Consider the following 144179-nt stretch of genomic DNA (forward strand, 5'->3'; position numbering starts at 1 on the left):
AATCAACTATTAAAATTTCAGAAACATTCTCCTTGTCTTCTTGGTAGTAATTACTAAAATCATTGTAACAATGGAGAAGTAGACTATTTTTTACTTCTGTCAGGAGTGCTTATATTATTTTAATATCAGATATATTCTAATGATGCTTCTTTGTACCCTAGAAAGTTATTCAAGAAGGTAAGCAGGGTATTATAGTGGGAAGTCTGCTGGACTTGAACTTAGGAGAGCTCAGAGTCGAGTTCTGTTTTCCATAAATGAGCTTTCTGACTTCAGTGAATCACAACTCCTGTGACCCTTTGTGTCCTTATTCATTAAGTGAATCTGGTCATTTCAAAGGCCCCTTCTAGCACCATGACCTGTACTATGGCAGACTGCATGTTCTGCCATAGTACAGGTCATGGTGATGTAGACCATGTGGCTGTTTTTCTACATTATACAGGTAAAAACGTGCCTTGTTCTTAGATATCAAAGACAAATGTGAAGGGGAGCATTTTCTCTGCTGCCCATTTGCAAGAACTTGATGGTTGCTTCTACAGCCTTTCAGAGGCCTGGCAGGAACTCTATAAATGGTTGTTGAGTGTGGCTGTGGCTGCTGCTACTGAACACAATGACGGTGAAGATGATGATCTTGATGTTGATGATCATGATGGTGATGAACTGGTGCAGTAGGGTACAGCCCAAGGAAGCCTAAGGAGAATGTTTCCAGCGCAGCTTCTTGCATGTCATACTTCTCCCCTGTACTTTAAGTGCATTGTCCCTGCTAACAGGGATTCAGTGCTAGATTAAAGCAATGAAAGTCATCGTGTGATTTTGTCCAGACTCCAGAAAGACAGGCACAAACTGGAGAGGTTTTATTGTTTTTCTATAGTTCTGAAATCTGATTCCTTGGGTTGAAAGAGGGGAAGGCTATGGATTTAATAGTGCCATGCCAAATTCTCTTTGTAAAATATTTTTTATTTGTTCTTTTGATAGAACTGATTCTCTATAAATCATAATCCTTTGTGAAAAGTTTCTTTTCTAAAAATTAGTTTTCATCCTTAAGAGACTTGTATTTGTTTCTTTCCAGACATTCAGTGTCCTGCAAGTACCAGAAGGCTGCATGTTCAACATGGAAGAACAGCTTCTCCATTTCATGTTATGATAGAGGCACAGTCCTACCAGAGCCCCTGAATGACACCCTTACTGTTCTGTGGAAGTCCTTGTGTAATGTTTTGGAAACCTGGAAAACCTAGATTTGCAATTATACATTGATATCATATATAATTGGATTCCAATGAATTGTGTTAAAGGGAAATGCACCAGGCCAAAATTAATTTATTTAAAATAACAAAACAACATAAAACAGCATTTTGAAAGCATTCCTTTGAGAACCCTCACAAAAATATGGATCAGGAGTCCTGGACATCCTTTAGTGAGTGTAAAGCCAGGAAACAAGGCCAGGGTTCCCAACACAGCAGCCACCTGGCCCATGCAGGTTCGCATTGGATTCGGACAGTCGGTAAAGAAACAAAAGAGCCAAAAGCAGATGGGCTGTCATCTTTAATTCTAGCTTGCACCCGGCAGGCAAGTAAAAAATACACACTGGGCTCCAAAACCCACTCACATTCAGTGCTCACAAAGCTACTGACTTATCCGAGTTTCCTAGAATCAAAGGTTTCTAGCTCACCAGCCTTATTCTCCTCAGTTCCCCAACTCCTTCCTTATCCCAGATACAAACTCTACACAAACTGGCATCTCACTCAGCACTCCGCCATCTTAGCTCCTTCTCCTGGCCTACTCCATGTGGCCTCCTTCTGCTCTCTGCTCTGTTCTCTCCTCTAATGATAATCTCAGGAACCAAGAGCGCAAACTCTCATTCTGCCTCCATTTTATATTGTAGCTTCACAACCTCTAATCCAATATACAAAATAGGGAAGTCTCTAGTAAAGTCACTTCTCTGAGGCATGATTGGATTGTACCACCCCACATCAAAAAGGGTGGGAAAGGCTTAATCCCAAAACCAAGCCCCAGGCTACAAGGATTCTGCCTGCCCAGAGACACACATTAATATCACCTGGGCAACGGCCTCCACCTGGGCAGCGCCACTTTAACAAAGTGAGCATAATACATATTATCTGCCCAACAGTGAGGTATACGGGAAGTTCATTCTAATGTGATTTGGAGATTATAAAAAGTATGACTTCACAAGACATCTGAGACAGGTAGGTAATACTTGGAATCAGTTATTGTCTCACAATTGCATGTTAGGAACTGTTGCATTAGTTTGGATTCTTTGGAGATTTGTGTTTTAACTATTCCTGTATATTTTGGGTTCCCCTCCAACCCTCCCTCCCAATTGAATCTCTTTACATTAGAGATTATATCTTCTCTTTTCTTTGTGGCCCTCAGACAGTGAGTAGTTAATGACTGCCTTTGAAACACATAATTGAAAGAAGAAATCTCACCAGATTAGATTGAGATGCCAAGGTTTCGAGTACCTTTTCATATTCTAAACAGATCAATGTAAGAATTTGAAAAACATTTCTTAATTCACTTAAACCTCACTGCATTTGTTCTTTTCTTCCATTGATCAACTCCGGAAGATATTTGTTATCAGTCTTGTCATCTGCTTGCTGCTAAATTACTTTGCCTGGTTACCTATAGCAATGACTGTGAGCAGTCCCTGTGGCTTTGAAGTAAACTCTATTTATAGTAAAAATACCAACTTTTTGCATAATTGTCTCATAATTCATTGTCAGGCTAACTTTCAATGTTCTCATAGCTATTAAAACAGAAAAAGTAGCAAAACTTTTGACAGTACACTGTATTTTATGAGCAAATCTCTACTCTCATAAACCTTTTAAAGATAAGATAAAACCAACCAACTAAATAATTTTAATAAACAAGCTGAGTCTGAAAACTAAGTCTCCTGAATTTCCAGTCCTGGGGCAGACTAGCTCTTATGTAAAATATTCATAATAAATATTCATAGTATTTGTGAAAAGTTTCTTTTCTAAAAATTAGTTTTCATCCTTAAGAGACCTGTATTTGTTTCTTTCCAAACATTCAGTGTCCTGCAAGTACCAGAAGGCTGCATGTTCGACATGGAAGCACACCTTCTCCATTTCATGTTATGATAGAGGCATAGTCCTGCCAGAGGCCTGAATGACACCCTTACTGTTCTGTGGAAGTCCCTGTGTAATGTTTTGGAAACCTGGAAAACCTAGATTTGCAATTATACATTGATATCATATATAATTGGATTCCAATGAATTGTGTTAAAGGGAAATGCACCAGGCCAAAATTAAAAGACATAAATTAGAAAATGCCCATTATGGTGACAACAATATTGTCTGAGATACAAATTCTCTAATCTGTTGCTTTGTAAACCATAGCCTTGTATTCTGATTAGGAAAAAGTCCTCACCTGTGTTCTTATTGGTTCATACTTGTTTACTCATACTGAGAGGATGTTCACTTCTTGCATAGCCATTAGGTAACATGTTCAGTGAAACTGCATTTGCCAATTCTCCTTTATTCACAGGGTTTCCTCCCCATACCTAATTGTCCAAAGTGATTACAAATAAAAATCATTATACAACCTTCTTTCCATACCTTAAAAGTGTTTAAAGAAAAAAGGAATCAGTCCTGGCTGGTTGGTTCAGTGGTACAGTGTCAGCCCATTGTGTGGAAGTCCCAGGTTTGATTCCCGGTCAGGACACAGAGGAGAAGTGACCATCTGCTTCTCCACTCCTCCCTTTTATCTCTTTCTGTCTCTTTCTCTCTCTTCCCCTCCCACAGCCATGGCTTGAATGGTTTGAGCAAAGTTGGCCCTGGGCACTGAGAATGGCTCTATAGTCTTGCCTCGGGCACTAAAATAGCTCAGTTGCTGAGCAATGGAGCAGCGGCCCAAATAGGCAGAGGATCATCTCTGCCTCCCCCCCTCTCACTTAATAAAAAAGAAAAGAGAAGATATACAAATGGCCAATAAACACATAGAAAGATTCTCAACATCATTAGTCATTTGATTAGGGAAATGAACATCAAAACTCAATGAGACACCACAAAAATCTACTATTAAAAAGGCAGGTAATAAATGTTGGTGAGAATGTGGAGAAATTACAATCTCATACTACTGGTAGGAATGTAAAATGATGCAGGTACTTTCATAAGTAACCTGGAAGTTTCATGAGATGTTAAGCATAGAGTTACCATAAAACCCAGCAATTCTACTCCTAAGTATACACTTAAGAAAATTGAAAACATGTCCATACAAGAACCTGTATGTGAATGTTCACAGTAGCATTATTTATAATAGCCCCAAATAGGAAACAACCCAAATGTTCATCAATTGTGAGTGGATAAACAAAATGTTATATATTCTTAGAATGTAATATTTAGCTTTCAAAAGGAATGAGGTATAGATAACTGCTACACCATAAATAAATCTTGAATACATCATTACTCTAAGTGAAAGAAGTCACAAAAGGCCATAAACTAAATGATTCAGTTTTATTTATATGGAATACCTAGACTAGACAAATCCATGGAAATAGAAGTATATATTAATAGTTTCCCAGAACTGATGGTAGGAGAGAATACAGTGATTACTAATGGCCATGGGGTGCTGAGATGTTTTCAAATAACATAGTACTAAAAACTGCACAGCATAGTAAATATATTAAGAACTACTGAATTATATACTTTAAAGGGGTATATATACTATATTTCAATAAGCTATTATTTATAAGAAGACCCTTGAAACAAATAGTTCTTTCTATATTGTGGATCATAGAGTACGGTAGACCCACAGGTTTACACAAATAGGAGCTTTTTACAAAATGACCTTTTAAAACAATAAATTGGTTAATTCAAGGCAGAGGAAAGGTGTTTAATCAGTTAAGCGTGATGCATGGCATTAAAACCATCAACTCATGAGCCAAGTGTTCATCTTGTAATTGGTTGTGATTGTACTGTGGAGACATCATTATTTTAAAGCCTACAGAAAGCCTTTGTTCTTAACATCTGCAGGGACATTAGTGAATGCCTCTGGTGCTGCTCTTTCCAAGGAGCCCCCAAGAGAAGCCAAACCACATAAAGATCAACTTCAATTAGTCTACACTGAATATAGTTCACCCCTGTCTCAGCTTTAATTCTTTTAGCATCATTTCATTCTGCAGAGAATTATACATGCAACCACTGGATTACAGAATGAGACACCTGCTAAATCAGAGCAATAGTTTCAATCATTTTTAGAAAAACTTTTGTAATTATAATTATCCTTTTTATAAAAATGGCTATTTTTATTTTACACCTGGGTTTAGGCACTTGATAAAATACATGAAATGTTGAGGACAATATAACAAAACTGAATTTTCATTCAACCCTATCATTTGAAGATTTTATAATTTTGTATATAGTGCATCAAGAAGCTGTTCTATACTTCATCATATAGAATATAGAGAAGTATCTGAATATGTGGCCTCTTTAATCAAGGAACTGACTATATAGTTGCAGAAGCATGTCCTACAGCATGTAAAACCATAGGACAAGTGTAAGTAGATGTTGGAATGACCAATTTAAGTCAAGTTTCTTTTAAAACGTTTGCCACTAATAGGTAATGGAATAAATCAAGTCATTCATTATCTATTAAGACATCATCCTTTGAATAAGTCTCCACAGTGTTGAGTTAGTGTGTGTGAGTTTTGGCTCATCAAAACAAGGCTGTGAGTGTTCAAAGAAGACATAGGCACACTTAGCTCATCTATATGAGTCAGGAATGCAGATGTATAGTAAAATTGGTTGGGTAATTAAAACAAATGCACCATCTTTTCTGCTTAAGAACCTGCTGTTTGATCTAATGATGACCTAGAGAACATGTCCCAAAAGAACCAGACATTTTCTAAGGCCCAACTTCACCACTCAATGGGGGAAGAGCAATTCAAAAAGAAATGCCCAGTAATGAGGAAGCCCATGTTTTTTTCCAACTGCAACATGTCAAATGCTCCCCCCCTTCTTGCTGATGATTTCTGCTCCAATATTTCCTTCTGAGGTAATTCCTTGAAAGTACATACACATGGCCAGTCTCCATGGTTAACACATACACACACTTGGGACTGGAAAGCCTATGGAACAAATCTGAGGTCATTAGAAGCTAAAAATACAGAACCCATGCAGTTGTCCTGGAGTGTTTTCTAGCAGAAGTATTGAAAAGGCCATGATAAAATAAACAAACAGACAGTCTCCTCATTAGAATCATGTGCTTTATGAATACCAAAAACACCGGGATGATTGCTTTATTTCCCATACTTGCAGAGAAAATGGGGTGTCATTCATTGAGTCTTTGTTTCTTCCATAAGCAATCATTAAGTTCCGTCTGCATGTCAGAATCTAGAATGTAGAAGCTAGGAAATGGGGATGCAAAGAAGAAGATGACAATGGCCTCAGGAGGTTCAAAACTGAGCAATAAAAACAGATATGGAAATAATAATTAGTTGTGGTGCATTGTCATAAGGTCACTAATAAAGGTGTGTAAGTTGTTATGAGGACAGTGTCTCACACTATTGTGGGTCAGGGCAGTCTTCCTAGATAGAATAATGCTCCAATGCAGTTTTAAGGAATAATGTGGCGATTTCTAGGCAGAACAAGGAAGAAAGGACCCTCAGGCCAGGAAGAGGAAATTTCACACACATGGACATAAGCACATACATGGACATAAGCAGGAACCAAAGATTGCATTGGGAGAAAATGCAGGTTAGATTGAGAAGGCAAATAAGAGTCACATGGGAAAGTGCCTTGACTTTGCCCAAAGAATTAAAACGTGGCTTTGAAATCAACAAAGTATCATTTATTCAAAGATTTTAAAGTGAAGAATGGCATAATTAAGGGATTTTTCCCTTTTGTTCAATGTCATTTTGTTTTTAAAGTCTACCTTAATGACATGCATACTAAGTGTGGATTATATTGGAAGTGGGTGAAAATGAAACATTATGAAGAAGATTCTGGAAACTAAAGGAAAAGGTAGTGAGAACAATAATAAGGCTACAGAAAATGGAATGGAAATAATTATATGTGTTCAAGAGTTAGGAGTAGAATTAACCAGGCCATGGAAGTAAAGGAGAGAGGAGAAGAAATTAAGAATAACCCCCAGTTTTCCTGATGAAGAGGGTGGATAAAGGGACATGTTTAGTGGAAAAAATAAATCCTGTTGTTGATATGTTGCCTGTGAGGTGTAAAATAATCAATCAGAAACACAACGCTGGACTTCAGAAAGGTGTTTCATTAGAAATATGAATGTAAGACTTGCTAGCATATTTAAGCTATAGGAGTAAATGAAGAATTGCAGGGGATGTTAAGAATTGATGAGTCCTAGGGAATGTCAACATGTAAGGTGAAGGTAATGAGACAGGAGCCAGTGGAGGAGCCTGAAAACATGTGGTCAGAGTTGAACAGAAGCAGGAGAGAGCACTGAATAGATGCAAGAGAGTGGTGCTCTCAAATCCAAGAGTGCCAAGAAATGCTACCTATTATTTTAGGTCATGGGAAACTCAGCCAACTAAAGAGGTAACTAAGGTAGAGGAGAAGGTAATGGCATGATTTTGTTCAGTGTGTAAGTATGTTATCTGAAGAGACTTGTGCGTTTAAGATGGAAAGAAGAGGCCAAAGGAAATGGGAGTGGTTGAAGACATTCATAGTTAAGAAAAAAGATACACAAATCACACAGTCTTAAAAAGCAATACAAAAATAAGTCAATATAACAGGTGTCATAGGAATTGTATAGATGGAGGAGAAGATTATGATGATCAGACTAGGTTTCAGAGGATATGAAGCACAAGCAGACCTTACTTAGAATGGACTCTGTCCCTTCTTCAATTTTATCTTCCAATTAAGTAGCTTTGGAGGTAATCATGCTTTGTCTTCCTTGGAAGATCCTCCCCTCTCATTTATAACCATATTAGAGATTCCTGTGAGGAAGGCTTATTGTCAGGATGAAAGGATTGAAAGCAAATAGAAGTGTCACACTTAGTATTTAAAGCCTGGCCTGTTCATTGTCAGGCTTCCAATCCATCAGTCAAGTTTACAGCAAGACCACCATCTACCCTCTATTGGCCATGAGTGTTTCTATGATGGATTGTACACGCTGGGGAATGTAGACATGTTCTCTTCAAGGCTAGTTCAAGAATTGTTCTTATAACATGGTTCATCAAGGATTAAACTAGGTAGAATAAACATAAGAAATTTTTCTCGCCTGGGTGTTTTTTTCTCCACTGGCTGTCAGCTTGGTGAAGAACATTATAAATCACCCAGACAGCTACAATGGCTGGGCCAGAGGTGTTCTGCCAAAGTGGCCAGTTAGAAATTTGTTTGTAATTCACAAAATATCATCTCATTCATACTCCTTGTGGTAATTATACCCAGATTTGTTAATGACACAGATATCCGAGCAAGGGGGAAATAAGGTAAAGGGAGCTTATGTTGGCAAGGATACATAATCCTTTTCTGAACGCTGATGGGTCTTGGTAAGTTAATAGACTAGGACAGGGGTTGGGAACCTATGGCTCGCAAGCCAGATGTGGCTTTTTTGATGGCTGCATCTGGCTCGCAGACAATCTTTAATTAAAAAATAATAATGTTAAAAATATAAAACATTATCATGTATTACAATCCATTCATTTCCTACTGCTCATGTTCATAGTTGTGGGTGGCTGGAGCCAATCACAGGTGTCCTCCGAAACAACACCAAATTTTTATTGGATAATGTGTAATGTACACGGGTCATTGTATGGCTCTCATGGAATTACATTTTAAAATGTGTGGCGTTCATAGCTCTCAGCCAAAAAGGTTCCCGACCCCTGGACTAGGAGGTGCCCATAAGATAAAAAAAATGGTCCCCTTTAATTAGTATTGATACAACTATCATTGATAGTAATTGATATTACATTACAGTTCTTTTTTTTTTTTTTTTTTTTTTGGATTTCAGATTGTTTTCATTTATTACTCTGTATAAATGATTTGACAAAATTTCACAAGTTTCGCCCTCCATGGATTCAAAATTTTAAATTTTTACTTGAATGCCCTTGGTAACATTAAAATATCTTACTATTATTGGATACAATTTAATTTCATTATGATTTGATACATCAGATAAAATCATTATAAATGCTGCAGTTTCCAAGTCCTCTGTAAGTATTTTATCACAGTAATTTATATATATATATTTTTATCTTATTTTTATTAATTTTAATGCAGTGACATTGATAAATCAGGGTACATATGTTCAGAGAAAACATCTCCAGATTATTTTGACATTTGATTATGTTGCATACCACTCACCCAAAGTCAAATTATCTTCCGTCACCTTCTATCTGGTTTTCTTTGGGCCCCTCCCCTCCCCCATCCCCTCTCTCTACTTCCTTGCCCCCTCCCCACCACCCCATCCCAACCCCCCGTTACCATCACATTCTTGTCCATGTCTCCGAGTCTCATTTTTATGTCCCATCTATGTATGGATTCATATAGTTCTTAGTTTTTTCTGATTTATTTATTTCAGTCAGTATAATGTTATCAAGGTCCATTCATGTTGTTGTAAATGATCCGATGTCATCTTTCTTATGGCTGAGTAGTATTCCACAGTATATATGTACCAAAGCTTTTTAATCCACTCGTCCACTGACTGACACTTGGGCTGTTTTCAGATCTTCGCTATTATGAACAAAGCTGCCATAAACATGGGGGTGTATTTCTCCATTTGGAACAGTTCTATGGTATTCTTAGGGTATATTCCTAAAAGTGGGATAGCTGGGTCAAAAGGCAGTTCGATTTTTACTTTTTTGAGGAATCTCCATGAGTTTTCCTCAGAGGCTGCACCAGTCTGCGTTCCCACCAGCAGTGCAGGAGGGTTCCTTTTTCTCCACATCCTCGCCAGCACTTACTCTGTGTTGTTTTGTTGATGAGTGCCATTCTGACTGGTGTGAGGTGATATCTCATTGTGGCTTTAATTTGCATTTCTCTAATGATTAGTGATGTTGAGCATTTTTTCATATGCCTATTGGCCATCTGTATGTCCTTTTTGGAGAAGTGTCTATTCATTTCTTTTGCCCATTTGATTGGATTGTTTGTCTTTCTGGTGTTGAGATTTACAAGTTCTTTATAAATTTTGGTTATTAACCCCTTATCAGATGTGTTGTCAAATATGTTCTCCCATTGTATAGTTTGTCTTTTTATTCTGTTCTTGTCTTTGGCTGTGCAAAAGCTTTTTAGTTTGATATAGTCCCATTTGCTTATCCTGTCTTTTATTTCACTTGCCCGTGGAGATAAATCAGCAAATATATCGCTGCAAGAGATGTTGGAGAGCTTACTGCCTATGTTTTCTTCTAAGATGCTTATGGTTTCACGGCTTACATTTAAGTCTTTTATCCATTTTGGGTTGATTTTTGTGAATGGTATAAGTTGGTGGTCTAGTTTCATTCTTTTGAAGGTAGCTGTCCAATTTTCCCAACACCATTTATTAAAGAGGCTGTCTTTACTCCATTGTATGCCCTTACCTCCTTTGTCAAATATCAGTTGTCCATAGAGCTGTGGATTTATTTTTGGGTTCTCTGTTCTGTTCCATTGATCTATATGCCTGTTCTTATGCCAGTACCAGGCTGTTTTTGAGTACAATGGCCCTGTAGTATAACTTGATATCAGAAAGTGTGATACCTCTCACTTTATTCTTCTTTTTTAAGATTGCTGAGGCTATTCATGTTCTTTTTTGGTTCCATATAAATTTTTAAAATATGTGATCTATATCTTTAAAAGTATGTCATTGGTATTTTAATTGGTATTGAATTGAATTTATAAATTACTTTGGGTAACATAGACATTTTTTTTTTTTTTTTTGTATTTTTCTGAAGCTGGAAACGGGAAGAGACAGTCAGACAGACTCCCGCATGCGCCCGACCGGGATCCACCCAGCAATCCCACCAGGGGCGACGCTCTGTTGTGACCAGAGCCACTCTAGCGCCTGGGGCAGAGGCCAAGGAGCCATCCCCAGCGCCCGGGCCATCTTTGCTCCAATGGAGCCTTGGCTGCGGGAGGGGAAGAGAGAGACAGAGATGAAGGAGAGGGGGAGGGGTGGAGAAGCAGATGCGCGCTTCTCCTGTGTGCCCTGGCCCGGAATCAAACCCGGGTCCCCTGCACGCCAGGCTGACGCTCTACCGCTGAGCCAAACGGCCAGGGCCGGTAACATAGACATTTTAATGATGTTTATTCCTCCTAACCATGAGCACAATATATACTTCCACTTGTTTGTATCTTCCTTGATTTCTTTTATCAATGTTTTATAATTTTCCGAGTACAAGTCTTTAGTCTCCTTGGTTTAATTTACTCCTAGGTTCTTTATTTTTTTGGTTGTAATAGTGAAGGGGATTGTTTCCTTAATTTCTCTTTCCGACTGTTCATTGTTGGCGTACAAAAATGCCTCTGATTTCTGAGTATTGATTTTATATCCTGCCACTTTGCTGAATTCATTTATCAGGTCCAGTAGCTTTTTGACTGAGACTTTAGCGTTTTCTATATACAATATCATATCATCTGCAAATAATGAAAGTTTTACTTCTTCTTTTCCAACTTGAATCCCTTTTATTTCTTCTTCTTGTCTGATTGCTGTGGCTAGAACTTCCAGGACTATGTTGAATAAGAATGGTGAAAGGGGGCACCCCTGTCTTTTTTCTGATATTAAAGGGATTGCTTTTAATTTTTGCCCATTGAGTATGATGTTGGCTGTGGGTTTGTCATAGATGGCTTTTATCATGTTGAGGTATGTTCCCTGTATTCCCACTTTGCTGAGAGTTTTGATCATGAATGGGTGCTGGATTTTATCAAATGCTTTTTCTGCATCTATTAAAATTATCATGTGGTTTTTCTCCTTCCTTTTGTTTATGTGATGAATCACATTGATTGACTTGCGAATATTGTACCAGCCTTGCCTCCCCAGAATAAATCTCACTTGATCATGGTGTATGATTTTTTCCATATATTGTTGGATCCAGTTTGCTAATATTTTGTTGAGGATTTTAGCATCTATATTCATCAGGAATATAGGCCTATAATTTTCTTTCTTTGTGTTGTCTTTCCCTGGTTTTGGAATCAGAATTATGCTCACCTCATAAAAGAAGGAGCTTGGAAGTCTTCTTTCCTGTTGAATTTTTTGAAATAGCTTAAGAAGAATAGGAGTTAGTTCTTCTTTGAATATTTGGTAGAATTCACTTTTGAAGCCTTCAGACCCAGGACTTTTCTTTGATGGGAGTTTTTGTTAACTGTTTCAATCTCATTTGTTGTAATCACTCTGTTTAGGTTTTCTGATTCTTCCAGATTGATTTTTGGAAGCATGTATGTTTCAAGGAATTTGTCCATTTCATCTAGGTTGTCTAGCTTTTTGGCATACAGTTCTTCATAGTATTTTCTTATAATATTTTGTATTTTTGTTGTATCAGTTGTTATTTCTCCACTCTCATTTCTAATATTATTTATTTGAGTCCTCTCTCTCTTTTTCTTGGTGAGTCTGGTTAAAGGTTCATCGATCTTGTTTACCTTTTCAGAGAACCAGCTCCTAGTTTCATTGATCCTCTGTATTGTTTCTTTAGCCTCTATGTCATTTATTTCTACTCTGTTCTTTATTATTTCCTTCCTTCTTCTACATTTGGGCTTTACTTGCTGTTCTTTTTCTAGTTCTTTTAGATGCAGGGTTAAGTTGTTTATTTGATCTTTTTCTAGCTTCTTAAAGAGTGCCTGTAGTACTATGAACTTCCCTCTCAGTACTGCTTTTGCTGTGTCCCATAAATTTTGAGTTGTTGTATGCTCATTATCATTTATTTCTAGGAATTTTTTTATTTCTGCTTTGATCTCATTCTTAATCCATTTGTTATTTAACAACTGCTATTTAGTTTCCATGTGTTTGAGAATTTTTGAGCTTTTCTGTTGTGGTTGATTTCTAGTTTCATGCTATTGTGATCAGAGAAAGTGCTTGATATGATTTCAATCTTCTTAAATTTGTTGAGACCACTTTTGTGCCCTAACATGTGGTCTATCCTAGAGAATGTACCATGAGCACTTGAAAAGAATGTATATTCTGCTGCTTTAGGGTGAAAGGTTCTGAAGATATCTATTAAATTGAGGTGATCTAGTGTGTCCTTTAAGTCTGCTGTTTCTTTGTTAATTTTCTTTCTTGAGGATTTATCTAGTGATGTTAGTGGGGTATTGAAATCCCCTACTATTATAATATTGCTGTTGATCTTGCCCTTTATATCCATCAAAGTCTGCTTTATATATTTAGGTGCTCCTATATAAGGTGCATAGATATTTATAATAGTTATATCTTTCTGTTGGATTGCTCCCTTTATCATTATGTAGTGGCCTTCTTTATCTCTTACTATAGCCTTTGTTTTAAGGTGCATTTTGTCTGACATAAGAATTGCTACCCCAGCTGTTTTTTTCATTTCCATTTGCATGAAATGTTTTTTTCCATCCTTTTCCCTTCAGTCTATGTGCATCTTTTGTTTTAAGGTGTGTCTCTTGTAGAAAGCATATGTACGGGTCCTGTTTTCTTATCCATGCAGCTACCCTATGTCTTTTGATTGGATCATTTAATTCATTTACATTTAAGGTTATTATTGATATGTAGTTGTTTATTGCCATTTTATTCTTTAATGCTGTATTCCTCTTTTGCTATATTCTTTTCCCACTTTGATCTGTTTACAACAGGCCCCTTAACATTTCTTGCAGCATTGGTTTGGTTGTAATGAATTCCTTAAGTTTTTTTTGGTCTGGGAAGCTTTTTATTTCTCCTTCAATTTTAAATGATAGCCTTGCTAGATAAAGTAGTCTTGGTTGTAGGTTCTTGTTCTGCATTACTTTGAATATTTCTTGCCATTCCCTTCTGGCCTCAAGTGTTTCTGTTGAGAAGTCTGATGTCATCCTTATGGGGGCTTCTTTGTAGGTGATACCCTTTTTTTCTCTAGCAGCTTTTAATATTTTCTCTTTATCACTTAGCTTTGGTATTTTAATTAAGATGTGTCTTGGTGTAGGTTTCTTTGGGTTTCTCTTTAATGGAGTTCTCTGTGCTTCTTGAACTTTTGAGAGTTTCTCCTGCATTAATTTAGGGAAGTTTTCCACTATGATGTGATTGAACCAAGTCTCTATCCCTTGTTCTTTCTCTTCTTCTTCAGGAACCCCTATGATGCGGATGTTATTTCTCTCCATGTTGTCACAGAGCTCTCTGATGCCTTCATTCCACTTGTCCTCTAATTCACTGATTCGATCCTCAGCTCCATTCATCCTGTTTTTAATTCTTTCCATTGTGGTCTTCATTTCTGATATTGTATTTGTCATCTCCGACTGATTCTTTTTTAATATTTCAATGTCCTTTTTTATACTTGTTATTTCTTAATTTAGGTGTTCGTAATGACCATCCATTTTTGTTCTAAGATCCCTAAGCATCCTTACAATCATTATTTTGAACTCCGCATCCAGAAGTTTGGTTATTTCCATATCACTCAGTTCTTTCCTGGATGTTTCTCTTGTGGTTTCATTTGGATTGCACTTCTCTGTCTTCTCATTATTTCTGTGTGTTTAGGTGGTTTTTTTGTTTGTTTGTTTGTTTTTTGGTTTTTGGTTTTTTGTATTTTTCTGAAGCTGGAAACGGGGAGAGACAGTCAGACAGACTCCCGCATGAGCCAGACCGGGATCCACCCAGCATGCCCACCAGGGGCGACGCTCTGCCCACCAGGGGGCAATGCTCTGCCCCTCCGGGGTGTCGCTCTGTCACAACCAGAGCCACTCTAGCACCTGGGGCAGAGGCCAAGGAGCCATCCCCAGCGCCCGGGCCATCTTTGCTCCAATGGAGCCTTGGCTGCGGGAGGGGAAGAGAGAGACAGAGAGGAAGGAGGGGGGGTGGAGAAGCAAATGGGCACTTCTCCTATGTGCCCTGGCCGGGAATCGAACCTGGGTCCCCTGCACACCAGGCTGATGCTCTACTGCTGAGCCAACTGGCCAGGGCATGTTTAGGTGTTTTGTTTGTAGAGCTGGTTGAGTCTAGGCTTGGTGTTGTCTGCCTCCAGTTTTCAATTGTGTTATTTCTAGGTCTTCTTGGGTCAGCATCAGCTATTATTTGTAATCCACTTTTTGATTTGGGCTGTTTTGAATTCTTGATTTGTTTTCTTAACAGGTGATAGTCTTGTTTACTGATCTCAGTAGGGGTCTTATTTGAAACTGTATCCAGGAATGCGGTGGCTGTAACCTGAGACTCTGAAGGCCTCTTTTGCTAGTTACTCTTTCTGGGGGCAGGGTGTTTTCTCAGCTTCAGTAGGGGGAGGTGTATCTCAGATCTCCATGGAGACCTGAGTTACTGCTCCTCCTCCCCACTTCTTGTTTTTAGCTGTGTCCTACATTACAGTTCTGATATTACATTACAGAACATTTTTATGTCATAATTCTTATAACTCTCATATCAAATCTGCTTTAGGTGTTTTCCCCCTATGATACAAAAACAGACACTGAGAATACCCAAAGCTCTATAGCCATGCAGTGGACCTGAACTTGGACCCCAGTCTTCTGACTAGAGCCCATCTCTACTTTTTGAACCACATCTTAGCTATTGCTTCTTTGATAAGTGTGCAATAAGGATGCCCTTTTCTTATGGTTGCCGCCATGATGTGTATGTTGTAGCCCATAATGCATTCAAATACTAATAGCTCAAGATGTCTGAGAACTTAAGATGCACCTGGCTCTGCTGTCAACAAGTGTAGTAAGAACTCTTATGATCTCAGTATCGGTGATGATAAATCTGAAGCATTGGAGCTTAAGGAATTCCCCAAGGTCATACATCTAGTATGTGGAGGGTGTAATGGATGCTAGGCCCAGGACAAAATGCATTTATATGGATTATTTATTTTAATTTTTACCATAAGACATATTACTACCTTGTTAGGCATTAATATCCTCTCATTTTTTTATAGATGTAAAAAGTAGAATTTAGAAATATAAGTGTCAGAATCAAGATAGCTTAAAATAAGATTCTATACACATGAGACTAATAATGATACCTAAACAGGTAGCTGATGTAGTATAATTCAGACATTGGAGGCATTTCCACATAACGAATGCCTTAGATCATTGAATTTTACAGAGTTACTTTCTCAAAGATTTCTTAGAAATTTAATTTATTTTGGAAGCAATATCTCTGTGAAGAACATGTAATTCTTGGATTGTTAACATAGATGTAAGGATTATTCTTGATTTATGAGTTAGTTTTATAAACTTCAGTTGTATTGTTAAAACACGAGGACCTTAATGGTGTCTGGGCCTAGCTTTTTGCTGCTATATCCGGGGGGTCTTCTCTTTACTTCCCAACTCTCATCCTCAGAATGCCAGCTATTGTTCATAGTCTGCTATGGACATTTAAGAATTGTTATTACAGTATAAATATATGCCTAATAAGTTTGGGAATCTACACATAAATAGAATATTTCTTAAAAACCTATAATTAACTAGTAAAATTATAAAAAAGATACCTGCAGAAGAACAAAATATTAAATGTGTCTAATGAAAGAAGAGAAAGCACAGAAACCTAGTATCAGAAAGTGTTCATCCAGTTAACATGTATTTGTTGAATGCCTACAAAGAAACAGGCATTCTTAAGTTAGCAGACATACAAATAAAGTCAATCTCTGAAAATGGTTTGAATTTCCTCATGAAAGACATACTATTCATATTGTAATGAAAATAAAATTCAATGATATTCTCTCCACCAAATGTACATACAATAGACAATACTTTGGAAACTCTGAAAATTAAAGGAAAGCTGAGATACTTCAAGCAAAGGCTAAGATAAAGAAAGTCAAGAATAAACATCAATACTACTAGACAAAGCAGAAAAGTCAATGAATAGGAATAATAGAATAATGTTTATATTAAAGGTAATTGCAACTTACGAAGCATGTATAAGAGTTATAAACCAGCCCTGGCCGGTTGGCTCAGCGGTAGAGCGTCAGCCTGGCATGCGGGGGACCCGGGTTCGATTCCCGGCCAGGGCACATAGGAGAAGCGCCCATTTGCTTCTCCACCCCCCCCCTCCTTCCTCTCTGTCTCTCTCTTCCCCTCCCACAGCCAAGGCTCCATTGGAGCAAAGATGGCCCGGGCGCTGGGGATGGCTCCTTGGCCTCTGCCCCAGGCACTAGAGTGGCTCTGGTCGCAGCAGAGTGACTCCCCGGAGGGGCAGAGCATCGCCCCCTGGTGGGCAGAGCATTGCCCCTGGTGGGCGTGCCGGGTGGATCCCGGTTGGGCGCATGCGGGAGTCTGTCTGACTGTCTCTCCCTGTTTCCAGCTTCAGAAAGATACCAAAAAAAAAAAAAAGAGTTATAAACCATTAAATACAAGGAATCCTGTATCAGGCAGCATCAGTGAAACACAATTGCCTTCCACCTCCTTGCCCCTTAGCACCATTTGGACATAGCAGTAAGAGGATAATTTTCTTCCAGGCAGGATCAATGAGTGTGGGAGCTCACATTAGAGAATTGGGGCAGTGCCCCATGTGACTGGGAAAGCCAAAGAAAAACTACCACATCTATGATCCCTTAAATTTAGCTTCTTGATTATCCTGATCCCTCTTTAAATAAATAGTAATACAAAGAGGCTTAGCCCTTTCCCAAATAGGCTGCATAAAAGAACAGCATTCAGGACATCTAAACTACACAGATGAACATATTTAAGCTAATAAAAATAAATAATTTCCCAGAACTTAAGAAAGTCATGAGTTCTTACAGTGAACCAAATGTTTAGCAGAATGAATTATAAGCAAACAAGCTTCTAAACCTAGTCACAAGGTAGTGAATTCAGAACAATAAAGAAAAATTCTAAAAGCTTCCCAAGAGAAAAAAACAAAAAACAGACCACACATTTCAAAAAATCTGATTTTCATTTGCAGTAGCAGATGCCAAAAGGAAATGGAAGAAAGGTCTTCCAGAATGGCAGAGTAAGGATGTCTGAATAATCCACTCTTCTACAAAGGCAATGAGAACACTGGAAAATAACAGTCAAAATCAACTTTTTCAGAAATCAGGGTATTAACCAAATACATGCAACACTGAGCAGCATTACATTTTTTTAATGGTTGAAAATCAATAATAATAGTGTATCAGTCTTGTTATTGTTGATGTAACAAATTATCATCAAGTTAGTGGTTTAAAACAACAAAAATGTATTACCTCATAATTGTATAGGTTAGAAGTCCATTACAGTTATCACTGGGCTACAGTCAAGGAGTCAGCTAGGCTACATTCCTTTCTGGAGGCTTTAAGGGAGAATCTGGATTTTTTGTTTTGTTATTGTTGTTGCTTTTTTAATTTTTAATTTTTTTGCCTTTTCCAGTCAACATTCCTTAGTTCATGGCCCTTATTCCATCTTCAAAACCAGTCACATCTCACTTCTCTGACCCTTCCTCCATAGTCACAGCCCCTCTGATGAGACATGGGAAAGTTATCTGCTTTTAAGAACCCCTGTATTAGATTGGGTTCAACTAGAAAAACCAGGATACTTTTCCCCAACTCAATTTTTTTTTATTTTAGTATTTTTCCAAAGTGAGAAGTGTGGGGGAGGCAGAAAGACTCCTCATGTGCCTGACCGGGATACACTTGCATGCCCACCAGGGGGCGATGTTCGGCCCACCTGGGACATTGCTCCATTGCAATAGGAGCCATACTAGTGCCTGAGGTAGAGGCCATGGAGCCATCCTCAGCACCCAGGCCAACTTTGCTCCAATGGAGCCTTAGCTGGGGGAGGGGAAGAGAGAAAAAGAGGAAGAAGAGGAGTAAGGGTGGAGAAACAGATGGGTGCTTCTCTTGTGTGCCTTGGCCAGGAATTGAACCCAGGACTTCCACACACCAGGCCAAAGCTCTACTGCTGAGCCAACCGGCCAGTGCCTCCAACTCACATTTTTTTTTATCAGCTTAATCACAGCTGCCAAATTCCTTGTCATATAAGATAACATATTCACAGACTCTAGGAATAAGAGCATTGACATTTTTGGAAGGACCTTACTCTGATTAGCATAAACTGAGTTTTGTGTTGTTTTAACTCACCCTATTCCCATCCTCTTCTCCCAAGAGCCACAGTAGCCTTGAAAATGACTAGCCTCCCCTACTATAGCTGTAGTAAGATAGTGACCTCCCCTGTTGCTTTTTTTCATTCCTGGTGGCTGAAATACAGACATGATGGTGGTAGCTGGAATGGCCACCTGGGATGATGCGACAGAAGCTGTGTGTTTTCCAGGGGAGAGCAGCAAGACAGAATGATACATTTTGATGGTGGTAGAGATAAGCCACTGAAACTCGTGCTTGTGCTACTTATAGGCAGACTCACTAAGAATCATTATTATTTTAGATCTTTCTAAATAGCATTTAAACCTACACCCTCACTAGTACACATAATTACCAGAAAGTTAAAGCAAACACTACGATATTATTTGTCAACAATCCTTATTAAAATATCTTTCACTAAAGGAAGGCTACCTGCTGTTATTACTAAAAATTAATATTATACAACTGAACTAGCCAATGTGAGAAGAAAATAAAGAGAATTAGAAAAGAATGAAAGAATCTAAACTGTCATTATATTTTAATAGATGATGGTCCATCAAAAAATCTAGAAACTATCAACTGTAAAACTATTAGAAGTTCTCCCCAAATCCAATGAAAAGTCCATATGTAAGTGTCTACACACAACAAGAAACAATTTTAAAATGCAATGGAAAAACAAGATATAACTTGTCATTGCACCAGAACTTTAAAATACCTAGAAATAAGTCTAACAAGAAGTATGCAAGAGCTATAAGAAAAGAAATAAAATTTTATTAAGGTAACTTAAAGATGACCTGAGTAAATAAACAAACATACAATGTGTCTTGCCTGTAAGATATAATTTTATGAAAAGGTCAATTTCCCCAAATTAACATAAAAAAAAAAAACAGTCACAATCAGAACCCCCTAAAAAAGTTGTAAAGAAGCTCTGAAATCTGAAATTTGGGAGAGAAGTACAAAATATTGGCTGTGAAGTATTTGAAAAATAACTGTTAAAAAAGACAATCCCTATGTGCTATCAAAATATTATATACAGTAATTAATGACATTTATTTTAATTTTAAATCATATTTATTTTAATCTGTTTATTATAGATAATTAATTATTTTATTATTAATGTAGTAATTAATACAATGTCACAGTAACGGACAAATACATCTTGGACAAAACAAAGTCCAAGAATATGTGTGTTACACACACACACACACACACACACACGCACACACACACACGCACACACACATAATTTTTAGTATATGGTAGTGGAGACATTTCTTGTTTAGAATAAACTATTAATTTATTGGAACTGGGACAAAGAAAAATAAACTTAAGAGTTTTATCTTGCACCACATATAAAAATGAGATTCTACATAATTTAAGTTTAATCATTTTTAATTTATGAAATTATGAAACAAAAATTAGAACATAAAATTATGAAAAAATTTACTGCATGAAAACAAGTAGCTTTTTTACAAGGAAAGATGTTAAAACAATATTAAAAAATAAGGAACCAATTAAGAGAAAATATCTGCAAAATACACAACAGAAGAAGGCTTAACATATCCAACGTATAAGGAGAGAAAATAAGCCCAACTAAAAATGAAGAGATGCATTTGAAGAGACAATTCAAAGAAAAGAAGCACAAATGGTCACATACATTAGAAAATATGTTCCACTTCAATAATAATTAGAGAAGTACAAATTAAAACAACATTGAACTTGTATTTTTCACCAGATTGGCAAATATTTTATATTTTTATAACATCTAGTGTGAGAAAATAGAATTTCTTATACACTGCTAATAGAAGTGTAAATTGGGCAGCTTTATTCAAGGACAGTTTGGCAGGAACTATCAAAATTAAATTTATGAACACCCTTTCACCCACATTTTAAGAGTGTCTCTCAGAGAAATACTTGCAAATAAGCAAAATGATGTCTTCACAGATTTATTTTGGCATCATTTTTATCATAGTAAAAATTTTAAACTGACCTAGATAAACTTCAAGAGAAGACTTTACTAGTATGAAGTTTTCCTCTTTCATTCCATTTCTCAAAATGAGAATATAGTCATTTACGTTTGCATTTAAAAACAGTAAGTAACATGAATGAAAATAGGTTGATTATGTGCTGTGGCCTGCCATGTTCTTTGATAATAAAATTAGTCTACATGAAATTCTTACTGCATTCTTAACTGAATGCAGTCATAATTAAAATGTCATCAGGAATTTTAGGAGCTTAAAATAAGTCTAAAGTTTACCTGGAATCTAAACAGCAATGATAGCTAAGAAATTTTGTTTTTGAGAATTTTTATAAGAGTTTATTTGAGCCAAATTGACGACATATGTTGGGAAGCAAGATCTCAAATGTTCTGACAGTTAAGAAATTTTTGACAAAGATGAGAACTTATTCCACTAAAGGCTGAAGCATACTGTCAAATTATATAAGTATAGTACATAACATTTAAAATAAAAATTTACAAGTACATTAATGAAACAAGGTAGAAACTGAATTTAAAACCTAGATAGAACACCAGCTTCCTAGGGACAATGAAAGCATCCAGTGGAGAAAGGATGTATTAATGAGGAATTCAGTCAGATAATTACAGAGAGGCTTATGTGAGATCTCGTTATATTGCCCACCATTCCTTAAAATACATTTCAAGTAGACTAAAGTTATATGAAAAATTTCAAACCATAAAAAATCTGAGGGAAAACAAGGATGAATATTTAGAAAATTTCTAGAGGGTGAGACGTTTCTAAGCATATACTAAGTAGACCAAATCTCCAAGATAAAGACCAATCATCTGACTATTATAAAATCACATTTATTTTTCTATCTCAAAACGTAATCTAAATAGACAATAAATAAATAAAGCAGAAAAATAGCAAATATGTTGAGCAAAATGTCTTTTATGGAAATAAAAAGAGCTCATACAAATTGATAAGAAAACAGATCCTAAAATAAAATAATAGACAACAGTTTTAAAAAATTAAAGGAATGCAGAGTAAAAGAAACATTTCAATTCTAATTTTTGGCTATCCTCTTAGATAAAAGTCAGTGACTTATTTATTAATTAAAAAAATACCTCATTTTCAGATAGCACGATGAAAATGTTAGAAATCAACTTGGCATTGCATAAGAAGCCAGTATGAATTCCCACATTGGAGTTTACTTCTGGGAATCTTTCCTAAGGAAGAAACTCTTAATACACATAACTAAGTTGTATGTACAATGAATTCATGGCAGCGTTATTTATAATAGCAAAAATTTGAGATCATTTGGAAAATTTGGAACAGTGCAGTAATAATGGAGTAAATAAGTAAATTATAGTATTTCTTCTTAATGCTATCAGATTTTTATGAAGTTTTTACAAAATAATGAAACACTTAAAATATCAAGTGAAAAGCAAGAAAGACACTACTATAGATGACATAGTCTCAGCCATGTATAAAATGCAAGATTTAAAATATATGCAAGCATTGAAAATACACCGAAGATTAAGTGGTTTTACATGAATGATGCGTTTTGGGTAGCTTACCCCTCTTAAATTTGTTTTCTTGTATTTTCCAAGCTTTCTAAAATAAATGTTTACAAAAACAAAAGTTTATTTTACGAAACTGTTCGGAAAATTTTGATGGCTCATTCTGCAACGTAAGCTGCCCATGCATAGGGCTCTGGGGATGCTAATTAGAAAACGGTGTGTTAATTAAGGTTGTGTGCAAGGGTTTTCTTTAATCCAACAGTGGTTTTCTCTCCATTTGCAGAATGTGGTTTCTGGATGAAAAACTGAGAACAGACTGACCCTCTGGCCACAGCTATTCACGTCAGAGACGTACAGTTGCAGGTGCATGCTGTTTGGTTTGGTTTGCCAAGTCAAAATAGCTGTGCTTCCCACTGTGGTGAGAGTTTCCAACTTCAGAAGGAGCAGGAGAAACTCTAAACTGTTTGCCCTTTGCAGATGTATTGAAATATTACTGAAATTTACTGATTTTCCTTGATGTTTTTTTTCCGTGCTTTTATCACTACCCTGAAAATAAACAAGGAGGAGAAGGCTAGCATACCAAATGTGCTCTCAGTTACTAGGCAAAAGGATGTTTTCCTGAGTCGGACTGGTGCTCCAGTGCTGCTGGCTGGACATGAGAGCAAACAGAGAGCAATATAAAAGCCACATTTTCCCCCTCCAGAACTTTATTATACACTTGAATGAGAGAGTAGGCCTTGTACCAACCTCATTCAGGAAGTTGGGGCCATGTTTCACAGGGAGTAGTAGGAAGCCAGAGAAAACTTGGGACCTCATCCCATCCCAACTCCTGCAGGGGTGGGGGTTTCAGACAACCTCTTTGTTGTCTAGTTCAGTTTCCTCTCTCCCAGTACCCACCAAGGTGTGTGAGGTTTCATTAGCTATTGCTAATCAGGGCCCCGAAGCTGACAAGGACCCCTCTCTATGGTAGTGGAAAGATAACAACCCTCATGGTCTCTACTAAAGTTCCCAGGAGCATCACAGAAAGTACCTCCTCATCGGCACAGCCTTCTGAAGTGGGTACCTCACATACACCAGTCAGGCACACCCAGCCATTCTCCTGCACTGTGGCTATTTTCACCCATAGAGAACCCACAGTCTAGGACACAGAGGCTATCTCCAAAGCATCCCAAAATAATTTGGGGGAAAAGAATGCTAAATGAGTGCATCTTGTGGATTTGTGTTTTAGCCCTTAAGAAAAATTTCTCATCTCCCACCTCCCCTTGGAGTGGGAGCACTTCTGGCCATATCTGTAAAAGAAAGGGGCTGGGGAGGACCACACTGACAATCAGTCTGAAGGACTCACCAAAGCATTGAAGAGCTATCACCTGTTCATGGTATTTCTCGAGCACCCCAGACCCTGTGTACTACCATAAATAGGAAGCAGAGACTGAAATGACTGTGATAACAAAAAAAGCAAGGAATGCGAGATTAATAAGCATAATACTCTAAAGAAGAAGACGGTTGAGGAAAGCATTGAAGTCTCTTAAAATGCAACGTGAGCCCATGAGTTGGTCATTTAAAAAGCACGTACCATTTCTTTAAAGCCTGCCTTGGTCAGAAGCTGGAAGTACGGACAGCTGTTCTGCCATTCAGTCTCCACAATCACCAACCAATCAGGAATGCCTATGTGCGCACGCGCATTTCTTGTTCTTGCATGGGAGCATCTCCTGAAAGATTTTTGCCCGGTAGAGGGGTTGTGATTCTCCACATAACATTGCTGTCCCCAGTTCTGGGCCTTGGAGACACTGAAGGACCATCAGCCCCCAAATAATGACTAAGTTAGCCAGCTTCATGAACCACATTCTCTACGTACCATCAAGTAGTTCTTTGGGATCAGAACAAGCATTTTAGCACCTTGTGGTCAGAATTTAAAGTGTACTCACAAGATGCAGTTCCAAGGACAGCATAAATGCCAGTAATTCATTCCACAGTCAGATTGGCAGTCTTTCTGTGGTTTGTGGTGGGACTGTCATACCAGGATGGTAGTCCTGGGACAAACTAACCAGTAACTCAGATCCTGGGGTAACTGTCAGCCAAGATGCATGGGGCCAGTGCTGACCAAAGGCCAGTGCTGACTGGGGGCCAGTGTGGGGGTGGATGACAGGAAACGTAAAACAAGCGCAATGGATGAAGGATGAGTGTAGGTGCTAGATTTCAAATAATTTTAACCACGTTCTCTGGTTCATAAATAAAATTAAAGAAGTAAATTATTTAGTGATTTTATTTATTGAATCATTTATTTATTATGTGGTTTGTGCATAAATAAGTATAAATAATCAATGATAGGTGGCTAAGAAATAAATGCCAGTTGTCTAACTTAGGTTGCAAACACTGTAGAAAATAAGCCACCGCGTATTTCCACTGTTACACTGGAGATGACGATGATGATGAGTAAAACAGCATTATTCACATATTAGCTAACCTAATTGTCACTATTAGAATCTCCATTTTGCAGATAAGGAAATTAAGCTATGAGAGAGTTAATTCTGGATATTTTATATAAGTGAAATCAGACAATATGTGACTATTATGTCCAGCTCATTTCACTTAATATAAGGTTTTCAAGGTTCATTCATGTTGTAGCATGTATCAGTATTTCATTACTTTTTTTCTATTACTGAATAATAGTCTATTTTATTGACATAACACATTTTGTATATCCATTCATCTGTTATGAACATTTGGACTGTTTTCACCACTTTGGGGCTATTGTGAATTATGACTATTCATGTTCAAGTTTTCCTATAAACATGTTCTTACTTCTGTTGGGTATGTACCAAGGGGTGGAATTACTGGGTCATATAGTAATTCAGTTTATCTTTTTGAAATAGAGTGATATTTTTAAAGGTAACTTTCAAAGTGTTCACATTCACCTTTTGCAAAAAAAATTACACACAAACTTTGAACCTTTAGAATTATTTTTTAAACAGCTTGCTACACATGGAAACTCAGACAGTGCATTGATTCAAAAAATAAAAAACTCCAAAGGAGAACAGAGTAGTCTAGTGTTCACATGCTGCCCACTAACTTCCCAGTGAAGAGTTAGCAGGTAGATCCAATGGAATTGAGCAAAAACAGCTGCCTGGTTTGCTCTTCCCTTGGTGGGGAATGCCAAAGAGGCTGAACCGTCTGAGCCGACTTCTTGTTAGACAGCTTTGTTAAAAGACACTGTGGATTCTACACCCCTCAAAGAAGTGGTGCTTTCCATCTTTCTACTTTGATTTAAATTAAAGCAAACAGGGTGAGGCTAAAAGGATTGTAGGGGCCTGGAGTTTTTCTAGTGTCAGGAATTGTTTTGCCCATCGTGTTTACAGATGATTCCCTTGCCTGATTCCCTTGCCCACATCTAGCTTGAACATTTCCTGGTTGGAAGTTTTATGGTAAGAATGTAGCTGTGGCATGCCTACCTTTATACAGATGGTATGAATGACCATCTATCTTTCCAAAACAATCTCAAATGATTCCATCAAGTGAACAGTCTGAGCATGGAGGGAGGGCGGCGGCATCGGCTGAGCTCACACATGTTGCCAGAGACAATCACTGTTTCTGTGTCCCCTTCTTGACTGTTCTTTAAATGGGGTCAGTCCTCAAAAGGGTAAACTCATGAATTCCCTGGTGTTGTCACCCCACTGGGACAATACCTATTGTCAAATTAGTATTTGTTTTTAGCAAACTCTACTGTTACCAGAAATCTGTATCATGTGATCAGAGAGAAAAGAAGATTCCTTGTGCAATATGTTTCTCTTATTAGCTGTCTGCCAGGGCTGTTACAGGGAGGGGAAACGGAAAACTTCAATCTGTGACCATATGGCCAATGTATGGCCCTCTCTTTGGCTCGCAAGGAATATTCTGTTTTTAATTTCCAAACTAAGTGATTTGGGTTCACTTTATTTTCTTGACCATCAGGGACGTAGTTTATAAATTCACAAATTCTCATAAAGTACCTGCTTTGACAGTGAAGGGCTATATGGTGTAATGGGTGGGATTTTGGCTTTGAAGTCAGGAAGAGTTAAATGTGTAGCCTGATTGTCGTTCAATAGTTATGTGTCTGCATGCACGTGCCCACACGTGCATCTATCTTTTTGGAAAAGTCACTTAACCACTTTGAGTCTGGATTAAATGAAATGATGTATGTTAAATTCTCATAACAGTGCCAACACATAGTAAAATCTCAATAAATGAGAGATACTCTTTTTACAACCTCATCACTAGTGAGATAACGGCTCTGGCAATGATATGGACAAGTTGCCGAGGTAACACAGGGGAAGGATCAACCAACCAGCTTCCTTCATTCTCTCCTCGTCTTTTTTACTTCATTTTCTTTTCTTCTTCTGATATAAATCTGCCTACTCAGCTGCTGAGCCTTGTCTAAGCATTGTCACTCTTCTCCTTCAACATCTCTGGTCTGATTTTAACAGTTCGCCAGCTCTCCAATTAGCACCCCAGTTCGCCCAGCGGTGTTGAGAATGAAAGCACAGCTGTCCAAGGCTGTATTCACTCTGGGGCTATTCTCAGTGTGAAAGAAGAGCTCCTTTCACCTCTCCCTCCTGGCACTAGGCATGAGCTGGGTTGGCTCTCACCACCTCTCACTGCCGGCTCCAGTGCCCGTGGCGCTGGCTTACTGGGGGAGACCCCGCATTAGCTCATGGTCTGCAGCAAAGCTGCAGTCGCAGCTCATCTGATTGATTTGCTCCTGAGCACTCGCTAGCTCATCGAGCTCAGCAGCTCTTTATGACATCTGGCACACATGGCCAATTCCTTCTAGTTCAGCTCATGGAGCAGGGCTCTGTCATGCCTTAAAACCAGCCCCAGCTCCTCAATTACCTTCTGCCCTTATTCATGCCCTGCCAATTCCTCTTTGCTGGAATCTGGATGAGGCTGCTACATATGCCAAGGCCGAGAATCATTTATGAGGACTTACGGGCCTCTTCCTTGTAACGATGGCACTTGGAGCTTGGCTGGTGGAAGTATCGTTCATATACTGCCAATTAGAGGTAAGAGGAAGAAGATGGCAATCTTCAGGAGAAATCTTCTTGTGAATCTTAAACGTCTAGAAAAGGAGAAAGAGTGGTTTACCTTTTGACTTGGGGTGGTCCAATGCCCAAGTCAAAAGATCACAGGCTACAGCTTCAAAGGAAAGTCGTCTTAGTATGCCCACTGGGAAGGTACACTCACCTCATATGACTGAGGCCATTATATTCTTGCCTTTTGAGAGTTTTGCACCCAGAAATGGGCATTTTCTGTCTTTCAGTCCTGAACTCAGACAGATGCAACCTTGAGGAAGTTGCTTCTACGGGACAACTTGCTTCTCCTTCTTGGTTGTAGAAGGCACTGCCACCGTGGAACAGTTAAAGTGACCTGTGAAATGGGAGAAGGAGGAGGGTAGGTAGAGCGTGTGCGTTGGCCTTGAGAGAAGCTCTGCAGGAGGTATCTTCGAGTGTGCCCAGCTTGAGTGTACCCAGCTTCGTTTCTTTAATCCCATGTCTCTCTGTGGTTTGCTGCACACTTGCCTAGGATTGTCACATGCAACAACCTTGTAACTAGAAAAGGAAGAGGGAGGTCTCCCTGACATATTCTCCAAAGGGCTGGCCAGGAGCAGGAAACAGGGGTCAAAGGGCACATCTGTAGGAGAATTCCTTTTGTTCACACTCAGACAGTCTTCTCCCTCTCCTCTTCTCTTTGATGATAGGAAGTGCACACACCCCACGCTCTATCGCCTCACATTCTGAGGTGAAATCATCCAGATGAGTAGGGTCCCCATAGAAGGGGATAAACTTTTCACTAAAATAATAATGTTTAGTTCAACATTCCAAACAATATTCAGCTCAAGCAAGTCTCTGGACAGCTGATCCATAATACACAATGAGACTGGGAAGGGGGTAGGAAAGAGTAACATCCAGGGAATCAGCTAACACCGAAATCTACAGGTTTGAGCTCCTCTCAACATCTCATTTTCTGAGCCATTACACTGAAAATCAACTTACAGTTCACCGCTCTGTACAAGCTCTGCTTTAGAAATGGAAACATCTTGTATGATCTCATAGATATTATGTCTGGATCATCAGTAGAAGTCCCTGTATATTTATTACCAAAGACATAGGATGCCTTTTCTATTAGTAGTAGATGGGACAAAGATTGACTACTGTGACCAGAAACATTTTGCTGTTCTCCATCTAAGATAGATGGGATTGCTAGTATGTTACCCCGTCAGTTTTATTCAAGTGATTTTAGATCCAAATGAATGTCATTCATGGCTTTGAGGATGAAAGGAAACTTCAAATGGGAGACTCAAAGGAAGGGCAGAAGTTGCTGTGGAAATTTCATCCAACAGGTGTTCTAAGGACAGGATTCCCAAATACAGCTATGACCCAGTTCTTGTTCTTGAGACATCAACAACAATCTAGTATGGTGCAGACAAATTAATATATAATTACAGTAAAGTGTGATATATAGAAATTTGAACAAGATAGATCACTAATAAAATGAAAGGTAAGTTAATTCTTCCCTGGGATTCAGGGAAGGTTATCTTGGTGAAGCAGAAATAATTGTCACTCTCATTTTAAAGATGTAGAAACCACGGCAAAGCAAGATGACATGATTTCCTTAAGGCAAGACAGCTACTTAAGAATGACCAAGGTCTTTCAACTCCTAGATTGATTCCCTTCCCATGCACCACAGCTGCCCTGGGAGTGGCGCTGGCATGGTAGTGGGAGGGAGACTTCAGTAAGGGTTTTCAAGGATGGTGGGCTGGGGTTGGTCACAGAAGGAACAAATCAGCCTTTATGTCCTGATCACAGAGCAGAAAACTTAAAATCCTAAACAGGGCAGCTTGCGTGCCAACAACAGGGGTAGTCACCTACAAAACATGAATACATGACCATTTTCTTCATTCAAAATTACTTTTCAGTAGGATATGGTCTTTATTCTATGCCTTGTAGTAAATTTTTTAACAGAATATAGTAAACATTTAATAAATGTTAGCTATCATCATCAACAGCACTACCATTATGATGACTGTAGAGATAGTAGATTAATTCCTGAGAAATAAAGCACTTAGCATTCAAAAGATGGAATAGTAGAGAAAGATGCATACCATATTGTGGAATCATGGGCTCGTGTGCAGAAAGCTGTATTGGGAAAGGGAGCCTACACCAGGCTCACCGTTCTGACTCTTCAGGAGGTCCAGATGGTCTGAGAGGGTCAGGAGCATTGTTCTCAAACTCCCCATCCTCATCCTACCTTCCAATAACTAGACACATCCCAAGCACCCAGAGAAGCTATCCATCATCATGGACAGAAACGTGGGCTCTGGAGTCCACAGCCTGAGTCCAAATCCTTGCTCTGTCATTTAGCAATTATGTCACCTGAGGAAATTTTCTAAGCATTCTGTACCTCCATTTTTCCACATATAAAATGAGAATAATAATAATAATAATAGCAGTCAAAGCTTATCTGATAAGGTAAGCGTGAGAGTTGGATTGAATAACTTAGTACATTAAACTGAATACATACAAAGCAGCTCTACAACCGTTCCTTTCGCATTGTACATGATGTCGTGTATAGTTACTGCTATTAGTATACCATGGGCAATAAACATAATTCCTGCTCACAATTTAGTAGGAGAAAAAGATGGCCATGGGGATAAGTGCAGTGGGGGACACAGGCGAGGATGAGGTGCAAAATGTGAAAGAGGTAATATTCAAATTGAGTTTTTAAGAAATTAGGAGAAGGAGTAGGGGAGAGGGCACTGTAAAGACAGCACTTCGAAAGCAGGGACACAGACACGGTGCAGTGCATTTGGAAGCTGTTAGTAATGACAGAGGGTGGGAGAACAGACTGAGAGGGCAATGAACTAGAGTGGTACTTGGTGCCTTCAATGCCAAGAGAGAATGTAGATCACATGCTGATCACGGAGGGGCTCAATCACAGGTTTCAAGAAAGGAGTGATGTGATAAGACCTGTGTTCTTTCAAGAAGTGTGGAAGGACTGGGAGGGGGTTGAAATGATCAGCTAGGAGGACTGTTAATAGACCAGTTTAGGAATTCAGAAGAAAGAATGAGTGAATAAGATGAGATGTTGGGGATGCTTTTTTAAAAGATAAAATGAAATGAAATGGAAGTGTAGCGACTTGGAAAATAATTAAGTGGGGAATGTAAAGAGAAAGAGACAGTTAGGAAAGATGCCCAATTTTCAGGTTTGGGCACCTAAACGGGTAGTGATGCATTCACTGAGATGGAGTAGGAGGGTTTGGGGTGGGGGTGTGGAAAGAATGCATGCAAAAACGCGGTCTTCTTTTCCACCCAATTTACTTTAGGGTAAATAAAAAATAAAGAGATAATATTTTTAATTTAGCCAATTTAACTTAGCAAAATTTATATCTATACATTCCATCAGGGTATGAGCATACACATACACACACTTATACTGTTGATGTTGCACACAACCTCAATCAAGAAGGTAATGAAACTGATGTATCAATATGTTACTGATAGAAGACTTCATTACACATTATGATTGAATTATTTTGAAAGTCTTTAGTTACTCTTAGAAGGAAGCCAACTCCATCGATTTAAACAAAAACAAACATGAAAAACTGTAATTCCACTTGTCAAAAATTCCAGATGGAAGTTAAAAGTTTAGTTTATTCGGGATTCAGTGTGTCATAAGATGGAGTTTCTGTCTTTCTGTTCTGCCACCTGGATGTCAGCTAGTTCTCATCATCATCACAGAATGACTGCTATAGCTCCATGCATCACGTCTTTACTCACCAATAACCAGAAATTTTTTAAAAAGCTGTTTTTTTCTGAAATTTTTTATAACTTGAAGATCCATTTCCTGAATCACTTCTGCCCACCTATATTGAAAGAGTTTTATAATATTTCTACATTTGTTGACATAAAAGTGCCCTTATACTGGTGATTTTTCTTTTGTATTGGATTTCTACATGACCATATAAGAGTAAACATTGTTTTAATCTCTTTCCTGACCTCTACGGAGCCTTGTAGAAATCTTTGGCACATTTGTTTTCCTTGATATTTCTGGGAAAAGGAGTCAACTTATCCAGCTTTTTATGCTTGAGGTCCAGAAGATACACACCTGGGAAAAGCCACTGAACTTTAATTAGTCCTTCCTGTTTCTTAGTCCTTCTACTGTGCACGGCCTTGTTGTAAAGTGTCATCGTGTAGTGTTTATAAGTAAAACATGGGAAAAAGTATGAGGTCACAGTTCAGGGTAAACACTAAGCCACGTCTTTGGAACTGTTGCTATAGCAGCAACGTATTCAGGATCAACGATTCAGATTTCATTCTGGAATCACAGGATTTCTACATGGTCTGTAAGCAGCGGGGCTCATGGGGACTATGCTCAGTCCGAAGCTCCTGAAAAGAGGGGCAATGTCTCATTTTGGTGACTGCCCTACATCCTATGCCACTCATTTTGTTCTCAGGGGGAAAAAACGGAGGCATAGAGGAGAGATAAATTTGATAAAGAGCCAATGAGACAGCACAAATGTAAAAATATATATTATCATAATACTCATTTCTAGAAAGCGTAGATAGATAATGATTCAATGTAGAACAGAATGGGGCTGCTAGTACTCTTTCTTTTTACCTCTGCTTCACAACAGTTTCTAAAGACACCTGGAAGAGTCGAACAGGCTTTTGAGGGTTGGGGGTTGGTTCCAGGAAAAAGGAAGTGGCCTATGAGGTGGTGTGTTTCCGGTGTCCTCCTCCCCTGTCCTCTCTCCTCTGGGTCTGGGCATATTCTGTCTGAAAGTTGCATTGGCTTCAGAGCAGTGGTCCTGTTCTCTTTTGGATGACGGCTTTGATAATCTGGTGAGATGACAGAACCTCCCCCCAGATAAATGCCCATAGACATATGAATACACATTGTTTTCTGTGTGTTTTTGAGGTAATTGAAAGGGCCCCCTGACCTCCATGAACGAGGATGTCTTTGGAACCCCATCCTTCCCCTAGAAGAGGAGTGGAGGGTGGGACCCTCAGCTGAGGAAGCAGCGAACAAGCTAGTTAGGGTTTGACCTTGACTCAAAGGCGAGTTAAAGGAAACTTGAGGTTCCTTTATGTGGTGTTCCTACTCACAAAAGGAAAAGAAAAGAGAAAAAAATCCTAAACTCAACCTTAGATATTCTGGTATCTTTCCACTACAGTCATTGGCCAGAATGTACACAATTCCTTTATTCTATTGGGCTTAAAAATCTACACAATATTCATACATCCAGATGTGTAATATTTTTCTGTATTTCACTGATTCAAAATTATGTATTTTTACATCTCACATCCCTGTAACTGGAATAAATCTTATAGAAGTGAGCACCCATTATATATAGTGGCAGATTTTAGCATATCTCTCTCAGTACCATAAAAAAACCCAACAGACCAGGTAATGAATAAATATATAGATGTAAACCACAAGATTAACAAGTTTGATCGATTAGGCATTTTTGGAACAACAAAACAAATTACTGCAGAGTATATGTTCTTTTCAAGTATACATGTGGCCCTCACTAAAATCTACCAAATGCTGTGTGATAAAAACAAGCTTCAACAAATTTCATAATATTGACAACAAACAAAGTGTGTTCCCTGACCACAGTGGAATTAAGCTAGAAATCAAAAATAAAAATATAATTAGAACATTACCAAATTAAAAAACTTAAATACTATAATTATGAATAATCCATGTCTCAAAGAAGAAATCACTCTAAACCAGACATTCCTGTCTGGCCTTCAAGGGTTCCCACCATCCGAATCCTTTGTACCAATACAGCTATATTTTCTACCTCATTCCACCTCTATGTTCGGACTTTATTTTTATTCACACAACACTGGATTGCTCCAATAGTCTATTACAACACTAACCTTTACTTACTTAATATTAAAAAAAAGGTATTTCTATGCTCTAGGACAGGAGCAGAATTCCTCATGGGGCCCGTGCCTCTGGGAAAACACTTGAACGGACAAAGTGTTAGACAAATCTGGGTCACAGGGTCCGGTCTGTAGTGGAAGCAGTTGAGACAGGTTTTGTTATGCAGACAGTTGTTTTGCATAATGAAATGATGGATTTTCCTGCCTTCCCCCACCCCGTTTCCCATCATTATTGAGACATGGGAGTTTGGAAGTTCTAAAAGAGGACTACAAAAGAAGAGGTGGGAGAAAGAGCTGAACTAAGAAGGGAGGGTGATCTGTGAAATCATGGCATCTGGTCAGGATCAAGTGGGGTCTACCGCTGAGATGGATGCACAGATAAAAGGAAGTGAGTCCTTATTCAGCGGGGGGAGTGCAGGCAGGTCTCCTGGCTGCAGACAGGATGTGCAGAGAATGGCATTAGCGACAGAGAAAGAAGGGCAGAGTGAGAGAGACCGGAGGGCAGGTATAACCTGATAGCCTGAGAGTGACTCATGGGGTTGCAGGTGGAAAGTGGGAGGGGGGAACAGCTGGTACAGAGCAGGCAGCAGAAATAGGAAGGATGAAGAACACAAGTAAGGAACTCAGATTGTGGAGCACCTGAAAGAAGATCCTTCCCCTTCACGTCTCTAAGGAGAGGTCAGTGGTGTCGGGAGAGAATGGGGAAGTGTGGCCCACAAGGCTAAAGCACTTAGAGACAACAGAGATACAACTTGCAGTTGCACCTCATTTAGAATTCTGACTTTTGCCTCATGTAGCAGTCTTATCTCTCTAAGTAGATTTTTAGCTCCTAAAAAAAGACAAATTTGCCACATATATCTAAACATATATATAGAAATCTATACATATATACAGATATATATGTATTTATCTGTGTGCATGTCACTTATATACATACATGCACACATGCATATGTACTAGATATGTATATAGTGTCTACGTACATATACTCAAACATATAGAAACATATACACATATATGTCATATGTGTTTATATGTATGTCATAATTGAGTTCTAGGTCTTAATTAATCTGCTTGCACATAGAAGACTGTCTTGGCTATCTCACTAAATAGCACAGAAAGAGAAGATTCTGCAACCATTAACTACTTTGTTTCACATACTTCTTTGTTATGGCGAGGCAGATCTTTCCTGTTCTGTAGTCAGTCTTCGCTATATGATAATTGTTAAATGGAGAGATCCAACCATGATGAATGTACTTTACAGCTTATATTGTATGTGTAATTTCTTCTTAAGCACAAATACAGCTTTCTTAGAAATGTGCTATGTAGCTTTTAAACAGGTATGATACACATCTTGGTTTTAAAATAATGCTTTTCTTGGCAAGCAGATTAAGAGCCGTTTCGTCGAAAAAGGACGTCAGAGTAATGGCGGGGTAGGAAGCGATACCGATAAATCTCCCCCAAAACTCAACAAGATCTTCAACCAGAAACAGAAAAACCTATACTTGGAGCTTCCAGATGCTTCGCAATACACCCAAAGGTATGATTGAGTGAAAAATTGGCTAAATATATAACCAAACCCCGAAGGAATTAGGGAGTAAGAAATGCTCCGCCTTCCTCACTAACCTAAACAGGGCGGCTTTCTCTGGTAACTGTGAATATAGAAACTGAGGTGGGCAAAGGGGGTGAATACATCCAGGCCGCGAAACAAACGGCCGAACCAGGCTGTGGCACGGAGATCCAAGCCGAGGAAAATCTGATCCTGTGGCAACCCGGGCAATAAAAGCTAACACTCGCGCCAAACCCAAACAAAGAAAGACAAGCGGCGCAGCCATTTTACCCGGTCTCCTGGCTGGTGCGCAGTTAGTGGGCGAGAGATTTCTTACAATTAAGTACATAGAAGAAGACATAGGTACTCAACTCAGGGACCTGGGTTTTAAAGAGCATTTTATGAATTTGACTCCAATGGCAAGAGAAGTGAAGGCAAAAATTAATGAATGGGACTACATCAGACTAAGAAGTTTTTGCTCAGCAAGAGAAACTGATAACAAAATAAACAGAAAGCCAACTAAATGGGAAATGATTTTTTCAAACGACAGCTCAGATAAGGGCCTAATATCCAAAATATACAAAGAACTCATAAAACTCAACAACAAACAAACAAACAATCCAATAAAAAAATGGGAAGAGGATATGAATAGACACTTCTCCCAGGAAGAAATACAAATGGCCAACAGATATATGAAAAGATGCTCATCTTCTTTAGCTATTAGAGAAATGCAAATCAAAACGGCAATGAGATACCACCTCACACCTGTTCGATTAGCTGTTATTAGCAAGTCAGGTAACAGCAAATGTTGGAGAGGCTGTGGAGAAAAAGGAACCCTCATACACTGTTGGTGGGAATGTAAAGTAGTACAACCATTATGGAAGAAAGTATGGTGGTTCCTCAAAAAACTGAAAATAGAACTACCTTATGACCCAGCAATCCCTCTACTGGGTATATATCCCAAAAACTCAGAAACATTGATACGTAAAGACACATGCAGCCCCATGTTTATTGCAGCATTGTTCACAGTGGCCAGGACATGGAAACAACCAAAAAGCCCATCAATAGATGACTGGATAAAGAAGATGTGGCACATATACACTATGGAATACTACTCAGCCATAAGAAATGATGACATCGGAACATTTACAGCAAAATGGTGGGATCTTGATAACATGATACGAAGCGAAATAAGTAAATCAGAAAAAACCAGGAACTGTATTATTCCATACGTAGGTGGGACATAATAGTGAAACTAAGAGACATTGATAAGAGTGTGGTGGTTACGGGGGGGAGGGGGGAATGGGAGAGGGATAGGGGGTGGGGAGGGGCACAAAGAAAACAAGATAGAAGGTGACAGAGGACAATCTGACTTTGGGTGATGGGTATGCAACATAATTGAACGACAAGATAACCTGGACTTGTTATCTTTGAATATATGTATCCTGATTTATTGATGTCACCCCATTAAAAAAATAAAATTATATAAAAAAAAAAAAAAAAAAAAAAAGAGCCGTTTCGTCAGAGTTTTCACAGCAGTGTGGTCTTCGTGTTCACGATTGAGGCAACGTGTATGTCAAATCAGAGTCTGATGCTTCATCAAAACTGGTATTTGTGTAAATATCTAAGTTATCCTGATAATTAACATCACCACCAGCCTCTATTCAATGTCATCACAAGTGTCAATTTTCAAAGCAAACTGAAAAAAATTATTATATCAAACTACAGTAAGAAGTACTGTTTGCCAAATATACTCAACTGATATTTACTTTCAAAAACATTACGTAAAGACAAAAGAATAATAAGTACTATATATTCTTGGGCTCCAGCTACAAGAGAGAAAGAAAGAACTCCCAGTCCTTAGACTGGAAACTTCTACAGCCCTGACAAGTGAGTTTGAATAAGGCACTTTATTTTTCTGTGCTTCAATTTTGAGTTTTTGTCATAATGGTGAGACAGCTTTTTTGATGTTCTACAGAGAGATAACATATCTTCAAAGTCCTTTCTCTTTCAGGAAGCTACACTGATCACTGGTTGCTACTGAACTTCTGGGAGTTATTTCCCATCTTGGTGTTTATTACACTTGAGTGATGTTAAGTGATTTTTCAAAGAAAAAAATTGGAAACTTCAGGACTGTCCTAAATAAGATGTACTAATAATGTTTCATAAACATGCACTAAAATAGAACTTGTTGTAAATTTCTACAAAATAATAATATCTAACCTTTATTGAATGCTTAATATGCCAGACACTGTACTAAGCCCTCTACAAAAAAATCACATTAATCCTTATGTTTTTAGCATTAATACAACTATATCACCAAAACCACAAAGCCATATGATTTTAATTGTGATGGATTGTTGTTTTGTTGAAATCAAACCTCTAACATAGGGTTTAATCATGGGAGGGGGTGAATAAAGACTTTGTTTTAACTTAAACCTGCTTTTGTGTTTTAACTTTAATAACATTAATGCAGAGAGTGCCTATTTAACTATGTACAGCTAAATTGGCATTAGTAACATCAAGCCTTTATTTGATAATTGAGGGTAATCAAATCTTACACTTAATCAAAACTCTGATGAGGAGCAATCTTTAAAGATCAACTTTAATGTAGTATCATTTGGTCGCTCTGTAAAGCTGACTTACTCTCTTGGAAATAAGGTTAAGAAGTTGGTGTTATGGAAATTTGCATTAAATGGGTACCTAATTTAATGATTACTGGAGTCTGTAATGGAAAATTTTCTACTTGGATGCATATGGATCAGTGAAGATGGAATCTTACTATGGTTTAAAGTATTCTTGATTCCTCATGACTGTATTATGGTACATTTCATGACTCAATTCTATTAATTTTCTCTATTTGAACTTCTACGAAACAGACAACATCTGAGCTGGGCTGTCTGGTGTCCTCCATCTGGAAGAAGCACATTTGTAAACATAAATTAAAGTCAGGTACTGGAATGATTAAATAAAATTCTAAATGTCTCAAAGAAGTGGTGGATATTCAAGGTTTCTGAGACTTAAATGTTTGAGAAAGGTGGTCTCTGTCATTCATTTGTCATTCCACCATATTCTACCTGGTACTATTGTTTAACCTTTTATGTATATTTCCACCTCTATTTCATGTAGAATTAATTTACACATTTTTCTGAATCATGCAAAAAGGCATTCAAAACGTTTCCATTTATACCTATACTTATTTTGAAATAACTTGGCTTCCAATAGTCTGCCAACTCTTGAAGGTCTTGTGTTAATTACACTTTTAGGAATACCGTGGTAGAAAACAGGGCAGCTAATTACTTACAGAAAGATGCTAGGTTGTTTCCAAGACAGCATTCCCATGGCCAGTTTACCTTTTGATGTTATATAGTCCTGATTTCCTACAAAATTCAGTTTTTCTTTTTGAGGTATCTGCTTGTAATGGTTAGTTTTAAATATATATTGTATATTTAGTGAAAGCATAATTATTAAATGTGAATTTAATCATGGCCATCTGATAAAGAAATAGAAAGTGTCCATGTAATAGAATCATATTTTTACATTATTATGTCATTCTTCTTACGGTCTTTCACATTTTCCTTCCCCCTATCTCCTCTCTATTAGGACTTCTGTTGCTATTATCTTGAGGTAGGATGTGGTAGATCAGAAGCCAAATAAAACAAAACAAAAAACAGGATGCACATTCTGGCTTTGTCATTCAAAAGCCATCAGGAATAGAGGGGCATGGAGAAAACATTTGGGAAGAGCTGTTCTATTTCTGAATGCACACACACACAATTTCTCTACTTCTAGAAAAATATCCTGTGGTAGGAAAAGCTATCTAAAAGATAGAAATATGATAAGTGTAGGTGAGCACTGAGTGAAGTGGCTTCCCATGAAGAATGCTGGAGAGGTGAAGACTAAAGTCTGATCTCTGAGGACCCTGGGTCTGGCTCTCTGCTTCTATCATAGATCACATAGGAAGCAATAAGTCATAAGGAGGGAATGCTTATATGGTGGGTTTAAATCAACAGGATCACTGGGCCATAGAAACCAATTTTTGTCTAACTTCTGGCTTCAGAGTAGCATAATCCCTGTGCTTTTGAGTAAAGCACAGAAGCAGTACCAATAAATCATTGTAAGGGTTCAGGTAAATAAGAAAGAGGAATCCCTCCCACCAAAACAACCTGCCTGGTTAGAGGACTGGGGGCCATAGAAGGTTAGAGGCTCCTAGATGGACAGACAATACTGAAGATTAGAGGACCCAACCCCCGTACACATTGGTATTCTCTATAAGTACCAACAATTTATATACAATACCAGGAAATACGAGACCTCAAATAGACAGAGATTATTCTGTCACATAATGTATGAATTGTTATGTCACCCTGAGGAATTGGCCCTATTATTATAATAAACGAACCATCTTAATCTCTTGTAATATTGTTGCTTCTGAAATTTAGTTTGTCTTTTGGTAAATAATTCCAGCTTTCTTTTGATAAACCTTAGTGTGATATGTTACTTTCCATTCTCTCACTATTACCTTATTTGTGTCTTTACATTTCAAGTGTCTTCCTTATTAGGCAGCGCATACTGTTTTTGGGTCTTTTTTCTAAATCCAATTTTATGACCTCTGTGTATTACTGAGGTTTAAAACATCTATGTATTTAATATAATTATATATAGGGTTGGGTTTAAATCTATCATCTTGTCATTTGTTTTCAAGTTATACGATTGTTCACTTGTCCCTCTTTTTTTTTTTTTTTTAGTTCTGTGGGATTAACTGAATTTTTTTTTATTTCATTGCTGTCTTCTTTGTTGGCTTATTAGCTATAACTTCTTGTTTTAATATTTTTGGTTGTTTTAGTAAGCATAGTACACATTTTTTACTTACTAAGTGATATTATACAACTTCATGTTTTCAAATGATATTATACCACTTAGTATTTTGTATTAGAACTTTATAATAGTGTCTTTTCATTTCTTCTCCCTCAAACTTTGGGCCACTGTTATCATACATTTTACTTTTAGATGTAATGCCACTACTAAATAATTGTTACTTTTTAAAAGTCAGTTACCTTTTAAAGTGATTTAAATATTAATTAAAACATTTATATACTTGCCAATGTAGATACTATTTCCATGCTTCCCTATTTCTTTGTTTACACCCATATTTCCATCTGGTTTTATTTTTCTCCTATCTGAAGGACTTTCCTTAACATTTCTTTTAGTGCATATGTGATGGTAATGAATTCTTTCAACTTTTATATGTTTAAAATGTCTTTAGTTTACCTTTGATTTTGAAAGGCATTTTTACTGGGTATAGAAATACTGGTTGCAATTTTTTTCTTTCCGTTTTTTAATGATTTCATTTCATTGTCTTTTCTCTTGCACCATTTTTGACGAGATATTTACCATCACTCTTATCTTTGTTCCCCAGCATTAATGTGTGTTCCTTCCCCTAGAGTTGCATATAAGATTTTCTTATAATCACTGTTTTGGAGCAATCTGATTATGATGTTCTTTGTTGTGGTTTTATTTATATTTCCTGTGCTTAAAGTCCACTGGGCCTCTTAGATATTTAGGATTATAGTTTTCAAAACATTTGGAAATTCTTAGCTATTGTTTCTACAAATAATTTTTGCCCCCACCCATTTTGGGGACTCCCTTTATACCAATAGTAGGTCACTTAAAATTGTTTCACAGTTCACTGATGCTCTCTTCATTTTTAAACATTTTCTTTTCTGTCTGTGTTTCATTTAAATGTTTTTTTAATCACTATGTCTTCTAGTTCACTAATCTTTTTATTTTTCTCCATTTTCTAATTCAGTGTATTTTTCATGTCAGACATTATAGTGTATATGTCTAGATTTCCATGTTAATTTTTCTTCTATTTAATTTAATAAACTTATGAAATACAGTTATAAAAACTATTTTACTGTCTTGGTCAGTTTATTTTTATGTGTGGGTCAGCTTCGGTCCTACTGATATTTTTTTCTCCTCATCAGTGCTTGGGCTTTTCTTCTTTTTTTAATGCCTAGCAATTTTTGATTGGGCCCCAGATTAATTTTACTTTTATGGTTACTGAATATCCTTTTATTTCTATAAATATTCTTAAGTTTTGTTCTGCAATATAATTAAGTTACTTATAAACAATTTCATCTTTTTTAGTCTTACTTTAAAGATTTATTAGGCAAGACCATAGCAGTACTCATGCCATGGCTAGTTATTCTCTACCACTGAGAATAGATTTTTTTTTTAATTAAAAAATTTTTATTTAGAAAAGTATCTTTAACATGGTGACATTGACCAATGAGTACATAGGTTTCAGGTAAACATTACTATAGCATTTGAACTGTTGATTATATTGTACACCCATCACCCAAAGTCAAATCATTTTCTGTAACCTTATATTTGTCTCTCTTTATACCCTCCTTCCCCTTGATAACCACTTCACTTTTATCTATGTCCATGAGTCTCAGTTTTATATTTCACCTATGTGTGAAATCATACAGTTTTTAGCTTTTTCTGATTTACTTATTTCACTCAGTGTAATGTTCTCGAGGTCCATCCATGTTATCGTAAATGTCACTATGTCACCATTTCTTATGGTTGAGTAGTATTCCATTGTATATATGTACCACATCTTCTTTATCCAATCCTCTATCAAAGGACACTTTGGTTGTTTCCATGTCTTGGCCACTGTGAATAATGTTGTGATGAACATGGGGGTACATGTGTCTTTATGTACCAATGTTTTTGAGTTTTGGAGGTAGATACCTAGTAGAGGGATTGCTGGGTCATATGGTAATTCTATTCTTAAGTTTTTGAGAAACCACCATACTTTCTTCCATAATAGTTGTACTAATTTGTATTCCCACTAGCAGTGGATGAGGGTTCCTTTTTCTCCACAGCCTCCCCAACACTTGTTATTACCTGTCTTGTTGCTAATAGCTAATCTAACAGGTATGAGGTGGTATCTATTTATAGTTTTGATTTGCATTTCTTGAATAGCTAGTGAAGATGAGCATTTTTTTGTATATCTGTTGTCTATTTGTATGTCCTCTTGGGAGAAGTGTCTATTCAGGTCCTCTTTCCATTTTTAATTGGGTTGTTTGCTTGTTTGTTGCTGAGCTTTGTGAGTTCTTTATATATTTTTGGATATTAACCCCTTATCAGAGCTGTTGTTTGCAAATATCATCTCCCATTTAATTGGCTGCCTATTTGTTTTGTTGTCCATTTCTTTAGCTGTGCAGAAGTTTTTTAGTTTGATATAGTCCCATTCATTTATTTTTGCCTTTACTTCCCTTGCCTTTGGGGTCAAATTCATAAATTGTTCTTTATGGCCAAAGACCATGAGCTTACTATTATGTTTTCTTCTATGTAATTTATTGTTTCAAATTTGATATTTAGGTCTTTGATCCATTTTGAATTAGTTTTTGTGCAGGGGGACAAACTGTAGATGGGCTTCATTCTTTTGCATGTGGCTTTCCAGTTTTCCCAGCACCATTTATTGAAGAAGCTTTCTTTTCTCCATTGTGTGTTTTTGGTTCCTTTGTTGAAGATGATTTGTCCATATATAAATTAAAGATTTCACACTGTATTTAGAGGATGTATCTCTTTTTTCTCCTTTAATCTAGAAGAGTTTTTAACCTATGATTGATCTTGGTGAATTTTTTCCTTCAGTTTAGATTCAAAATGATTGTGCCAACATACATTCTCACTAATAACTGTCGTATGGCTATTTCCTCACAGTTAGATTCAGTTTAAACATTTTTGGCGGAAATATGTGTCATTGAGATATTCATCTCGGTGCATCACACCTGAGAGCACACAATGTTATTTGTTGAATTACTTGTGACATTAGGTTTGATCACGTGGTTGAGGAAGTATCTCTCAGTAAGTATTATAATTATTTGCATATAAATCGTATGTAACTTTTAGTTCCAAGTATGCCTACATACTTGATAATTTGGTTGCTATTAGAAAAAACATTTTTAAAGTATTACGTTTTTGTAGCAATTGTTTGTTGCTGGTATATAGAAATGCAATGGCCTTTGTATGTTAACCTTACATCCAATTGCCTTATTATACTCTCCTAATAATTCTAATAATTTGAATGTGGATTTTTTTTTTGGTGTTTACATTTTTTTATTATTAAATTTAATGCAGTGACATTGATAAATCAGGGTACATATGTTGAGAGAAAACATCTCCAGATTATTTTGACATTTGATTGTGCTGTATACCCCTCCCCCAAAGTCAAATTGTCTTCTGTCACCTTCTATCTGGTTTTCGTTGTGCCCCTCCCCTCCCATAAACCCGTCTCTCCCTTTCGCCCCATCCCCCCTTCCCACCCCGACCCCCGTTGCCATCACATTCTTGTTCATGTCTCTGAGTCTCATTTTTATGTCCTATCTATGTATGGATTCATATAGTTCTTAGTTTTTTTCTGATTTACTTATTTCACTCCGTATAATGTTATCCAGGTCCATCCATGTTATTGTAAATGATCCGATGTCATCATTTCTTATGGCTGAGTAGTATTCCATAGTATATATGTACCAAAGCTTTTTAATCCACTCGTCCTCTGACGGACACTTGGGCTGTTTCCAGATCTTCACTATTGTGAACAATGTTGCCACAAACATGGGGGTGCATTTCTCCTTTTGGAGCCATTCTATGGTGTTCTTGGGGTATATTCCTAAAAGTGGGATAGCTGGGTCAAAAAGCAGTTCAATTTTCAGTTTTTTGAGGTATCTCCATACTGTTTTCCACAGTGGCTGCACCAGTCTGCATTCCCACCAGCAGTGCAGGAGGGTTCCCTTTTCTCCACATCCTCGCCAGCACTTATTCTGTGTTGTTTTGTTGATGAGCGCCATTCTGACTGGTGTGAGGTGATATCTCATTGTGGTTTTAAATTGCATTTCTCTAATGATTAGTGATGTTGAGCACTTTTTCATATGCTTATTGGCCATCTGTATGTCCCCTTTGGAGAAGTGTCTATTCATTTCTTTTTCCCAATTTTAGATTGGATTGTTTGTCTTCCTGGTGTTGAGATTTACAAGTTCTTTATAAATTTTGGTTATTAACCCCTTATCAGACGTATTGTCAAATATGTTCTCCCATTGTGTAGTTTGTCTTTTTATTCTGTTCTTATTGTCTTTAGCTGTGCAAAAGCTTTTTAGTTTGATATAGTCCCATTTGTTTATCCTGTCTTTTATTTCACTTTCCCCTGGAGATAAATCAGCAAATATATCGCTGCGAGATATGTCGGAGAGCTTACTGCCTATGTTTTCTTCTAAGATGCTTATGGTTTCACGGCCTACATTTAAGTATTTTATCCATTTTGAGTTTATTTTTGTGAGTGTTGTAAGCTGGTGATCTAGTTTCATTCTTTTGCAGGTAGCTGTCCAATTTTCCCAACACCATTTGTTAAAGAGGCTGTCTTTACTCCATTGTATTTCCTTACCTCCTTTGTCAAATATCAGTTGTCCATAGAGCTGTGGGTTTATTTCTGGGTTCTCTTTTCTGTTCCGTTGATCTATATGCCTGTTCTTATGCAAGTACCAGGCTGTTTTGAGTACAATGGCCTTGTAGTATAACTTGATATCAAGAAGTGTGATACCTCCCACTTTATTCTTCTTTTTTAAGATTGCTGAGGCTATTCGTGTTTTTCTTGGGTTCCATATAAATTTTTGGAATATGTGATCTATATCTTTGAAGTATGTGATTGGTATTTTAATTGGTATTGCATTGAATTTGTAGATTGTTTTGGGGTAATACAGACATTTTAATGATGTTTATTCTTCCTAAACATGAGCATGGTATATGCTTCCACTTGTTTGTATCTTCCTTGATTTCTTTTATCAATGCTTTGTAATTTTCCGAGTACAAGTCTTTAGTCTCCTTGGTTAAGTTTACTCCTAGGTACTTTATTTTTTTGGTTGTAATAGTGAAGGGGATTGTTTCCTTAATTTCTCTTTCTGACTGTTCATTGTTGGCGTATAAAAATGCCTCTGATTTCTGAGTATTGATTTTATATCCTGCCACTTTGCTGAATTCATTTATCAGGTCCAGTAGTTTTTTGACTGAGACTTTAGGGTTTTCTTTTTTTTTTTTTTTTTTTTTTTTTTAATTTTCCCAGGTTCAGATTTATTAGGATGCTGTTGACCATGACATATGCATTTTTAACTTAACTTGAAACAGTAACAAGATGTATCCTATAAGATAGGAATCTGTTAGTATATATAAATTCCAGTGAAAAGCTCTGAGACTTACAATATTTGTTCCTATCAATTAGTCATGAGCCATCCACAGGGTAGCAAGATAGTCATTCTGCTTTTTTTTTTTGTTTGTTTGTTTGTTTGTTTGTTGTTGTTTTTTTGTTTGTTTTTTTATATAATTTTATTTTTTTAATGGGGTGACATCAATAAATCAGGATACATATATTCAAAGATAACAAGTCCAGGTTATCTTGTCATTCAATTATATTGCATACCTACCACCCAAAGTCAGATTGTCCTCTGTCACCTTCTATCTTGTTTTCTTTGTGCCCCTCCCCACCCCCTATCCCTCTCCCATTCCCCCCTCCCCCCCGTAACCACCACACTCTTATAAATGTCTCTTAGTTTCACGATTATGTCCCACCTACGTATGGAATAATACAGTTCCTGTTTTTTTCTGATTTACTTATTTCGCTTCGTATCATGTTATCAAGATCCCACCATTTTGCTGTAAATGTTCCGATGTCATCATTTCTTATGGCTGAGTAGTATTCCATAGTGTATATGTGCCACATCTTCTTTATCCAGTCATCTATTGATGGGCTTTTTGGTTGTTTCCATGTCCTGGCCACTGTGAACAATGCTGCAATAAACATGGGGCTGCATGTGTCTTTACGTATCAATGTTTCTGAGTTTTTGGGATATATACCCAGTAGAGGGATTGCTGGGTCATAAGGTAGTTCTATTTTCAGTTTTTTGAGGAACCACCATACTTTCTTCCATAATGGTTGTACTACTTTACATTCCCACCAACAGTGTATGAGGGTTCCTTTTTCTCCACAGCCTCTCCAACATTTGCTGTTACCTGACTTGCTAATAACAGCTAATCGAACAGGTGTGAGGTGGTATCTCATTGCCGTTTTGATTTGCATTTCTCTAATAGCTAAAGAAGATGAGCATCTTTTCATATAACTGTTGGCCATTTGTATTTCTTCCTGGGAGAAGTGTCTATTCATATCCTCTTCCCATTTTTTTATTGGATTGTTTGTTTGTTTGTTGTTGAGTTTTATGAGTTCTTTGTATATTTTGGATATTAGGCCCTTATCTGAGCTGTCGTTTGAAAAAATCATTTCCCATTTAGTTGGCTTTCTGTTTATTTTGTTATCAGTTTCTCTTGCTGAGCAAAAACTTCTTAGTCTGATGTAGTCCCATTCATTAATTTTTGCCTTCACTTCTCTTGCCATTGGAGTCAAATTCATAAAATGCTCTTTAAAACCCAGGTCCCTGAGTTGAGTACCTATGTCTTCTTCTATGTACTTAATTGTTTCAGGTCTTATGTTTAGATCTTTGATCCATTTTGAGTTAATTTTTGTACAGGGGGAGAGACTGTCCAGTTTCATTCTTTTGCATGTGGCTTTCCAGTTTTCCCAGCACCATTTATTGAAGAGGCTTTCTTTTCTCCATTGTGTGTTGTTGGCCCCTTTATCAAAAATTATTTGACTATATATATGTGGTTTTATTTCTGGACTTTCTATTCTGTTCCATTGGTCTGAGTGTCTATTTTTCTGCCAATACCATGCTGTTTTGATTGTCGTGGCCCTATAATAGAGTTTGAAGTCAGGTATTGAAATGCCCCCAGCTTCATTCTTTTTCTTTAGGATTGCTTTGGCTATTCGGGGTTTTTTATAGTTCCATATAAATCTGATGATTTTTTGCTCTATTTCTTTAAAAAATGTCATTGGAAGTTTGATGGGAATTGCATTAAATTTGTATATTGCTTTGGGTAATATAGCCATCTTGATTATATTTATTCTTCCTAGCCAAGAACAAGGTATATTCTTCCATCTCATTATATCTTTTTCGATTTCCCTTAACAATGGTTTATAGTTTTCATTATATAAGTCCTTTACATTCTTTGTTATGTTTATTCCTAAGTATTTTATTTTTTTTGTTGCAATCGTGAAGGGGATTATTCTTTTGAGTTCCTTCTCAGTTGTTTCATTGTTGGCATATAGAAAGGCTATTGACTTCTGTATGTTAATTTTGTATCCTGTGACCTTACTGTATTGGCTTATTGTTTCTAGTAGTCTTTTTGTGGATTCTTTGGGGTTTTCGATGTATAGGATCATATCATCTGCAAAAAGTGATACCTTTACTTCTTCTTTTCCGATATGGATGCCTTTTATTTCTTTGTCTTATCTGATTGCTCTGGCTAGAACCTCTAGTACCACATTAAATAAGAGTGGAGAGAGTGGACAACCCTGTCTTGTTCCTGATTTAAGGGGGAAAGCCTTCAGTTTAGTGTCATTTAATATGATGTTAGCTGATGGTTTATCATATATGGCCTTTATCATGTTGAGATATTTTCCTTCTATACCCATTTTGTTGAGAGTCTTAAACATAAAATTGTGTTGTATTTTATCGAAAGCCTTTTCTGCGTCTATTGATAAGATCATGTGGTTTTTGTTCTTTGTTTTGTTGATATGGTGTATTACATTAACCGTTTTACGTATGTTGAACCATCCTTGAGATTCTGGGATGAATCCCACTTGATCATGATGTATTATTTTTTTAATATGTTGTTGTATTCGATTTGCTACTATTTTGTTTAGTATTTTAGCATCTGTATTCATTAGAGATATTGGTCTGTAGTTTTCTTTTTTTGTGCCATCCTTGCCTGGTTTTGGTATGAGGGTTATGTTGGCTTCGTAAAATGTGTTTGGAAGTATTGCTTCTTCTTCAATTTTTTGGAAGACTTTGAGTAGAATAGGAACCAAGTCTTCTTTGAATGTTTGATAAAATTCGCTGGTATAGCCGTCAGGGCCTGGACTTTTATTTTTGGGGAGGTTTTTAATGGTTTTTTCTATTTCTTCTCTACTGATAGGTCTGTTTAGGCTTTCTGCTTCTTCTTGACTCAGTCTAGGAAGGTTGTATTTTTCTAGGAATTTATCCATTTCTTCTAGGTTGTTGAATTTAGTAGCATAAAGTTTTTCATAGTATTCTACAATAATTCTTTGTATATCTACGGTGTCCGTGGTGATTTCTCCTCTTTCATTTTGGATTTTGTTTATATGAGTTCTTTCTCTTTTTTCCTTGGTAAGTCTTGCCAAGGGTTTGTCAAATTTGTTGATCTTTTCAAAGAACCAGCTCCTTGTTCTATTAATTTTTTCTATAGTTTTTCTGTTCTCTAATTCATTTATTTCTGCTCTGATTTTTATTATCTCCTTTCTTCGGCTGGTTTTGGGTTGTCTTTGTTCTTCTTTTTCTAGTTCCTTAAGGTGGGAAGTTAAGTGGTTCACTTGGGCTCTCTCTTGTTTGTTCATATATGCCTGAAGTGATATGAACTTCCCTCTTATCACTGCTTTTGCTGCATCCCATAGATTCTGATATGTCGTATGGTCATTTTCATTAGTCTGTATATATCTTTTGATCTCTGCACTTATTTCTTCTTTGACCCATTCATTTTTTAAAAGTATGTTGTTTAGTTTCCACATTTTTGTGGGATTTTTTTCCTCTTTTTTGCAGTTGAATTCTAGTTTCAAGGCTTTATGATCAGAAAATATGCTTGGTACAACTTCACTTTTTCTGAATTTGCTGATGTTGTTTTTGTGGCCCAACATATGATCAATTCTTGAGAATGATCCATGTACACTGGAGAAAAATGTATACTCAGTCACTTTGGGATGAAATGTCCTGTAGATGTCTATCATATCCAGGTGCTCTAGTGTTTTGTTTAAGGCCACTATGTCTTTGTTGATTCTCTGTTTGGATGACCGATCTAGAGCCGTCAGCGGTGTATTGAGGTCTCCAAGTATGATTGTATTTTTGTCAGTTTTTGTTTTAAGATCAATAAGTAGCTGTCTTATATATTTTGGTGCTCCTTGGTTTGGTGCATATATATTAAGAATTGTTATGTCTTCTTGATTCAGTGTCCCCTTAGCCATTATGAAATGGCCATTTTTGTCTCTGAGTACTTTTCCTGTCTTGTAGTCAGCATTATCCGATATGAGTATTGCTACACCTGCTTTTTTTTGGATGTTATTTGCTTGGAGTATTGTTTTCCAGCCTTTCACTTTGAATTTGTTTTTATCCTTGTTACTTAGATGAGTTTCCTGTAGGCAGCATACAGTTGGATTTTCTTTTTTAATCCATTCTGCTACTCTGTGCCTTTTTATTGGTGAGTTTAATCCGTTTACATTTAGTGTAATTATTGATACTTGTGAGTTCCCTATTGCCATTTTATATCTTGCTTTCTGTTAGTTTTGTGTCTTGTTTGATCCTTCTCTTTTGTTTTTCTATCTTTTGTTTTTATTTGGTTGTATTCCATACATCTTTCCACTGTTGCTATCTTTTTTATCTCATGTGCTTCTGTGGTGGTTTTTTCAATGGTGGTTACCTTTGAATAATGAAAAGGGTCCCTACCCTGTTCATTGTAGCGAACTATTTTGTGAGTACTTTTGCACTCCATCGTCCTTTGCTACTGTTAATCTCCATCTTCTCCCCCTCTTTCTTTTTGTTGTTGTCACAGTTTAAATTTGGTTTTATTGTGTTCTTCTTGGAGCTTTTACTTGTGGCTCTGTTTTTTTTTGTTCTTTGTATCTGATTGGAGAACCCCCTTTAGTAATTCCTGGAGTGGGGGTTTTCTGATGATAAATTCCCTCATCTTTTCTGTATCTGTGAATGTTTTTATTTCTCCTTCATATTTGAAGGATAGCTTTGATGGGTATAGTATTCGTGGCTGAAAGTTCCTCTCTTTCAGGACTTTAAATATTGGGGTCCACTCTCTTCTAGCTTGTAGAGTTTCTGCTGAGAAATCTGATGATAATCTAATGGGCCTTCCTTTATATGTTGTATTCTTCTTTTCCCTGGCTGCCTTGAGAATTTTTTCTTTGCTGTTGGTTTGTGTCAATTTCATTATGATATGCCTTGGAGTAGGTTTGTTGGGGTTAAGAAAACTTGGAGTTCTGTTTGCTTCTTGAACTTGAGGCTTTAGTTCTTTCCACAGGCTTGGGAAGTTCTCATCTATTATTTGTTTGAGTATGTTCTCCATTCCATTTTCTCTCTCTTCTCCCTCTGATATACCTATTATTCTTATGTTATTCTTTTTGATGGAGTCAGATAATTCTTGTAGGGCTATCTCATTTTTTTTAATTTTTGAGTCACTTTCTTCTTCTCTCTGTTGTGCCTCAAGTTGCTTGTCTTCTATTTCACTAACCCTCTCTTCTATCTGACCTGTTCTATTAGCTAAGCTTGTTACTTCGTTTTTCAGCTCGTGAATTGAGTTTTTCATCTCTGTTTGATTTGTTTTTATAGTTTCAATTTCCTTGGACATATATTCTTTGTGTTCATTGAGTTGTTTTCTGAGCTCCCTAAATTGCCTTTCTGTGTTTTCTTGTATATCTCGGAGGATTTTTAGGATTTCTATCTTGAATTCTCTGTCATTTAGCTCCAAGGTTTCCAATATATTAAATTTTTTCTCCATAGATTTTTCCTCATCTAGCTGTGTTACCTCTCTTTCTTTTGTATCCATGATATTCGATTTTCTCTTCCTTAATGGCATCTGAGGGTGGTTTTGTTGATAGTATTAATGAGATTTAATAAAGAATAAAAAGTTTAAAAAAATAAAAAAAAATCGAAAAGAGTTGTTTTTTTTAAAAAAAAATTAATAATGAAATAAAGAAAAATAAAATAAAATAAAAATTTAAAAAAAAAAAAAAAAAAAAAAAGGAAATTATTCCCCCCCTCCTTTTTTCCTCTCCTCTCCTCTCCCCTCTTTCTTGATAAAATCTTGTGGTGGACTGTGAATTATAACAAACAATGCCTGTGATGGAGGGCCTGAATTGGGGAAAAGTAATAAAGGGGCAAAAAAAAAAAAAAAAGAAAGAAAAAAGAAAAAAAAGAGCGTATGGACCCACAAATAGCAAATAAGGAAAAAATTTGGGTCAAGAATAAAATGATTTGCTTTTAGGTGTTGGTTGTCTAAGAGTTATGATGAGAGGATTAAGAGGAAAACGGAAAAATGGGGGGACAAATTAAAAAATTACTATTGTATTTAGTGGAACAAGAACTAGATAATATGGAGAGCCAGGGATGGGAGCACTGCTAGTGAGTTAAAAAGGTGAAGTAAAAAAACCCCAAAATGCCACAAACATAAGTTTGAGTCCCAGATAAGATCATTTGTTTGTTATTGAGGTTTGAATGAGAGGAGATGTAAAGGAAAAAGGAAGAAACTAATATAGAGGGAGAAAAGAAAGAGAGAGAGAGAGAAAAAAAAAGAGGGAACCACTAAAAGAAGAAAAAAGAAAGGAGAGAGAGAGAGAGAGAGTTAAGGGTTTTGGAGTGCAACCCTCATAGAGAGAAAGGAAGAGAAGAGAAAAGATAATGGGAGATGTAACACTTATGGGTAGTGTAGTTCAAGGAGAGGAGAGAGTAAGACCGGTAGAGAGTTAATCGGCCAAATTGGAGGAGGAAAAAAAAAGTATCAAGAATGAAGATAAGAGAAACAAACGAACAAATATAATAAAATGGGATAGGTTATAAAGTCTGCAGATTATTCTTGATTTTGAGAGGTTATCTTCTTGCTTTTTCTTTTCTCTCCCTCTTCCTGGTCGGTGACTCTGTACCCCGGGTTTTGCCCCTTTGCCACGCTCAGGTGGAGGTTTGCAGTTGATAAGTCTCTATGGCAATGTCATGTATTGTGCTTTAGTCTCGTTGGCAGTCGAGGCTATTAGCATTTATAGGCTCCGACAGTGAGAGAGTCCGTGTTCCTGGAGCCTTTCTCCTAGTCTTTCCTTCCTCAATTAGTAGCCTGATAATCCAGCTATGGGGTTGCTGCTGCCTCTGCCTGGATAGTAAGAGGCTCAAAGAGCTGGCAACTCCCCACTCTATTTCCACTCAGCACAGGGCTCTGGGTAAGGCTCAGTCAGTCAGAGCTGCTAGCATAATCAGGCGGGCTTTCCACCCACTCACAGACCTCTGGCTCTGCCACTCTGTCCGGTAACACAAGCGGGTGCCCACTTCCGGGGCGCTTGGAGAAAACTCTCACTCACTGGCTGCGCGCGCAGACCAGGATATCCGGCCAGCAGTCTCACGCTCTGAGTGAAACCCCCGACCGCAGGGAAAAGTTGCAGCGTTGGAATTGAGTCTCGCTCCGTCCCCGTGCGCGGCTTTTGCAAGGCGCTGGGGCGGCCCGAGATTCTGCTTTGGCCCACACAAAGGCCCCTGACTCTGCTCCTCTGTGCGATGACACGGGCGCGCACTGCCGAGGCACTCGGAAGAATCGCTCACTCCTTATCTGCGCACGCAAACCAGGATATGAGGCCGGCCGCTTTCCCTCTGAGTGAAACACCCTCGGCAAGGAAAATCACCATTGGAATTAGTTCTCACTCCCTCCCGTGCGTGGCTTTCCCAGGGCGCTGGGGCTGCCCAGAGACTCTGCCCTCGGCCCACAGAAAGGCCTCTGACCCTGCCTCTCCGTGGGGCAACACGGGCACTGACTCCCGGGGCCTAGGAAGAAATCTCTCGCCCACTAACTGCGCACCAACCAGGAGACCGGGTAAAATGGCTGCGCCGCTTGTCTTTCTTTGTTTGGGTTTGGCGCGAGTGTTAGCTTGTATTGCCTGGGTTGCCACAGGATCAGATTTTCCTTGGCTTGGATCTCCGTGCCACAGCCTGGTTCGGCCGTTTGTATTCACCCCCTTTGCCCGCCTCAGTTTCTATATTCACAGTTACCAGAGAAACCCGCCCTGTTTAGGTTAGTGAGGAAGGCGGAGCATTTCTTACTCCCTATTTCCTTCGGGGTTTGGTTATATATTTAGCCAATTTTTCACTCAATCATACCTTTGGGTGTATTGCGAAGCATCTGGAAGCTCCAAGTATAGGTTTTTCTGTTTCTGGTTGAAGATCTTGTTGAGTTTTGGGGGAGATTTATCGGTATCGCTTCCTACCCCGCCATTACTCTGACGTCATCTGTAGGGTTTTCTATATACAGTATCATATCATCTGCAAATAATGATAGTTTTACTTCTTCTTTTCCAACTTGAATGCCTTTTATTTCTTCTTCTTGTCTGATTGCTGTGGCTAGGACTTCCAGGACTATGTTGAATAAGAGTGGTGAAAGGGAGCACCCCTGCGTTGTTCCTGATCTTAAGGGGATTGCTTTTAATTTTTGCCCATTGAGTATGATGTTGGCTGTGGGTTTGTCATAGATGGCCTTTATCATGTTGATGTATGATCCCTGTATTCCCACTTTGCTGAGAGTTTTGATCATGAATGGGTGCTGGATTTTATCAAATGCTTTTTCTGCATCTATTGAAATTATTATATGGTTTTTCTCTTCTTTTTGTTTATGTGATGAATCACATTGATTGATTTGTGAATATTGTACCAGCCTTGCTTCCCCAGAATAAATCCCACTTGATCATGGTGTATGATTTTTTCCATATATTGTTGGATCCAGTTTGCTAATATTTTGTTGAGGATTTTAGCATCTATATTCATCAGAGATATTGGCCTATAATTTTCTTTCTCTCTGTTTTCTTTCCCTGGTTTTGGAATCAGAATTATGCTCACCTCATAAAAGAAGGAGCTTGGAAGTCTTTCTTCCTCTTGAATTTTTTGAAATAGTTTGAGAAGGATAGGAGGTAGTTCTTCTTTGAATATTTGGTAGAATTCAGTTGTGAAGCCATCAGGCCCTGGACTTTTCTTTGTTGGGAGTTTTTTTATAACTGTTTTGATCTCATTTGGTGTAATCAGTCTGTTTAGGTTTTCTGATTCTTCCAGATTGATTTTTGGAAGATTGTATATTTCAAGGAATTTTTCCATTTCATCTAGGTTGTCTAGCTTTTTGGCATACAGTTCTTCATAGCATTTTCTTACAATATTTTGTATTTCTGTTGTGTCAGTTGTTATTTCTCCACTCTCATTTCTAATTTTATTTATTTGAGTCCTCTCTCTCTTTTTCTTGGTGATTCTAGTTAAAGGTTCATCAATCTTTTTTACCTTTTCAAAGAACCAGCTCCTAGTTTCATTGATCCTCTGTATTGTTTCTTTAGCCTCTATGTCATTTATTTCTGCTCTGTTCTTTATTATTTCCTTCCTTCTACTACATTTGGGCTTTACTTGCTCTTCTTTTTCTAATTCTTTTAGATGCAGGGTTAAGTTGTTTATTTGATCTTTTTCTAGCTTCTTAAAGTGTGTCTGTAGTGCTATGAACTTCCCTCTCAGGACTGCTTTCGCTGTGTCCTATAAATTTTGAGTTGTTGTATGCTCATTATCATTTGTTTCTGGGAATTTTTTTATTTCTTCTTTGATCTCATTCTTAATCCATTTATTATTTAACAACCACTATTTAGTTTCCATGTGTTTGAGAATTTTTGAGCTTTTCTGTTGTGGTTGATTTCTAGTTTCATGCCGTTGTGATCAGAGAAAGTGCTTGATATGATTTCAATCTTCTTAAATTTGTTGAGACCACTTTTGTGCCCTAACATGTGGTCTATGCTAGAGAATGTACCATGAGCACTTGAAAAGAATGTATATTCTGCTGCTTTAGGGTGAAAGGTTCTAAAGATATCTATTAAATCAAGTTGATCTAGTGTGTTCTTTAATTCTACTGTTTCTTTGTTAATTTTCTTTCTTGAGGATCTATCTAGTGATGTTAGTGGGGTATTGAAATCCCCTACTATTATAGTATTGCTGTTGATCTCGCCCTTTATATCCATCAAAGTCTGCTTTATATGTTTAGGTGCTCCCATATTAGGTGCATAGATATTTATAATAGTTATATCTTCCTGTTGGATTACTCCCTTTATCATTATGTAGTAGCCTTCTTTATCTCTTACTATAACCTTTGTTCTAAGGTCCAATTTGTCTGATATAAGTATTGCTACCCTAGCTTTTTTTTAAATTTCCAATTGCATGAAATGTTTTTTTCTATCCTTTTACGTTCAATCTATGCGTATCTTTTGTTCTAAGGTGTGTCTCTTGTAGACAGCATATGTATGGGTCCTGTTTTCTTATCCGTGCAGCTACCCTATGTCTTTTGATTGGATCATTTAATCCATTTACATTTAAGTGGCTGTGAGCAGTAGTTTCTGCTCTTTTCCCTGGGGTGAGATCCCCTCTGGGCTCTCAGCCTCACCCCCCCCCCCCCCGTTCCTGTAAGCAGGGGAGATTCAGGCGCTTTCTACCAGGTTTGTTGTGGCTTCTTCTTTGCTCCTTGGTTTTTGAGAGCTGTTCTTGTAGTCCAGAGTTGGTTTTTCACACTGATTTTTCCTAAATTGATTTGTATTCCAGTTTGATGGTGAGAGCTGGGTGTCTGTGCGTCCGCCTACTCCACTGCCATCTTCAGTTTCTTCAGAATAGATCTTTTTATATACTACCTCCACTACCCTGAGAATCATGGGATTCTCAAGTTTGGCTGATAGAGATAGGTAGTATTTTTAACCTCTATAAGGCATTATTATCACCAGTCATTTAAGGTGAGTCTTTTCCCAGCTGAACTTAGTTTTCTCAGACAAATGATCTGATTAGAAGTCTGCTAAGTATTTGAGGGGGCCATCTTTAAATCTCCAGAATTCCTTCTCTGTGCAGCTCTCAACTCTCCCATACTCTGCCTGTGTGATCCAGTCTTCTTGATCTTGTTCATCTCTCAGCTCTGCCTCCTTAACTCAGGGATTCTGCTAGATTCTTCTTGTGTTCCCCTCCCTGTACTGCAACCTAGAAATTCTTTCAGGTTGGTAACCAGGGAGCTATTGCAGAGCTCACTTATGTAACTTGTTTTAAACTTTCTTTAATAGTAGTTGGCCGATATCTTGACACATATTGTTTCACATATTTGGGCAATTGTTTTCTTCGATTATTTCAGCAAGTAAATATGGTCCCTGTTATTCTACCTTGGCCAGAAGCAGAAGTCTTGTTGCTATTTTTCAATTTGCTTATTCCCCCAGCAGCATCTTTAATGGATTTCCTGTGAGGTAACAGAGAGTTCTGGTTCTTAGCACATCTCCAAAATAATAGCTCGGGCATTCTAATTCACCAGTGAGTCTCAAAGGGTACCTGAGTGAACAGTAGTGCTGTAAAAATATGAACATTTTCACTGTCTAAGCAACAGAGGAAAATATAAAGTTCCAAGTGAATTTCCATGCACTATCATCTTTCCAGGTGTGTTGGAGTAAAACTGTTAATTTAAAACCCTCTAATTGATAAGAAAAATTATACAAATAATAGACTAAATTTATCTTTCTTCAGTTGATACTGTATTTATAAAAAAAGAGAAAGACACACAAATATTCAATGTCAAATATTCAGCAACAAGAAAACTTTTAAAACATTTAAAAGAAAAACTTTAAACATAAGCAGATAATTATGTACAAAAAGCTTTGATCATTTAAAATGAACATTATCTATTTATTTGAATAAGTTACTTATGATCTCTATGAATTAACTAAATGAGATTTTTAAAAGCCTACTTGAGTTATTTTGTCTCATCACTACTTTTCCATAAATTCTTTTAGTTTCCACATCAAACACAGACATGCACCTTTACATGGAAGATGGCCCTTTTTCTTTTATTCCTTAAATTGATAATTTTTTTCTGTTAAAATATATTCTCCAACTGGTTTTTCTTTTTTTTAAGTCTAAATTATATATTGATAAATGGGAAATGTTTTTAAATAAATGGAATCATTTTGTGTGCAGATACCAATAGTCTTTCATTTAGGAAATGTAAATTTTCAGAAAAGCAGATCTTCACTGAACTCAGTGTTGCAAGCCTCATTTGCCAGAATAGCATCTTGTGATTCACATTTTAATCTTTCGGCAGAAAGAAGATTACAAACTGAGAAAAATTACCCTCAAATAAAGGTTACCTAGTTTTTAAAAAGGGAGAGTAAAAGAGATGGCTTTCAGAAATGTACTTCAGTTTGCTTTATTTTATTAAGCTCTCATGGGAAAATTTTGTAAATTCTGATTCCCTCTCTATAGTGACTTAACTACAGTGTTTCTCTGACTCTCAGAAATGGAGGATTTATGCTGTTTTCTGTTGGAAGTGTCCAGGAGAGAGAAGTACAGACTGGGATCAGATAGGGCTCCATTGGGATGAACTGCTACAGATGGGACTTGAATCATAGATTGCATTTCAGGAGTGGTGCCAAAGGGGACAGTCAGAGCTGAGAGAGGGAAAGGAAGGCAAGGAATTTAGAAAGGAGAGAGTGAGTGGTTTTGCTAAGGCATCAGGTTTGTGTGGAAGAATGATGACAGTTAGTACTGGCAAGGGAAGCCTGACTCCATGATGGAAGGACTTCCTTACAAAGCTGAGATACTTGTTCTTAATTTAATAACCAGTGCTGATTGTTAGACATTCCTAATCAAGGAGTCCTATAAAAAAAGAACTACCCCTAGAAATTAGACTATGAAAGTTGAGTGTGAGATGGGTACTGATGACAGCAGCCAAATCAGCATTCAGAAGCCAATCAGTTGCTTTCCTATCATATCAAGCCATGAGGTTGACTCTAGGTCAAACCAGACAGTAGGATATGAGTGTTTGGCCTCATGGATGTTTTCACAAAACTCCTGGGCAGGATCAGGTAGGAATTAATTTCATCCAGGAAGAGGCAGCAAGGAATCTAGCAGCAGGTGCCACAAAGGGAAGGAGACATAACAAAAGCAGAAGACAAAGAAGTCATGAATTCTCATCTATTTATTCTTCCTTTTATGTGGCAAATGAATGGCTTCCCTTGCAGACTCAGTATCTACTAGACTTCGCTGGGAATTCTTTCAAGTATTCTTGCTCATAATACACCATTTAGCCCTGGCCGATTGGCTCAGTGGTCTATGTTGGCCTGGAGTGCAGGAGTCCTGGGTTCAATTCCCGGCCAGGGCACACAGGAGAAGTGCCCATCTGCTTCTCCACCCCGACCCCTCTCCTTCCTCTCTGTCTCTCTCTTCCCCTCCTGCAGCCAAGGTTCCATTGAAGCAAAGTTGGCCAGGGTGCTGAGGATGGCTCCATGGCCTCTGCCTCAGGTGCTAGAATGGCCCTGGTTGCAACAGAGCAACGCCCCAGATGGGCAGAACATCGCCCCCTAGTGGGCATGCCAGGTGGATCCTGGTCGGGCGCATACAGGAGTCTGTCTGACTGCCTCCCCATTTCCAACTTCGGAAAAATACAAAAAAAAAAAAAAAAAAGACATCATTTAAAAGGCCCTGGAGAAAACAGTAAAAATACAAATATACATGTTCACCAAATACAAAACTGTGCCTCTTGAAAGCATGTCAGCCTAGAATTCAGTCTGAACAAAGAAATCTAAAAATTCCCTTTTCCATTGTTCTAAAAGATTATAAAAGTTTTCTAAACATAATTTTTATCACCTTCATTTTTTTATCATTTATGAACATATGTGTTTTTTATGATATTCACAACATGCTTGTGTCACAAGATTCAAATTTAATTTCCTGCAATTACTGCACAATATGCATGGCACAAAAAATGATATAAAAATGACAGAAAATAATGAACAGTTACTCCATTTCTGCTAAGTTACCTTTTGGAAATAAAACTCAAGAACAACCCTTCCAAAGCTTTTGATTGGCTGTCTCCAATCCATGTTGTTTAGAGGCATTGGTAATAATCGTTAGAAAATTTCAAATCTCCCTATAGTAGCAGGATTTAGTTTATTGAGAAATTATCATCCCGTACACCCAGAGATTTAAGAGAGCTTGTAACTTCCTTCTTATGCTCAGGAAATGTGAAGTTAGATTGGTTTAGCTGGTAGTTTGTCAACAAAGATTTGCATCTTCTAATTTGGAGCCAAAGGTAGTTGAGCTAATTTATTCACATCATTATGTGTCTCCTTTCTTACAGGTAGCAACAATAAACTTGTAGACAAAAGCTTGTTTATGACAAGTGGAGTAGAAATCCTTCCTCTTACTATTTTCATAGAGACACTAATGCACAATGATCTGCTTTAGAGCTCTTCACCACTGAGTAATTTTGACCCTGGGACAAAAATTTTTACCATTCTAAGCTTCAGTGTGCCCATCACTAAAATGGACATCTGAAAAACTTCTCCATCATAGAGTTGTTGGCAATAAAGTGCCCAATTTAAGGTAAGCACTGATACATGTTAGTTATTGTTACAGTAATGATGGTGTTGCCCACAACAATAAAGATGCATGTCCAAGGCCCTTTCCAATGTAAAATATAATAGCTATAGTATATTGAAGAAGATGTCACAGTACAGTAAGTTCTGTTACATGAGTGACACCTCCCACCTGTGTTTATTTGCTTAGTTCTAACTCAGGCATCCAAAAAAGGGACAAAATATGGTTTGTCTTACTAGGTGTAATTTTCATGAAATGCCATCCCTGAATTGACTTAACTTTTCCCAAATGTTCATGAGTGGGAGAAAATTCTCAAGTAAATAAGAAAAGGAAAGAAGAAAGAGGGGAGGGAGGGAAGAACTAGAAGGAAGGGAAGGAACAGAAGAGAGAGAGAGAAAATTGCAAAAGATGACTGACACTAAAGATAAAGTTCTTTGGGAGAAAAAAAGATTAACTGACATGATCTCTTGCTAAGTAAGGTACACTGACATCCATCATGTTGGCATTTGATGGGCTACAGTTCTCCCAGGATGAGCTCTGCTTTAGTGTTTTTTCCTAATTAAAGCATAGGAAAGACTTTTCCTGACTGAGAATAGAACTCCCTTATCCAGCAATTTGCTTTCTTTGGCAAATTCATTGACAATAAAATACTCAGCTATTGAGAAATAAAGTGACATAATGGAGAATATTGAGGATTATTTAAGATTCCTTCCTGTTTCCTTTATTCCCTAGTTGCCCATTTTTTAAATATATATTTTACCTATTACTCTAGTTTTATCTGGTCTTCTAGCCCTTAGATCAGAGTTGACAGGAATGCGGGAGTCTAAGATGAGTCAATTCCTTGGAAGTCTCTGCTCGTAAAAGAACAAAGACGAGATACAGTTGAACTGTTGTTTATGAAAATGGGGTTCTTCCACAGAGTTGCAGGAAAAGCCTTTTGGGGACTCACGTGCAGGAGGATGAGGTATAGTGGGAAGATTTACTGAAGCAAATACAAAGGTGTGTCCCAGGTGCCAGACGTCTCATCCATGACCAGGTAGCTTAGCTCCACCCGCTGCGGAAGAAGTCCAGCCTTGTTTCACCAAGCCCAGCAGAAGGGTCCGGGCCCAGAGATATTCTATCATTACCTGGCACCCATAGGGCACCAGATATCACTGTAGTTCAGTTTAGTCCGTGCCAAGGCTTAGTCCTGCTCAGTCTTTGTCCCCATTAGGCTAGCTTAGTCTCCGTTTCCTGCTGCGCGTTGGCCGGTGCTACCCTGCTGCACCCAGGCCTGTGCTGCAACTCCGTCCATGCTCGGAGCCCGTGCTTGGGCCTCTGCAGCTGCGAGGGAGAGAGAACACACAGATGCATGGGCAGTGCACGAACAAACACATGCTACCCAGGAGGGCTTTTGTTAAACTTTGATTGTATTCCCTTGGGCTTAGGAAGAGGTAAGTTTTCTTTCAAAGTAACCAATCTCTTTTCTGGCTGTTCACTGATAGATATGTGTATTCTAAACTGCCCTCTTGATGTTCCACTTATCTGTCAGACCTCACCCTTACTGAACTATTGCCCCTGAGACAGAGGAATTCCAAAAAGCTGACAAGCCACCCCAAGGAGGGGCTCCGAACATACCAGGTCTTTTGCCTCAGTATCCCCTCAGGCTCTCCCAAACACTATATAGCTTGCCCCTAGTCTGTAACCGGCACTCTTCTCCCCCAGGAGAAGTGCCCGGCAGGGTTCCTTTCTTCCTTTCAATAAAGCCTGTTACTCTGGCCTTTCGGACTCCCATGGATCCCAACATTCACAACTTGCGTTAAGTCCTCCCCCTATCCAGTCCCTTTTCTAAATTCATCAGCTTTTATGTCCCTTACTCAATCAAACTCTTTTCCCAGATTAGACGCCTCCCTTCTGTGGTCACCATCTTGGCTCCTATAGTTCATGTAGCCAGCAAACGAGTTTTCCCTTTCCTGGTTCCTTCCACCCCCCACTCCGCCACCACAACCTTCAGGGAACAGACCAGTGGTTCCTGGGGACACTGAAGCCAGTCCTTCCTCTCTACGGGGTGGGGGTAGAGCATGCAGAGGGATGCCAGTCCCCTTGGTGGGGTGCAGCCATCCCTGAGGTACCTGAAGCTGGAACTTCCAGGCTCAGTCAGGCCCAGTCAGTCTAGCTCCCTTCCCTTTTGTTAATTCCCAGCTGTCTATGCTAACAGAGCAACTGTGACATTTGCATGTCTTGCCTAGCATGGAGTACATTTTTAAATATGAATAATAAGCCAGTGGCATGGAAATGGCAGGTTTCCACCAAAAAGCCATCTTGAAATCACATTTTGCATGTAAACAGAAGTCTCTAGTCACCAGAATTTCCACTTTACTTAACAACATTGAAACAAGCCGCTGGGCTCTGCTTTAGTCCAAGGTCATTCTGTGGCAAGTGCCCCCAAGGTAGTTCCCCTCAACGAATTAAAGGTCTGTGTTTGGGAAACACATATAGCTCTGTCATAATGTACATGTAAACATTCACGGAGTTGATTTATTGTGACCCTTGTTTTCTTTTGAATTAATACCAACTGTAAAAGAAAATGCTTTAAAATTGAATGTTTCATAACAGTCACTCATTGAAAACAGTACTGGCAGATGTAGACTGAGGATTATAATGTTGGATCGAAACTGTGAAAAGTAGAAACCAGCAACCTCTTTACGGGAGTGGAAGTTCAAGACTTGAAGAGTTCTTTTCTTAGGCTGCATTCGTGCAAAGCCAGTGTCTGTATCCTGCCCTGAGCTCTGCAGAATGCACTTACTACATGTGTTTCTTAGTTGTGGTTCCCCAGAAGTAAAAGGGACAATGACAAATTAGTACAGAATTATCTAGAGGAAGACAAATGTAAAGGAGGAGGGAGTTTGGAAACCGTGTTTTATGCAAAATAGTCAAAGGAAATAGATATATGTACTTCTTTTTTTGACTCCAAGTTGTCTTCGTGCAATTTTCAGAATGATTCAAGAGGGTGGTAGGACAATATGCTCTTTGCTGCTCCCTAGAGCAGAACAAAGAATGAATGGGGTGGAGATATTAGAAAAGCAATTTTTCCCCAAATATGAAGTGGATATTTGTAAAGATCAGAGCCCTGCTTTGCCCACTGTGAGGCTCGTTCTAGCAAAGGTTGGTCTCTGAGTTTTGGCAGCTTTGAAGGGCTTCCCTGCCCTGGGAGGAAGCAGAGACTGCCTTCAAAGGACTCTCGGATTCCCTAATGTCTTCCTGTCACTCTTGGATCTGTTTGTTTGCTTGCATTCAGTCTTACATATTAGTCTATCTCATAACAATCAATAAATGGGTCCGTTTGGAAATGGTGTCATTCAAGATTTTTTGTAGATAAAAATCGTATTCTAAATGCACATAAGTAACTCACTATTTAGAAGAAACAAAATGCAAAGCTTTTGTTAAGAGTCTATTGGCAGTGCAAACAATTATTTTCGATATGAAACATTTTTTTTCCTCAGATTGGAGAGACATGTGTATATCCCAGCAGGGTGGGGTGCCCCACGAGTCATTAAATAGAAGAAATTCTGATGCTTTGGTGTTGTGGATAAGATGTTGAGGCTCTACCCTATTCCTCCTCTCATTGAATAAGCACTTCATTAAAATGTTTCACTCTGGAAATATTAACACCAAATTAATGGAATCCGGTGCCATCAGAGAGATATAACATTAACATCTTGTAACCTTCTGCGAAAGTTCAAGTCCCCTTTACTGGAGTTTCTTCTCAAGTCTCAAACTAGCAATGGCACCTGTTCCACCTGCTTGAACTTCAGTTTCCTCATCTGTAAAATGGTGCTAACAGTGCTCCATGCCCTGGACCGTGAGAACTGTATCCAAGTACCCTACCACACATAAAATATGTAACTTGAAGATGCATTGGAGGAGCAGCCTCTGTTCCGCCTGGGTTGAGCACATCAGAAATAATTGAATACAGAGGAATCTTTTAAAGGAATCTTTAATCCAACATCAAACAGCACCGCCATTGCCAAAGTACTAAATAGCCACACACTTTGGGGCAGACTCTTATCTCTGGTTTCTCTAGAATGATTCTGAATTAGAGAAATATTCCATCTAAAGCATGTTCTCTAATGTTGTGGAGTAGATGTTTCACAGCACACACTTAAAGGGGTTTATATAAAATTAGAGGACATTACATAAAATTGTTTGATAATGTATGAAATCTTATTTTTAGAGGTCAAACCTAGGCATAATCTTAGGGGCAGCATCACGTATTGTATGTTCTTGGCATTATTTTATTTTTTAAATCTCTCTGCTAAAAGTTTTGTTTGTATGGTATTGTAACAATAATAGACCTTAGATTTATATTAATATGTCAAACAAGAAAAGGAAATATTATTTAATATTATAAATATAATAAACAAAAGTTTCAGTGGATTGGTGATAGATTTAAAACCCTAACCTAATGATTACTGGTCTGAAAGTATCACCCCGCGCCCCTTCCAACAATTCAACTGATTATGTTTACCATTTATTGAACATTTACTCTTAAATGGAGACAGCTTTGAAACTGGAAGGCAGTCATTTCAGATGTTGTTATAGTCACAACCAGACAAGCTTTCTCTCACCTTCAGTCCCTCTGCTGTTAGCTCTATCTGAGTAATATTGCCTAAAAGGTATTCCCTTGTAGAAGGAATAATCAAATATAAACTATTGTATGAAATCTTTTATTTTCTGTTATACACAAATAGATAGACAATTCTCACATTTATAAACTTTGCTCCCTGAAAATAAGATTTCATAAATTATCAAAGGTTTTGGGTAATCTCTTCTAAATTTCAACTCCTACTAGAGCTGTGTTAAACATCTACTCCTAATCACAGCCTTAGAGAGCATCTTTGAAGTTGTTAATAAATTCAGCAAATGTTAATTTGTGCCTTCTGGATTCAGAATACCATGCCAGATACCATGGAGTGCAGAAAATACAATACACACTGTAGAGCACAGGGCAGCTGAAGCCAAAGAGGAAAATCACACTGTGACTGTAAGAGCCCAGTGAATAAATGCAGGTGGGAGTTTAGAGGTCCGTGTTCTGGGTTGAACACTGATAGCTTCTTGGAGAAGGTGACATATGACTGCACCTTGAAGGCTCGGGAGCATTTAATTGGGAAATATAGAAGACATTTCTGCCCTGGATGGAGATACAAGACTGGAACAGAGGGCACCTAAAATGTATTTCTGAAAATTCCTCAAGCACATATATTTTCTGGGTTTATTGAGGAGAGGAGAGGAGAGGAGAGGAGAGGAGAGGAGAGGAGAGGAGAGGAGAGGAGAGGAGAGGAGAGGAGAGGAGAGGAGAGGAGAGGAGAGGAGAGGAGAGGGGAAAGGAGGGGAGGGGAGGGGAGGGGAGGAAAAAGATAAAGTCTAGTTTTGAAGTCAGGATTTTTCTACATTGCGATTTTTCACGTCATATCTTTAAAGTTCAAGTGCCCTTTGAAGACACTGCTCTGAAGCCTTTACAACAAATCTGAGAACATTCGTACCTAATTTAGACAGAGATGACAGGTCCTTGTACTTGCACACATGGTCTGCATATTCTGGATCACTAAAGCCACTCTGATGACTATTTTTATTGGTTTTATGACGGTGATAAAAAGAAAGCGTGTTGCATTTGCAAAGGTTTTTAAACATTATTTATACCTAGAATATCTGGTTGCATGTCCCGAAATAATAAAAGCAAATGGGTTCGCCTAAATCTGCGGCATAATGTGGGGGTAATAGAAGAGACTTTATATGCCATCATGAGTGCTAGGGCAGGGAATTAGGGGAAAAACTTTGAAAATCAGAGTTCTTGTTAGTGCCTCTTAATGGACTAACAATTTAGATCTAATTGATTACCGCTTTAATTGTCCATAATCTCTCTATACTAGGGTAGCCTTGTGGGATATTACTAGTCAAATTAAAACTAATTCAAAACAATTTCCAATTACAGAATGTGTTGTGTCTCTTTCAGGCTTGGGAAGTTTGGGGCAACGTAGTGTTGATGACAGGCTGAGCCATGTGCCTGCTCAGTTTAAATGGTTTTCAATGACTCATTTCAATGGAGCTGCTTTGCAAAGTGGGCTAGTGCAGCTGATTCTATGGGGGGAAAAAAAGTGACTTCAAATTTTTTAAAATATTTATTTATTTTTCAAGAGAGAGAGAAAGACATCAATTTGTTGTTTCATTTATTTATGCATTCTTGGTTGATTTCTCATATGTGCCCTGTCTAGGCATCAAACCTGTAAAGTTGGTGTACTGGGATGATGCTCTAATCAAATGAGCTACCTGGCCAGTGGTAAAAAAATTTAATTAAGAAAAAATGATGATATGGTTATCTTTCAATGCAAATATTGATATATGAATCTACCAAACTCTTCACATCAGGTTTCTGTGTTTGACCTCCTTCATTAACACATAGTCAAGGGAAGTGATATAGATTGAATGGCTGAGACCCCAAAGTTCATATGTTGAAACGCTATCCCCCTATGCACAATGTAATGAGATTAGGAAGCAGGACCTTTGAAAGGCACTGAGAATTAGATGAGGCAATGAGGGTGGAGCTCTGATTAATAGGATTAGTGACATATAAGAGTCTCAAGAGAGCTTGCTCCTCTCTGCTCTCCCCCATGTGAGGACAAAGTGAGAAGGCAGCCATCTACACGCCAGGAAGGGGACCTTCTCTGGGCATCTGATCTGGTGGTTCTCAGACCTCAGAACTGTAAGATATAAATGTTTGTTGTTTAAGCCACTCAGTCTATGGTAATTTGTTATAGCGTCTGAACTGACTAAGACAGGGAGCAATAAAAATCCTTGTGACCCCTTGAGTAGGTATTTTTGTTTCTGATCATTGTTGAATCATATGATTGACTGTGTTGCATTATAGACCAAGGAGAAGGTGAGTGGGCTTTCATGACTCTTTGATGGGACTAACCTTGGCTTGAACTCCCTTGGTCACCATCATGAGAAAACAAGGAAAACAGACCAGCCTTTCCTACCTTTAACCCATGGCTAGTATGTTCACATAGTCTCACTTGACACTTTTTAAACAACACAGTGAGGGACATTATTTTGCAAATCTATTCTGTGGTTGCTGAAGGCTGCTAAAAATGTCACAAAAGAGTGCAGATTTTTACCACCTATCAGCTAAGCCTTCTTTTCAGCTGTTTGCAGTCTTTATATCTATCCCTAATTATTCTCTTTGATTCTCCAAGATAGAAATTTTAAAATATCAGTCCCCACAAGCCTCCAAATCTATCAACAACCTCTTATTCTTCAAAGAGGCTTCACACACAGTCTTTCTCAACTTCCTGCCACCAAAGTTATTATCTCCTGCATCTCTATCTGTTACTATGGGAATGACATCCTTCATTCATGTTCCCAAGCACCTTGTATTTATCTACTTCTTAAAAAATCCTTCACATATTGTTTTAAATATGCCTATTTACATGTCCTTGTTCCTCATATGACTGCAAATTTCTTGGGGACACAAACGATGTCTTAATCACACAACATCTTCAGTATCTAGCATAGACAGAGTAGGCACCCAATAAATATGTTAAAAGAATGCAATTCCTGGGTGTATGGTTCATTTCGAGAACCTTGGTTCTTCCCCTGCACCTGGTTTAAAGCAGAATTCAGCTCATGAGTGCACTTTAAAGTGCCAATTATCTCATATAATGAGACAAGAAGTTTTAACTTCTCATGTAGAGGTGGGAAGAATATCACCCAGAACACAAAATTCTTATTCTGATCTTCCTCCCATATTAGGTTTGTCCACCAGTTTCTCATCTTTCACCACTTATTACCCCCACAGACTCAAAACAGTCCCTACCACCCCTCACTGTCCATCACCCATTCATTGTCTCTGCCATTCAGCTCCTCACCTCTGCTTGCATACTCCACTCAAAATAAATTGGCAGGTTGACTAAACAAGAATGATCTCTTTCCTAAGCACACAAGACTGCACTGGGAGAAGAGACGGGAATTGGAAGGGGTATGAGTAGACTGCAAATAATGAATTCATGAAGGACCAATAGTATGCTAAAAGATCATTTGAGAACACACTATCTATTCAAGCTACTTAATCCTCTTTTATTTCTTAGAACAAAAGTTCCACCTCTAGCCTATTCTCTGTCTTGCTATTGTAAATTTTTATGATGCTCAACAAAATACCTTGAGATATCTGCTAACATTTTCTCTAATTGGACACTTCTAACAATTTTAAAGAAATAACATCTTTAAAATTATTTCTTAAAAAATAATAAAATTATTTAAAGTTATTGCCTCAGAAAAATAACTTGTCAGCTTGGGGACCAGTCTCTTACCAAGTCTACTGTTCCTTAATAAAAATGATAATATATTTTTATGAAAGGGAGCAACAGTAGGCATTCTGATGAACAATCTGACCACAGTAATGCACAGGCATGATAATACCATCTTCTTCAGAGGTTAACTATGAGGACAAAGTGGGATACTACAGCTTATAACACATAGTAAATAAACATTAGTTTTTATTAATAACAGTATTAATCAATGTTAACACTGATGAATGATTATTGTAATGTTAAATAATTGTCTAAAGAATGTTGGCAGAGGTCTTTATAAAAATGATATCAGTCTTACTAATTAGCATACTATATCAGCAACTCAACTTAAATTTATAACCATTGTATTTTTTAATTTTTATTGAATTTATTGCGGTGACATTGGCTAATAAAATTATACAGGTTTTAGGTGTACAATTCTATAATACATCGTCTGTATATTGCATTGTGTGTTTACCTTTCCAAGTCAAGTCTGCCTCCATCATCATCAAACTCAGCCATTTTAATACAAACATTAATAATCCTACCCCAGGTATCTTGCCCTTGACCTTTCGAAAAATGTTTGATTATGAAAGCCAACAAATTCTCAATTCTTTAACAAGAAACTCCGTTGTCGTTTTTCTGTTAAGAAGCAAAATCACATGGTTTTCTTTTTCTTTCCTCTTTTCATGCTGTCTTATTGTAGTCTCCCAAGCAGGAATGAGACTTTTAGGAGGAATGGATGCAGCAATAGCTAATCATGTTGCCATGGACATGACTAGCTTTTTTCTTTTTTTCTTCAAGAAACTTTGGAAAGAAAATTAGATAGAATGTTGAAGACATGAAGAAGCAGTTTCAAGGACAAGATGTTTTGTGGTTTATCCTGCAAAGGCAAGGAGGCTAGCTCTTACAGAAACTGCAACCACAGCACAAATGACAAGTCAAAAGGTAAAGATAGTTTCAATTTTGTGATCTTGCATCATGGCCGAGAAGCCAAGGAACATCTGGGGGATGTTCCCTGGGAAACCAGGATTAGGAATCCTGAGTTTGTCATTTGTGGCTAAAATTCAGCAGAGTATCTTACAAGATGAGACATCCCAGTTCAAGGAAAGAAGAGCACTTTAAAATCCTATAAACAGAAGTGTCCCAAGGCTTCTAGGAAATCAAATAGCTCTTACCAAACGTTTGATGAATTAAGTGCAAATGATTTAGAAACATGTGTATTAAATTTCCTCTAAAGTGCACATGGGTTTAAAAGTTAAAAGGGAAAAAATTTGCTCTGTGAAAGTCGTTTCAGGGTTTGTTAAGCCCGATAAAAGGAGGCAGACCTGTTTCCTCCCACGAATGTATTAAGTACTCCTTTAGTAATCAGTTATTGTTCAGTTCTACACTACTCCTTGGGGTACAGCTGAGAATGAAAGTCCATATTATGTATAAAGCAAGACTTAAAGGGTATTTAAACTGACCACAGGAAGATTTGGGTTTCTCTTATGTATATCAAGGGATGGCAATAAACACAACTTCAGGCCAAATTCTGAAATAGCACAAAAGCTTACATTCCCTTTTTTAATCCTTTGAAGAGTGACTGCACTGGAAAGAATACAAAATGTGCAATTAAAAGTCCTGACCAGGTGGTGGCGCAGTGGATAGAGGGTCAGACTGGGACTCAGAGGACCCTGGTTTGAAACCCTGAGGTCGCTGGCTTGAGTGGGGGCTTATCTGCTTTGAGCAAGGCTCACCAACTTGAGCCCAAGGTCACTGGCTTGAGCAAGGGTGTAAGGTATTTTTCCCCGCCAAGGAAGAAGGAAAGGCATAGCCACAACGTGTGGATAAGCAAAAGCTTTATTTAGTACAGCACATGCCGCATGACGAGGTTCTCTGGTCCCGGGGGGACAGAGGCCAGGGAAGTCGCATGGGGTGATCTGTGTGGGGGATATTTAAAGGGTCTCTAGGGTGGTCGAGCTAATATGACGTGGTGAAATCTCACTGGCTGACAGACAGTTGCTCTTTTTCCAAGGACTCCTGGGAAGTTTCTCTTGATGAGCACGAATGTGGGCGGTCCTAGCCAAAGTTCCCGGGCCTGGGTTCCTCACGTGACCTTCCCCCATTGCTGACCACCTTACATTCCGATCTTTTGTGTTAATTAGGGGCACTGCTTATTTGTCTGGCTACTTCCTGCTGATTAGGGGCATCGTGAGGAGGGGAGAGTGACAGGTGGTGGCTTTGAGGGGTGTCAGGAGGAACATCTGTTTGGCCGTGAGTTGAGAAACTTTGCAGATGCAGTTCTCTAAGAATTTTAAAGAAAGAGGAGCAAATATGAGTTATACGCTGATAATTAAAAGAAGATTTAGGATAGGGCAGCCCAGGTAAGAATCAGGAGCTAAGCGGGTTGTAGGAGGAGAGATTCTTGCTCAGTTTCCCTTGCAGACGGTTGAGGAGATTGAAGCTTCTTTTATCAGGCCAGTCTTACTGACCAGCATTGCTCCCTACTTCAGCTCACTGTGGCGGCAGGTTCCTGGTGGGAGGGACAGGAGCAACAGGAGGGTCTGCTCTTCCTCAGGAGTGTAGGAAGGTTTGAAGGAGGTGGAGAGAAATATGGGGGGGGGGCTCCCAGGATGAGGTTTTGAGCCGTCGCGTTGGCCCGAGCATTTCCCAAGGCCACCAGGTTTTGAGAGGTTTGATGGCCCCTACAATGTACCACAGCCACCTCAGCGGGAAGCTGTAATGCCTGCAAAAGTTTAGAAATGAGGGTAGCATTGATTATGGGGGAATTTGGTAATTCATTTTGAGGTCTGTTGAGGGAAATATCTATTAGTTCCGGACAAGAGTGAGTGGGCTCTGGAAGTGTCGTTGGAGCTGGCAGTAGAGTGGCTAGGTTGAGTCGGGGAGAGGGTAAAAGAGTGACTGAAGAGTTTTCTATGAACAGGAGGTGAAATTCTTGTAGGCAGGAAGGACTTAACAGAGAGATTTGTGCAAAAGGAGGTCACTGAGACTGTGGGAGGAGAATACAGTGATGGGTTGGGAAAGGGTGAGCTTAGCCTCCTTGGTGAGTTCAGCTGCTGCACCCAGTGCCCGGAGGCAGGGCTGCCAGCCTTTGACAGTGGTGTCCAGTTGTTTAGAGAGATATGCCATGGGGTGGTATGTAGGCCCCACAGGTTGAGTTAACATGCCAACAGCATTACCGTGCTTTTCTTCAGTGAAAAGATGGAAGGGGTGTCTGGAGTCAGAAAAAGCGAGAGGGGGAGAGGAGACGAGGGTGTCTCGAAGGGTAGAGAAAGCACTTTTGGCAGTGTTGGAGGATGTGAGAGGTCCCGTGGGAGTCTCTTTTGCAGCCTCGTAGAGGGGTTTGGCTAAGAGAGCAAAATTGAGAATCCAGTGTCTAAAGAAGCCTATTAGACCGAGGAAAGAAAAAATCTGATCAGCGGTGGCAGGTGGTTGGAGACTGTGGAGGGTCTGAACTCGATTTAGGGTGAGACCTCGGTTGGTAGGGGTTAAGGCGATGCCCAAATAGACTACAGACTGACAGTAAAGTTGAGTCTTAGTAGGGGAGACACAATATCCCTTCATGGCGAGGAAGTTAAGAAGGGTGGCTGTGTCTTCTTGAGGCAGGCAGGGAAGGGATTCTTTAAGCGGATGTGTACAGGTGGGTGGTGGGTTGCTACCACAGTGGTAGAAGTGTCCCAGACTTGAGGGTTGACAACATCTGATGGAATAGGGGGTGTGATCAGGTTAGGGTGATCTGTGGTAGTGGGAGAGTCTTCAGTCATGAGTGGTAGGAGTAGGTAGGAAGATGCTGTCAGCTGGATAGTGGCTCCGAGACTTTGTAGAATGTCCCAACCGAGAAGGGGTACAGGGTATGATGGTATAATTAAGAACGAGTGCGAAAAGGGGATTTTGTTCAAACTGCATGCCAGGGGTGTTGTGTAAAGAGGAAAAGAAGGGGTGCCATACACTCCCATAACCGAGACCTGTGAGAGAACTAGAGGTCCAGAGTGTGATGGCAAAACAGAGAAGGCAGCCCCTGTGTCCACAAGAAATGAGACGGACTTCCCCGTTCCTGCAGCATTGCCCTGGTTCAGCCGTTCCTGCAGCATTGCCCTGGTTCAGCCGTTCCTGCAGCATTGCCCTGGTTCAGCCGTTCCTGCAGCATTGCCCTGGTTCAGCCGTTCCTGCAGCATTGCCCTGGTTCAGCCGTTCCTGCAGCATTGCCCTGGTTCAGCGTGGGTGAGGATGATGGGGGTCTCCGATCCAGGCCGTGTCAGTTGTCTGAGGCCTAGGAGTTAAAATGGTGGGCCTGCCTGGCTGGATTGGTCTCCCATTTTGGGTGGCTTGTCCTCCATGTAGAGGTGCTGAGGAAAAGCCTGTTGCTTAAAGGAGCAATAGCTCCGCCAGAGACCGGGCTGCTTGCAGTCAGGGCAGGGCTCAGTGGGTAGCCGCGGGCAGGGGCCCTGCCGGGACCAGTGACCTTCCTTGCCACACTTAAAGAAAGCTGCTGGTGGGATTCCTCTTTGAGGCCCAGACTTGGGTCATGCACCTCCTGTGCTTTGCCCCTGTTGCTCTGCCAGCCTCAGGGCTGCCACAAGAGCCTGGGTTTGGAGTGTTACCTTCTACTATATGCAGGCCTAGTGACTAGCCTAAGCCTTTTTCTACTAGTTGTGACCACTAAAAACTTTAAATGCCATGTCCACAGGTCCCAGATAGGGGTTTGGGGGTTGAGAATAAGAGGAGGGGGGCTCCTAAGGAGCCTGGCACCCAGATCCAGCCAGAAATGCTGGAGCCAGAGGCAGGACAGGGCCAGAACTTTCTGCAAGAAAATTGGGGTTGGGCCTTGGGGTCCTGCAAACCAGTGTAAGGGCCAATGGCAGGCTGAGAATGGCCTGACAGAGGAGGGGTTTAAAAACACAATGGAGAAGGGAGGGGGCCCTGGCCAGCAGGGGAGGAGAAAGAGAGACTGGTATTTGCAGGTGAATGAGAAACAGAATCCAGCAAAGGGAGGGGAGGGGGCTCTTGGAGGGAAAAGACCCGAGCGAAAAAGGTCCACAGAGGGACCAGAGAGGGGTCCCAAGAGAGGGGTGTCCCCAGGAGCCAGACAGGAGGAGGAAAGATTTGGAGCAGAGGGTTTAGGTGAGGTTTCTCTGGCCAAAAATGGGCCTGCACCATGAAACAGGTGGCACAGAGATTAGGACCGGAGCGCAAATAACTAGAAGCCCTGAATGTAAGGGATCTCCAACCAGTTCCCAGTTTTTTTGGTGATAGTTAAATTGGTGAGGGTGTCGACCAGGCGGTGGTGCAATGGATAGAGCATTGGACTGGGATGCCGAGAACCCAGGTTCGAGACTCCGAGGTTGCCAGCTTGAGCACGGGATCACCTGGTTTGAGCAAAAGCTCACCAGCTTGGACCCAAGGTTGCTGGCTTGAGCAAGCAGTAAGTCAGTCTGCTGAAGGACCATGGTCAAGGCACATATGAGAAAGCAATCAATGAACAACTAAGGTGTTGTAATGTGAATGAAAAACTAATGATTAATGCTTCTCATCTCTCTGTTCCTGTCTGTCTGTCCCTGTCTATCCCTCTCTCTGACTCTCTCTGTCTCTGTAAAAAAATAATAATAATAATAATAATAATAATAATAAGTTTGGTAAATAGGTGAGGGTGTTAAAACCGAAAGTCCCTTCAGGAGTGCTACCTGGTCCGATTATCCAGTGGGTTCTGTGACCTGGCCACAGCAGAGAAGAAGAACAGTTTCTTCTTCTTTAGGGAGGGAGAGATTTTGGATAAGGCAATTCCAGGAGTCTTTTTGGATTAGGTTTAGATTCCTGTGCCTCTATGGCCACCCTCAGTTCTCGAAGTGGTCAGAGTTGAGAATTGGCATCCCGCAACTCAATCTCTGGCCACTGGATGGTTAAATAAAGTGGAAGTGACTGAGACATCTCCACAGGCACACACGCACTCAGAATGGAACGGAAAAGGGTTCCCTGATGCAGCTACAGTTTTGAACAGGGAGTCTCGGCGGAAAGAACTGAGGGGAGGCTGGAGGCAGGGGACTTACCACACCGTGTGCCAAAGTGGGTGGAAGGTCAGAGGTCCTGGTTCTTTCTCAAAAGGGAAGGGGAGAGGAGCGGTCTTTGCGGACTTTTGACTCCTCCCAGGTTTCGGCAGCAAATGTAAGGTATTTTTCCCCACTGAGGAAGAAGGAAGGGTGTAGCCACAAAGTGTGGATAAGCAAAAGCTTTATTTAGTACAGCACATGCCACCCAACGAGGTTCTCTGGTCCCGGGGGACAGAGGCTAGGGAAGTCACATGGGGTAATCCGCATGGGAGATATTTAAAGGGTCTCTAGGGTGGTCGGTGGTCAAGCTAAAATGACGTGGAGAAATCTCACTGGCTGACGGACAGTCGCTCTTTTTCCAAGAATTCCTGGGAAGTTTCTTTTGGTGTGCATGAATGTGGGCGGTTCTAGCCAAAGTTCTCGGGTCTGGGTTTCTCACGTGACCTTCCCCCATTGCTGACTACCTTACAAAGTGGTCACTTGCTCTGCTGTAGCTCCCTGGTCAAGGCACATATGAGAAAGCAATCGATGAACAACTAAGGTGCCGCAACAAAGAATTGATGCTTCTTATCTCTCTCCCTTCCTGTCTGTCTGTTCTTATCTGTCTCTCTCTCTGTGTTTCTCTCTGTCTCTGTCACAAAAAAAAAAAAAAAAAAGTCCTGAGATTAGGTTCCAGCCTCTCCATTTACAAACTGTAATCTTGGGGAAATAACTTGGCCATCTCTGAATCATAGTTTAATGATATCTACCTAAAAAAAAAAAGCTGTTGTGATTATACTAAGTGGTAGAGAGTATATGAAGGCAGTGGGTAAGCTGACAGTTAAAAAATGTATTTTCTTTATATTTCAGTGATACATAAAAAATATAAATATACACCTAATTTCTAATCTATTGGGAGCATTTAGAAGCTAGCCAAAACCCAAAGAGGAATAGTTTTCCTTTAGGTCATAAGACTCATAGGTTAATGATCTATTAAAACCTCACAAAATTCTCCTTTGAACTATATTTGCCATTTTTATCTATGAACATTTTTATCTGAAAGCATTTTCCAAAATATATTCCTTGAACATAATGTGGTCTCAAAACAACACTGAGTGATCAGAGATCTTTACAAAATACTGTATATTCTTATACAGAGAATAGATGCTATATAGTATATCAAAGTCACTGCAAATGAATGCCAAATGGATGACTCGTGGATTCCTTTTTGTATCTTGAGACTTATTAATGCCACGGAACACGCTTTTGACAACTCCTTTAGGAAAATGGGTTTTAGGCAGAGATTGGTTTGTGTAAATAAGTTCCTTTTTATTTTCCTAAAATAATTGCTTCAAGCTTCAAGAAAAGATAAAAGAGGAGAAAACATTTCCTATTCCAGGAATAATGTGAAAAAATGATACTCCACTCTTCCTATCTTTAGGGTTTTATTTTAGCTCAAAGCCTGCATATAACAAGTAGTCTCTAAATATGATATATGATACATATATATTTGTCTTCTTTTAACGTTCTTTCTACTCTAAATGTTTTTTTTCATTCATGCCTTTCACAACGCTGCTCTCTGCCTTGACAGTTGTAATTACCTTCTCCTCGGTCTTGTCCAGCTTTTTATTTCTTCCTCACTGTAGACAGATCAGAACAGGCCTTGAAATACTGCCATTGTGGATGCACTAGATAGGATTTGCTCTTTTTCTTCTGATGATCACCAGCACCTTGTAGACTTTCTAGGTATAAAATCAAGAGGCAAGTGAATTTCCATATTGGACCTTAGTCTGTAATTTACAGCTGCTTCCTACTTCTATTTTATTGAAATACTGTATTAAAAAATGAGGCATATTGTGACCCCAGTATGCTGTGATTTAAGAATACTCCTTAGGATATCTTTTGGGGGAGCTTTTGTTCCATGTTGCTGTGACTGTAAGTTGAAGCAAACGTTTTTATAAACTTTGACTTGACTGATGCGCCTTCTCAGACCCCAGCTCATTCCCCACCAACTTCCACCTTTTGGCCTTTGCCCACACTTATTTAAAATTCCGCAGCCTTTATCAAACTTGTTCAAATGATTCCTCTCTCTTCTTTCATTTCCAGTTTCTATTGTTATTCCAGCATTCCCTATTATGGTTAATTAGACATTATTGCAAAAGAAAACCCTAAAAAAAAAGGTTTCACATTATATAAATTTTGAAATTGCTACATATTATCTCTTTTTCAAGATTCTTGTGTATACAAGTATATACAAGTATATAAAGGCTCTAAGAAATCTTGTAGAAAAGGAAATCCGATAAGCCCAAGGGTTAGTCCAGTGTTTTCAAACAATTTAATCATTGTACCCTATTTTTTAATTAATACCCAGTTCAGGAAGAGACTGGTTGGAAAGGCTCGGTAAGTTGATGACCTCCCAGTGTGCAGCACAGTGCCTGGCACTCAGCAAACACATGGGGTTTTTCTAAGTACTTCTGGAGTTCAGTGAAGACTTGAAACAAAGACCTGAACCATGCTTTCTGGATGCTAAGTAGCAAATAATGGAAACCAACATTGTTAAATAGAAGCAGAAAAAAAAAAAATTTTTTTTTAAAGAAGTGACTACATAGTTTTTAGCATCTCTGGTATAAAAGTTTGGAGACACACAGCCAGGAGCACCCCAGAATGACAACAGTGCTCTCTAAAGTTATGATTAAGAGTCGATTTTTTAAATTAGCTTTTTTTTTTTTTTTTTTTTTAATCCTAGTAGTATGGTGTTGTGGCCGAGAGACCTGGGTTTGAATCCCAGGTCTTCTTAAGACTCTTGACCTGGGAAATTCAGCCATTTTTTCTGGGTTATATAAAATAATGATAAGAAAACTTACTTTGGCCTGACCAGGCGGTGGCGCAGTGGATAGAGCTTCGGACTGGGATGTGGAGGACCCAGGTTCGAGACCCCGAGGTCGCCAGCTTGAGTGCGGGCTCATCTGGCTTGAGCAAAAAGCTCACCAGCTTGGACCCAAGGTCGCTGGCTCGAGCAAGGGGTTACTCAGTCTGCTGAAGGGCCATGGTCAAGACACGTATGAGAAAGCAATCAATGAACAACTAAGGTGTCGCAAGGGCAATGGAAAACTGATGATTGATGCTTCTCACCTCTCTCCGTTCCTGTCTGTCTGTTTCTATCTATCCCTCTCTCTGACTCTCTCTCTGTCTCTGTAAAAAATAAAATTAAAAAAAAAGAAAACTTATTTTGGAATGCTCTTATGAGGTGGGAAATAAGGAAATATATGTTAAGATCTTGGTGCATATAAATGATTTATTCATAAAAGGTAGCTATATTACATTCTAAAGAGAAATGTGATAGTTCAAAAAACAACCCTTTAAATCACTTGGGGACACCGAAGGAAGAGGGGACAGATGAAGAAGGCACAGGCTTTTGCTGGGAAGCTGCACATGTCACCCTATGTGCTCCTGGAGGCTGAGGTCTCCCTTTTACCCAAACTTGAGGGAATCTTCAACCATATCCCTCCTTTTAGGGAATTGGTTCAATGTTTGGACTAAAACACTCTGACCTCAATTTCTTTTAAATGATTTATTGATTCTAATTTTTTTAAAAAAATTAAATGTATAGGAGAAACTAGCTAACTTTAATTTAAGACTGACATTTCCACCCTTCCTAGGAAGTGGGTATCCAAGGTGGACAATTCATTTTCATTAAGGTGAAAAGCATCATTCAAATGTCAGAAAACTGCATAGTTTACATTTGCAGTAATTAAGAGTCTTTAATTTAATAATAAATCTCTGTCTTTATCTATTTGCACATTTTCCTCTGTCTTGGTCTGGCAGTTTCCTTAGTGAATCAACTATCACTAATTACTTCTTTTTGAAGTGTAAATATGTTTTAATTCTTCTTACAGGCCAAGTAGCACGTTTACTATTTAATTGGTAATTATCTTTCCCATGAATTACTTCCTTTTGGGGGCTTCTCTCAGGAGAGCAGAGAATTTTGTTTACAATTTGCCACTGTGGAAATCAATCTCTCTCTAATTCTGAGGGAGGTAGCTCCCTGACATTCGCTGCCTGGTGTTGTGTTTCATCATGGGGAGGGTTTCATGAGAGCTGCTATACTCACCTCACCTCCACATGAGGACAGCACAGCATTCTATAGGAAGACACGGTAGATAAAGAGTGAAAGATGACTGTGATCCCTGGCCAAGTAGTTAAGTTGGTTAGAGTATTGTCCTTATATGTCAAGGTTGCGTTTGATCCCTAGTCAGGAAACAAGAGAATCAACTAATGAACACATAACTAAGCGGAACAACAAATGAGTGTGTTTCTCTCTCTCTCTTCCTTTTTCTCTTTCTCTAAAAATCAATAAATAATTTTTTTTAAATATGATGGAAATACTTTAAGGTTTTAATTTGCCTTAGCATGAATTATGGTTGACTTATGTGTAAGGGTTCAGGTTGTTGAGGTCTGTCCCAAAATAGATGAACCAAAATGTTGGTTTAAAAAAAACTGTTAGTTTTAGCCCACTGTTAAGCAAATTAAACTTTAATGGAGTCATGAGGAAGACCAAGAGTTCGGATGCCATTTGGAGAGCTAAGGTTAACTCACATGTCCCAGATACAAGACAAGATGGTCATTTATACCTAAAGCAAATCTGTTAAGTATTAAGGCATTTTATACACATAGAGTTCTGAGATTCTGGGATATTCAAAAAAGGAGGAACAATATAATTTAACCTAATAACCTTTAGGATATTATTTTAAATAATTTTCTCTCTTTTTTTTTCTAATTTGATAGCGCATGCATATAATACAAAATTTAAGAGAACAGACAAATGTTTTCTGATAAGTTAATCTATGGGTAAAGTCTTTCAGTCACCCAGACCCCTCACTGAGCTAACAACTATCCCCTGTTTTCCTCTGTACTCTTCCTGGGGTCTTTAAAGATAAAAGTATATAGGAATGCATATTCTTTTGTTCCTCACAAAGGGTAGCATACTAAGCACATTCATTCATGTCTTTTTTTTTCACTTGACAATGTTTCTTAGCTATATTATCACATATGGAATATACTCATTATTTTAAAAGCCTGTTCAGAATCCCACTGCATGGATTTAACATAACGTATTTAACCTGTGTTAAAATTGATTCAACAAGAAGGATGTTAGACTGAGGGGATGCTGATGCTAGGTGGCCTACGTACACAAATCAAAATCGAAGCCTGTAAATGCTTCAGATTTACAAAACTGTGCCTAAGAACAAGCAGCCAACTAGGCTTTAAGTTTTAGCCAATCAGCAATTTCCTTACTGCTTCCCCTTTTTTCTCTATAAACATCTCTCCTAGCTCCTAACCACTTCCTGTTCCCAGTCAAATAAACTCTTAAAACTATTAATATGCTTCAGTTTACCTTTTAATACCTGTCCTCTATTATTGAAATGCACATTATTTCTTGCCAATTTTTATTTAAAAATACTATAATAAATATTCTTAAATAGAAATTAAGTAAACCTATGGAAATGTAGATTGCAGGATCATAGGATATATACTTTTAAAATTTCAATTTATATTATTCTATTGCCCTCCATGGAGGTTGTAGGCTTTATACCCCACTAACAATTTATATGCTTCTTCCCCATAATGGAGCCTAGCTGTCAGTTATATGCCTTGGGATTGATCATTGTGTCGTGTTGATAACCGGTCAATCTAGTCTTCCTTTTTTTTTTTAATGTTTGGAGGGAGAGAGAGAGAGTCAGAGAGAGAGAGAGAGAAAGAGAGAGAAAGAGAGAGGACCTCTATCTGTTGCGACTTGTGTCTTGGCTGGGGATCGAACCAGTAAACATTGTGCTTCTGAATGTTGTTCCAACCAGCCGATATATCCAGCCAGGGCAGAGTCTTTCTTAATTACTCATTTTTCCCCCTGTTTATGCCAGTTCATCATTTCATATGAGCTTTAGTTTATTGCATTATTTGTCTATAGCCTATGTTCTACATAACTGTCATTCTTATTTGGGAAGAGGGACTATAACAGAGTGGTCTTGGCATCTCATCAAAAGGAAGACACTAAGAGTAAGGGTCAGACTTCAACACTTTCAACTAATATTTTTTTTAATGGGAAAATAATCAGACCAAGAAGAGGTGTGCTGTTAAAGCTGAAGAAATATCTCATTGTAAGTTAATCTCAACTACCATTATAACTTATAATTACTTACTGATAGTCTACTGCTCACAATAATTAGGGGATATTTATCATTTCATATTCATTTTGAAATATTCCCTAATTTTTGTGAGCAGTATATTTCCCAGACTTAAATTTTATGTTTTAGGTAGAATAAAATACTAGAGACTACAGAATATTCAAGATATAGTTAAATTTCCCTTAAGAGCAATCCACCGTTAGAGTTATTCAGAGTTTGTAGTAGCTTTATTATCTTAAGTCCAAGGTACTTCACCAAAATGATAATGACGCTGTTCTGTCAAAACTCATTTACTTACAAAACATGACAGTAGCATCTGAAACACAGAGGAAGCCCTTCATTCTGAAAGATAGAAAACCCTAAATTTTCTCGTGGGTAGAGGTAGGTCTAATTCCACCACCAGATGGAAGGCCTGACTTATCATACCAGAATAATTAAATCATAATCTCAAATATATTTCAATAATATAATATAAACAAGTACAAGATGGCTACACACTAATCTCCTGGTACTAATTTTATAGTGCAGAAGTTATAATTATGGAAATGACTTATATTTATTGGGCAATAACTTCAAAAGAGGAACTCTAAAAATAGACTTGGTTTCTAGAAGTGCATTCAGGATTCCTATGGAGCCAGAGTGAAGCTCAAAACTCTACTTTTGGGAGCCTAGGAGAGATGGAAGAATGGCTTAGGACAGGGGTCCCCAAACTACGGCCCGCGGGCCGCATGCGGCCCCCTGAGGCCATTTATCCGGCCCCCGCCGCACACCTGGAAGGGGCATCTCTTTCATTGGTGGTCAGTGAGAGGAGCATAGTTCCCATTGAAATACTGGTCAGTTTGTTGATTTAAATTTACTTGTTCTCAATTTTAAATATTGTATTTGTTCTCATTTTGTTTTTTTACTTTAAAATAAGATATGTGTAGTGTGCATAGGAATTTGTTCATAGTTTTTTTATAGTCTGGCCCTCCAACGGTCTGAGGGACAGTGAACTGGCCCCCTATGTAAAAAGTTTGGGGACCCCTGGGTTAGGATATGCCATTGAGTATAAAAGGATATTTTAAATCTATTCTCAGAGTTTATCAATTTCATTCTTGCTTTCTGCCTAAGTTAAACATTTCTATGACATAAGCAATGTCTTTTAAAGAAATTTTAGTTTGACAGAAAGTTATTATTTTATTCATCTTCCAGTGCAGTTTTGTTGAAAAGCTATATAACGCATATACGATAAACAATGGTATTGCATATGATGCACTGGCAGAGCTGAGTAAATTAGGAATGACTCTAGCTACTGGCCGAGTGGGCATAGAGCTATGGGGGCACGTTTATTGTCATTGTATTAAAGAACAAGTGGTTGACTTACAGTCATTCAGTCAGAAGCCCAGGTAACAAACTAGACTGGTGATGGGCATCTGAAGGGGAGGGCAGTCTTGTGGGATTAAGCCCTCAACTTGTGCAATAAAATGCTATCTCTGGGTAGTGTCAGAATTGAATTGAATTGTAGGACACCCAGCTAGTGTTGAAGAATTGCTTGATGGTATGAAAATCTCCTCCTCCCCCACCATAAGCACTCACATAAGTTAAAATTGGGTGCAGAAGCCTTAGGCACATGCCATGTACTTTTTATATACTTACTCTCTATAAGTATCTCAGTGTTTAACTCCTATGATAGTTTCCAGTAGTTCCTGCCATTCTCTACAGTCATAACACTGTCTTAGGTCATGTATTTATGGTACCTGATGCCTTGAACCAACTTAAAATAGAGTAGTTTTATTCATTTTTAATTAATTCATGTATTTATAGTCTAGTTCAATGAATAATCTTTAAAGATTGTAAATTGCTTGAGAAAAAATAGGGAAGAAATGAAGTACATCACCACATAGATGGTTCACATTTCCAGAGAAGCTATAGAGCTATAGAGTGTATTGTATGTATCATGGAAGCCACCAATGAAAATGTAATCACCCAAGCACTTATTCATTCACTCAGAGAACAGAGATTTTCTAACTAGACAGAGTGCTCATGGTAAAGTTCTTATAATGACCAAAATGTTTCTAAATTATGTGCCCTTATTTGCCTATCCTGAGAACCATTTTTGAGAAATAGTAAAAAAAGGGGTGGGGGCAATATGAAGAGAGAAGAGATAAAAAGGGAGGGGAGGGCAGAGGAGAAGAAGAAAGAAAGGTGCATAAAAGAGTCTGGGCAAAATGTGTCTCTGAAGGTTACCAGTTGTCTTCATGAGGAACTAAGGGCTGGAAGTGGTTCCCTGAACTAGTATGACCCATGCTTCTTTATCAAACTGCCACATTACTCCATCAGATACACTTAATTGTTAATTATGTAGATTGATTATGCAACGAAGCCACAGTAAACCAATTAGATCATATTTAACTGTCTGTTTATTAAAAATTGCCCTTTATCATGTATGCTATGTCATAATAGTTAAAAAGGCCAACTCTATTGTTATAAAAACCTTAGTACCCAGAGTGGGACTCCAAATAATAGATGATGGAAAGGTGAGTATAAGTAAGTTGTAAACAGTGACACTTCACAAATCAGACCATTGGTAGGTGAAATCAATTTATTATTAACAGACATGCCTATTTTCTTAAGGCATTAGTCATTAATCATAAATATAGTTTCTTATGCACTTGCTTTGGAGTCAGATATTCGCTCTGCAACTTGACATGGTTTTGTTTGTCTTGAGTTACTGGTGTATTAACCCTAAGTCTCAGTTTCCCTATTTATAAAACAGAAATTATAATATTGACTGTGAAAGGTGTAGTGAGAAATAAAGATCAAAGACTAAATATGTCTAACTGAATTGATTTGGAAGGACACACCTGGCTTCTCCCTCCACCCATGCACACTATCTTCCCTAACTCAGAAATACCAGCTAAGGCCTTAGCAACAATAAAAATAAATTGTTAAAGCATAGTCAAGGGACTTCTGGCTAGATACTGTATAACAATGAGCATGTGCATTTCATGTCAATTTTTTCTAAAATAAAGAAATAAAATGTTATAAAACCGTTAAAGACAAATTGAACAGAAGATTCAACAAAGAACAAGAAGGGTCAACAAATGTTGGAAGATAAGAGGGTGAGAATTAAGAAAATTATAGAGAAAATTACAACATAAATGTGGGAGTGTGATGTTATGCAAAGCAAGCTCATTTGTCAGGTAGAAATCTAGAAGACATCAAGAAATATAAACAACTGATTTGGTGGAACATGGTAGAATAGGAAGGAATGAGGCAAGGGCTAAAAGTAGGAAGACTGGCGAAGAAATACGTATGTCCTTCTGCCTCTGCTTTGCCCCAGCCAGACAATGGTTCCACTGGCACATTAGGAATGTATTCATTTCCTTGGGGGGTGGGGAATTGGGGGCTTTGGAGATCCAAGGCTTGGTAGAATGAGTGAGTTCACAGAATGGTGAGATGCCTACTCCATCCTCCTACTCTTTTCCTAGAACTTGAACTATAAGGTAGGAGACTAAAATGTTCTTCCAAAAAGCTGAAAAGTCACAGAGGGAAAAAAAAAATAAATATATGCTACCATTTAGTAATCTCACAACAAAAGCTATTTTACCCTCCAATTATGTTACAATAAAGCCCACCCCATAAGTATAAAATGAAACCTAAAGATGACCTACAACATGAAAGGCAGACCCCAAAACAATCAGAAAAGTGGAACTTGGAAGAAAACAATGAAGGAAGCAGCAGCAAACATAAAAAAGCTATTATTAATGTTCCTGTTATAATAAAGAAAGACAGTGCTTACACAACACAATAACAGGATACTATAGTTCAAAAGGGAACAGAGAACATGAAAGAGCTTTGAAATTAAAAATGGCATAGTAAAAACCTAAACTCTCAATAAAATGAATAAAATATTAAGTCCCAGGGGTAGAATAAAAGAACATGCTTCACTACATTTTACAATACTGATACCTTCTAAAACAAATACATAAAAGAAAGAATTGAACACAAAGAATGAGTCAGATGACATCAGATTTTCAGGAACAATACTGGAAGCTAGAAGACAGTGAAGCGATTCAAAATTTCAAGGGACAATGATCTCTATACCCAACCAACCAATCTAACAAGTTAAAACAAAGCTATATAAAAATACATGAAGTACCAAATAGCTTACTCCTTACATGACTGTTTATAAGAAGCTACTGGAAGACACAGGTCCACAAAACAAGAAAATAAATTTAGAAGTAAATGAGACATCCAACCATAAAGAGCAGAAAAAGAAAATCTCAAGACAATATATGTGTGCCAGACCTAAAAACAACACAGGTTAAACAAGAAAACTAAAGAGTTACCTGGGGAAAAGTAAGGTTAATAAATTGCTGTGTGTTTACGAGCTTGAATTAAAATAGGAAAACAACCAAATAAAAATATGTATGTTGTTCGACAAAAAATATTTTTGCAATAAAATTTGAAAAAGAGATAATTATAAAAGATATTTTATACAAGTCAAAAGAAAACTGCTCTAAAAATATAGAAAGCAGACAAAATATAATTATGGCAAAAAATTACCAAGACAGAGACGCTCCCAGAAAAAGGGTGCTTTTCACGATGAGCTGTAACAGTCATGTTTGTTCTCACTTAAAGCCTTAGTTTAAAGAACTAAAGCAAAAAACAAACAAACAAATAAAAAACAAAAAACAGAATTCTAAGCAGAACATGATATAACCATAGTAGAACATTTCAGTATATCTCTCAGAAACTTTCTCAATCAGACCAAAAACGAGTAAGACTATAGAAAGCTTTGAGAACAATTAACACACTGATAGAAGTCATGGATTCTTTTTTTATTTTGCTTACTGTTACAGTATATCCCCATTACTAAGAAGAGTGTTTGGCACATAACAGATACTAAATATCAGATGAATGAATGAATGGATGAATGAATGAGTGAATATATAGACCCCAACACCCAGCAAACAAAAAATATGTATTTCTAATTACATTCAACAAATTGATAAAAATTGACCAGGTACTAGTCACACAAAAAATCTGAAGTGAGTTTGAAATGACCAAATCTGTGTCACATGGCAATGACTGATAGTTAATTAGTTGGTGTTTATAGCCATCTCATTTCTTTACAAAGAACGTAAATGAACCCCTTCTGATTTTTTAAAGACATCTGTATTTCTGTAGAGTGAAATATTACATTCTAGAGAGGAAACATGTTGAAGTTCTTACTAGTTCCTGCTCTGTTGATAAGTAGAATTATGACTGGGTCCAAAGGAAGCAAGTCACTTAACTCGAAGCTTCAGGGCCTCATTTTCTGAAATTTGGGGATGGGACGGTTTCTTTCTAGAGTCCATTCCAATTATAAGATTTACCTGTGTCTTAATAAGAATTCCTGTCTGTCTTTCCTCCTCTGCCTCCCTAAATTTGTTAACCAAACAATGTAATCTGGCTTATGTAAAAGTAATAAAAAGCATCTTGACCCATCCTAAAGTAGATTCAAAAGATATTGTCAGCAAGTTTTCACGTTGAGTATATAGGAAAGTTGGCCAGAGACAGAGTGAAGCCCTACAGGGTGAGGAGCTGTCAACGAAAGGAGAATTCAGAGCACATACTTGTGTATAAGGAGCAATGATTTAAAGAACACATAATTTCTGAAATGCCACTCAGTCACTAAAGATGGCCTCTTGGGGCCTGCCTTCTCCAGGAGGTCAGGAATCGTCCTGCCTTGATTGGGAACTGTCTTGGCACTTTCCCATGCTCCCTTCCCAGGTAGAAAGCCTTAGTACCCGTTCAAACTGTCACAGTACTCTAATTATCTCCGGTACAAAAGACAGCTCAGTTCAGCCCTGGGAGGCACTGTGTGGCTTGTAAATGGCTAAGTTTTGCTCTGATGATAACATTTTCCCAAAGGGAAACAGACTCTGCTGTTGTCTTCCTCTTTTCTCAGTAGAGCTGCATTTGACTTCAATACTTCTCTTGTAATTGAGCAGTTCCATAAAATCAAATAAAATGATTTATAATGGAATGATTACTCCAGGGTAACATTTCAAGTGAAATTAAGATTGAAATCTAATTTAAAAGCTTTAATGTAAATGGGTCATTAGAGGAGGCTCTCCAGGGAATTTGCAATTAAACTAAAGTGACAAGGGTTTGGAGGGGTGAGAGACCTGAAGGTGTTACAATACTGATACATGCTCATTCCGGATGCAGCTAGTCTAGTCGTATCACACTTCTCAACGAGATCAGCATTGCTGAGTGAAAGCTGCAGTCAGAGTCTATCAGAACGGCCCTGGCAGGGTAGCTCATTGGTTCAAGTCATTCTGATACACCAAAGTTAGAGGTTCAATCCCTGGTCAGGACACATGTAAGAATCAACCAATGAATATATAAGTAAGTGGAACAACAAAATAATATTTCAAGCTCTCTCTCCCCTCCTCTCTCTCTCTCTCTCTCAAAAATAAAATAAAATAAAATAAAATAAAAAATAAAAAAATAAAAAAATAAAAAAATAAAAAACAAAATAAAAACACCAAAAACCAATTCCAAAAAAAAAGAATCTAACAAAAACATTCCAACACACTATAAGAATATCTCATAAAAAGTTCTGATTTATATAAAGGCTTTAATGAATTCCATATATTTAATTGACATAACTTAATCTAGTTAACTGTTGTAACCATTTCCATAACATTTTCATATCAATATCTTATTAACTATATTCACTGAGCAATAACTAAGTTCTCTGTTGACGCAGTCTTTAGTACACAATTTGCTCCTGTGTGATGCCTACACACGAAAAGGAATTCTCCTTTCCTCCTAGCCTCTTTTAATCCTGCCTGTCTTCTTTCAGAGGTTTTCTTTCTGACTCTGGTTCTTTGACAATTAATCATTTGGAGTTATTTTTGTTCTTTGATCTTCCATTGATAGTTGACCTTCTTTATGACTAAGTCCCAGTTCTCCCAATAAAAAATGTTGAATTCTCTTTGAGTCCCTAGAGTGCCTGGAGGCCTGCGTGGCACATAAGGGTAATAAATGTTGATCTTGTTAACAATGATAATTATATTAATAGAAGATACTCATTGATCATTGAAAATGAGTAAGGCCTTGTTAAGCCCTTTGCGTTATCTCATTTACCCTTCACAATCATTCAAGACTAGAGAAATATTATCATCTGCCTTTAAAGTTCTATTCGCTGAAGATTCAAAATGTTTCAGTAAACTGTCTGAGGTCACAGAGCTAATAAGTGGCAGATCCAGAACTTAAAACCACAATTACACATCTCCAAAGCCCATTGTTGTACTTGTTATACTACACAACTGAAGGCCGATGTTGGATATGATCAACAGGAGGACAAGATTGTTGCAGTTTCTTCCTACTGTGTATATCTATACATCTGATTGATCTTATAGATTGTCAGATTTAATTGGTCCCAGTGCTTCAAAGCTGGACTCATTCAAAAGCAATAGAAATAAAATTCCTGAGCCATCCAACAGATGTTTTCAAATGTTTAGATTTATTTTTATGAGGGTTCTCTAAAAATCAATTTCAATTTATACACTTTATCTTTGTGGATGACAGAGATTTGAAGAGCCCAATCAAGAGAGGTGGATGAAGTTTAACTGATTGCTTCTGAAACTCTCCAATTTTATATATGACAGCTTTTGCAGAAGAAACAACACGAATGGTTCACAAACCACTCTTCTTTTTCTTTTTTTTTTTTTTTTTTTTTTTTTTTTTGCTATCATATTTAAGGCAAGTTTCTAGTGGTTCAAGAGGTATTCAGATCATGAACTTTGCCTCCATAGCAGAAAATGAGGAGATTGCACACACCACTCAAAAGGAAAGAAATCTGGAAAGTAAAGAAAGTCTGAGGATATACACACTTTTGCACTTCTCTTATAAGAGATACGATCTTTCTTTCAGACCACTGAAGTAATTATATCATTCATTTTAATGCTGTCATATTTGGCAACTTGCATAGATTTGATTGACAGAGTAGTAGGGGTGGTGATAGATTAAATTAAGGTAATAGTTTCCAGGGATAAGGAAAGATCCAGCAACTAAAAGATCATCGAGCACCTAGACAGAAATATTGACAACTCCTTTTAGCCTGTTCTGCCAGCAACACACATGGTGAAGCAGATATTGTTGGACTCTCTCAGAGACTGGTAGGGAGTCTGCCCGCCCTTGCCCCAAGAATGAACATAGAGTGCTTCTGATGGTCAGTGCTGTATTGTCTGGATATGAGTAACTGTAACTTAATACCATTTTGGAAGAATTATGTTTTATGTTGTGAAAGATACAAAGGAAATCTTTCAGGAAATATATTACAACTACAACTGAGATCTCTAAGCCACGTGTAATCTGGCCGTAGCCTTTTCTTGGACCTCTTTAAACTCTTCCCCAGCATCCCCTCTCTGGCCACTTCACTCCAACTATGCTATCTTTCCAGCTCCTCAAATACAGGTACATCAAACATCTTGCTGCCTCCCTGCCGCAACGCCTTTGCAAGTACTACTCCCTCTAAGTGGAATCATCTTTCCTGAGATCTCTTCATTCCTTGATTCTTATCATTATTTAAATTTAGGTCCCTGTTCAAGTGTCACTTCCAGAGAACCTTCCCTGACCGTGTTGTGCCTACATCCAAGCACACGCACACACAGAGACACACACATGCACAAACTGGTCTGATACATACATAGAGTTTCCTTTTAAAAGTTAACTGCCAATAAAAAACAAAATGGAGCAACTGTCACAGGTTAGAGAAGGCTAGGGAAAAGAAAAGGATATCAGTAAAAATTATACGAGGGAAATAAAAAAGGTTGTTAGTAAAACTCAGGTGAAATACAAATGAAATGTTTAGTTTTTAGTTCAGAGTGTCAGTGCTCATGTCTTGGTTTGGACAAACGTGCCACGGTTGTGTGAACGTCCTAGCGTTAGAGGAGACCGAGAGGACCGTGTACGAGAACTCTCCGTGCCATCTTTGCAACTTTCCAGAATGTCTAAATTGTTGCAGGACCCTAAGCTAACCTTCCTGTTGCCTTAGTTTTCTTTTTCTTTCCTTTCTTGCGCTGTGTCTGACGCTTGGTTTTCTGTAGTGAGGCTTTCAGAAGAGGGTGTACACTCGGAGGGAGGACGGGAAGCACCACGAGAAGTTACAGCTACGCCTCATGGCAGGAGCTGGGCCCTGTCCCCTCATGCACGTCCGGGCTCTGCTCTTTGGACCCTGCACAGGAGTCAGAAGACTTCCTCACTCCTTCTCTCAGAAGGCTTGCATGGGCCAGGTGTTTCAGCCCACTCAGGGACTGACTAAAAACTGTAAACATCACATTCCTGGTCATGATTTCTGCTCTGTATGGCCAGGAGTTATGAATGTAGAGACAGGTTTTTATCTGACATAAAAGAAAGTAGGATTTGGGTTATAGTGAGAAACAGCCATGGGCAAGGTACTTGCTTAGTTGTTTGGGGACACAAAAATGAATCAGAGACAGTATCCTAAAGAGCTTATCAGGGGGTCAAATGTCACTACAAAAGGCTAGCCCTTGTGAAAGAGAAAAGCTATGTTTATGACACAAAAATCATAAAATGAGTGCCTCTTTCAAATAACCTAAATTTTAAGTAAAAGCTTTGCAATCCATGCTCTGCAATTTACCAGATGAATAATGTTGGGCAAGTTTGTCAACTTGTGTAGTGTAGTTTGCTCATCCGTAAAATAGGAATAACAAAGAGATCTACATGTGTGGAATCAATGAATTAACTTTTATTAAGTACCAACAACTATGTCTGGTACATGTTGAGGGCTCAATAAATGTTATCTATTATTTTCATAACTTAAATATATAAGTAGCAAATATTACTAATGGTAAAAATTAGATTGAAAATCTACCATATACAACTGCACATCACTAGTTTATTGTAAGTTCATGAAACCTAAAATTAAGAATATTGTTTTTTTTCTGCTGCTTTGTTCAAAGTAAGCAAAAAGTAACATACATATATATTCCTTACCAATAGAATACAATACAGTTGCCTCACTTTACACAAAATATGTTTTTCAAAGTAGACTGCAAAATAATTTTATAGTTTGAGGGAAAAAAATCTCACTAATTTACACTATTAATTTCATATTTGATTGTTCTTAAATTGGCTATCACTTGTGAGATATGAAATTTTGGTATTTCTTGCTCTGTTTAGTATTGCTATCAGATAGCTAATAATATATTCAATTTTATAAGGCATTTTTCTGCTACCATTTCATTGATTCCAGTCTCCTGGATCAGTAAAGGTTCTGATGATTTGTGATAATCTCCAGGTATTATAAGGTAAACTTTTGCTGTTTTAATTGGTGCGTTATTTCTGACGATGTTGACTATAGGATAGAATGAAACTAATAATTGCGTTTGACAGAATCACTCAATATCACAGTACTATCTGACAACGAGATCTCTTCAACAGTAACATCTGTCTGTCCACCCTGCTCCCAGCATTACATTCTGCCATCTAACCTCAAATGTGGGCTCTAAAGAGGAGAGAACACAGGAAGAGCCCAGAGAGGAGGGATTTGAGGGCTTTCTGTACTGGTGTGCCTACACACAAAACTGCGAAGGCAGAGCTCAAGTCACCAGACTATTGTCCTTCACAAACACTATCTTTTAACATGCCTAACTTCACAATTCTGGAAAGACTTCCACACTGCAGATGGAAAAGTCACCAAAAAAGAACAAATGCCAATTTTTCTATTAACAATCTTGATAGAATCATCATTTATTTCTTGTTCTTTCTTCTTCTTTTTCACATTTATTGTCTTCTTCCAACGCAGTAGAAAGAACATGAACTGTTTCATTAAAGGAACTGAGTTCAAATCCCTGGTCTATTACTCATACTTCTTTGACTTTGAGCAGTTCACTTCATCACCTGTAAAACAGATGGGATTTTATATATTAACGTATGGAAGAGCCCTCCATGCCACGATTAGGTGACATGATGTTTACATAGTCCTCACAGTGATTCTGAGAGGACTTTAAGAGAGGAGGAAATTGAGGTTGAGGAGTGGAGGGCTTTGCTCCAGTTCACAGAAATAGCTTGAGCTGGTATTCAAACCCAATTCTAGTCTGACTCTTATGACTCTAATCAATAACATGAGTGACACTTGCTAAACCCCTGCACCAACCAGGACAGTACTTGAAATGTATGAACTAATTTAAAGTGTGTAGCAATTCTAGGAGACTAATAATATTGTTTTCTTTATTTCACAGACTATAAAATCCAATATGCTGCCTTAGACTGTGGACACACTTCTTGTCATGTAATGCCTTCATTTATATGTGTATTCATGGCATTTCCCTAATTTTTTTGTGACACATTGAAACACAAAATACTAATAAAATCCATACATGTTTCCCAAAATGTTTTGAATACCTCTTTCCTTTCACTGTAACTTCCAATCAAACACATGTTCTCTAGGCTCCCTTGTGGCATTGAAGAAGAATATAATTTAGCCTCAGTGTACAGAGCTTCCTTTAATATATATATATTAAAAACAGCAGAAGTTTACCTTACAATACCTGGAGATTGTCACAAATCATCAGTGCCTTCATTTCATTGATCCAGAAGATTGGAATCAATAAAATAGCAAACAATGTAGCAAACAAATGTCGTGTGTGTGTGTGTGTGTGTGTGTGTGCGCGCGCGCGCGCGCAACCTCATTTATAAGATATCACCATTAATTTAAAACCTTTGTAATTTTCTCCTGAAAAATAGAATTGGTTTTGAAAGCTACCAAGAAGCAACAAATTCAACAAGAAATTAGAATTATTCTGTCAAATTCTGAACCAAGTTGAACCCTAGAGTTTTAAAAATGTTCAATCAAATATCACTGTCCTGGGGTGGGAATTTATTTTCTCTTGGCATCATGTAACTTCCCGTTTCTAAGAAAAAAGGATTAAAGTGTCCCATAAAAAAATCTCCAAAAGCTTCTTGGACATCAAAGAGACGTTACACAACAACATTTTGATGAGTTAAGTGTAAAGGAATCAAAAACACATGGATTAAATTTCCCATAAAACCCACATGTGTTTAAAAATCAAGGGAAAACGTGCTTGGCCAAATGCGTTTGGGGTTTTGTCAAACCCCAAACATTTGAGGAATAGTGTGAGATGTTTAAGGAACCCAAAACACAGCTGGGTCAGCCTATATCACTCCAAAAGCATATGCCAGTGTGAGGCAATAAAGGAGATAAACTCACCAAACTGGAGTTTGGGTCTAAAACCACATCCCTGCTTATTGATAAGAACATCGTGCCTTTCAAATATAAGACTTCTTAATTGTCTCCAAACCTTAAAAAGTTACAATTTATATAGCCTGTTAGAAGTCACATATTAAAGAGCTCTTGCATTTTTTTTTTTACAAAAATAAAATAAAAAAGGAGTCATCATTTCCAACCCTGAGATTTTTCAACTTAACCAGATGGGATCTTTTCCACAGTTTTCAAACCTTGATCAAGTTGCCCCGTGTTTTTTTTTTTTATCATCCTTGATTTAGCTTCACTAGACTAAGCATATTATTAACTGGGTCTCCTTTTATTTACAACACTATTGCCTGAAATATATACTAGGGTGTATAATTGAATTTCGGGTTTACTGTAATTAAAAAAGCCAAAAGAGTAATAAACATAAGCGTTCATAAATAATTGCCTCTGAGAACCAGCATAAATCAGCAAGATTAAATGATTTTATATCATATTTAAACTCCTTAATTTTAATTTATGATTGCCAACCTATTTTCAGTCATTGTTGACTAGAATTATTTGTCACTGCTTTACATCTTTAGAGGTGATGGCAAGGGACTTCTGAAGATTCCCGTTATATGGGGGTCTACATTATTAAGCTGAAATATAATTGATCCATGTCTTATCTTCCTTATCACTTTCCTAGTGCACTCTATTTATTTTTTAAATTAGCCAAGTAGAAGGAAGGGCAATTTGATCATGAGTTTAAGTACTTTTCCAAGTCAATGTTTTAATTTAATAAGATTTTGATCTTTTGGAAAGATCTACTTCATAGATATATATATATATAAACAAATAGCTGTTTCCTGTAGCTAAACAATACTGTGTATCACTTTTCAGGGTGACAAAAATAATCATTGCTAGCACTGTTATGATTTCCAAGAGGGTACAAGGGTTATCGAAGCCATCACTGTGCTTTCTTGACCGCCCAAATAGCTCATCGGTAATATCGCAAGTTCTTTTTTCTCCTTTCCAATATAGACAACATGGGATATCCTGCAAAAATACAATGCAATAAAAATCTAAACACAAGTATTTGTCCCTAATGAAAGCAGCACCACTGATATGGGAATGATGTAGATGTTTACTACTCTCAGCCCCAAAACACTGCAATATGAATTTACAGTTTCTACACACCGGAGTCCAAGCTTTGGTGCCCACATGGTGATTTAGGATGCATAGCAAGGTCACGTCTCAAAAGCGAACGCTGTACCTTAATAAAAACAGCAATAGCAACCAGAATGCCATTTCTAGCAGCCCATCATTTGCTCAAATCAGACATTTTAGGCATCTACCATTGAGGGTGTGAGATCATGAAGAGGTTAAGTCACATGCCCGTGAGTGTATGAACAGACCTGCTTGGCCACAAAGCTGACTCTTTCACTTCAACCCTGTGGCACCATATATATTTAAGGTGAATAAAAGAAAACAGTGACTGTCTCCCAGGAGACTGAAGAGATGACCACAGAAGATAGAAGAGTAATATATAATCTTGTCTTGAAAGAGGTGGGCAGGCTCTCGCATCGATATGGTTTGTAGTTCTGAAATCAGGCCCCTGTTTTGTTGCCTACCCTAATGGCTCTTCCATGTCCCAATGTGATACATCTTTCACTCCAGACATGACTTGGATCAGTTTGCTGCATTTATACCCTTTTAAATTTCCCTTGCACATGCTCAGGGCATCATTGTGGTGAGCAGTCAATTGCTCAGGGAGCTGATTCCATGATGCTTTCAAGGCCGTCTCCTGTTTCTCATTATTTCTTTCCTGGGTTTAGTTAACAGACATGACTGTTATACCTTGGGAATGAAAAGTCTGTGGCCAGAACACCAGAGTCCCATCCACCATCACTGTGCTCTTCCTATTATATTCTCATCTCAACAGTCAGCATGATGTGTTGGGATGAAGAGAAAACCTGCTAAATGACAAGATTTTATATTCACCTCCCCGGGGTCAGCAGGTAGGCTGATGGGGAACATAAGATTGGCAGTGCGCGGCAAAGTGATCAGAAGGTAGTCCTAGACGCAAACAGGTGCTGTCCTGTGAATGAGAACTGCAGACAGTCTCCAGCAGCCCGAGGCTATGGAAAATATTGCCAAAACCCCAAATCACGACGTGAGAACAAATCAACAAAGTCAAGTCATGAAAGAGGGACAGCTCCTCATACAGAGACAAGAAAAAGTGCTGTTCTGACTATCAGAGTGAGTAGTTTAAATTAAGTTCAGCTAAAAGTGGGGGAAGTAGCAAAGAGAAGATGAAAAAAGCAGATACATTCAAGTTATTAAAGATTGAGGACATGTACTTCAGGTGATGTAAAAAGTTGGAAGCAAACATTTTTCAAGCCTAATATAAGTAATTGGCAAATAAACAGAATAGTTAATTTACAAAGAAGAAAAATATTTTTTAAAATCACTTTTCACTATAAATTTTTTTAAAATCTATTTAAAAAAAAACAAAACTGCATTGTTTTGGTCAGTTTAATTCACACTTAAAAGTGTATAATTTTCCATCAATGGTGAGGATAAGAAGAAATGGACACTTTTAAACATTGCTGAAAGTACTCTGAATTAGTGCTAAAATTGGGAATGGATATGCAAATCCTCATGTGTTATGTATACTAGCTTCTTTAAAAATTGATTATAAAGAAATAATCTTCCATATACATACAAAGATACTCATTATAGCATGGCACAAAAATATAGAAACAACTCCTAAATGTCCTAAAATAGATAAATGGTAGGTCCCTTCAACAAAATATGATTGCAAAAGTAATGATCATGAAGACTATCTTGAAATTAGGGAAATGCTTTTGCTGCAATATTAACTGGAAAAAAAAACAAGAAAATTATTCTATGATAACTATGAAAAAAAAATGTATCAGTAAAAAGACTGGAAAGCAATATACTAAAATAATAGCAGGGGTTGTACTAACATCATGTGACTCTGCTGATTATATGTATTTTTCTCTATTTGCCATGACTTCCTCAATGGGATGGCATTACTTTTACTATGGAGCTGATATTTAAAAATCAATATTTTGTAAAAAAGTTATCGAAGGATCAGATACCCAAACCCTGAAAAACTAGAAACTAGACAAGTAGGGATATACATGGAATTCATATTTAAGAGAAAAGTGACAAGAAGACATAGGTTCCATAGTTTATAAATAGATGAACCTCTTTTTTTTTTCTGGAAGACAACAATATATTGAAACATTCAATATACTCCTTTGTAAAGAGAAATTCATGCCAAATACAATGAATTTCCTTCTAAAACAGGTCGAAATGTGCATAGATAAGGAGGAAAGAACAGGGATCTATGAGATACCCGAGCTGGTATCTTGCTATTATATTCTTGCCATCTTAGTGTACATGGGGTCAATCAATGATCCTGTGTGACATAGTTTCAGGGTGTCTTCCCTGAGGCCAGCAGGCTCTACCCCACTTCCTGAACTCTCTTCCAACTCTATAATTCTATGAACTGCATTAAGTACAATAATAAATAAACAATAAAGTAAGCAAGCAAACTGTCCTAGTATTTGATTCCAGTTAGTGAATTTAGTGAGACCCAAACACTCACTAAGAAAAATAACCTCTTGCTGTGGAGAAAAAGGAACCCTCATCCACTGTTGGTGGGAATGTAAAGTAGTACAACCATTATGGAAGAAAGTATGGTGGTTCCTCAAAAAATTAAAAATAGAACTACCATATGACCCAGCAATCCCTTTACTGGGTATATACTCCCAAAACTCAAAAACACTGGTACATAAAGACACATGCAGCCCCATGTTCATTGCAGCGTTGTTCACAGTGGCCAAGACATGGAAACAACCAAAAAGCCCTTCAATAGAAGACTTGATAAAGAAGATGTGGTACATATATACTATGGAATACTACTCAGCCATGAGATATGATGACATTGGATCATTTACAACAACGTGGATGGAACTTGATAACATTATACTGAGTGAAATAAGTAAATCAGAAGAAACTAAGAACTGTATGATTCCATACATAAGTGGGACATAAAAATGAGACTAAAAGACATGGACAAGAGTGTGGTGGTTATAGGGGCAGAGGAGAGGGAGGGAGAGGGGGAGGGGAGGGGCACAAAGAAAACCAGATAGAAGGTGACGGAAGACAATTTGACTTTGGGTGATGGGTATACAACATAATTAAATGTCAAAATAACCTGAAGATGTTTTCTCTGAACATATGTACCCTGATTTATTAATGTCACCCTATTAAAATTAATTTAAAAAAAAAGAAAAATGACCTCTTTTTTTTCTTGCTACAGTCTGGCCACCTCTCATTTAAATAATCTTTCCACAAGTTACTGGCTGCTCTATCAAGAAAGAGAGAGAACTTTTTTAGTAGCAAATTAAAGTTTTTTGTTGTTATTGACTGTGATTAACTGTAGAACAATGTCTACCCAAGCAGAGACATAGCATGGTTAAATCGGTTGACAGGGGCAAGGAAGCACAGTCTAATGGAATAGTGATGAACTTGCCACAGGATGATATCAATAGTTTTTTTCTATTGCAGTTCCCATCTTGAAGAAAAATTAGCAATTCTTGTACTTTCATAGACCAACAGATGTGACTTAATTTTCACAGCTTGTGTCATTCTTTTTGTATAGCACCGTGCTTCATGTTCTATCACATACATGGCCTTTACACATCTGACTTCCCCTCAAGGGGATTGAGATATCACATTAGGTCATATGGGGTAGGTGGTACTGGAGGCCGAGTGGAGACAAGAGGTGACGTCTCCCTCCAGTGCTCTCAGAAACACTTTCCTCCCATAGTGTAGAGACCCACGCCAGGACAACCTTCCATCTGGCTTCAGAAATTAGGCACAAAAACACAGGCCTTCCCAATGGAGGTGGAGGAGACAGGAAACAGAGTCAGTTTTATGGAGTGCGTGCTCTTTGCAGAGCATGCCATTGTCATAGATGAAGGTCAACAAGAGTTTAGATATTGTCTATTGTCTTCTGAAGGCCTAATGATGCAGCTGGGAAGACAAGCATACACAGAGGATGAGAGAGTTAATTTAGATTAAAAAAAAGTGGAAAGGAGCAATGAAGAGGCAAGAAGCATAATATAATAAAGCCCTTCGTTGGTGTAAAATTTTTCTCTGAAGTCTACGGTCTAGGATCTTTGTACAAGGAAACTTTTACAGAAACTTTCCTGACAACAGCAGACCTTGCCAGTTGAAAGGTTGTGTGTTACTCTGCTTGCTGGCATTGGTTCATGAATTGAACCACAAGATAAAGGACTTTTATTTTTTTAAATATATTCTTACAGACATCATGGCTCATTAATTTTACATCTCTAATGGTGTTTTGTCATATTGTCAAATTCAATATGCTTTCTCAGAAGTTGAATTTTACAGGGACTAGTAGTGTCAATAATTTCTTGTTGGCTGACTATGGACCAAATCAGGGGATAACAGAAACCCTGAGATCCAATACAGTAAAGTATTACACAATTTCAGATTCAAAAGAGGACTCATTAGACTTTGGTTTCCATCCTTGATGGAATGCCACATAATTTAGATGGTTGGGTGGGAGAAATGCTGTACAGAGATAAAAGAAGAAAGGTTGGCTCACAGGCTCTTTCTTTATATGTTTATCTACTTGTTTGCTTTCTTGTTCTTAAGTTTCCAAACCCAGCCCTAACTGGAATGTGCTTAACCATGTGCAGACCAGAGGGGATTAAAGCAATAAAAAGGCAACCAAGATTCAGTCTGAAGATGCCTGCCTGTGCTGGCATCACCAATGTGTTGTTTTATGAAAATATATGCTACTCCCCTTGCTTAAAAATGGTATTTTGTTACGAAGGTAAATGCACCACCTTATCATGTGGGCCTGCTGCTCATTTGTTTAGTGTGTGAGCAGAGAGGACCCGAGTTTACTTTCATCTCAAGGATAAAGGTCACAAATTCAGGAGGCTTTGCAAATGAGAGCTTATGGCAGTCGACTAGAAATACTGTTATTGTCCGTGGTAATAGGAGCAGACACCTCCTCTTCATCTAGATTTTCAAAGCATCTATTGTCCTGGCATTTACTCTACTCGCCTAGAACTTACAGGGTTTAAAGCTCATGATTTAATGTGATATAGTCGTACCTGCCATTCTGAGTAAGGTGAAAGTAATATTTCCAACAAATAAGAAGGTGCTTCAATTCTTCACTCTGCCTTTGACTACAAAAGAATCCTCCTCTGACAAGAAAATTTACTATAGAATGTAGTAATTGATGAAATAAATACTAGCATGATATATCTACATGTAAGCTGGTCACATACCTTTCCACCAACCTTGACTTCATCCAGAAAATGTCATAAACAAATTTGAAACTTGGGCCAGAACAGGCCCTTAACTTAATCTATATCCAATGTTATTTCCTGAAATCCAAGTGGCAGGAACTGGCATTTGCTGAGAACTCATTCTGTGACAGAGGCTATGTTGAGTAACTTATGTCAATTTTCTCAGTTGACCCTCATGATCTACTTATAAGATGTGTCATTATCCCTATTGTACAAATGAGGAAACTGAGGCAGAGACTATTTATATAATCTTCTTAAGGTTCTTCCACTGATAGTATTGAACCTCAAATTTTATACTATTTACTATATCACTCACTGCTCAATAATCATATAACTGTTGGTAACTTATAGAATTTATTAACTCATCTTTCCTTTAAAACAAAATTATGAATCTATGAGTACAACACAGAATACTTAAGAGATAAAGAACAAGGATAATGAGTAAGGGAAAAAAAAAACAGCAAAGATTCCTAAAGAGGCATAAGGCAGGTTTAGTAGGTGTTAGGGTAGGATGCGATTAAGACATATTACCATAAGCATCAAGTATTGCATTTTTGAAACATTTCAGGGAATGATTTACCAAGATTGAGATCTTGTTAAGAAAATGATTTATATGAGGCAAGTTGTACTAAAATTTCAGTTTGAGGTCTGTTTTTAAAAATTATGTTCAAGTTGTATTGTAATAGGTTTAATTGAAATGGAATTTTACTAGTGCTGACCATTCGAGGTCACTGTTTGGGGCCAGCAAGCACACTTGATTGATGTTCAATAGGACAATTGATAGATTGATTGGGCCATCCTGCTGATTTTGAGGCAGCCCCTGACAGATCGGCCAAGCATGGAGACACATTGCTTTGAGTTTGGGATTTGGTGACAAAAATGTAAGAACCTGCCAGACCTGAGAATGGGTTCCTGCTGGTTACTATTCTAAAAGTAAGAGACATTTTGTGCCTCGTGATGACCTTTTCTCCGTGTCAAAGTCAGCTTCTCCCTAGTGTTCTGTGTTGGCATCTGCTGCCTTGGTCCTCGCCTGGCTTCCTACAAGCCTCCACCTCCTTGGCGAGTGCTGGGTCCCAACAGCCACAGTTGACTGGTCTCCCCTATCCCTCACCTCTCCTCAAGGTCATGTTTAGACCACTTTCCAGTCTCAACAAACTGAGCAGTACACACCAAATAGCAGCACACAATCCAAAGGCATTTTGTGATGTTTCTCTGCCTACATTATGTAATTCATAGCAAGATGGGTGTGGGGGACAGTAGAAGTGGGGGAGCCTTTCTTTCTAAAACACCCTTTAGAGTTTTGGGTTTTTGTTTTGTTTTTACGTTGTTGTGACTGCTTATAAATAAAAAGCATTCCAAACATTTTAACTTACATTTTCTTACACAGGAACTATCACAGAGCGTTCAATGACAGATGGGTTTTTTCATTTCTTTTTTTTTTTAAATGATAACTTCCCCCCTTTTGCTCTAAATCACAGATAATCATAAGCAGCGTTGGTGGGGTTTTTTTTTCAAATGATTTCAAATCCCCAGCCCATGTGATAAAAGATGCTGACATTAATGTTCTGGTGTGCAAACTAACTCCTTCAACCAGCTGTGAGGCACAGGCCCCGCGCCCGGGCGAGACGTGTGCAGCGTGCGCGGGGCCCTCCAGAGGCTGCTCTGTTCCTTGCACCTGTGCAGACTGTGGCCGCTTGACCGTTTCCACGGGTGAGCAGGCGTGTCTGTTTTCTCACCACTGCATTCTATTCACTTGCTACCCCAAAAGGTGCAGAGTGGGCCCAAGGTTAGACTCATAACCATTTATGTCATATCAGTTTCTAGATTTTATCCATTCTTTTTTTTTTTTTTTTTTTTTTTTTTTTTCTTTTTGTATTTTTCTGAAGCTGGAAACAGGGAGAGACAGTCAGACAGACTCCCGCATGCACCAGACCGGGATCCACCCGGCACTCCCACCAGGGGGGGATGCTCTGCCCCTCCGGGGCATCGCTCTGCAGCGACCAGAGCCACTCTAGCGCCTGGGGCAGAGGCCAAGGAGCCATCCCCAGCGCCCGGGCCATCTTTGCTCCAATGGAGCCCTGGCTGTGGGAGGGGAAGAGAGAGACAGAGAGGAAGGGGGGGTGGAGAAGCAAATGGGCACCTCTCCTATGTGCCCTGGCCGGGAATCGAACCCGGGTCCCCCGCACGCCAGGCCGACGCTCTACCGCTGAGCCAACCGGCCAGGGCCGATTTTATCCATTCTTAAACTCCTTGGTTTATAAAGGGAAGATGAGGACACACATTATCATAAAATCTAACAGTATTTCTCTGCCATGTCTACAGAGTGTTCATTAAGGAAATCTCCACCTTGCTTCAAGCCCCATCAAGCAGCTCGTGAAGGTTACACAGTGTTGAGTTGCAAAGACTTCTCAAAAAGGAAGTGTACCCTAACCACCTTGTGACTTTCAGACTATACCCATGATCAACCCTATACCATCTTTTATCATCATCTAGTTAATTCTTATGTGATTTCTTACCTTCCCATAGAGATTTTCAGGTCCTTGAGTTTAAAAACTAACATCTCCCTTGCAGCCTTTCCAGCTTCTAAACATGCAGGTGGTTGACATATAGCAATCCCTGCATGAGAAGAACTAAATACAGTGAAAGACATACAGTAAATGCTCCACAAATGTTCATTGCCCTTGAAATTCAACACTGGAATTTTTGGGGAAAAAAGCAACAAGTGTTGACGTGACCAAAGGGTATTGGGGTCATTTTGGCAGAGACCTCCTTCGCTTCCATCCTTTCTGGCCCCCTGCTTTGATGTGTGGAACCCCAGAGCTGCACTCAACTCCCACTGAACAAGGCCCTTCATACACCGCCCTGCTTGTCAATACCTCCAGTCCAATCCTTGTGCCTTCACACCCCAGCGGCACCGTGTACTCCCACTGAAACCAACTCTGCAAGCTCTGCTGCTGAGCATCTGTGCCTGGTCTGCTTCTTGTTCTCATGCTGTCCCGGAATGTCCATCCAATTCCTATCCAATCCTGGCTCATAGCCAGGCAATACCTAGACCCCTCTTTGCTGAAGACTCTCCTGACAGTGGTGGAAAGGGCAAGAAGGAGAGAAAACAGAATGGCTTGAGATGTCTCCATATGATCTTGGACAATTCAATTAACATCTCTAAATTTCTGGTTTCTCCTGCAAACAGTGAAGGTAATCCCCTCTACTGTGTAAGGTTGTCATGGAGAATTGAATACCAAAAACTGTGGATTCATTGAATGCTAATTCCCTTCCCTTGACCTCACCTCAATTTCTTTACTATCAACTATCAACAGACATTGAGTGGAGAGAATCCAATTGTTAAAAGGATTATGAAAACGATGACTTCCTAGATGGCCTGAAAAGCATGTGCCGTGGTCACACTATAATGTTCCCTAGTGGGCATTTCCCCCTAGTGGGCATGCCTGGTGGATCCCAGTCAGGCTCATGCGGGGGTTTGTCTCTCTGCCTTCCCATTTCTCACTTCAGAAAAGCTTAAAAAAAAAAAAGCCAAAAGTTAGAGCATGTAAAGCAGGGCAAAAGTGAAGGAAGCGCATTACTAAAAAGACTAGCAGTATGAGAGTGGGCTCACATGGGGATGAGCAAAGCTCATGCAGACACCTTGAAAACACACATCTGACTTGGGCGTGCATCACTCTCAAGCTTAAAAAAAGAGACAGGGACTAGGCTAAGAATCTCTGAATCCTGGAGCAACAGGCCCCAAATAGAAAGTACCGGGGACAAAAGAATTTGAGATCCAGAGAATGACATGTGCCAGATGTTTCAGGTCAATTTTGATTGAGTGCACCACCGCCATGTATATTTACCTTACATTGTGGCTTGAAAATGACAGTTCCTGCTAGGAGCAGCCGGCAGAGCACCTCACACAAACCCTTGTGCAGTGGTGATCTGTAATTTCCTGTCGAGCTGAACTGAGTGGTAATATGACTAAAACAGCATTCTATAACTTGTCTTGCTGAGTACTATCAAAGAAGGATCTAACAGCCGTCATCATTTTATTCCTCTTCCTAAAACTGTGATTTCTTATCCCCTTGGCCAAATAGGGAAACCAAACAGTGGGGTCCAAGTCATCAGTAAAAAGGACCAGGAAAGCATGAAAGTTAATAAAGAAAATTTTAATATAAATATCTTCCTCATTCATAAACATAAGAAAATGTGTACAAAATACCCTGGAATGGTGAGGGTACCCTATGGGTAGAGTCCTATATCGCACCTGACCTGCGGAAGTTGAAAGTCTTCACCACCCGTCTTGAACCCCCATTCAGAATCTGGGACCCTTCTGCACTGAATCTCCCTCAATCTGAGCAGACGAATTGACTAAATGTTTACTCTTGAACTTCTCTGAACACTAACTTCTGCTTTTCAGTTTCTCGTGTCAATTTGTCTGAGCGCTGAAATGGAAAGCTGAACAGTTATTTCAAAAGTACAGATGGAGCCCCTTGTTTATAGTATAATTCTTTACACCAAATGGAACTGCAGGAGGTTCAAATTTTGTAAAGGTCTTCCAAAAATCCAAACACATTATTCATTTCAGCAAATCTGACAATTTCTGAACTACATAAATTTTTGAACAATTTTTTTAGTCCGTTCGTGTTAACTGAGGTTAATTTGAAGATAACTGCTACTTTCCAAAAGAAGCAGTTGAATTGCAGAAGGCAATTTATGCCAGAGTGTAATTCAGTGGGACTCTTCTGTCTTGGGTGAACAAAGAAATTACCTGTAGAGAAGACATTAAGCTTAGAAAAAAAAAAAAACTAGTCTAACTCATTTTACAGTTAGCCGATAAATGCTTTTAACAAAGTAGTAATGATTTTAATCCCCTTGAATGAAAGATAAAATACAGATATTAGCTTTTCCCATCTCTCATTAATTCTTATACTGTTGTGATTACATTTCTTATAAGCATTTCATTTTTGTGCTTTAAAAAAAAAACATTTTTTTTCAATTGGGAAAGTGATATTTAATAGAAAAATACAATGATTTTAATTTATATGAGAAAACTGTGTTGGCTAGAGAGATTGTGGCTTAAACTAGCTGGTATGTTGACAACTCTCCATGAACAAGGTCTTTCTGTTATAAGTGATTTTTCAAAGCATGCTTTCAGATAGAGCATTGTACACATGTGTTCTTCTGGGTTTTTAAAAAATCTTGAATGCTAAAATTGCTACCTATAATGAGAGATAAAGAGAGAATAGTGAAAGTCAGAAGTCTGGCCAATTGTGGGGCTTTAAGTCGTTACTTTTCTTTTTTTTCCCAACAGAAAAATATGAATTGGTGCTTGAAATAAAATTAATTTCTATATTTGGACGCCCTCAATGAGATGATTGGTTTCAGTCTGATTTAGATGGAAGCGAAATCCAAGCTTGAGTTTTCCAAATCAACCTTAATATTTTACTACTGATTGATACTTTAAGAGAGCCAGACTCCCAGAAGTCCCCAAAGGAAAAGTAGAGGATGTGCAAAGTGACTTGCATAATTAGGTACACTGGCCCCCCAAGTGCCCCTTTCTGATACCTCTAAAGATAGGGCGAAGAGGACAAAATCTAACCCCCTCTCCTTTTAAAAATGAATCTCCTTCAAAACAACAAAAGAGAAATTTGGAATTTCATGAGGATTACTCAGAAGCCTCCTGAAATAGTCTTAGCTTTGTCAAATCTAGATTTAAATGTCAGTAATTTTAGCTAGCTTTATGAATACAATGTCTATCTCCTGCAGCTGGGCTGTATTATTTCAGTCACTCTTTTTTTTTTTTAATGCTGAAGTTGGCTATAAGTTCTATGCTTGATTTATGAAGCAAAACACTCTATTTACTGTACAATGCTATAGTGCTGACATGCGCGGTCACTCCGTAATGCATTTGGAGTGGAGCGTGGGAACAGGGTTAAATGAGTGACATGCAAGAGTTTATGAATGTAAAATGTGGCTTTACAAAAAAGAAAGCAAGATTCTAAGGGCCCAAATGAAAATTGTGACAAACAGTAACAAGCTGCTTGAATTTATTTGTAAGCGCAAAGATTACATTTGACTAGGCAACTTTGGGCTAAACTGAAAAGTACAAGGTGTTAAAAAATAAATAAATAAAAATGGAAGTACCAACTTCCCAGAAGTCCTGAGCGTGGTAGGTTCCTGGCCTAGAAACTTCTGTTCTCATGCATCCTTCTTTACAATGACTGCTGCTTCTTCAGGAAGTCGGGAATATGGGAAATAAACACGAAAATGGTCAATACAAATATAATTAGAATTGATCACAATTTGTCAGATTTGAATGATTCGTAACCCGAAAAGTCTCAGATGTGTACACTAACAGAACCTAGAGATAATCTCATCACATTCTAAATTCTAATTCTCAATTAAAAGCTCAGTACTTATGAAAGTTCTTTCTTATAGAATCAACAAAAGACAAAATAAATGGATAAACAGTAGAGAGGGTTACTGATTCCCTCTTTTGGTAAATTTGGGAGAAGGGGAAGCAATTTTCCAAATTTCATCAAATGACCATGAACACCATGTGGAGATCAGGTGTGAGGTGAATATAAACTCAGAAAGAGCCAGTAAAGTGATTTGCTAGTTCTTCAATCAATCTGTAGTTCTTTCCCAGTTCAAACCCTTCTAAAATCATTTCTCTAAGTAGAGATAGCAGAGCTTTGGAATGAAACATTGGAAGTTTGTACCACACAGGAATTATAGACTGTTTTTCCTAATGTGTTGCATGTCAGAGAATATACATACCAAGACTGTCTTACCTTGTTTTTAAAAATATGCCACCGGAAGATATGAGTCCCTGACACTCAACAGAATAAAAAGAAAAACCGGCAAAAATCATGCCAGGCCCGAGTTACAGCTGGAAAGTAATTGTTGAAAAGGAAAGAAAACGTGAATGAGAAAAACACATTTGTAGAGAGCAATCGTTTTGGAGGCAGATTAATCTTGGTGTTTCCATTTAAGATTAGGCTGCCACTACTACTTAACGCCTGTCAGAGCTGGGTACTCTTTTACAGTTAAAACAATACCCACTTGAAAATATAAAACTGATTGCTTCTGAGAAAACATTCAGACAATTTTTTCCAGATTCTCCTCCAGCATTAGGGGAGACGTTGCAGGGTTACCACATGACCACAGTGATGCTGATCCCGAAAGTGGAACAGCTGTGTAAAAGATTAAAGCTGCCTTGAACATGTTGGTTCTATGAAAAAAGTAATCTAAAGGCAATGCCCCAAAGCAACTGACTACAACTGAATACTGTAAAGTTATCTTACAGGGAGATAGATCATTCTTAGATACTAAGGGTGTGACCCGAATGCTTCAGTGAAACTTAATTTCCTGCTAGCTAGGGAAAGAATGACAAACACCTAATTTGATTAACTCAGGATGAGAGAAGGTAGGTCTCCTACCACCCTTGTGACTGATAAGATTTCAACTTCGTAGCTGCAGTCAGGAAATATCCTCTGCCTTTATTTGGGACAATGCTCTTGCTATCAGACCGATGGAATATTTTATCAGTCTAAGAGAGGAAGGGAAATAAAATTATTTGTGCTCCCAAGAATCTTGGAAAGCGCACTCCACATTTTAACTTGAACTTCGATGGTTTGATTTGGCAGGGTCCGCAGCATTGATAGCTTGGTAGATAATCCAGTATCAATGGGACAAACACTAACCCAAGCCAAAGCACCATTACATGACCGTTATTTCTGTTGAAACAAAATAGGGAGGACAATTGTGTGTCCAGGAGCCGCCATCGTGGCCATTCACATGCAGGTTCACATTAGATTCGGACAGTTGGTAATGAAACAACGGAGCCAAGAACTGGTGGGCCATCATCTTTAATCCTAGCTTGCACCCAGCAGGCAAGTAAAAACACACACGGGGCTCCAAAACCCACTCATTCAGTGCTCACAAAGCCACTGACTTATCCGAGTTTCCTAGAATCAAACTTTCTAGCTCACCAGCCCCATTCACCTCTGTTCTCCAACTCCTTCTCTCTGCACAAACTCTGCACAAACTGGCTTCTCCTTCAGCATTCTCCCATCTTGGCTGCTTCACCTCTCCTCCACGTGGCCTTTCTCTGGTTTCCTCTCTGCTCTCTCCTCTAATGCTAATCTCAGGCACTGAGAGAGCAAGCTCCTGGTCTGCCCCACTTTATGATGTAGAAACCAAAACATTTAATCCAGGGGTCAGGAAGCTATGGCTCGCGAGCCAGATGTAGCTCTTTCGATGGCTGCATCTGGCTCGCAGACAAATCTTTAATAATAAAAAAAAACATTAAAAATATAAAACATTCTCATGTATTACAATCTATACATTTCCTACCACTCATGTTCATGGTTACGGGTGGCTGGAGCCAATCACAGCTGTCCTCTGGGAAAACACCAAATTTTTATTGGATAATGCATAACATACATGAGTTGTTGTATGGCTTTCACGAAATTACATTTTAAAATATGTGGCGTTCATGGCTCTCTCAGCCAAAAAGCATCCCGACCCCTGATTTAATCCAATATACAAACAAGGAATCTCTGATACAAAAACACTTATCTGAGGCATAATGGGATTCCTCATGAGAGTGCACTATCCCACATCATGCAATCAGTCAAGGGTGTGGAGAAAAGCTTAGTCTTAAAACTAAGCCTTAGGCTATAACGACCTGGCCTGCTTACAGCCTGTCAGCCACACCCAATACAAACTATAAGTGAGCAAACATATATATCATATTTACAATCTTATTTGACCAACAATAATGACAATTTTGTAATACTAAAGTGTGTGATTGCTGTCCCTTCCTTGCTGACATTCTGAGAAACTATTTGATAATTTGCATGGAGTCAAAGGAAGGTTGAAAGAAAAAACACAAGGCCACAAATTACTACAATTAGTACAATGTGAATGTTGACTCTGCTTAGCTGTGTCTTACAAAGTGTCTGTATAGCAAAGTACTAAGAGAAGGCGTCCAATAAAATCCTACCTTCAAGGGGTTATTAGGAATTTAAAAAAAGAAAAAAAAAACCCTTTTCATCCCTAAAAAAAACGAGATGAAATAATATTAGATTAAAAAATGTGAAGGAAAATACCAACCTCACGTGATACAAATGGAAATAATCGTGAAGGGGACTCAGCTCTCTTCTTCCACTAACCACCACTGCCTTGTGGCACCCAACTCCCTCGCCTTTATCAGGCTTAGCCTCGGAGTCACCTTTGCCTTCTAGTTAACTGCAGCCTTCAAGTCATGCGGATTTTAACCATATTGCTCTCGTGTGCCCTCCTTTTTTTCCCTACTCTCTTTGTAGAGACTCTCATCACTTCTCATCTTGTCTCCTTGTCTCCTGTCTTTTTTTCTGTTTTCAGTTCAGTTCATGCTATCCACTGATGCCACAAAGACCTTCAGACGTACATCTGAGTGTATCGTGCACCTGCTCTGAAATCAGCAGTTGTGCCCTTTGCCTAAAGAATCGGACGGCTAACTCCTCACCAGTGATGTTGTGGGTCTGTACACTACAGCATCAGCTTATTTTGGAGCCTTCCTGTGCTCTAGCCTATCCTGTTCAATAATATTTATCACTGTCCTCTGAACCTGAAGTCTAATGCTTATAATTGCTAAAGTCTATTCATTATTAAGACCCATTTTAAACACTTTTTTCATCTATATAATTCTTCTTATTCATCAGTAAGTTGTCATATCTTTTCTTTATTCAACTGTCTGTATGGCAATTATTTTATGTTGCTGGTTCCTACAGCTACCTGAACTTCAGTTTAAGCTGCTCAAGGGCAGGGACTCTCTTATGTGTTTTTGGCATTCCTTCTGGCACTCTGAATGGTGCCTCAAACATAGCAACTACTTCATAAAAACTACTGATTTGCATAGCAGGAGATATAAACTGCAATAAGAAGGAACAATAATATTTTATGTAGTTTCAATTATAAAAGAGTTAGCTCTTGAAAGGTATTATGTTCTACAACAGCTTATACATTTATAAAATTTGCATTTAAAAAAATAAATAGAAAAACTCATTTTCAGGAAAAACCTTAATGAATATACACCATTCACATTCTCGAATAAACAGCTCACCCTGCAGAAATCAAAAGCGTTACCATGATTCCCAAGCGTGAAGTCATGGAAATTGAAAATGAAAAGGAACCATTAGGTCATCTTGTTCTTCTCACCTGTCAACTCAAGATGTTTACTTCATTCTAGTCTTCACCAAGACTGGAAGTAAACGCCAATTTTAGTCTATTCCCCAGTCTTTTCACAAATGAATAGTAAATGACTTTTCCTAAGGAGGCTGGTTTCACCAACCAGTAATAATTCTCTCTGCTTGGTACTAAAATCTTCCCGAGATGTCAGAGGTCACTAGTTGCACAATGGAGGTTGCCACTGTACCTCTGTTTCCTTTGAATGAGTTTGGTTGGTCTGGTTTTCAACCCCAACCATTCTCTAAAACTTACAGGATAAGAAATCTTCGAAGACCTTGAGATGTTCAGCTTTTGAGTGGTGAGTTTTATTTACCACAAGATCTCATCTGGAGAAAAATGCTAAAAACATATTGTGTGATACCCACAGGAATGTTGTGTGTCAGCGGCGACTGTGAAGTTTGGTGGCAGGGCATCAGAAATCAGGTGCACCCAGAAACCTGCTGGATGGCAGCTTGTTCTTCTTTGCTCGGGACAATTCAGTGTTAGCTCTGAAAGTCCCATGTCCCAGAAAACCTCTCAGCGGGGGACAAATCCTATGGTTGTTGATCTTATTATTCACGGTAGTGCCTGAGGACCGTTCTTTTCATAGCAGATTTTGAAATTCTGAATAATATATTGTGCATTTAGTATTTATTCAAAAATGTTTAATTAAAAATATAAAATGATGGCAGAGAGCCCTCACAACCTGCTAGGAATTTTAAAAAAAGGACATAAATGTGCCAGGTAATCCAAAAAAAATTAAATGTTGTTTGATTCTATCGTTGTCTCCTCAAAGAAGGCCTTCCCGGACCAGCATTACTAACCTGGGGACTCCAGGACTTTCTGGAGCTATGAAGTGATCACAGGATCTTACAGCTCCATATGTATGCCAAATAGTATCTACAGACAGAATAACATGGCTTGCATATATGTGGATCATTGCTCTACACATATTTGTAGGAATGCTTCTCATAAATAAAATAGAAAATCATTTACAATTTTTAAAAATTCAGTGCATGCATCTTAGAATTACAGACTTTCCATGCAGGATGGGACCTCGGAGATGGAGTTATCCAACCCCAGACTTTTACAAATGTGGAAGCTGAATTGCACAGCTAGTTAATGGAATGTGTGCTCCAGGAACGAATCTACCTCATGGTGCTAAGCTAATTACAGTAGGGTTTATATGGCTCTTACAGAATTGTGATTAAGTCCTGTGGGGATACATGATCACTGATTTGCTATCTGTCTTCAAGGGCATTAAACAGTGACTCCCTCATGCTTGAGTTATACAATGGCAGCATACAGCACAGCCAAAAGGGGACAAAAATCTGCACCTTGGGCCGGATTCTGTCACCAACTAGTCTAATGACCTTGGGCAAGTCATTTACCAGCTCTATGCTCCAGAATCCTCATCTAGCAAAAGGAAGGGACTGGTCAAGATGATATCTTAGTTCCCTTCTCTCACTAACATCTTATGAGCCTGTGAACTGTTAAGAGAACTGCCTTGGTCAAAGCTTAAAGAAAATTGGCTCCCGGAGGTTTAGAGGAAGCCGAGATTACACAATTAGTCAATGGCAGAGTTACAATTAGAAGCTAATCCTCTGGACTCCCTGCCTTCCTATCTACTTTGGTCCCTCCTCCCCCATAGTATACATAATTAAGCTTGCAATGACTGCCATCTGCCCCTGGAAAGTTTGGAAGCACATATCAACAAAACTATGGAAAAGAGAAGAGTAGAACACAATGATAAAGTCCAAGTGTAACGACTTGGATTTTCTACTTTGTGGGTTATGTCCAAGCAGCATCGGTTATTGATATCATTATTATTGTTATTATTGTTATAATTAATGACTTATACTTGAGGGATGCCTTAGAGTTTACAAATCTCATTACATATTTGATGTTATTTAAGTCCACAGCTATACTCTGAAATATTTAGAAAGGTTATTTTTTATCATTATTTTATGAGCATGGTGGTTGAAGCTCTAAGATTGGACTTTCTAAAAGTTAGCTACTATTTTCCCTGGCTGGTTGGCTCAGTGGTAGAGCATTGGCCTGGTGTGCAGGAGTCCCGGGTTCGATTCCTGGCCAGGGCACACAGGAGAAGTGCCCATCTGCTTCTCCACCCCTATCCCTCTCCTTCCTCTCTGTCTCTCTCTTCCCTTCCCACAGCCAAGTCTCCATTGGAGCAAAGTTGGCCCGGGCACTGAGGATGGCTCTGTGGCCTCTGCCTCAGGCACTAGAATGGCTCTGGTTGCAACAGAGTAACGCCCCAGATTGGCAGAGCATCGCCCCCTGGTGGGCATGCCGGGTGGATCCCGGTCGGGCGTATGCGGGAGTCTGTCTGACTGTCTCCCCGTTTCCAACTTCAGAAAAATACAAAAAAAAAAGAGAGAGAAAAAAAAAGTTAGCTACTAGCCACATGTGGCTATTTAAATATAAATATATTGAAATTTGATGAAATTTAAAATTCTGTTTTTTAATTGCTCTAGTTTCATTTCAAGTGCTCAACAGCCACGTGTGAGTAGTGGCTGCCATGTTTGATAACACACATATATGATACAAAATTTTCATTATTATAGAATTCCATTGAATGGCCCATTGAAATTATGACTTGTCTGACTGCACATAGCTAGTAAGTGGCAGAGCCAGGCTTTTGCTTACTGGCCTCAGGTCTAATGGCCTCATTCATCCAAGAACAGCTTCTTGCCATCTAGTCTACACATATAGTTCCCTTGCCCTCTAATTAGGTGTATCCACTAAAAGAATCCAAACCTGAAGGTAATAATAATGAGGTAACAACATGCTAGTTCACAGAATGTACTGGACTATTAGGTGATAGATCAGAAAAACACAGTTTTAACAAAGAGTTAAATTTCAGGCACATTCTTTAGCAACCTGAAAATCAAGTACTTATTGCTTTGTACCTTTTAAACATCAATGATTTTCAAACATTATCTGTGTCAGGCCTCTACTTTTTAAAGACCAATTCTGATTCTTGAATTAGCCAAAGAGACAAAAGCAGGACTGAAATTTATATTACTTGGAATTCTAGCTAGAGTGATGGTACCTACTTTTTCTTTAAAAAAAAATGTGTTAATAGATAGATGTATTAAAGAAGAAATCTGAACATTGCCATACTTTTGCCTTTTGCTTGTACAATACTTTGGCTTGTATTGATTCTTAGAGTTGTCATAGAAAGAGTTATTGTCTAGTTCCACATCTATACTTACTTCAAAACTGGAAGAATATATTGCAGCATCACCAACTGGGCAGCGAAGCCTATGGACGTCTTTTTTTTCAACCCCCTTTTTCAGTAGATCAAAGGTACATATCCTAAACAGAAAATGGCATGACAGCTGTCAAGTCTGAGTTTTGAAGCTACACTCGTTGTTAGTTAGAATCTTCACTGGCTTTTTCTTGTGTGGTCCCTTAAATCTCTAAGACTCAGTTTACCCATCTGGAAATGAATAAATATTACCTACCTTGCCCTGAGGACTGATAATAATGTATGCAGAATATCCAGTAGAGTGCTTGATGAAATGTGGGTATTTAATAAGTAGGCGGTATTATTATCAATTTCTCTCAAGGGAGAAACACAGACATACTGCTTGGTATCGCCACTTCCGTCATTGCTTCAGTTAGAAAAAAATATCAAGGCACTAATAAGTGAAAATTTTCACCAAAGAGAATTCTGGATTGTCAATCTGACTTGTTACCTAATTGCTATCCTCTATCCCATCTCACCCTAACTATATTTATTTATAATAATCCTCTCATTGAGTGGTTAACAAAACATTAGATCCAGAAAAGCATTTTTTTTTAGATATCACTTACTTATAAAATGTTTATAGATTTCACCCTGGGGAGAAACTTACAAATATTCATCTTGTACCTATGTTTTATAAGAACAAATTCTAGGTAACTTTTAAATTCATTATTAGCAAAGGTTGTATTTAAGATTCCTGTGTCTACTGCTTAATAACACCCAAATTAGTCTCGATGGAATTAACTATAATTAAGGACATTGTGAAATATGGTGAGGCAAACAGAATTACACTGTATTACTTTATTAATAATATTCTTTAACTACACTGTAAATTGCTATTAGGCCTGCATATTACTGCCTGGATATGGAAATAGTCTTTTGCTATGCTAATCTAACACAATTTTCTTTTAAATGTAAACAAATTATACTCTATTAATATGCTGTTCTACTTGCATAGATAATTATTGTAACAGTAAGGAATAAAATTGTTCTGCTTTCTCTGTTTCTGATGGAAAAAGGGCTACATAAATAGTTTAATAGGAAACTAATTATGCAAAAAATTTAGATGCCTAAAATGTGTTTGTAATTACATTAAAATGGTCTTCTGTTCAAATATTGGAAAGCCTGCTAATTGGAGGCTAGCTGAAAATTTAAATATTGTGAATCAATGATTTTAATACAGTACATGTTTGGTTGTGTTTCTGTTCATATTTGTCTTGAAAATGAAGAGAATATTTAACAGTGTTTAATAAGAAAAGGTCTGAATTTCATACCAATGAAGTTAATCTGCGGCAGACTGGAATTTTAAACATGTATTTTAAAGCATTATCTTTACTTTACTCAAGGGGTATAGACAACTTTTGGCTCAGTAACAAGAACAACAAAAGTATACTGCTTGGAGGATAAGTTGACATGAAAAGAAAATCTGATGTAGACCAAATCAAAGAGCCCTGGAAAATGCCCCGCGACAGACAAACCAGAGCTGATATGGTTGTAAATTGCGAAATTGTTTCAGATAAATAAACACATGTAGCAGATCACCTGCCCACTCTCCAAGGATTTCCAGTGTATCACCTTATCCAGTTGAAATTAAGGAGTGTTAAAGACATAGTGTCTTGTTCTAAATGAGTCTTTGTGGCATCCCAGCTTTTAATTTGATGTGGAAAGGAGGTTCTAAATCTGAGAAAAAATGCAATGCTAAAATAAGCCTACTCTTTTGGAGAGAATTTCAACAACCTGTCCTGAATTTTAAACTATTTTGGAAAAAAAAGAAGGGCAAACTGTTCATTATAATTTTCAAGACAATACAAATGAGAGTTCTGCATATGTAACTAGGATTAATTGCACAGATAATTGGGAGCCCAGAAATAACTTTATAATTCAAAATCCCTGCCTACTTAACAGAGCTGTTGTAAGGATCAAGAGATAGAATGTACTTTGAAAGCATGTTGAAGACTATAAAGCCCATAAGGAAGGTAGCAAGACTATCACCATGGTTACTACTAATAATAAAGATAAAATATAATTTGTCCTATAAAATAATCCCCAGTGGATAGTTCCTTCCACTCAGACTTCTATAGTTGGCATACCTTTGTGGTGTATTGCGATGGTCAAGCTTCAGCTCTGGGAGTCACAGACAGAGAGCGACTACCTACTAGGCCCTGATGGATACTAAGAGACATGCTTTGTGCATCTGTTTTAAACTTTGCTATAGGGGATGATCACAACCTGTCAACTGACTCATTTCTCATAAGCACTGCCATATTCTTTGACTTAAGGATACCGTTACTGATTTTGAAAGAGAGAGAGAGAGAGAGAGAGAGAAATTCCAAAATCTATTGTAAATATTTTGGAAGACACTATTTATTCTGCAAAGTCCAACACCTTAGCCTGGTTCAAGACCGTCTGCCCTTTCTGCACTCCCTAGCTTTGTGAGCACATTACTCAGCCTGGGGATTCCTTTGCTTCCATGTCCCTTTCCACATCTGGGCCACTGTACCTGCCACTCTCCTGCCCTGGAATGCTTCCTCCTCTTTCCCTTTAGTCTTCCTTTCAGGCCAAACTTAAATTCTGTCTCTTCCTCTAACAATCTCTGTTGAACACTCTAGTACTCCGTAACATCCTCCTTCCTTTTGAAGTTCACTATCACATGAATTCTATACCTTTCCCTTGGTACTTGGCTTGTTATTTATTTTTCTTAATATTTTACTCTAATTTATTATGTTCTTCCTAGTGATTTATACCCCTTCGTGTGTCTAGAGTGCACGCTGATGTACACTTATTGGGCTTTCTACAGATTCTTGCATTAATGTGAGGGCAGAAGCACATGGCACTCAAGATCAGATCAGGTTGGCCAGTTTATCTCAAGTCATCCATTCAAATGTACAAGGTGAGACTCGTAGTCTTAACCTACTATTTGCCCACATGATGGGCTGCTGGGTTTGTATGCACAGTGCTGATACTAGAGTTGGACCTGAGACATTTCTGAAAACTCTCAGCTCTGTTTTTGCTCTACTAAAACTATTTCTGTATTTTCTAAAACTATAAAATTTCAAAGATATAACATTTCTATTTCCTATAAATGTTTATTTGGGGGTATTTACTATGCCTCAGGAAAGCCAGATGACCACCATATTCTCTGCTAATAGGAATGAATAATGACAAACTCACTCCCCACCTCTCTTTGGAAGTTCAGTCATCAGTATCTACCTTTTAAAAAAATGCCACCAGGACTTTTATACCAGTGGAAAATTATCTCTTGATTGATACAATCATCAAGTAATGTAGTCTCTTTTTCTTCCCATAATTATTAATGAGCAGTAAAATGCCAACATGGTGGAAACAGAAAGGAAAAGAAAGAACAGCAAAGACACTGATCATTCAAAACCAAAGAAGCAGCTCATGAATAATGGAGAGCTATTTGCGTGCAAATTGCCAGTAGAAATAATTTCTAATTTTCAATGATATTGCCCTTAGTCCTCTCTACTTCACTCAGAAGGGTTCTGTTCCCAAGGCCACGCAGATACAATGTGTGTATTCCACACAAATATTTATGAGAATGAAAAATGGCTATATTCTCTTTAATAAGTGGAACAATCAACCTAATAGGGTACTTTCCCTAAATTAAAATTCTCATTACAGAGAGGAGACCCGTTCTTGCCCATGCATAGCCTTTATTCTTTGCCATCTGCTACGTTCCTCGCTGCAGAACCCTGGAAGAACATTGTTCAACGTATTGTCACAGAGAGAGCCCAAAGTTATGTCCAATGAAAAATGGGTCATAGGAAGAAGCTGGGCTCACTGATTTCTCTTTCTTTTTTCAGTTGAGGTATATATTGTGTTTCTTTACTTTTGTTCTTTTTTTCATTGGTCACATTATAAATATGATAAAGGATGACCATTACAAATATCATAGTCTGTGTCAGACGAGTTCATTGTCACATCTTCTGATCTCCCAGCTTATGATTTGCAGCCAGAATATTAAAATCACCTCAGTGCACATATTGCCACTAGTAAGCCATGGTAATAAGGTAACCCTGTATATTGACAGTGCCATATGTCACATGCATAGATACATACATAGACAGAGAAACTGTTTTTAGAAAACTCATGCCTTCCAATAAAAAAATATTTATTCCCTGCAGTACATCACCAGAGCTTTAGGCTATTGATTCAATTTGCTGGCTAACTTTCAGAGCTCTTTTCAGGTTTTATAGGAATTACAAGAAAACCAGTTTATAAAATTTCTTAGGGAACCAAGAATAAGTATTTACTGAAAAGTCCCAGTGAAATGAAATCTATCACTAGAAACCCAAGTGTAAGTCATTTAAAGATTTAGATTCAAGATAGATTAAAAAAATTTTTAAAGGGAATTCATCTATTGTCTAACAAAATAATAACCCTTATTTTGTGTGTGTATGTATGTGCGGGTGTACTAATTTTCCGGTAATGAAGGATTCTTTAACAGGCTGTGATTCTCCACATCCTCCTCAAAAATCAAAACCTCAGGATACAGAAATGTTAGAAATTATAGCATATTTGCAGTTTTCACCTCAGCTGGACAATAAGGAACCTTAACTGCCTCTTCACCTTCTCTATCAGAGGAATATGTTTTATTTTTTCTAAAGGAAAACAAGTTTCTTAGCAGGCATCCCCAAACTACGGCCCGCGTGTGGCCCCCTGAAACCATTTATACAGCTCCCGCCGCACTTCCGGAAAGGGGCACCTCTTTCACTGGTGGTCAGTGAGAGGAGCACTGTATGTGGCGGCCCCCCAACGGTCTGAGGGACAGTGAACTGGCCCCCTGTGTAAAAAGTTTGGGGACCCCTGCCTTATAGATTGCTGAATATCATCTTGGATGGAAAGTGATGGAAAGAGAAACATCTGTGAGTTGATTTAATCTGGAAGAGAATAGCTATATCTTTGTTTGAATTTTCTTTTTTTAAACTTTGGTGAGTGGTTCAACAAAGGTACAATAAAGCAACATGAGTAAAGACCTGAACGGCCCCAAACCAGAGCTCCCAAAGCTTCTCAGTCCTTTTATCTGGAAGGACCATTTGCTGGAATGTATATAGAAGGATCAGGACTAGACAGAACTTGAGAAAAGGTATTAAAATGCACATTTATTTGGTCCCCTATCCAAAGGGCAGAACAAAAATGAACAATGGGTATTTGCTGTGCTGTTAATTATAGAACTGTTTCTTTGGAAGAAGGTGTCTCCTCTTATACATTCTTGAATATTCCTATGAATACCTGTGTGTTATTACCTCTCTGTCTTCTTTTTTCCAGTTTTATTGGGGATGAGTGAAAAATAAATATTGTGCATATTAAGGTGTACAACATGACATTTTGATATATGTGCACATTGTGAAACTATTAGCACAATCAAGTTAATAAACATATCATTACCGCTTGTGTGTTTGTTACAAACATTTCAGACCTACTCCTAGCAAATTTACCTCCCTGTGTCTTCTCTAACCGTGTGTAGTTCCTTGACACTTACAAAAAAAAGTATTTTAAGGGCAACAGCAGCAACATCTGCCCAAAGGCCCCCTCTTCCATATTGTCACCAAGAAAATTTCCTCTCTTCTTCAAACGTTCCCATCATGGCGGCAGACTTCTCTTCCCATTTCCTGACTCTAGATGCCTCCTTCCCTACAGGCGTCCCCAAACTATGGCCCATGGGCCGCATGCAGCCCCCTGAGGCCATTTATTTGGCCCCACCTCACTTCCGGAAGGGGCATCTCTTTCATTGGTGGTCAGTGAGAGGAATACTGTATGTGGCAGCCCTCCAACGGTCTGAGGGACAGTGAACTGGCCCCCTGTGTAAAAAGTTTGGGGACCCCTGTCTAGAAACACCACCGCTGGCCCACAGAATCTTCCAGGGCCTCCTCCAAGATCTCCATACAGTCTCCTCTCTTCTCCAGAGGCCCCTGCTTTTCTCTCTTCTCCCTCATGTTTACATACTTTGTAATTTCAAGGAATGATAGTTGCTAGACTGAAAGTGCTCTAAAGATATATTACCCTCACTTGCCGATATAACACAGCAGCTGGAATGGGGAAGACTTGTCCCAGGTCAAGAATTATGAAGAAGTCAGTTTATAGTAGATGTATTAATTTAGTTCATAAAGTAATGCTCATTCTAATACTTTGGGTCCTTCTAATATCTGTGTTCTCCTGTTAAAAAATAGATTTTTAAAATGTGTCCACATATCAGCAAATCTTATTTTACCCCAAGTTATAGCAAAGCAGTGTCTAATAAATGTTCAAGAAGAAAATATATTTATATTAACAGAAATTGCAGGAGTAAATTAAAACAAATTACTTCTTTCTTTACCAAATTTTCTTTGTGTCTGTACACAATAACATATTCCTGGGTCCTTATATTTAACCTCTTTTTAACACACCTCTTTATGTTTTTGGAATGAAGGGAAAACTGACAAAGTCATTGTGAGCGTCCAAGAGTCTATGGAACATTCTACTTTCAACAAATACATAACTACTTGATCATTGTCTTTTATTCTCTCCTCTTACACAGTTTTCTCATACTCTGTTGAGCCTTGTAAGCTCTTCAGTTTCCAGTATGCTACTAAGGAAGAAAGGAAGGGAGGGAAGGAGGGAGGGAGGAAAGAAGGAAGGATAGAAGGGAGGGAGGGAAGGAGTAAGGAAGAAAGGAAGGAAGGAAGGAAGGAAGGAAGGAAGGAAGGAAGGAAGGAAGGAAGGAAGGAAGGAAGGGAGGGAGGGAGGGAGGGAGGAAGGGAGGAAGGAAAGGGAAAAAAAGAAAGAAATGGAAAAGAAGTATAAAATGCTTTAAGAGGCAAACGTCCTTCGTCACTTTAGAGAAATGAAGGTTTACCCAGGCACTCTGGGGGAACCAGTTGTTTAACATTGCATCGATTTGCTATAAATGCAGAGGGTGACATAAAGGTACATACATCTCAGGAACAAATACTGCAGATGGTTTTACAATGGGGTTGATTTTTATTGATGACAAAAAAATATAAAGGAATCAGTTATGACCCAGTATTTAAAATAAAATACAGTATATGTTAAAAGGACAAAAATACAATAACACATCTATGGTAATTATCACTTTATACAATTTCTTTATGTTTCTCTTTAACTGTGAAGTAAGGGAACAGCTCAAGGGCATTAGAAAAAAACAGAATTGGCCCTGGTCGGTTGGCTCAGCGGTAGAGCGTCGGCCTGGCGTGCAGGAGTCCCGGGTTCGATTCCCGGCCAGGGCACACAGGAGAAGCGCCCATCTGCTTCTCCACCCCTCCCCCTCTCCTTCCTCTCTGTCTCTCTCTTCCCCTCCTGCAGCTGAGGCTCCATTGGAGCAAAGATGGCCCGGCGCTGCGGATGGCTCTGTGGCCTCTGCCTCAGGGGCTAGAATGGATCTGGTTGCAACAGAGCGACGCCCCAGATGAGCAGAGCATCACCCCCTGGTGGGCATGCCGGATGGATCCCAGTCGGGCACATGCGGGAGTCTGTCTGACTGCCGCCCCGTTTCCAGCTTCGGAAAAATGAAAAAAAAAAAAAAGAAAAGAAAAGAAAAGAAAAAACAGAATTAATGCAAACATCTTCCATCTTTTTTTTTTTTTTTTTACCAACTCCAAGGTAATCTAAGGGATTTGTCTTAAGGTTCTTTATCCTGGGAAATCTAATACAAGCTTTACAATTATGAAAGGCAACAGTAAGGAGGAAACAGTAGCACCTCTTTCCTGAGGGATCAGGTGAAGGGGATCAAGTGAGAGAGGTATGCTGACTAAGGTGCAGCAGCTGATGTTAAGCAAAAGAAGGCAGACACATAAGAGTGCATATTGTGTGATTTCATTTCCATGAAATTTAAGAACAGACCACCTATATGGATAGAAATCAAACTAACGGTTTCCTGTGAGGTCACAAAAAAAGTCTTTGGAGCTAACAGAAATGGTATTTATCTTGATCAGAAGATAATTATAAATAAGAAGTTATTGAGGTGCCTTTAATATTTTACTGAACGTAAATTAGACCTCCGCCAAATACAGTTTAAAAAAATAAGTAAGGTGTTATTCCTGGCCTCAGGGAATATATTTCTTTAGAGTGATAAAAATGTTAAAAATTTAAGAGAGCTATTACTATCTCAAGAAAGGATTTCTTAGGTGTAATTTAGAGAATGAGAAAGAAGATTGGGAAGATTACTCCCAGTGTGGTAAATGGCATGAGAACGTGTCTGGAAGTTGTGATAGGCAGTATTCATGGAAGAATTTTGAAAAGTTTTTTTTTTTTCTGAAATAAAAGCTGCTAATACAAGTTGGCGTGAAATGAAATAGAAACTGCTAATGCAAGTTGGCGTGAAATTGTAAAGAAACTTGTGTGCCAGATTGAAATATTATCCGCCAGGTTGAGAGTATCCACTATCAACTTTTAAGCTGATTGGCACATCTCAAGTAATCAAAAATTAATCTGATTGAGGCAGGAAGACCAGGAATCCTTGGTTTTCATGAGAGATACATGTTTGTAGTTGAGTCATTTTATCAATGCATTTCTTGCCTGTAGACTTTGGGGGATTGATAATCCTTCATTTCATATTCTTTCTATCCCTTTCAGTTCAAGCTGACAGTGTTTCTTCTGATACAAAAGTATCAAAACCGTTGTGGGTCTCCTGTGTATATCAGTCAAATGAGCAAGAAGCTTTCCTACAGGTCTATTCTAGATCATCTCATCTCTATTTGGCTTTTACTGAGCCACTGAAGGGATCTAGAAGTCACGTAATTAATCTTTTCAAAGAGCTTCTGGTGTGTGTGTGTGTGTGTGTGTGTGTGTGTGTGTGTGTGTGTGTGTGTGTGTGAATACTCTGAACTTCTGATCTTCCTGATTTTAACAAAAGGTTTTCCAGTCACACTTTTTTTTTTCCAGTGCAGTTTTCTGACAGTGAATCTATTAATTCTAGTGGAGGTTTTCTTTCAATCTGGATAGGCTAAAGTTTTCTCAAATTGTGGAATCACAGTTGCTTTTTGTTTATCAATCTTCCCTCAATTTATTTCTTTGCTCTCACATTTTGCTATCAGCAGCAAGAAGAAACCAGTCTGCATCTTCAACACTTTGCTTGGAAATTTTCTCAGCTGTATATCTTAGTTAATCGTTTACAAATTCTGCTTTCTACATACTTGTGGAACACAAGTCTCCAAACTTTCTGCCTCTATGTAACAGGGATTTCCTTTCCTCTAATTTTCAATATGTTTCTCATTTCCTTCTGAGCCTTCACCAATAGTGCCTTTAAAGTTCATCATTCTACCACCAGTTTGTTCATGGTAATTTAGATATTCTCTGTGATGACATACGTTTTCCCTACTATACTTTTCATTTTCTTCTGAGTCCTCAATAGCAGAGTCATTAACAACCATATTTCTACTAAGTCTGTTCAAGGCTCTTTAGACTTCTCAAAATTCATCTAGTCTTTTCCCATTGCCCAATTCCCAAGTAGCTTTCATATTTTCAGGTATTTGATACGACAGTACCCCACTTACAGGTAGGTATCAAAATCTGCATTTGTATTCTATGCTTGTTACCGCAATCTCTAATGCATTTTCTTTTTTTCTCTTTTTTTCCTAACCCTAACCCTAACCCTCTAATGCATTTTCAATAAAATAAAATACTAATAATATCTCACATGATATAAAATATCATACAATGTATATAAAAGTCATATTTTCCCCACTGGTCACTTTCATTTTCATGCTAAGTTAAAATAATTATGGTATATTTTAATATCCAGAACTCTAATTTTCTCTCACCCAATCTAGACACAGAAGAACTAACAAAAACAAAATTAAAAATTATGAATTTGGTTGATCTCTTTTTTATTGAATTTATTGGGGTGACATTGGTCAACAAAATTACATAGGTTTCTGGTGTGCTATTCTGTAACACATCAGTTGTACACCACATCACACACTCACCCCCCCCAAGTCAAGTCTCCTACCATCACCACCTATCTCCCTTTACCCTCTCCTCCTCCCCCTAGATTAACCTCTTAGTAATAAATTCTAGTAATAAATATGCTATAAAAATATACAAATATTACAAACAGGTCAAGTCCTCTAAGGATTTCTTGACAATTAAGAATAAAACATTGATAAAAGAAATGGAAAAAGACACAAATAAAAAAAAATGATACTCCATGTTTATGGATCAGAAAAATTAACATAGTTAAAATGCCCATACTACTCAAAGCCATGTATAGATTGAATTTAATCCTTATCAAAATTCCAATGGCATTTTTCACAGAAATAGAAAAAAAAATGTCAAAACTCATATGGAACCTAAAAAGAACAGGAGGAGCCATTTCAATCTTGAGAAAGAAGAGCAATGCTAGAAAAATTACACTTCTGGTTTCAAAATATATTACAAAACTATAGGAATCAAATGGTATGGTACACATGCCACACATAGACCAATAGAACAGAATCAAGAGCCCAAAATAAACTCATGCACATAAGGCCAATTACTATTTGACAAGGGGCCAAGAACAATCAATGAGGAAAGGATAGTGTCTCCAATAACCAGTTTTGGGCAAACTGGATATCCACATGCAAAAGAATAAAATATTGCTATTTTACACCACTCACAAAATTGATTCAAAATGGATTGAAGAAGTAATGTAATACCTGAAACCACCAAACTTTCAGAAGAAAACATAGAGAAATTTACTTGAAAATTATTTTTTTGGTTATGACACCAAAAACACAAGTAACAAGCAACAATGAACCAGTAGGACCACATCAACCTAAAGGCTTCTGCACAGCAAAAGAAACGATCAACAAAATAATTACCTTTTTATTTTTTACTATGCAGGATATTTTTAATAGAAATGTAAAATACTTACCATTATTAGAAAATAGAAAGGTAAAAATGGAGTAATTGGGCACTGAATGAAAAAATCCTAAAATAATGCTTATTTTTTGATGCAGAAATGCAGATGTTGATGTTAGAAGTTTCTCCTGAGAAAATAAACAAATATGCTGAAGACCTGTATATGCACAAAAAATAATGTGGCAGTATTATTTATACTATTAAAAAATATTAAATGTCCTAAATGTTTGTAATAGAGAATTGATTGAACAGCAATAAATATCAAATATTTAAATAGTGAAATCCTTATAACCACTAAAAATGATTATGTAGTTCTATATTTATTGACTTGGAAATAATTTCATGATATTTTAAGTAAAAAAAGGAAATCTCACATATTTACATAGCTGTATGTAGATTATGATCCTCAGTTTGTATTAGAAATTTATATACGCATGAGAAACAAAAGGCTTGAAGAATATTTGCCTATGTGTAATTATCACTGGAGTGAGATTATGGCTAATTTTATTTTAGTTTCTGTAAGCCTTTCATCCTTTTCTGCATAAATGGGGAAACAAACATTAGGTCAATATTAATCATTGGAATTAAATGCATAAAAACCAGGGACAGTTTAACTGCATGCCCTAAGCATAACAGGTACCAAAACCTATAGATTAATTATTTGTTTGATTGACAGTCGATTGATTTGGTTGATTGATTGAAAAGGTGTCACAGAAGATAAGTGAACATAAAGCTTAAGGAATTACAGAGGAAGAGTGATGTGATTAAATAACAAAGTTGACTATGTTGTTGACAGCTGCAGAATAATTTTTATTCTGCTTTTTATAATTTAAGTTGTGGAGCTCTCTGTGTCTGCCCTCAATTTTCTATAGGGTTGGTAATACAACACCTTACAGTTTTTAAAGCACCTTCTTCTAACACCTCATTGGGGACTTACAATAATCCTGTAGGAGTCCAGGGTCTAGACTCCTCCTTTCAGATATGAAAACCAAAGCACAGAAAAGTGAATGATATATTAAAAGTCACAGAACTTGTGCACTAGCTAGGGTAATACTAGTGGCTGTAACAAATACCAAAATTTCATCTACTTAGTACGATAAGTCTAACGTTTTTATTTTTTTGAGACCCATCCAGGTGTTCCTAATTGGTGGAGAGTCACCCATGAAGTGCTCTTCAGAGATCTAGGCTCCTTGCATCTGTGACTTCACTTTCTTCTAATTTTCGAAGCATTTTTGCATGTAAGTTCTATGGTTCCGAATGACATGCATAACTTCTGCTGATAATCTAGAATGGCTAGAACAACAGACATGGTCCCCCACCAGGATACAAGAGGATAGTGCTGAGAAGTAATCCCTGCTGAGGCAGATGCTTTGCGGTGCAACTCTTCTATGGAAGAAGAAGACCACGCTACCCGTCAGTAAGTACAACCTCTATGACTCAAATCAAATATATGACTGTTGACCTAGTGTTTTTGCTACCACCACACATTGCCTCTGCATCTAGAGTTGGCTCAGTGTGCATCACAGCTTTTGAGTGAGTTAAAGCTTGACAATCACACTGGGCTGCACTGGTGGGAAGAATGCTTGAACCCACCGTGAGAAGAACCAGCCTGGCCCCCCCATATCTGAATGGGCCTGAATAAATCATGAAACCTCTCTACATCACCTTTATCAGATGCAATCCTGTATTTCCCAATCCTTCCCACTCAAGCTTCTAGACTTTTCTATTATTTTTCCCTAAGATGTTCAAACATCCCTATAACGTTGTAAGAGCCCACTAGAGCCTCTTAAGAGTAGGAGGCAGCTAGTAAAACCACATCATTGATATAGTCTATACAAACATTTAAAGAAAGACATTACTTAGCTATGGTGGTACTAGTTTGAGTAACTGTTTCATTTCTGTTAGGCTTTTGGGGGAAAAAATTTAATTGTCCACTCCTGTTACTTCCTCTGTGACCTCCAAAAGCCCCAAACTGGTTATCTGAAAATGTCTCTTGATTCTGTAATCTTGACAAATGAATTCCAGTCACACACGCTCTTCCTGCAAAGAGAGTGTGCCTGGAAATACTGGTTTCTTCCTCCTCCACTTGTCAAACCCAGAAGTGTATATTGAGCTGGAAGTGGCTGGAGGTGATGCACGGAGAGCAACGTTGAAAGGCACATTTGGAGAAGCAGAGCAACAAGTCAGCCAGCAGCCTTGTTGTCCGTGATATTGTTTGAACTCTAATACTCCTTCGTCGTTAATAAATCCATAATCAACTCTCCATCCTGAACATCTCACTCTTAATCTTCTTACCATAATCTCCATGAAATATAGCAGAGAGAAAAATACAGAGAATTAATATATATAAGAATCCCCCATGCATCCCTTTTCTCCACCAGCTTTGTCAAGTCTTAATACTTTTGTATACTTGTTTCTGATTCTTAAAGAAATAATGTAAATAATCTTTAAAATATTAAAGTCTGACTAGATACTGTTTCTTTATTCTACTGTCCTCTTTCTTCCTCAGAGATAAGCACTATCTGAATCTTACTAATCCTAATATTCCCTCCCAATCTAGTATTCATCATTTCCATGCACAAATTTTCAATAATGATAGCACTTTCTTTGCATAATATCAAACTTTATGTATGAGTGGTATCTTTTTGTATATATTGACCTATATTTATTTCTTTTGTTGCTAAAAGTGTTTTTGAAATTTAATTATTGAATGTATTATACTCTAGCACATCCATTTTAAGAGCTAGAAATCCACATTTGTGTATAAATACACCAAATTTTAAAATTCATTCTCTCTGTTAAAGATGTAAGTGACATATTATGTTACATTAACATCCTTGTACATGTTTTCTTGCACAAAATTATGAGAGTTTCTGCTATACACATATATAAAAATGGGTCAGATGTGGCACTCTGGGTTTTTTTAAACGAGAGAGAATGAGAGGGAGAGAGGGTGATAAAGAGGGACAGACAAGGACAGACAGGCTGGAAGGGAGAGAGATGAGAAGCATCAATTCTTTATTGTGATATCATAGTTGTTCTTTGATTGCTTTCTCATATGTGCCTTGACCATGGGGCTCCAGCAGAGTAAGTGACCCCTTGTTCAAACCAGTGACCTTGAACTCAAGCCAGCAACTTTGGACTCAAGCTAGCAACCTTGGGCTTCAAGCCAGTGACCTTTGTGCTCAAGCCAGCAACCATGGGATCATGTTTATGATCCCCACACTCAAACTGGCGAACCTGCGCTCAAGCCACTGACCTCAGGATTTTGAACCTGGGTCCTCAGCATCCCAGTCCAATACTCTATCCATTGTGCCACTGCCTGGTCAGGTGGTTTTAACGAGTCCTAAAAATTCCTGTTACTTCATTTAACTTGCCAAATGCCTTTTTACCAATCTGATTGGTTTTCATTTGTGTATCAATAATTCTTGGCATGATTAGTATGTTTTCACGGCTATTTGGGTTACTTATTCTGTTAATTGATTGTTCATGCCCTTTGTCTATTTTTATATTAGATTATTTCTTTTCAGTAATTTGTAAGACCTCATTATACATCCTGAGTAATAATCCCTTGTTCATTTGAGTTGCATGTATCTTTTCACAATGCTTGGCTTGTTTTTTGTTCTTTCTGTTTTTATTTTCTTTTGGGTTTCCTTTATTTATAATAATTTTAAATTTTACTATAGTAAAAGTCATAAATATTTTCATTTATATTTATGTTTTTTACATCTTGTTTAAGAATTAAAATCTGTACTCACGAAGAGATTTTCCAATGTCTTTTCTGAAAGTTTTAATTTTCCTTAACCTTAGGATATTTAATTCCCCTAGTATTGTTTTTAAGTATCTAATATTATGAAAAAAAATTATTCCATACTTATTTATTAAATTAATAGAGCTAGTTCCACTATTTTATTATTCTTCAGAATTACATTTATTTTCTTGGCTTTTTGTGTTTTAGTAATAGCTTTAGAATCACATGATGAGATTTTTCTTTTTGAATTTGCACTGAATTCATAGATTCACTGAGATAGAGATTAATATCTTTATAATTTTAACTTTGATTAAAATTATAATCAAAATTATAAACTATGATTTTAAATCATCCAGGATCTTGGTTTATCTTTGTATGTTATCATTTTTTTTCATCTTTCAATGTTGTTTGTAAAGTTCTCCACAAAGATCTTGCTCGTTTTTACATTTTTTTTCTAGCGTCAACCGTAAAAAAGGCCAAACCTATAGAGAATTGTTATAAGTTATTTGAGCCAAACTGATGAGAATTGCCAGATTTAGCAAAACCTCAAAAGCTCTAGAGAATGATGGCTTTGTGCTTCCTTGTATCTGGAATTAAGGAGGAAACTAAGGAAGACTGCATGAAGGAGCAAGAAAGCAAAGCAGGGATGTCTTTATGATTTGATTACAGTTAACAAGGTCATGTGCTCCTTTGGGGGTGGTTATGCCTTCAAGGGTCTGAAAAAGTGGATTACTCTTGACATTTCAAAGGTGTTTTGTCCTAGATGCACAAGAACAAAGAACGTGTTTTAGGCAGCGATAAACCATTTATAGGCCTGGGCGCATTACTACCCATCATGGCTTGCCTACTTAAGAACTTATGATCTGATCACCCTGTAAAGTCACTTAACTTGTTGGAGCCCCTTCTTCTTTCACAGTAAGTACCTTACAGAATTTGTTAATATTTAATTATAAGATCTCATATATATATGCCCTCTTTCCCTTCTATAATACCCACACTGTTGTCTATATACATAGGTTTTTTGCTTAATTCTTTTACCTCTTTTGCCCAGGCCCCCCACTACCATACCCTATTGATTACTTCATGTGAGGAGAAATACTGTTCAATTTGTATATTGATGTTTTATCCAACAACCTAGCTTATTTTTCCTGTTAGTTCTAATAATTTGTCTGTAGAGTTTCTTAATTTGTCTATGTAGAATAAAACCAAAAATAAAAACTGATTTTTCTTTTTCTTTCCAATATGTATACTTATATTTCTTTTTCTTGTCTTATTCCACTTTCTAGGACTGCCAATAAAGAATATTGAGGGATATATTGATAGTGGGCATCAATTCTTGTGTTTGTTTGTTTTTTCTAATCAAAATAGAATGCTTCTAATTAATGGTTCATAGACATGTGATGTTTGCTCCAAGTTTTTCATAGTTCATATTTTAGGTGTGGAAAATTTCTTTATATTTCTAATTTGCTCTGAGTTTTTTATTTTGTGCTTGTTTTTTAATTATAGAGTTTTGCCAAGTTTGTCTGCATATATTAAGATAATCACATTCTTTTTCTCTGTTCATCAGCTAATGCAAATTATATTAGCATATTTTCTGATGTTAAATTATTCTTACATTCCTGAAATAAACTCTACTTGTTCATGTTTTTAAAAATACACTAGTAGAGATAATTGGATATTATTTAGGATGCTGCAACTATGTTTGTAAGTATGATTAATCTATATTTCTTTCTTTATTCTTTTAAAGTTTTTACCTGAGTTACAGTTTTCTTCCTTCTCTGTGCTCTGAAATAGAGAATGAAAGACATGATACAACTGTTTTTTAAAGCTTTGGTTGGCACTAAAACATAAAATACTACTCAGTATTATCATCTAAAAAAACAACTGTCCATTTCTAAATATTATTTCATTTTATTGAGCTTTTAATAGCTATATTTTTATAACTTCCACTCACTATTTCAACTCTGCCTGCCTTTGTTTCATCATCTTTTCCTTTTTCATGAATACTATCTTTTCATTTAACTCTTTAAACATTCTAAAAATCTCACTTTAGTCTTTTCTGACTAGAGCTTTAATATAATTCTTAGTCTGTTGATTTTATTAATCTGTGTGTTTAGCATTAGACTTTTTTTCTCTTGTTTTATATATTGTTTTTTTCTGTAGAATTTTTCTATTCTCTATGTTCCCATCTCCTTTTCTCTTTCATCTCTATTCCTGGGGTCTCCCTTCTCAATCTGTAGTTGTTGAGATCAACACTCTGTGTCAACATACAGATCATATAAAAATATCCTTTTTCTTTTTCCATCATAATTTAAGAGATATCACAAATTTAATCATCAGATGGTTTGGCTCAGTTCCTTGTTCTGAGGCAGTGTTTTTGTCTGCTTGTCTGTCGGGGCCCACAGAGTCCTATAAAGCTATGACTTCAGGCAGTGAGTCAGCCATAACTTTTTTCACCCTCATTTCAGGAGGTGGTGGGTCTACATCAGTTCCTGGCTTCAAGCTGTAAGCTTGGCTAGATCTGCCCTCTGTCTTAGTGCAGCAGATTCCAAGCTGCCACTGCCTGCTTCCAGAGTTGGAACATGGCAGGTTTTGGCTCTTCTCACACTCTATATTCCTGCTTTAATTGTGATCCTCAGATATGTTTACTTGTTTTTGTACCTAGCTCTATCATTTTTCCTATCTCCTTATATATAAAAAAACTCCATCTGCAGCTGCCAAGTGTTTAAAATAGAGGAGTTGTGAAAGCATAAATTCACTTAGCAATTTTACCCAAAATTGCTGAAAATTCACTTCTTTAATTTATTTTGCATCTTTCCAAATGTCTGGTAAGAGCTATGCACACTGTCGACACTTGTGTGATCATATTAGATGAACAAATGAATAAACAAATGAGTGAGGAAGGAGGTAATAAAATAAATAGCAGGAATAAAGGAAAATGAATAGGTACAATGCTTACTCAAAGAGAGTTAAATGATTAAAACAACAGATTCAAAGTTTACAGGTAGAGGCTTTGAAAAAGGTATTCCTGAGACTGAAGTATTATTTCTCTATGTTTCCCTTATTTCAACCTTTCTCTGACCCTGAGTTGCAAGATACCTACTAGCAAAAGCCAGGACAATTCCTTTCTTCATTCACATTTAGTGAAAGAAAGATAAAATGATTTACCACAACTCTCTCAAGAATAGAAAAGAATTGTTAGAAGCTTCCAATAACCTCTAGCTGGGTCTCATCAGATGAAACCACCTTAAACATTCATTCCCAAAAGACTATAAAAAAATGAGATTATCTTTCCACCAACCTGGCCCATTATTTAAGCAGTGGTCAATTTCTTTAACTTCACTGCTGCTTCTTACTGAGAAGGTATAGAATGTATACTGGAGAGTCAACCATAATATTCATCATTAGATAATTGACTTGTCTTCTTTAATGCCAATGGGTAAGTTATTTGATTGAGTAGGGACGAGAACATAGGTTTAAGTTAAATTTCATTTTTCAGAATAGAATATATTTATATATATTGATTTTAATTTAATTTATTGATTTTAGCAAGAGAGGAAGGGAGAGAGAAAGACAGAGACATCGATCTGTTCCTGTGTGTGCTCTGACGGAGTATCTACCTGGCAACCTCTGTGCTTCAGGCCAGAGCTCTAACCAGCCAAGCTATTAGGCCAGGGTTCCGGAGTAGGATTAAAAAACGTGATTTTAAAAATGTGGTCTGCTCATAAAATGATAAGTATGATGTACAAGAATATTCCTTATAGCCCTGGCCGGTTGGCTCAGCGGTAGAGCGTCGGCCTAGCGTGTGGAGGACCCGGGTTCGATTCCCGGCCAGGGCACACAGGAGAAGCGCCCATTTGCTTCTCCACCCCTCCGCCACACTTTCCTCTCTGTCTCTCTCTTCCCCTCCCGCAGCCAAGGCTCCATTGGAGCAAAAATGGCCCGGGCGCTGGGGATGGCTCTGTGGCCTCTGCCTCAGGCGCTAGAGTGGCTCTGGTCGCAACATGGCGACCCCCAGGATGGGCAGAGCATCGCCCCCTGGTGGGCAGAGCGTTGCCCCTGGTGGGCGTGCCGGGTGGATCCCGGTCGGGCACATGCGGGAGTCTGTCAGACTGTCTCTCCCTGTTTCCAGCTTCAGAAAAATGAAAAAAAAAAAAAAAAAAAAGAATATTCCTTATAGTAATTTAAATTATTTTTATCTATTTGATATATTTTCCTTTTTAAAATCAGCTCTTTTTCTAGAATCTTACACAATTCTAAAATAATCCTATAAAGTAGGCATTATTATTATTCTCATTTAACAAGTAAACGTTGAGAGTATCAACTAGTAGATGACAACTCTTTTGGGAAGATAGGTTATAGAAAGGGTGGCTAAACAATGACATGGTTGCTTGGATACATTCACTCTTTCCTTGTACTTCCATAGGAGGGAGACTATAATATCCTGATCTAATGATGCTGGTTGTGGTCATATGGTTTGACTTAACCAGTGAGATATTAGCAGACATGAAATCAACAGAGATTTCAAGTGTACTGTGCAGTTTGACTTGCTTTTCTGCACTTGTGCCATCATAAAAATAACACACCTAAGCCAGCCTACAGGGGCAGGGAGCATGAAAGGCACAGGGAGCAGATGTGGACTAACTTTCAGCTTGGTGCCAACATCAGTTACACCTAGCCTAGATATACTAAAAATAAACATCTGTAATTTGGTTAAAGTAAGATGCACAAACAAGAAGTAATGGTATTCAATATATTGTCACTGAGTTTTGGGGTGGTTTTTATGCAGCATTAAGGAGGTAATAGCTAACTAACACAAGGAGAACAAGAAAATGAAAAGCAAGTAGGCAATATAAAAGAAAAAAAATAACAAGCCCAAATATTTTTAATTGCCCAAGGTCACTCAGAAAATGGTAGAGCCAGACACAAATCTAAGTCTTTAGCCTCTAGATCCTTTGTTTTTCTAAGACATGCATTGATTCTCTTTAATAACAGAAATGTGGCAAGAAGTTTTATTATTTGACTACAACACTGTAGTGTCAATGAGTAATTCAGCCTTATTATAGATCATTATTACTCACCTCATTACATAGATTTATCAATGAGGACATAGAAGACAGTTATTAAATATAAGAAAAATGGGAAATACCTCTCAACCATTTATAAAGCTTTTGTTTCTATAACATTTCAACCACATATTTATTAGAAAGCTGCTCTGTTCAATATGGCAGTGGCTAATCTCCTCTGACTAGTTAAATTAAATAATATTTAAACTTTAGTTCCTCAGTCACACCAGCTCCATTTCAAGTGCTCAACAGCCCCATGTTGCTGATGGTTACCAGTCTGGACAGCCCCCATATAGGATGCTTGCATCAAACATTCCTACTGGGCAAGATTGTTACAGAGAATATGCTAAGTAACTCCTCCTTTTCAGTGAAGTCCAGTTGACTCATTTATAGAGCTTTGTGATACTTTCAACATGCCGCACTTCACTGGGAATCCCTGGCTAAACAGTCTCTCTGGAATTAGGACATGTGGAGCCATATGATTCTGTCAGCATAGTTGGCTGGAGATGTTAAAGAAAATATATACAGGTAGTCCTGACCTCTGGCCCCTGATTCAGCTGGAGCTCACAGGGTAAAAGAGCTTCTGTCTCCACATGAAAGCATCTGGTAGCACGCGCAGCAGTCAGGCAGCTGTGCTTACCTCCATCTTGCTGCCAAGCTCAGAAGGGAACAAAATCAGTTAAAGGGATACATTGCAGAGATTACCGAGAAAGAAAACCCCCAAATCTATAACGGTGAGAAGAAAGAGCTGGTAATAATAATAATAATAAACACTAGGCATTAAGAACATTACAGCTCTTGGTCCAAATTGGCTCCTGTCTAGAGAAATTATTTTCGTTCTTTGGATTTTGTTATTCCTATCTGTAAGACAAACTGAGTATGATTTCTTATTGCCAAATGCCAGAATGCAGAATTTCCAGTATTATCAGACTCCATTGCCATCAGAGACCTGTTTTCCATTTCTAGACCAGCAGACAATGCTCACCTACCCGTTGCAGAAATCTGACATTAGACATGTGTTAGAATCACTCCTTGGGAAATGAGGAAATTCTACATACAGAGTTAGACTCTCTAAGTCAAAGTGCTTGGGGCTCTTTGTCTTGAGAAGGAGCCACCAACCCACATTCAGAATCTTAGCTTTAGGGACACACTACACACACACCGAAAATCAGGTATTTAAAATATTATAGGTGCAATAGCAACTCTTAAAATGCATGAAATATAAAAAAAAGAATAAATGACTGGTGTGAACAGTGTTTTACATTTTCTTTTCCAAATGAAAGAGACCCCCTGTTTCTTTTCATTTGGTGGCTTGGCTTAGACTTTCGTTTTTACAGTCCAGACAACCAGCAAAGTGAAATTCAAGCCTAATTTTGTTCTTTACAAAAAGAGCTTGTTTCAAAATAAAATGGTTAATAAAAATAAATAAATAAATGAACTTGTCTGAGCTTTTCTGAAAGTTAGATTATTGCCGTGAAGAATGAGGTTATCCCTTACCACATTGGAATTACACACCACCTGAGTTTCCAACTCAGCACCCACACTAACATATTATTATACCTACTCATACAAAGACAATTCACTTCCAGACTGTCCTAAATTCCAAAAATGAATCTAAAGGTTAAATATCAAACTTCCTTTTCTTTTATTCCTCATTATCAATCTATTTTACACAGAAAAATCTGACATGGAGATAAACCATTCAAGTCTGCCAACTAGTCAGTGCTTCATCAGTTAAACACATTATTATGATTTCTTATCAGAATTTTCTGAAGTTATTTATTTATCCTAGAAATACAATTCTCATTAAAGTATATTATACATCTGAAGGTTATTGATTAAATTTATCATAAGACAATTAACTATTGTGTGTAAAGCAATATGAGAAGGCACAATTGATGCCAAGAGATACAAACAAGATGGTGGCATGGCTTCTGTTTTTCAAGAAGTATACATGTCACCTGACCAAGCAGTGGCAGAGTGAATAGGGCATCAACCTGGGATGCTGAGGATCCAGGTTCAAAACCCTGAGTTCACCAGCTCAACTGTGGGCTCATCCAGCTTTAGCGTAGGCTCCTCAGCTTGAGTGCCGGGTTGTCTGCTTGAGTATGGGATTATAGACATGACCCTATGGTCGCTGGCTAGAGCCCAAGGTTGCTAACTTCAGCAAGGGGTCATTGGGTCAGCTGCCCCCCCGGGTCAAGGCACATATGAGAAAGCAATCAATGAACAACTAAGGTGCTACAACTATGAGTTGATTCTTCTCATCTCTCTCTCTTCCTGTCTGTCTGTCCCTGTCTATCTCACTTTCTCACTAAAGAAATAAAAAGTATACATGTAATCTTTGATGGTATGATTGGAAATGCAAGCTAGGCATCATAGGTCTAGGCACAGTGAAGTAGAGGGCACAGCAAAGACATAAAAGAATTCAATATATTCTAACTGAAAGGATCAGAGAAGGCTCAGAAGAGAATTGAGCAAGTAAGCTGAGCCTGGAACAATGGAAAGCATTTGATAAGCAAAAAGGGAAGAAGAATGCTATTGTCCATAGCATGTTCCCAATGAGGTGAACTTTGTCATGAGACCGAACTCAGGGCATGCGGTGGGAAGTGAGAGGAAATGGAGTTGGGCAGGTACACTGAGAGCAGATGATTGAGTGACTGAATGACTTAAGGTATTTGAACTTTATATTCATTTTCTGAGTCATCAAATATTTCTAAGCAAGCAGTTGACATACTCTTATCTACATATTAGGGGGTCATTCTGGCAGCCTATAAGAAATGGGATAAAGTTGGAATCAAAAAGATCTGTTAGGAAAAAGTTTGCTCTCAAGAGATGGTGCAGGCCTGACATGGGCAGAAAGGGCAGGGCAGATATGTCTGACATTTCAGATACATCATCATGGAAAAGACAAGGTTAGTATTTCTAGACTTGATGAATATGAAGAATCTGACCTATTAAAGCAAATCAACATTGTTTTCATTATACATTTTTCAAAATGCTATTTACTTTTGGATTGGCTAAGATTTCCTAAGGAGATAGTGTTAACATATATATTATATATCTACATTGCCCTTTTTTCTCTGGCATAGTCTGTTCTCTATTGCTGAATCAAATAGCATAAATTCAAGTATAGATGACTTCAGTAGTACATATTCATTCATTCATTCATCTATTTGTGTGATCCATACCCCTTCACTGAGTATCTCTGTAGTATATAAGACATGGATGATATACATGTAAATAACTAATGTAAAAAAATATTTTCACCCTGGCTGGTTGGCTCAGTGGTAGAGCGTCATCCCAGCGTGTAGAAGTCCAGGGTTTGATTCCCTGCCAGGGCACACAGGAGAAGTGCCCATCTGCTTCTCCACCCTTCCCCTCTCCTTGCTCTCTATCTCTCTCACATCCAAGGCTCCCACATCCAAGGTTCCATTGTAGCAAAGTCAGCCCAGGCACTGAGGACAGATCCATGGCCTCCACCTCAGGTACTATAATGGCTCCAGTTGCAACAGAACAATGCCCCAGATGGGCAGAGAGTATCACCCCCTGGTGAGCATGCCTGGTGGATCTTGGTTGGGCACATGCGCGAGTCTGTCTCCCCTCTTCTAACTGCGGAAAAATACAAAAAAAAAAAAAATATATATATATATATATATATATATATATATATTTTTTTTTTTTTTCAATGTTCATGGGGAAGAAGTGTTTCTACAGGGAAGATCACTTTGGGGGGGGGGGGGTTATTTGAACTGAGCCTGGAAGAATAGGAAGGATTTGGATAAAGATGATTTGTGAGAAAAGACGAGAGTGCAGGTAAGACAGACATGTCTGGGAAATGGCTGGGAGTCTCAGTAAAGTTTAGAATCCATAAAGGGCAGCCGTGAAAGCAGCAGTAGGAGAGGTGAGCTGGGAACAGATCTTGGAGCATTTTAAAAATTAAGACCTGCCTAACTTGTGGTGGCGCAGTGGATAAAGCGTCGACCTGGAACACTGAGGTTTCTGGTTTGAAACCCCGGGCTTGCCTGGTCAAGGCACATATGGGAGTTGACGCTTCCTGCTCCTCCTTCTCCTTCTCTCTTTCTCTCTCTTTCTCTCTCCTCTCTAAAATAAATAAATAAAATCTTTAAAAAAAATTGGGACCTTATCTAGAAGAGAATAGTCACTACTGAGGATTTTAATCAGGGATTTGACATCTCCAAAATATTCAAAACAATGCTAGAATCAAATGCTCACATAAGCTAGAAAGTTTGTCTTCATTTTCTGTTTTAAAGCTATCATAAAATATAAGAAAATTTTTCTCCCTCTAATTTGAGTAACTAATTAGCATATGGAGGATTAAAATGTTTGAGGTGTCATCAATCCTAGGTTCCACGTCTGCCACAAAAACATCACGCTGTTATGGATAAAGGGCAAATGAAAATATATTACCAAGAAATTAACGACTAGCTCTCCTGCTTCCCTGCAATGGCCAAATTTTATTTAACAAAGGAAACTTTCACAATCATCACCATAAATTTGCTTTCATTCAGCATTTAAACTCTGAACATTTAAACTCTGTTTATTAATTTAAAAGAAGTAAATAAAAATATCTGGTTTGGGAGCCAAGTCCTAGAATTTCATAAATGATCCTGTCTAAAAATTGTTATGGCTGAGCAATAAATCCCTGGAAAATGATGCTTATATTTGTAATAGAAATGTCACCGGAGCCTTAAATATAACAGCACAACCTGTCCCTATTACTGTGCAGCAAAGTCAAGTTTGTAGTTGATTTTGACTTGTATCTCCTACAATGCACGCTGAGTTTGGTGGCATTAGATAAGATCTTTTTTTCAATTAAAATCTTAACTGTAATCTAATTAGGTTATAGATCAGTTTTCTCCATTTATAATTTTTACACTCCCACTTTTTTCTTTTAAGAGCAGATGAATGTGTTCTTAGAGTACATTATTAGTAAATAATGGATTCAGTAGTTGTTACAATAGTTATTGGAACTCAGTATCTTCCAGCTACAGTTAGATGATGAGAGGTAAAAATGAAGACATCTCCAAGTCAAAATTTTAACTTATACAGAACTGAAATTCTGATTGTTAGGGTGCTGATGGAGATTCTACAGCTGTTATGAGACTGTGAGTCAACATTACTTAACAAAGTGATGTGATGATAATTGTGGTCTTTGTTATGGTATATAAGTAAGTAAACCCAATAGATATACATACTTAATAAATTTAGCATTCAACATTCAAAATCTAGTTAATTATCTGTTCATGGAGACATGTGGAAACAGCACTACAGGCTTCTGTGCAGAGTACAATAATAACTGTATTTGGCAGTATGGATTCAAGGTTTGAAAAAAAATTAATTGACAAGTGGTTTCAGAGATTCTACCAGAATAGAGAACAACAGAGTTACGTTTAATCGTGAGCTGGCAGTCTATGGTAGGAACATTGCCAGCTATAAAAAAATAATAATCAGAGGCCCATGAACTGCTCTTTTAAAATGGTTACATTAAAACCCAGACACCTGTAGTTTTACTAGTTGCTAAAACGGCTTATAATAGCACATGCATGAAACAGATGTGTAACCAGAGCTGCAGTAACTGGTTTTCATTTGAAAAACACAGGTGAACAGTAGACAGAAGGAGGGATGGAAAACCAAGATCAGTACACATTAAAATCTAACGTTTAGACGCATTAAAATCTAACATTGCAGACTGCATGTAAACTTTCTAAAGCATTTTTTTATTAACCATTTATTGGATTGTCTCTTGACTGCTTTGGAAATGGATAGTCTATGTTTCCCAAAATGATCTGCTGAAATTTGGACAAGATAATAATGACTGATTATCTATTCTCTAAGAAGTATTCTTCAGAATACTAGTCTCACTGAAATGATCATCAATGCTATGTAGGGAACTTAACAGACTCGAAATTTTTAAGATTGATTTTTTTCCTGAGGTTTTTTTTAAACAACATTATTTAAAGGTCTCATAAAAATCGATATTAAAGGATGTTTCCAGCACTTTTGTTTCACTTTAATTTCTCAGAAACAAACAAAAAAACCATGAACCAGGGTCTTATTTCTAGCATCCTGGTGTTTGGTTGTTATAAAATTTACAGTATGGTGTGTGGGTTCATTTGGGACTGAGTCACATAGCCCGGGACGCAGTGCACTGAGGAAGTCATGTGAAACATTGCACAAATACATTTTTGTCAGTGTTTGGTTGGAGAGCTGGGACTCAGCTAAACTTTAGGGGATTGAATTTTAGTTCCAATGTTCCAAAATTCTGGTTTACAACAACATCTGGGATGTGGAGAGTGGATCACTCATCTTGGAATTCCTTAGAAAGGAAAAATGAAATGCAGACAATAATAACATTCAACAAGAATGTCCTTCCAGAAATCCTCATCACACCTGGGATGGAAACTTTGAGCCAATGTTTCTTTTCAGATGTCTTAGAAAAAGAAGTGCAAACAGAATGAATGAGTTGGAGCAAACAGGCGTCTATGTGAAAACCTCTCTGAATTGGGAAGGAAAACAGGATATGTGTTCATGCTCCCATAACTCATCAGGAAAACTCATTCCAAGTCATTCCCAGGGATGATCTACTCCCCCAGAAGACCTTATCTTTCCACATTTTTTCCATTCTGAAAACATATTTAAAAAAAAAAAAAAAGTCATTCTTGGACTGGAAATGCAGCCTCTTGCAAAATGTGAATGAAAGATTTTAACCTGAAGATTGGTATAGTATTTTTAAAGGGCTATATAGCTGTTCATTCTGCAGCCCTAACAATTCTCTGGACTCAAATGATTCTTCGGGGACTAAAGCTCCATTGGGGATGAGGAAGATGAGGCGTAGAAAGCACTTGCTAAGTCTTCAAACGAAAGTACATACAGCCAATGGAGTCAACAGGACAAAGCTGTTTGGACATATTGCAAAGTCATTTTGGATATTTACACTCTATCTGTTAAATTTCCATTTATATTCTGAAAACTATGCTTTTGCTTCAGGAGCTTGCAATTTTGGGGCACTCCTAGGAGTGTTATTAATTCTTTGTGACAAATGGTATAGCATTTACTGCTCAAGTGTTCCGTGGTCAATTGGTGAGTCAGAGCATCAAAAAATTTAGCCTTCCTATAGTTTAAGATGGTGCATCTATCTGGTTCTGCTACCATATTGGGTAGTAGTTCTCAAACCTGGTTGTGCCTCGGAATGACAAGTGGAGCTTTATTAAAATGCAGACAAAAGGGTTTCATCCCCAGATTTTTTTCATTCAGTTGGTTTATGGCCTCTACATCTGAATATTTTCTAAACATGAATGCATACATAATTTTCAATATGTAATTTGAACTGAAAAACAGCAATAAAGAACTAAATGTTTATCAAAACACTGTTCATGAGCACTTGCAAAATTAAACTTATAGACCCATGAAAATGAAAAAGTATTAAGTTTATTGCAGATTCGTAGGTCCTTACTGACTTGTATGTTTAAAATGCATAGGAATTGATGGACAATCTAGAACAGAGAAATAGTAGGCAATGTAGGGGTGGCTCCCAAAATTCATTGTACCAGTGGCCCTTTTCCTGTCTCACAGATAGTACTGTGATGACTAGCAGTCACAAAGACTATGATGGCAACTGGGTCTCAGAAATGTTCCTGGGAGGGTTTTTCTTTGACTAATCTGGACTAATATTTCTAATAGCAATGACTGGGAGATAGCTTTCAACAAGGTCATAGAACATAGGTGCATCCAAAATAGATATAACTATTACCAAAACAGAACTGAGTAAGGCTTGATAAAAAAGAATCATACAATCAAGGTCATCCTAATTTAAAAATATTATTTACTTCTGTCAACAGATGGCCATTTTAAGTCTAATCAGTATCAAAAGAAACCATAAGGTATCCTACTGACATCAAGAGTAAAGGTTTATCTTATCTTCATATGCTCTTCCTTTTGAGGTATATGTATTAAGTGTGTCATGGAGATTTTGTTTTGCTGTGTGACCAGTAACCAATTATGAAGCATTTGTTCTCATCTCACAACTCCTTGGTAGTAATTACAGAAATCCAGGTTAGATCTATAGCAGGAACCAAAATTTTCATGCCCTAAGGAAAACATCCAGCCAATCTTTAGACATGTGGTTTGCAGGTTTTTGTTTTGTTTATCCATCAGATACTCTGACAATTTATAAAACCATTATCACATAATCATGACTTTTAAACCTACATAAAGAGGATTAATGGATTAAAATTATTTATAGAAAAAATAGATATAAAACACCTTGAAAATCAAAGATTCTAATGTTACCCAACTCCCAATTGTTTTCTTTTCCTTTTTTTTCATTAATGGATAGAACAGCCCCTCATTTCTACTTGATTTTTTTAATTAATATGTTTACATCAAAGTCAGATTATCTTTAAATCTTTTCCTTCATGAAAAAAAATTTTATTTCAAAACTGGAGTTTAATAATTTTTCATTATTATTAAGTTGAAAGTATAGACTGTTGCAGTCTTTCACCAGCTTATCTTAGAAAGTTATATACATATTTTTATGGTATTTAATATTTCTTTTACCTCCCAGTGAAAACAATCTTTCCAAATCTCTTACTTCATTGAGGCGCTATGGTGAAGACCCTCTATCTATACCTTTTATAAATGGAAAAAAAGACAAAAAGACCTCTGCCTGATCGTAGCTTCTCTACCTATGAGCATCATCTGGTCTTGTACAACATGACCCATTCCCTACATAGTAGCTCTTTTGTAATTGTCTCACCTTGAATTTATCTTAAAACACCAATTTCCATAATAATTTAATGCAGCTGTTAAGACATCCTCTTTCTTTTGATCATTGTTATTAATGACGTGCCATAGCATACGCCAGGCTGGCAGTCCTGACTCCTCCTCTTACAGCCATTGTGCCTTTGCCCCGTGCTCCCAGCCCCGGCCTGCCTTGGCATCCTCACAGCGGAGAGAAGGCTCATCTCCTGCAGGAAGTTCATTTCCCAGTTATTAGTCAAGGACTCAAGAGCTCTGCGGGCAGCTCCTCTGGGGCGTGCACAGTCAGAAAAGAAATTGTTCCTCATTGGTCCCCAGAGAAGTGGCTTGGCCTCAGTTAGAGCCTTCTATTTGCTGTTGAGTAGTTTATGGCAGAATCTTAATGCTGTTTTTTGTATCTGTTCTTCTCCTTGATATTTTGAAATCACTGCTCCCTATGCGGGTTTTCCTTCCCCAAATCTAAATGTGTCAAAATAAATTGGTAAAATCCTTAAGGTTTTAAAATTTAAAAAAATATTAACCACAAATAAGATAAGATACAATTAGGGGTCAGAGATAAAGCACTTTGTAAGAAAAAAAAATGTATGTAATTCCAGAAATTCATACTCTTACCCTAAGGCACAGCCTCTAATGCCTTATTTCTTTCCATATTTTTTAAACAGGTAAAAAGCTTTAAAATTCATTATCACTTTTGTGATCCAGAAGATGCTATTCCAGGGAACTTTATTACCTATACAAATTTTTTATCTGTTTGCTACCAAAAAAAAAAAAAAAATCCGGTTGTTTAAACAGATCAGTTCATGAATAGGTTAATGTAGAAAATATTTTATCTTTGGGAAGAGAGCTGTTGACGTTGCAGTTAACACAAAAGTTTACAAACACGTTTATATGGCTTTCATTTGAAGACGTCTTCTTGACTTGGGGTAAATTGTTTGATTTAGTGCACACAAATGATTGTTGCAAAGATTTATTATTTGGGAAGTCTTTTTTCAATGAAGTGAAAGACTGTATGCTCCCCAGTGAATTCTTGTGAGGAATATACTAAAAAAAATTCAGGCTCTGAAATAAGAAAGTTCTTGGAATTGTTTTTTCCGGTTAAAGCCAGTCCAAAAATTATGTCATGTTTTAATCGCAAAGCATTTAGATAAACGACATAAGGTAAATGTCTCTGCAGCAGCCAAAACATTATCTTAGTTCTTGATTTACGAAATATTAATGTCATTTTCGTGGCAAGAAACCTTTTTTTGCTTTAAGCATCTCTTTAAAAAAATGTCAGAAAACGTTAACAGTGCTGTAAAAGTGTTTTTAAAGGAGCACGTCAGCCATGTCTTTGAACTTCTGTTTCTGTAATAAGTCAGCCCAGGACACGGAGGTAGGTTGGCAAGGTTTCCGAGTCTGTGCAGAAGGTCACTGCTGATCATGCTCCTCTTTGGCATTTTTTATTGTCAAAAATATTAACTCCAAATAAACTGCATGAAAATAAATAAGTAAGTCCCAGAAGAAAACTAGGGAAAAGGAAAGAAAAGGAATGAAGCTTGGGCTTTCAGGGAAGTGAATATTAGAGGGAGATGGTAATGGCATCAAAACAGAGACCCTCAGTCAAAAAACCGCCTCATTGTACTTGTTTTAATGTGACCATTCAACAGGTCTCATTTCCTTAACACGGAGGAGAGGTACAATCAATGGTCAGGGGAGAGATCAGATGACCTGGAAGTTGTTTTCTGACCTTGACTTTCACAATTTCTCTCATAGGAATTAGGGAAGGGAAACCAATGGGTTATCTGTGAATACTTTTTGCCAAAAAGTAACTTGTCTTGTGAATTGCTGATATTTAAAAATGAATGTTACTTAGAAGATTTTCCACTAGAAGAGTGAAGCATGAATGAGATACTTTTCAACTACTTTCTAATTCCTTAAAAAGAAATTGTCCCAGTGCATATTCGTGGAAGCCCTGCATCAACAATTCTTTGCCCTAGGAGTGGCTATCCAGATGAAGTCAATTCCCCATCCAACACCAAAAAGATGAAAGCATGAATGGGAGCATTTTATAGCTAAGCTTAAGAGGAGCTTCCCCAAATAGAAATAAGCTACCATCCCCAAATACATGGCGGACCATGGCAAAACTTCAGGATTGCAATATCAAGATTAATTCTGATATTTTCTTATCCTGCCATCCCACTCCTGAGACTAAATCATGTTCAAGTCTTGAAATACACACACACAAACACACACAAACACACAGGTGTGTGTGCATAGAAATCTGTAGGCATATGTGCATATATTATATATGTCTATGAACACAAACACATTATGTGTTTTCAAGAGTGCTTTAATGTTACGTGCATTTCATTCAAACAATAATGCCCCTGGCATGGGGTTTTTCCTGGGGTCTGATGCCTGACTAGTAGCAGATGATAGACTTTGCCCCATTAATTCCAGGATTTTGTTAATCTCTAGGACGTGCCCTTCCCTGGCATTCTACCATTATGGTATTTTGTTTTTGTTTTTTATTTAAAATACATTCTCTACAAGCCCAAAGGACACAGACTAGTTTTATGGGAGGTGCCATTTCAGATGGGACCCTTCCTCTCTCTGGATGGCTTTTTTTTCCCAATGAAATGGCATGAATTCCATCTCAGGAGATGAATCAATTTGTAATTATTGTTACTATATACTTTGCTTAAACTACTATGAATCAATCTAGTCAGCAGGGCCTCACAGGCAAAAGTTTCCTCTTCTCTATTTTCTTCCCAGGTTTCCAAAGCAAAGGAATGGGATGTGAATGAAAAAAAAAATCCATACTGCATTTTTTTTTAATTGCTGTACAGGCAAAACAGGTGTTGAAATGTGAAACCCTTTGGAGGAATTTTCTCTGTATAACAAATCAGTGCTCACGCTAACCTAAAGTAGAACTGGCTTTCACATGGAATGTTCTACAAAAGCACTGCCTTATTGACATAAGAGCCATAGACGACTGTCCCAAAAAGACAAAAAAAAAAAAAAAAAAAAGTATACTGTCGCTTTAAGAAAAAATAAACTAAAATATGAACTACCAAAAACCCTGCCATTTCCAGCCTGGGCTTGATTAATGATTTTTCTATCTAATAAAAGGTTCACAAACCATCTGTTTTTCTCCCTAATGCCTTGCCCAAAGGTTTTTCGTTCCTATTTCAGGCTCGGGGCCAACTGACATTCCACTCTTTTTTTTTTTTTCCCCAGCCTTGTAAACAAACCCTTCTCTCTTTTTAATCTTCCAGTGCTGTTTCCTACCCATCGTTATGCATATTCATTGCGAGTAAACATTTTTAGTGTCTACACTTAATCTCTTCCACTGGCAATTACTGTTCTATGCTGTTTTGTAATGCAGAAGGGCCAACGCTTTCCGTTCTAATAACAGCTGGGCCGCAGATGGGGCCTGCAGTCATTGTAGAAAATAAAAATTTACAAGATGCCAGTGGAATTTATTTCAGTTTTATGGAGTCACAGGAGGAACCTTTCTGTTATCCGCCTTCAGTGAAATCTGTAGGCACAAGGCAAGCTTTTTGACATTTAATCAAAGGGGGGTTCAGGTAGGGTCTGGAACAACGCAAGGAGGAAAGCAGGTGGATCGTATTAGGCAGTGCCATGGTTAATTTATTTAGAAGTGATTGGCTTAGATGTGTGCAGCCAATATTTGACATCGTGTATATATCTTGTTTAGCATCATGCCTCTAAATCGTTACCACTGGAGAGACAGTGAGCTGTCACTGTGGACCGAACCAGGTGTTTGGT

This window comes from Saccopteryx leptura, chromosome 11 (assembly GCF_036850995.1).
Source record: "Saccopteryx leptura isolate mSacLep1 chromosome 11, mSacLep1_pri_phased_curated, whole genome shotgun sequence".
Lineage (NCBI taxonomy): Eukaryota > Metazoa > Chordata > Mammalia > Chiroptera > Emballonuridae > Saccopteryx > Saccopteryx leptura.